General features: G+C 40.2%; 4 protein-coding genes across 9 annotated transcripts in view; 3 read left to right on the plus strand and 1 right to left on the minus strand.

Annotated features, from left to right (window-relative positions):
• The first annotated feature begins 17504 nt into the window (after nt 1-17504).
• Nucleotides 17505-36848, plus strand: LOC128784887 (uncharacterized). Its single transcript, XM_053936763.1, has 4 exons — nt 17505-17591; nt 32671-33347; nt 33761-33859; nt 36490-36848. Exons 1-4 carry the CDS (start codon nt 17505-17507, stop codon nt 36515-36517), a joined length of 891 nt encoding a protein of 296 aa, XP_053792738.1. The 3' UTR covers nt 36518-36848.
• A 3817-nt stretch (nt 36849-40665) lies between these two features.
• Nucleotides 40666-87545, plus strand: RMDN2 (regulator of microtubule dynamics 2). 3 transcript variants are annotated; one of them, XM_053937443.1, is made up of 11 exons: nt 40666-40963; nt 41732-42201; nt 48511-48706; nt 49668-49770; nt 53728-53788; nt 65038-65113; nt 66782-66859; nt 75377-75475; nt 77273-77326; nt 77415-77495; nt 87311-87545. In XM_053937443.1, exons 2-11 carry the CDS (start codon nt 41744-41746, stop codon nt 87362-87364), a joined length of 1260 nt encoding a protein of 419 aa, XP_053793418.1. In that variant the 5' UTR covers nt 40666-40963; nt 41732-41743; the 3' UTR covers nt 87365-87545. The 3 variants fall into 3 exon arrangements, with proteins under 3 accessions (XP_053793418.1, XP_053793419.1, XP_053793417.1); XM_053937444.1 differs by lacking the exon at nt 40666-40963 and adding an exon at nt 41097-41248; XM_053937442.1 differs by lacking the exon at nt 40666-40963 and adding an exon at nt 41281-41335.
• A 5958-nt stretch (nt 87546-93503) lies between these two features.
• EIF2AK2 (eukaryotic translation initiation factor 2 alpha kinase 2) overlaps nt 93504-144179 on the plus strand; it is a 117557-nt gene continuing 66881 nt past the window's right edge. For 3 of the 4 annotated variants that reach the window (XM_053937436.1, XM_053937440.1, XM_053937439.1), the window contains exons 1-2: nt 93504-93734; nt 129722-129787. The gene's annotated coding sequence lies outside the window, so the exon portion shown is untranslated. The remainder of the gene's footprint in view (nt 93735-129721; nt 129788-144179) is intronic. The other variant, XM_053937438.1, reaches the window with a different exon arrangement.
• LOC128785172 (cytochrome P450 1B1) lies at nt 109129-115791 on the minus strand. The gene is made up of 3 exons (XM_053937441.1): nt 115472-115791; nt 113702-114718; nt 109129-112039 (listed from the first exon to the last, which is right to left on the minus strand). The coding sequence occupies exons 1-3, from the start codon at nt 115489-115491 to the stop codon at nt 111427-111429; spliced, it is 1650 nt and encodes a 549-aa protein (XP_053793416.1). The 5' UTR covers nt 115492-115791; the 3' UTR covers nt 109129-111426.

Here is a 144179-nt window from a genome sequence, read left to right on the forward strand (position 1 = left end):
GTTAATAAAGCCAAAAACTCGTGGCAAGGAGTATTTATAAATAATCCAGAGCTGACACTCCTACCTTTGGTTAGCATGGGGACATCTGTGCACCCAGAGGATGTATAGGCAGAAGGGGAAGGACTCCTAGTGAGTCCTCACTCCACGCCACGGGCTCAGCCAGCCCAGAGTCTTCTCAGCTGCTCTGCAGTAATGCCTGCTAAGAGGTGTTGGCCCTCCTGCCCCAACCCACACCTACAAGGAATTAGCTGTGGTTCACAAGCAGGTTGCAGTCTCAGACCCTGGTCCACAGTCTACTTCATGCACTCCTTCAGAGGAATTCATGTACTGCCAGTGGTGACATACCCCAGCTCTGGTGAAAGTCACTGTTGCTGCTAAAGTGGTCACTGGATAGACAGATGAGGAACCCTGCAAGAAGATTCTACTGAGAGGTAGGGTCCTACAGCTCAGTAAGCAAATCACATTATTGTAGCGGGGAAGTAACTGTTCTAGTAGCTGTATTCTGTATTGCTTCCCTTCTGGTTTAAATGTCAAATAGTGGATGACTCTCCAGAGAAAACACAAAGAACCAAGCATCTAGTCTCTTGTTTGCAGCCTTCCAGCCAAGTCCAAATTTCTGGGTAATTCAGCTACACTGTCTTTGCTGCCAGGAACCTGAACAGTTTAATGAGGCAGGGTAATTACAGCTATGTCCTAGTGACAGCTCCATGTTGTTGTAGATTGGCAGGATATACAAGCACCTGAAACAGTTTTCTAGTAAACAGCATTATTCAGAGAGTGGTTGAGAAGATTCTATTGGGAAAGTACAAAAAACACTGCCTTTGGGAAGAAAGCAAAGTTGGAAATTTCTCTTTTGAGTGATGGGTAAAGGGTTAGGGCTGGACCACTTGTGAAGTATTCTATAATCTTCATTTGATGGGATTTAATAAACTAGTATTCATTGACTTTTAGCTGGACATTTTGTTGTTCAGCATGGCAACATATCCTTCTGTTAGTCTGAAGAACTGTGTCTCAGCATTCAACAGGCTGCCATGCACTCCCACTCCAAGGCAAAGGAGCACTCATGAATACTGTCTGTGATTCTGCAGGGAGCAGAAAGTGTACATAATGCCCACTTCAGTCAACACTAATATCAAGTGGGATTTTAGGAAGTTGAAGAATATTCAATAGCATTGCCTATTAACATTTTAATGAACTGATCATTTTACTCCAGAGGACTGTTCACAGTCACAAAGAAAATTGAGTTTCTTACAGTCACTGCAACTGTGCTGTAATAGATAATTTAGTCAGAATACACAATGATATCTCTCCTGTGTATGGCATGTACAATAGAAATTTAAAATAAGTTACTTAATGGAAGTTTTGTCTTACCTGAAATCATTTCACCTTTTTAGGACAATATTTGTGGGAACACAGGAGTCATTCAAAAGGCATCATCCATTTGTAGAAATGAAGAGTACAGATTATTATACTTAAATGCTTCTTTGAACTTCTAGAATAGATATTTGAGTCTGTTTCTGTCTGATGATACATAGGAGTTATTGGAGACTTATGTAAACTGAGCCTGTGGGCCTAGATGAAGCATTTGAACCTATGCTTAAAACCACCAATTCATCTGAAGTTTTGCTTAAGCATTCAAGCATACCATCCCCTGTATAGCTAGGGCTCACTGGCACTAGTGTGGTTGAAGTAATTTCAAAGAATTCTGAATGTAGAGAATGCTTTGATTTGCTTTTATTTCCTAGCTACCTGTAAAACCTGGCTTTTTGCCTTGCTTTTGACTATGCTTCACTAGCTGTGAATCAGAACTTTAAGTCTCAAAGGGACAATAATGCAGCATTAAAATCAATTTAAATTACTATCCTAGAAAAAAAAAAAGAACAATAAAACTAGTATGCAGTGTTTGACAACTTTACTGAAAAGTCCAAAATCACTTATTCAAAAAAGTGCTATCTAAATTGTAAGAAGAAAAAAAAATTAAATTCTTATTCATGACATGGTTCTACTGATCATTTGCAAGAATACCTCTTTTTTTTTTTTTTTTTTTTTTTTTTTTTTCCTTTATTTCCAGACATCTATTTTATTTTCTGGGAAAATATGCGTAATACTGGAAGCTACCCTGCTGAGATGGGTAAGTAAATAAATTTTGGCAGACTAAGTTGTTAATTATTCTGCTTGTTATAGCAAGGTAATTACAATTCTTGCTAAGGGTGAAGAATGAAAGACTTTCATAGGTATTCAGTAGAATTTAATAACAAAGTAAGAGCATGTGAGCAAGTTTTAATGATGTTGGATAGATTCAACTTCAAAGAGTAGGCATACTGAGGTCATTTAATTAAAAACTTATGGAATATGTGGATAAAATACACTCTTGACTGGTTATTAGCCAAGAATATGCTCGTGACTGTCTATTAGCCAAGGTAACATGTATATGTCCAGTCTGCAAAACAGACTGGACATATAATAACAGACTGGACAAAAATAACAAACGTCTCCTTGTAGCAAAAACGGTAATGGTTGAGAAATGCAGTCAGAAGGACACCACTTTTGAATCGTGAAGAGAAGACAATCAGTCAGCCTTTGGCTGCTTCTATGCATATCCTAGTTTCATCTGAAAAAATAACTTCTGATATGGTTCGTGCATTTCAAATGCAGACTGGAGAGCTGAAAGCCAGTTAAAAGGCTAGTTTTGCTAGGAATATCACTGGTGAGGTAGCCTTATATAAACTATATTTTATATATAAACTATAAACTTATATAAACACAGCAGTAACTGGAGAAAATGGATTTCTATTAAAGGATGGGGAAAGGCTGGGAGAATGAGATGCTGTTGGAGATGAGGGCTTTTAGCAGAGTCTATTCCCTATTCAGAGGCTGGGAGTGGTTAGACTGATGGAAGGAGCTGTAAAGAACTGTGAGAAGAAAAGCAAGGGTACCATAGAAGGTTGTTCTGTGCAATGTAGCCACTGATGGTTTCAAATATGCAAGGCAGAAGATTGGAGTGTAATACCACCTGCTTAACAATTCATGCTGCTCCTCCTGCTGATCAGGTCTGTAGCTAGATTAGCAAATTTTGTGAGGCCCTGCCTCTCCCTTGCACAGCATGGTGCAAAGAGCTTGGTGCTTGGCTGACCCTGGGCCAATGCACAAGTATCCAGAGGAGGTAAAAGTTGAGTTCTATCCAATGGTGGTTTGGAGTCACACAAGGTCTTGGAAGAGGTATAAACCAGGGAACAGCAAAACAAAAAAAAAAATTATCTGTGAAATGTTTATCAGCAAACATGTCAAACCAGATTATGATTACCCAGAGAAGGGCTGGTACATCAAACAGGAGCTTGGCTTTCGATGATCGTGGCTTGTTGCGTGTGGGGTATTTGGCGGCTGTCTTTGTGAACTTGCCCAGAAGAAAATATGGTGAAGAGCTATTTTCAAAGAGCTCAGCTGACTCCACAGAAGCTATTTGCGGCTATGATTTCTGTCATTTTCCTTCATGGCATTTTTCTGTTTCAACAAAAACCTACGTTGTGTGTCTGCATGTGGTGAACTGCAGATGTGCTAGAGAGGAGGAAAAGTTCATTTCAAACTTGCACGTAGAAACACTTCATGCAGCGTGAACTTATTTTCTCTTTAAACTAAACATATATTTGTGTACATTTAAAAAGTGCTGATTTTAACTGTTTTTGTTTCTGATCTGGGAACTCAAAGGGCAGTCATCTGAACAAATTTTTGCTTTTGACTGAGCTATTATTACACCTTAGAGACCTGAATGGTTCCAGTGTGTGAATTTGAAGGTAATTTGACAAGACATGTGGAATCCAAGGTAGCAGAAGTACAGATAGAAGCTCATTTTCTTGCAGCAATAAAAAAAAAAATTATTAAGAGCATAACCTGGCCTGAAATGCCGACTCAGCAACAAGGTGCCACAAGAATTTCTTTCCAAATATTGTGGCATCTGTTAATGCCAGAAAACCTCACAAAAGTTAAAGAATGTGATTGAGATGTTCAAAGCAAGATTCTGAATTCTACTTCTAGCTCTGGTGATGACAGTTCCTGATATGTCTACACAGGAAAAGAAAAGTATTGTTGTTATACAGATAGGTCTACCTTGCTGGCAAAATCCAGTAGCATGTGCGAAAGTAATAATCAAGACTCAAAACTCCAATATATTAGCACATGCCAGTAACCACACTAATAACTTTCCAAGAATAATAATTTGCTTTTTAGCATGTCCCAAAGTCCAGGCCACCAACTTTTCTTGGCTGTCTTCTGTCCTTGCCTGCTGATGTTGATGCAGCTGCAAACACCTTCCCTCATTCTGCTGTGATGCTAGTAGCACAGTGGAAATACTGAGATCTGTAGATTCAGATATCTAAAGAGGGAAATTGATTTGCATTTCATTCTGATGGTATCTGAACTCACTGCCATACTCTGGAGGATGAATCATGGGTGCTCACTCTGGCGACGGGCAGCTGTGCACTCCCACACTCTTTCCCGGTGTCTCTCTCTGACTCAGAACACGTTCTGTCACCTGGGTGGCTGGCGGTGTTGGCAAATGAAAGCAGCATTTCATAGTGAGTACAGAGAGATGAGGAGGTGGTAATGCAAATGGATAATTCAGAAGCAAAAGCTAGGTAGTTGTTCTAAAGTAATAATTAAGATTTATCATGTGTAAAATTCTCTCACCACATCTAAACCAAGGAGTGTGTTGGAACACCTGTGCTTTGCTGTTGGAAGCTCATTTGAGCTGGAAAATTCTTCCTCCAGAGGCAATTTATTACCCATGTAACGGATGCTATTCTGTTGAATATGTAGCATATTGAGGTTTGGCTACCAGTTTCACTCTTTCAACGCAAAGTGAAAATATGGAGATTGTGGGTTTGGAAGAATTTATTTTATTGATGTGGAAAACTGAGAATTTAACTTGGAAACTCTTTGATTAATTCCTGATTCTGTTTATGCAGGGAAAAGTCTGTTAACATTAGAAATTAAGTTCAAATGTGTTCAATAACATATTCCCTTCTTCAGAGCAGCTCTTGTTTCACCTTTTGATGGGACACCATTCCCTGAACAAAAAGTCTGTCTTTCAATAGGCTGCTATCAAGATTTTATATTTTAATATTTTACAAAGTTATATACTTTACAAATGAAAAAAGTGAAGGTCTGAGAGACATAAAGGGAACATTTGCTCTCCCTTACTGATGTGGTTTTAAACTGTTGAGAAGAATTAAGAAGCCATCAGCTCTGAAAAAAAGCACATTGAACTGTGTACCCTGAATCAGATTAAATAATGTGATTTTTCTATGCATTATTTGCAGTATATTTCCACAGTTTTAGAACACACTTCCCTGGAGTGCATGCCTACCAATCTGACTGATGCACAAGATTAGAGAAACTCTAAAACTAGAAATCTAATCACTTAACCTTTTCTTCATAAATGTTTGTTTGAAAAAATATTCTGGCTTCATTTGTATTTTAATTTCAGTAAGCACAAGACAGGTATGACTGTTCATTCTGTGTATAGAATTGTGAAGGAATTACCTCACTAGACTGTTCACATCTATCTGGTGTCTGACTGTTCTAAAACACATGCAGGACATTGTGAAATGACTAATCACAAAATGAAATTAATTCATGTGAAACAGCTGTAGAGTAGTCACTGGTCTTTGAATTTCAAATGTTCCAAATTGATCAGAATTTTACATTCCATGTTCTAGTTCACCTCAAAATGACAATGGCAAGAATGTTTCTATTATCACTCCACAATGGTTTGATTTACACTGCATTTAATTACAGCAGTTTTGATATTGTTCTTAGTTTTGAATGGCTTGCGAATCTTTTTCTTTTTAAGTGAAATATAAGAGTTGCTTTATTTTAGCTGCAAATTACTAGGAGTTTTTAAGCAAAACCAGTTAAAAGTAAATCAGTTTGATTCTTCTCTGGTGTGGATAGCTGTAGCCCAGATAAGCTTTTGTCTTGAGGCCAATTGCCTATCAATCCTAAAGGAAGGACTAGATTTATGTGTTCTCTCCTTACCTCCTCCTTTGTACATTCATATTTGGATTAATGTCTTTGCAAATGTTCTAGGGAAAATGCCAGATCTGCAAAGACAAAGAACAGGTATTGCTATTTTTGCTGTGAAGCTAAGGTTTATATAATGCAGAATGACAGGCTGCTTGTGCAAATGCAGCAGTACAAGTAAACAAAATGGAAGGAAATATCTCAGAAGCCTACACCAGAAGATAAACTTAGCCATAAAAGGTCTGGAGAACAATTTGTGGGCTCTAAAGGGTAAGTGTTGAACTAGAAATTGGTGTGTTCATACAGTTTGTTGCTATTGGGAGAAAAAGAATAATAACAGTACACAGTACTGATTGAACCCATTACTTGAAGGTAGTTATTAAGGCAAATACTGAAAAACTATTAGCTCAAAGGCATGTGGTGACATGGAAGTGGCTTATCAGAATTGTATCATTATGTAAACAAAGTTGCATATCTGGGATTTCACAATGACTGCTTCAGATGTGGCCCTTCAATTAAAGTACAAACTCTGTTAGTACGGAAGAGACAGGTCGCATTTCAAGAGCTGTTTATCAAACAAATATAAAACCAGGGCTATAGGTTTGTTTTGCTTTATTTCTTTCAATTTTTAAAAAAAATTGTTTAATGCTGTATTTATAATTTGACTTTCATGTTAATTATATGGATACTTTGTCATTCATAATTGTCATTCAGGGTCATTTTCCAAGTCTTGTTATCAAATCAGCTGCAAAAGCTGTATTTGCTTCCAGCTAACGTGACTGCCCCATTCTTGTCACAGAGGCTTCCTAATCACTGGCTTCCAAAAGCTTCAGTCTGCAGATAATAAAAAGAGAGAGACCGTGATATAAACAGTAGGGTTTCCCCTTTCATACAAGCCTACATGTGTTTCCTGATTTATACAGGAGTGAGGAGAATTTGGTCTGTCTGGATTTTTCTTCTTCACCCTCCAGTTCTTATTTTAATTTCTTTCATCAGCTGTGCAATTGAAGACAGTCTTCTTCCAGGCCCTCAGCATGGACAACAGGAGGTGTGAGAGTCATAACACATGATAATGCCAATTAAATCTCTATCCTGTATCATTACCATATCCATCTTGAAGTTGCTCTTTCCCTCTTGGCTGTTTGTTCAAAAGACATTGTCTTGCTGCATAAACAGTCCCCAGTCCTTGTCTGAGGACAGTGACTGGAGTCACCCTGCCATGGAGGACACCTCCTCATACCTGAGTGACTTTGATTTTTTCCACTCAGCATTGCTTTCTGTGTTGCCATTCAACTCTGTTCTCCTGCTCCCCTCATTGGGTCTGCCTTTGCACTCCTAACTCATTTGCACACTCTTTTGAGTGTGGAATTACCTTGACTTCCAGAACTAGCCTTGAGGAATGCACAGCATTCACAATTCTTCCAATTCTCACAGTAAATGCTGTGCACTTGAGGTCAGTTTGGAACCAATATACAAAATGGCTGAATGATTCCAAGTCACCATAGAAGCACAGTTAAGCCCCCCGTTCCCACATGCTAGGTTGCTTCCATAACTTACTTGGTTATTTCCCCTCTCCTGTGTTAGTGCTGGAAAGGAAGCGGTGCTGGGGCTGCTCTTGTGCCTTACTCATGCAGTGGGTGCTGTGCCATGCAACCTCACCATGGCCTCATGTACCCCCATGCAGGGCAGAGCCTCACCTTAGATAAACTTCATGCATTTAGCAAGTAAACCTCTCTGATCATCTTACAGTATGCTTGTGCAACAATACAGAAGTTGGCATGCATCTTTTCTCTTATGAGCTTACCTCCAGGAAGATGAGAAACCACAAGGAATCTGAGTGCTTTGAACATAGGCTTTGCATGGAATTCCTATCATCTCTCCTGATAAATATTTGGAATCAAAGTTATTTTCAGATGTCCCCAAAGAATATTTTCAACAGATTGCTGAGATAATGACTGATGGCTTTATTAGTAAGAAATGTAGTTAATTGCCTGTTCAGCAGCAATAAAAAATATGATGGCATATATTTTTTGGCCAGATCTTTCCTACATTTTTTTTCCTTCCCTTCAGACTTTCCTCTGGCACACATGAATGAATTAACTGTGCAGCCCTTTGCCATTGCCAAGATTCTTCTTATCCTGCTTTGTAGATGAAAGGATGAGGAATCTATGTATCTGCTTTGTATCTCTCACTCCAGGCAAATGTCCCCATTATCACCAAGAAACACACCAAGTCTTGGTTAGGATTTTAGGTACAGCTTTGCTGTGTTCAGGTTCAGGTCAGAGCTCAGCAGGCTGTTGCCAGCTGGATCTAAACCTCAAGACCACTTGAGGCAGACAGGCAGTATTTCAGACCTGAACATACTAAGCTACTGTGACACTGGCATGTGTGCCTCTTTTTGATCCATTTTACCAAGCTAGTAAGCACAATTGCAAGTCTTAGGACTTGTGCAGGATCTAGAATTTCACAGTCAAACACTACACTTGCAGAAGTGATGATTTAGACTCCTGGTCGTGGCTGGAAGGTTGAATGTTAGTATTTTCAACATGTTCTGTAAATCAGGTCATTCAGAGGCATTTGTACTTACTATACACTTTTCAAAATCAGGGCCAGGATATTACTTTGAAAAAGTAATTTTTGATCTACTGTAAAGTCAGTGGCACACAGAACATTTAATACAGAGAAGGGGCTAGGCTGGAGACTTGTAAATATATAAAGTACTTAATTTCAACACCACAGAGAGAAAATGGGGGCCATTTCTACCCCTGCTCTGATGTCAATTGGCTATTTACTTGTAACAGGAGGGCTTTGATCTGCAGGTTGTCTCTATTAAAAATAAATAAGGATAACAACCTAATCCACTACTAGCAGTCTATTAACAATCCACATCTAACATGATTGAGAAAAGTGTTTTTAAAAAGCTTTGTAAGCTTCTCCATACTTTCCTATGGATTCCTCTTTAAAATTGCTGTTCTATTGGAACCTCATTACTGAAAACAGCTTTCCTCTTTCCTTTGCTCTTAATACGAAGGATAACTCAGAAGAAGGAAAGATGATATCTGCTTTTAAAATACACAGCATTTGAAACTGGAGATAAACAACATATATGGCAGCTCTGGCATGACAAATATGAATGACAAGTAGGAGCGTCACCTCTCAAAGAGGTGACATAAGGTGACACAGCTTTGAAAGTAGCTGAATTCTGAGGCAATAGCTGAAGTCTGTGGGAAGACTCAAATTCTTATTTAACTGGGAATTTCTCAGCAATGGACATTGTCCTCTTTCCTGTCCTGATTCTTTACCTGTCCCACATATCTACAAGATTATCTACAGAGAATTTTGATAAGAAAAAGTGGCCCAGAGTTTTATTTTGCTTAATTTTATTTTAAGGTAGCTTCTGAATGGTCATGCTGAAACTGGAATATACCGGCTGACTTTTATGTAAGTTTCCAGGTAGTTTAGATTGGCTATAATAGTTAAAAATAAAATCTGCAAACTAGTTTGACTGAAAGTGTAGGCTCTTGACTGTTCTGTTGTAAGGATTGTTCTTTACTATGTAATCTCTGTTAAATGCAGCAGAGATGGCTCTGTGAAGCAGTGGGTTTCAGAAGCCCAACATTTGTTTATATTGAGAAGAAATGTCTTTGCAGAAGTGATTTTTGCCTACTGTTTTAAAAATAATTATTCTTAGAACAGCAGAAAAAGTGATGTGTTGTTCAGCAAGCCATAAAGCAATATTTAGTCCTTAATTTTCTTTACTATTTCTTACTTCTTTCTCTGCATGCAGCTTCAGTGGGTGCAGGCTCCAGCCTTAATGGCCAAGATCCACTTCCTTACTGCTGAAGGATCTGGCCCTGCTGGCACTCCATTACGTTGAGCTGGAAAGAAAATAGCCTAAAAGGTGCCCCAGCATAAGGGAATGGGAAAGTGTAAATAAAGCAGAGGCTGGGCAGACCAACAAGAAATGTTTAACATTCCATGCTCTCCACAAAGGGCAGGTCAAGGAAAGGGAATGAGTGGTTGGGATGAAGCACATGCCATGGATATTTTTCAAGCACATTTCAGCAGAGTATATCTAGTCACATAAACATCCACAACAAACAGAACAGCCTTGTTCTTGAATGTGGCAGACCTCCTGAGGTCCCTCTTTATACACAGGAGATGGGTCTCACTATGCAGGGAAGCCACAGCTGCTGAACTCGCAGCTGCAGTTTGAATTCATAGGCACAAATTATACTGGAAGTGCCAGACATTCTCTCAGATATGACCAGCTGAACAATTGCTTGCTCATGCTCAAGTTAAATCAATGTATTGTCAAGCCATGTGTGCCCTGAATGTCTGGGCAGGTAAGAGGTGGAAGAAGGGAATTTGTCAAAATTCATATCTCAGGGTGTGGGGGAAAGCTAAAAAAACCCTAAATGAAAGTTCGATATATAGTGGGCAAGACTTCTTCTTCTTTCTTATTCTCAGGTGCAATCCAAACTAATTGAATGAAAATCAGAGTTATTAACTCTATACAGACTTGAAGCAAGAGTTTAAGTCACTCAAGACTTTGAATTTGTGAGGCTGCAATCATTTAAAAGTCATAAGAGATTAAAATTATGTTTATTTTTGGTTTATATTGAAACTTAACACATACCACGTTTAATAGCAGTTGGGAATGTAGACATGGGTCTTCAGAAAGGTGCAAAACCTTCAGCAGAAGTAAAATACATCTATGAACTAAACCCTTATGACTACCCCAGTCTGAGAACTGCCATGCAGTCATAGAAGCAAGAGCATGTCACAGAAATAGTCTCACTCAATAGGAAAACATAAACTGCACCTGCAAACAACAGTATGGAAAGAAATACTGTGAAGGTCAGATACCCACAAGGAAGACATCTTGCCCACTTGCTTATCTGGAGATTATTTTGTTAACATTGTTTGCCCTGCCAGGGCAGGACCACCAATTGCTCTTGAAGATGCTGAAGTCTTCCCCAAGCATCCCACGAGTTCACACCATGCTCCAGCTGCTGCAGAGGTTCAGCAGCAGCCAACAGGTTGCATTGGTTGGCATAACCTTTTATTTATGGGGTGTGAGGGAGAGGTAACTACATTGGGACTACAAATCTTGACAATAAGATTTCAAAGGAACAAAAAAAAAAAAATGGAAGGGTGTTCTTAATTCCTCTTTGTAAGACTTGAACATGTCCCAGGTTAGCATTAATAGTTCTCTAGAATACCATACATTTTTGGATGCCATGCTTAGAACTACCTCTGCCTTAGTGTAGAAGAATGCTGTAACTCTATTACCTGGATCTGTCACAGTAAGCATTTTCCTGTTTTTAAATTTTACTTCTTTTGTATTGGTTAATATTTAGTATTAGTAGCTATTTTGCCTCATGTGCAGTTTGAAACACCTTACTGGGTAGCTTGGATGGTGATCCAGAGAGAGGTAAGTTTCCTGGAGCCTAAGAGTTCAGCAGAGAGGCGATTTTTATCTTTTTTAAGATGGTAGGGCTCAGAAATCTAGCTGGAGTTCATGAACCTATTCTTCCTGTAACTGAAACCCATGTTTTACTCAGGGTTGATTCAATTTTTAAAATAAATGTTTTTCTAGTTACAGGGAACGCCAGTTCTATGTATAAGGGGTAGAATAACACCCTTCCAAAATCCATGTGTCATAGGTGGGTGGCCTATATGCAGGATATGCATGCACACAAAATCTAGCTTAGAGTAAGAGAGTTTTCCTCTCCTCATCTGTTCTCTCCCACCTACTCCCTTGCCATAATTCCTGCCTTCTCACTGAGCTATATCAACAATGGTATTTTTTAAAACTAAGTTTGTGGACATTATTTTCAGTTTCTCTAAATGGAAACTGAGCTTAGATCTCCCCAGCACAATCTCCCCAACACAGATTGTCCAGTTTCCATTTAAGTACTTTTCCTTAATGGAGTTGGGTGTCTGAACTTGGATTACTGGCATAAACAGAGTGATAAGAGGTTCTTACTGCTTGGGCATGTCATCTATGCAATCTGACTTACCAACAGCACCTACTGTCCTGAAGCACTTGGAATATCAGATGTTTCTGCAGACACTCAAATGTGTAACACACTCACATGTAACACAAATGTTTCCAACATTTGTTGGAAACATTTCCAACCCTTGCAGGAGTGGAAACATGGAAACCTCTTACGAGTGCTCTCCAGTGTTTATGCCTGAGTCCTTTAGTCCTTTTGCCTAGTGGAGTACTCCTGGTGTCCCATCACTCCCGGGAACAGATCTCTTAGGGCAGCAAGATTTTTCCTTTCTTGGACTGTGGTCATATACTTTGTATGAAATTCCTAATCACACTGGGGAAAATTCCATGTACAGATCAATGGCTGCACAATCTTAGGTATGCAGTCATCTGCAAGGAACAGACACTGATTTTGTTTCATAAAACAATGGAATTACCCTCTGCAAAAGGAAGATAAATCATTAAAAGCATGTTAGGACATCAGACAGGAAAATGTAAATAACTATACATAACAGCAGCTGTTCCTGATCAGGTTCCATTCTTTGATCTTTAGAAAGATGGCTATTAATTAGCAGGGTAAACACTAAGATTTTTCTTGGTAAAAATTATCTTCTGAACCGCCCAAATAATAGATAGTTGCTTGTAGCTTTGCTATGCTAAGCTTCTTAGGAAGGATTCTTCAGATAAATGGGATAACAAAATCACCTTAATATAAACAGTTCTGAAGTTAGTTCACATTTGCAGTAGATAGAGGACACATTTTATTGGTAACCAATCCTGAATCCTTTGAAATCATGTATGAAATTAGTTCCAATCATACTGAAATTGCAGGTAATTGCTACTGAGATTGCAATCACTGCTTGACATGAATATCTACCTTCTGTGCCAGATTCCACCTGCAACATAAATATCACCACATTACGGACTCTAAGGTTGCTGAAACACTTGTGTTAAACTGCATTTCCATTTTGCACTACTGGTTGGAAAAATTGTCTTTGGATGCACTGGATAAACTGCAGACTCCTACTAAAACCCACGTGATTGGATCCCATAGCAGAGTGCAGTATCAGACCCTGAGGCTGGTATCAAATCCAGAACAGTCAAATCCTAAAGCCTAGCAGCAAACCACATGGCAAGTGTAAAATCCTGAACACAAAATATATTCCAGAGTGGGGTCTGACTAGTCTCCAGCATGCAGTTTCTGATTCCACTTCAGAATTCAGCAGCAAACTGGAAAAAGTTACACCTGCAATTTAATTGTGGGTCATAAAATTTACAGGCAACATCTTTCTTGTTGACATGGTATAATCACACAACATCTTTTCAATGAAAGTCATAGCAACATGTATGGAGGGAATCTACGGAAGGAATGGAAAATGACCTTGATTTCTCCTATTTTCACACAGCAATAGGGATGAGAAGTTCAGAGTCTGTGATTATGTCTCTCCTGTCACAAGACATGCAGGAGATTAGTCCATGTGAATTTGCACATATGTTTGAGACAAGCCCAGTTGGTCCAAAGTCATAGACTTAAGAATTAATCTTTCACAATTTACATGGTCAAATGTTCAGACAATCATGGACATTCCATCTTATCTAACTGCTAATGTAGTTTGACAGCAAATAGCTCATCCTCTCAAAAAAGATATGTAGTCAAATACACAAACACTTCCTCCTAGATCTGACTAGGCAGTAGAAAAAAAAGTAAACTCATCTGCCACTGGTTCATAGTTAAGGTCGTAGTGGTTGCATAGTTAAAAGTATTTCATTGACTGGGAAGGGGAAAGAAGGGGAGGGAAAGATATGAAACTGTTAAGACTAATTCTTCCTGTTCCTGAGCACACATTGCAGAATCATAAGATTATGTCCTGTTTTGAGTATGCAAACTGGCCTTCAGATTTCAGCCAGGTCTTCACCAATTTATACATCTAGCTTGTTCTACAGGACTTGTCAGTTCCAAGGCAGAAAGGCTAATGTCTCTGTGGTTGCTTGCAGCACCAAGGAACCATGTCAAAGCACAGTGCCTGGCTCCATGCTCCCCACTCTGCTACTGTTTCTTCCCTTTCACAGCCACACTCTATGCACACACATTACTTCTGGGCATGACTCACTGCCCACCTCTTTGAGGAAGAACCTCGCATTGAGCTGGGGCTCACTGGACTGCAGAATGTTTGTGACTGTGTCCCCACACTGAAACATTTACATAATGTACTTGATTTGGTAAAAAAATGAGGTGCACAAAGGCCTCAGCCACCTGAGCCATATTTGTTCAAAGAACCTAACTGGAAACCAGCAAATGGTGGTAGGAGTTCTTTAATCTGAATTTTGCAATTCATAACTAACATGAACAGACTTGAATTTTAGGTGATAATTAGATGCAATGTCAGAGCTGTATCTTACTTTTGAGTCTCTTGCAGAAAACATCAAAAGATTGACTTTAAAATGGGTTTATATATGTTCATTTCCTAAGATGATACTTTTCTCCTCATCCTCAATCATGTCTTTTGTGCAGCCCTATAAACTCTAGCAAAACATTATCAGCTCAGAGTGCTTGTGGCACCCTGCCTGCAGTGATGCTCAGGTGCATTACAAGTGGGAATGGAGACGAAACTTCTAAGAAATAAACCCAAAAATTTCTGTGAAGTGTGTTCCCTCTGTGTGGGGGTGGAGGTGATGTTCCTTTCTCCCTTGGTGGACCCAAGCCCTGAGTTTATAGTATCTAACTGTGAGGGGATAAAACATACAAATATTGTGTCTTCCTATACCTCTGTTGTCCCATCATCCATGGCTTATAGACAGAGCACAGCTTGGTCCCCTTCTGGGGCTCCTAACTCTCTGTCTCCAAAAGGCTTTATTTCTGCCCAGGGAAAAGGGGGCTAATAGGTTAATAATGTGGGGATGTATTTGGAAGAGTGAGCCCTGTAGCTCTTTCTGCAATTTTACACACTACTACCAATTAGTGCATAGGAACAGCTAACAACAGGGACTTCTCTGTGTCCCCTTCAGTCCGAATGCTAAGTACTAAAAACAGATGCTAATTGTATGGTTCCAGAAAAAAAGAAAAACAGCATGCTGGGGTGACTCAGGACATATTCCCACTGTTGTGCAAGGACAAATAGTATTTAGATATGTTGAGCTTTGTCTGTGGTTAGCTGTGGCTTGCTGGGGGGCAGGAGAGGGGTATGCATGTGTATGCAAAAATTCACAAGCACCACCCTGAACTATTTTAAGTCTTGGAGATGAAACTGGTGATTATCTTCTAAGCTGTTAGCAAATGGCTATTCAGTGCCATGGTGGGACAAACTGAACTCAATGACAAATAAAGAATGGGATAATAAACAGAATGTTATGTGTCTCCTTTGAAGCATAAAACTTGCTACAAATTACATATCATTAAACAAAGGCATAAAAACTTATTGGAAAACAGAGGGTGGCAACACTTCAACAAAAATGTAAATGTGACTCTGATGCATATATTTTTACCTGAGGGAAATCAATGTCTGTGAAAACACTCAAGACAGGAAAGCTTATGTAAATGAAAATACTCAAGGCAAGAATTTATTACCCTACCATTTTATTTTTTTATTGTATTTTCAAATATCCAACCAAGTGATAGGAATGCATTGCTCTGGTTTGCAGTCACCCTTCTTTCAGTGCTTGACTGTAAACTCTGCCAAGGAACTTAGTACAACATTTAACACCTCAGGTTAGACACTTTATTTGTAATTAGGCATCTAAATAGTTAGCAACATTATCTTAGTGAATAAGCACATGAAGAGAAAACTTCTTTAGAAAAGTTAACTGAAATTGCTAATTTAGGTGACTTGCAAGTACAAAAACTTGACAATGGTGTCAAGAGCTTTCTAGCACCTTCAGTTACCTTAGTTGGAAGAATTGTTACATGACATTTTATGCTGCAGCTGGTTTTTGTCACTGTAAAACTCCATATGCTGGAATCAGGTTATTAATTAAGAAATATTTTTTGGCACTCTGGTGTGACTTATACCCCAAAAGGATCTGCAGCATGCTTTGCTTCCAAGCAGTTAGCTTCCCCAAGCCCTTTGAAGTGTTTCCTCAAATGCTTGAATAACAAAATCTCTCACAGAAGGGTTCCTTGGTACAGTCCTTCCATGTCTCATGTGATCTAAATTCCATTTTTAGGGCATCTTCTTCACCTTTTGGACAGACCTCATTCTTTCTATAACTGCTAATAGGGTTGTTTATACAGACTATAAGTGGTTAGCAAGAAGGAAAGCTATTTTTACAGCCATTAAAAATGAAAATCATGCTCCTGACATCACTTTACAAACTAAGCCTTCAGGTTATGAGGTCTCATTTCTTGCAATGAAATATCAGGTTCACTGCTAGACATTATGCTACTTTCCAATTCTAACCTCCGAAATCCTTCATTACAATCTCCAGACCAGTCAGGATTCTGCTGCCAGGTTGAAGCCTGGAGAGAAAGAGGAGCAGCAGGCTATAGTGGAGGTACCCTCGGTGACTCTGCAGCAGTGGGAAGCTGCCTGTTGTGTCCAAGGCCATAAGAGCAGCGCAATCAGCAACTTGCCAGTGGTCACCAAAAGGCTCCGAATGACACAAGGCCACAACTTGCTGGTCTCTGGCTTTGCAGTCTACAGTGTGACTGTCTGTGGATGGGAGGAATAACTTTTATGTTGGGCTTGAAGATATTAATTTATTTTCCTATAATGCACCATCCTCTCAGGGCTAGGTACGGAGGTGCAATCTGTATATTTACATGAATTATTAAGGCAAATGTGACCTGAATATTTGTAAGAAATGTCGCTGGCAGGCCTAAAGATCTCCAGTTTCTCTGCCTGTGTACATTTGGGGGATGCTGGTGTGACTGGCAAATGAACAACCTGATATTTGAAGAAACCAAGACCTGCTTCCAAACTTTTAGCAATTTTACGGCAATTTCAGGCACAGAATCAACAGAATCCACAGTGCTGAAGGCAGGCTGGGCACTCTGCTTGTTGGGTCCTCTAGTATTTGGGGCAACACCTGTATTGTCCTGCTATTTTAAAGTTCCAGATGCTGTTAGGCTGATACCTGTGAATGTGAGTTTTTGTTAAAGAAGAAAATAGTAATTTAAAAGCAAGTCTTCAATATGATGACAAGATATTGAAACTGCAAACCTTAAATGACCTCAAACCAGAAGGAAGTAAAGTCAATACTTCTGGTTTATTTAGAACTAGAATTTTTAATCTAACTTTTGGTGGATGCCCAGAAATGGTCTCAGTTTCAACAAGTTGTTTGGCTTTCCCTGCACATGTTCTGCCACTGGAACACAGTGTCCAACCTCACTTCTCTTACCAGTGTCACTGTGAGCTTATGTTTACACTGGCTGCACCATGGCTCATTTTTGTGGTTCTTTCCCTCCTTTTTGCCAAATACTTAGGTTTCCCCTGCCAGAAATAAGAAGATGGGGTGAGCGAAGGGTTATGGGGTGAGAGAAGAAGCAAAGATGGGGTGTGTGATGACAAAGGGAGCAGAACTGGGAAGAGTGGGGAGAAATGGAGAAGAGGAGGAATCTGAGATAACGGGAATGCATGTAAGACTCAAATGGTATGTGTCATTGAACCTGCAGCACTTCCAAGACAGACCTCTAAACAACATTATTTTTGTCTGGTTACTATAAACCAATAAACAGGAAATGTGTTATAGCAATAAACAAATGACAGGAAAAAGGAAACACCACTAATCAAACAGGAACATAGCCTGGGAACATGAAAAAGGAACAAACAAGAGTTATGTTTGCCCAGTTTTCACTCAGGATTGAGAACAGTAATGAGTATGACAAAACACAGGACAAAAAAGAGGCACTTGTGGCAGGACAGAAATGAAAACCAACATTCTCAGAGACATTTTGGGCCTTGTTTCCTCCTAGGAAATAGGATGGGAGCTTTTGATGCGAACTCTAGCTGCTGTTCTACCTCTTACACTGGAAGTTTTAGAAGTGTATCTGTGTCCACGTATGAAACTGTAACTACCTCAACTCAGATCTGTCTCTTGTCTTTAGCACAAATTTGCATCAACAGAATGAAGCTATTTAGCATGAAAACATGTTCAATACTCAGCAGTCATCAGAGCCAGGCTGTGTTCATGCTGGATGGAAAGTGAAAATATAATCTTCTTTCACTGTTTATACATACATTATATATATATGTGTGTGTATATATAATCACATATATATATACATAGACATGCATATCTTTGTGCAGGAACATCCTATTTCCAGTATTTCTAGGTTTTACTTCAGGGCTAGGGAGTATCCTTTAATGTATTCTCTGTTCTTTTTTCATATGTTTGTTCTGTGCTTTAGCCACAAAAACCTCTTCAGAAAATAGGCTGTTTCTGTGGAGAAACTTTAGTAAAAAATAAGTCCAAGTGTTCCTCTGGATGTTTTTCCATGAGGTTCATTCTGAAAACAAGACTACTCTCTTGGAAATATTCTGTTACAAATTTGATTGATATATGATTCATTTAATTCCATGGATTTATGTTCCACCTAAAACACCAAGGTGAATAATGAAGAATCGTTTGAATATACTTTCTGGAAGTAGGATATTCATAAATAGAAAACTCAAAGGAGAAAATCAGCTTCCAGTGGATAAAAGCTATCAGCATTTGAAACACGTGACTATTCTTCATTAATGATCTAGATAACGAAGCAGACTGCACCATCAGCAAGTTTGTACAATACCAGGAGGAGGGGCTGGGAGACTTTGACATGCTGAAGAAATCAGATAACAAGAAATTTAGGAAATCAAAAAAAAGTAAATGGGGGTCCTAAGGTACTTAGGCCACGAGCAGACACTGTGCTGGTACCCATTGAAAAGACAAGAAGCAATGGGCCGACACTAAAAGATAAGAAATTCCTTTTAAACATAAGAAAAAAATATTGGTGTAGGGGTGATCATACATTGGCACAGATTTTTCAGAGTGATTGTGGAGTCTCCATCTGTAGTGGTATTCAGAAGGTGACAGAGCAACCTACTTTAGCTGACCCAGCGTTGAGCAAAGTTGGGGTGGCGGGGGGGGGAGAGGTTTGGCCTTGATGACCATGACAGGTCCCTCCCAGTGTTAACTACTTAGTGGTGGTGTAAAATTAAATAAAAACCCACCACAATAATGGCAGGCTGAAGATAAATGATTGTCAATTCACAGTGAAAGACAGGAAGGGGAACATTTTGCAGAGCACCTCTGTCTGCCTTACTTCTGAAGATACACCCAAAAGGCAAGGAGATGTTGCTGAACAGTGCTCTGGAGGTACAGGTGACTGGACAGCTCACATCAGAAGGGACTAAGCAGCTGAAGGAGCACTCTGAGTCTTCCTCCACCAGACACCACAGATGGCTGAACCAGGAGGCAATGGGTGAAGCAAATCATGGGTTCTGGAATGAGAGAAAAGAAGTGCAGGTGGAGTCTCAGCAGGCTGTTTGGAGAGGGTTTGCATGCTGGCACAGTAGCTGTGGAGATACGGCTGGCTCCTACTGTGTGCCTCAGTCCTCTTACCTCTCCTGAATGAGTACAGGGTTGTGTCCAGCCCAAATGGATGCTAAGCTGCTTGGGAACAGGCATGGGTCTGGCATGAGTGATTTCTCATTCAGCTCTGGTCATCACCTGCTTCTCTCATTTTTCCTCCCAGTTGGCTTCAGCTGATCATCCAATGCCTACCAATCATGGCATAATTTCTTAGATACTCCTCAAGTAGCTCTTTGGAAAGTACTACCCAACATAAGGATGGCAGAAGGATAGGCTGAAGCATATCCATTTCCCTGGTCTCTTTTGGGTCCTTGTGCCAGAAAATATCACCTTGGAAGTCTGGAGAAAAGAGACTAACCAGGGCTGACACACACAACATTCAGGACCTTCCCATGAAGTAGCTTAAAGATAGCAGTGAGATAGCACCCAATAGAGACCAAGGTATTTGCAGCTGTGGCAGCAGGCTGTGCCTATAGCTATATTACTCCATCAGGGAGACACGTGTGCTTGCTTTGCTCATGGTCAGGATGAATGAATTGCTTCACTGCTGTGCCAGAAGCTTGCCTCTGACAGGCTGCGAGCACATTTTATAGATCTGCATCTTCCCTGCAAATGCCCCAGCTTCAGATATGCCTTTAACAGGCATCAGAAGGTAATTTAGGTGTTCAATGCTGTCAGCTCATTTAAGCTGTCAAATGCAGACCCTGTTCATTAGTTTTGCCTTCCCAATACAAGTAAAGTCTGGTTTTGCCCTCCCAATACAAGTAAAAGCTGTGGCAGAGCAGTATGTGGGGAGAAATAAGAGGTTCAGAATGGACAGGCCTGCCTCCATGTCAAATCATTTAATTAGGCAAAGGGCTCAGTCAGACTGGGCAAATAAAATGTAATTAAACTGATTATTAAACTGTGTATTAAAGGGACTCATCCCTGATAAAATGGCAGCAACAGGAGAAACCACAAGTTTTGCCTACATGAAACCATGCTTAGGTCATGAACAGAAATACCAAGTGTGGTGAGCAGGACATCTCTGACTCTGAGCACCCAAAATACTGCAAAAAGTTCATCTTCAGAGCACATAAGGATATCAGCATCTATCACCAAATATGTCTGTGATTTAAAATGCTGGTAAATTATGATTCCCAGCCATATGAGCCATATCTACAGCTTTAATAAAGTGCCACATTTTTCTTCAGGTCATAATTTGAACCCAAACCTGATTCAGATAAAACTTCTGACACTCAATTTTTTTGTTGATCACAAGTATGAAGGATTTTGGTAATAATGATTGAGCACACACACTGGCCAAGTGCACAGCAAGCAAATCCTTTATGCAGTCAATTTCTTCTCAGTGTTATTAGTAAAACTATTTAAAGCTTAATTAGTCTTTTAAATTTTTGGCTAGGCTCTCTTTCTGCTGTCTGAATGAAAATAAAATTAAAAAACTCTAATGAAAAATTTCTGACAGATGTTTTGTGCCACTAAGCTGATAGAGGTGCAATACACCATCTCACTAAAGCAAATTACTCTGGCTCTGAAAACTTGAGACATTTATTCTTGAGTCCAAATTTTAAAACCTTTAAAAATCACATTAGAAATAGAAACCTGGGAGTAAAACAAACCAAAGTCTGTGTAAGTTAGTTTTGGCAAAATTAGTAAAGAAAACAGAACAAAATAAAATATGATTAAGGGAAGGGGAAACCCACAAACATAAAGGCACTTACAGTGTAATTTTTTCAAAGTAGATTTTCAACAAAACTAGTGCATAAACTCAAAACTTCATTAAAACATAAAGCCTGAAAGGGTTTAGTGGGTGAGGCTCTTGTTTATTACGTGTGACTGTGATATCAGTCCAGGTGAAGGCTGTAATGGAAACAGTTCCAAGATTTTAGTCCAGTTACTTTGAAGGTTAACCCAACATCACAAACACATCAAGTCATATAACACCCATGGGCAAGGCCAGGGTTCCTTCCATCCAGAAAGCCCTAAGACTGTATGGACAGTACCTATACTAACTACAAGTAGTTTGTGGCTCAGTAAACATAGGTTAAACTATTATCAATAGTTTGGAAAAGATAAATGACCAATCTTTCCAGAAACATGCATCTGTATTCAGTGTGAAAAATATTCTCCAGGTGTGAATGCCCGCAATATTTGCACAAACAAGTACCTGAGGGCACCTAATTCGCAGTTTACTCCCGAGTGCTGTGCACACTCATGTCACACATTATTCAGAACATTAAAAAAGTAAAGCAAACAGCATCTTTTTAGGTAACATGCTAGAAACCCAGAATGGAAAAGAAGAAAGGAACTCAACTGAGACAGGAAACTCACCCACATTCCAAAAACTTGACAAGGTTTTTATGAGATGTTTAAGAGAAACTCCTCTCAAGAGGCCCCATAATGGGCCTGAACCAGCCTCCAAAATCCAAATATCTCACAAACTTCTTTGCATAAGCCTGTTCCTAAAGAAGATAAAGGAGGGGGAAAGAAATTCCTGATTTTGATTTGGAAAAGAAGAAACATTTTCTTTCAAGATAGAAAATTTGTGATATGCTACCTCTGTCTGTTGCTGCCTGGGAAAAATGCAGGGAAATTTTCTATTAACACTTTTATAACTTCACCTGGGTTAAAGGAATTGCTACAGGCCTTTTTTAAGGCTTGGCCACTGTGTACTGAGGGAACTGTCACACACTTGTACACACAAAAAGCTGCATTACCTTATGGTGCATGCACCACAGCCTGAGCAATGTACCTACATTAAACAAAATCCTTTGCTAAGGAGGTCTTTATTCCAATGTTTCAGGAAGGAAACCAGTCTCTTGCAAAGCATGCATTTCAGATTTCTATCTCAGGCTGTCAGGGGTGGTGCTGTGTGTGCCCCCAGCTCTCCCTGGCCACATTTTCTCTCATGTCCTGCACTAACAGCAGAGGGGATCCATTACTCCCATTTAGTACCTGGATACCTTGTCAGACACTGTGTATGGAGTCCTTGGGTCTTCTGGAAGCTGAAATGCCGATTGTGAAGCCAGTGAAATGTGCTGGGAGATAGAGCAAGACTCTGGGGCCAGTGAGATTTAACTCTGTTGGCTGCATGCATTTACCTCCCAGTATTCATCAGTATGGGCCTTATCCTCAGCAGAGGCCCTAAAACCATCTCAGACCCTTTTCATGAGAAGAGAGTAGTGCTATTATTTCTTCTACATATACTGTGTCACCAGAGGATACAAGGAAAAATTATGCACCACAGCTATGGTCACGATGAAGAGACTAATTTATTTCCTTTGACTCCAATCATTTATAGTTTTCCAAAGGTGCCAGTGGATTGGAGGGTGAACGTGCCACCTCTCCAATGACACTGGACAAACTACCAGTACATCAAATTTCTCTGCCTCTATGAAGGAATGCAAACCAACAAGTTATTTACAGAAAGTTGTGTGAGAAAGTTTCCTACAAGAATGTAAACTCAGAAGGCTTTAGAAAGTCTTAAAAAATCAGGGCGATAATACTGAGTGTCCTTTTTGGGAAAGGTGGGGGGCAGAGTCTCATGTTTTCCACAGGTTTCACTTGTTAGAAGAATCATGAGGTAACACCTCTGCCAGGATCACTGTGTGTCAGACCTTGTGAGAGCATGAACAGAAAATGCCTAGAGAAGCAGACCTGCAGGCAATGTAGATCTGCTAATAGCTTGTTTAAGAAGGGCTTAAACAGGTAACAGCATGGACATATCCACACTTCAGTAGTTATGACATGCTGAGAGGTAGTAATTTAGGCAGGCAGACAGCTCCATTGCCTCCCCAGGCAGGTGTGTTGGAAAAGCCACTTGGAGATTTGAGGGCTGAATTCAGGTAGCTGAAGTGGCAGGTGGGTGCCTCAGCCCCTCTGGGGCCTGATCCTCCCATGGTTTGCTAAATACAGAGTAGGAAACTGAAATTTTTCTGCATGACTGAAAGAAAAATTGTGCTGTTAGTAAAAAAAACCCAGACTGCTACAAGTCTTTGTGATTTCTGCCACAAGCCCAGGCAGCTGTATCCAGCGCAATCTTTAGAGACAGATTTATGGAGCTCTGCCACTGCCCTCCATTGAGTGTGAGCTACCCCAGTGCTTATGCAGTAACATGGAGCACATTCAGACTCCAGCTAGTCCTCAAATACCCAACTCTAGACGTATTTTCCTGACCCATATTTCTCATCAGTGTGGCAGTCTTTGGCTCTGGTTTGTAAAAGCCAGCACCAGAAGAAACCATGCATTATAATTTTTTATTCTGAATTTGTTGGATTATTTTCCATCTGTCAACACCAGCCCCCCCTGCAAAGTAGCAAGTTAGAAAGACTTCTGGTAAAAGTTGCCACCTAAATAAGCTACCACTAAATTCTGCTAATGGAGCATTTTTACACAATGTATGAGAGACCCAGATTTGCCTGGTGGCTGGAACTGACTCAGATAGTCTGGGTTTCCAGGCAAGTGCTGCCTGCCTGGGCTGTAGTCCAGACCTGAGTACTAAGTCAGCCTTAGGCTGAAGTAGGAGATCACACAATGGTGCAGCGCTTTGGTTTGCATACACTCAGATTCAGCAAGTCCAGGGATACAGAGTACAGGCCCTACTAACAAATGCAAAATAACACAAATCCTGAGGTCTTCCATAATTCAGCATCTTTGTAAATGATCATTAATAAGTTGTACAGACATCTCTTGGATTTTATTTAGAATTAGAAATTTTTATACAATTAGATAAAGACTTAGGTTGATTAGGACATTCAAAGACGGAGTAAAAAGACTTACATTTGAAAACCAAATGCCATAGGCCATATGCTCACTAATGCCTCAAATCACTTTCTCTGGAAATAAGTAGCAAACATATCTGCAGTTCTAAACATTTCTGCAGTTTTATACCAAAGGAGAAATTAATGCTATTTTAAAATAATTGTTGATGATTTATGAACAAGATGTTGTGGCAGAATGGCACTTATGTCATGGCCAGCACAGCATATGAGGGGAAAAAAGAGATTGCTGGGCACAGCATAGTTCTACCTCAGAAGTTCTCTGAGTTTTGAGAGGGTCCCCAGAGTTCTCCTTCCCATAAAGCATTAGTTTGCTGTTATTGTAAAGTATTTATATTTTTAGCATCTAATAGCAGTTATGCATTTGCTGTTACACCTTTGTTGGAATTTTAATCTCTGCCGTTCTTAGACTGAACTATTGCTTTATTAGGCAATTGCAAATAAATTGCCTTAAAAAAGAAAATATCTTTTTCGCAAGATTATTTTTTAAGAGAAAATAAATGCAGTTTTAAAAATGTTCTCTATGTTTCTAACCTCATTTTATGTTTCCTTCCTTCAAACTAATTGCTCATTCCTGACCAGTTCTGTTTCCCAGTATCCCATCTGAACATCATTACTCTGGATGCATTCAATCACCTTTTTACCAACTCAGAAAGAGGGGCTAGAAACATACTATTTTCTCTAGCTTACTTTTATGCAAAGAAAAATAATATGTTACTATAGGGACACAATTTTTTTTTTTTTTTAAATTTTGGCTATTGATGTTATCATCTGATATCCATCAATGAAGCCTTTTCTTCTGTACATATTCATGTATATTTCAATTGTCTGGAGAATCAGTGTGAACTTCTAAAAATAATTAAAACACTGTACAAACTCCTTTATAAGTGATAGCAAGTGAAAGCCTTGTGCAATTAAAGTATCAGAGCTGGTTTGGTTTGGTTCCCAGATGTGCATATTCCACTTCTCCCATAACTCTCTGAAGACCTCTGTTTGGCTCAGTATAGCAAGTCTATTAAAAACTCCCCTGTGACATCCATGTTAGCGCAGAACTGCTTGGCTGCAAGAAGGATTCCAGAGTTTGAGTGTTTTCCTGTTCGATGCTGGGCTGTGACATCACCTTGTCCCAAATCCTATTTTTCTGGTTTAAACTGCTCTGCTTTCCCATACTTACAGCAGTTAAAGCTCCTCCGGCAGCTTGTTAGGTCAGTAGAGAAATTTTTGACTCTTTCATCTGAAGTCTATCATGAAAATATTGGCCATGTAGCATGAGGGGAGGGCTTTATTTGCTGAAGTCTACCTCTCAGGGGAAGTTTATTGGCATATTTGAAGAACTGAGGATGTTTTTGTAGTACAGAAGCCAAGCTGACCATGATACGACCCTGTGGGGTGGGACACCAGGGTATTTTCTCTGTTTAGTTAAACTCGCATATCTGTGAGTTATTTAAAATTATGATTAGATTTTATTGAAGACTTATGATTCTATTTTCTCCAGAGGCTGATAAACATGAGGGTCATCTTAGTCTATGAACAACTCACATTCCAACACCAAGATCTAAAACAAACAAATAAAAAACTCCAAAATCTAAGACAATAGTTGAGATCCTAAAGACCTATAAATTAATAAGCTTCCTAGAATGAAGAGAGGGTGAAGTCTAGGAGAGTAAATGACTTCCCAAAACAATGTGCTAAGCAAGCCAAGGTCAGACCCAGGGCTTGCTGAAGGCACTGAAAGGTCTCTTTTCAGTTGGACATGAATCTAAGGATTCTGTGACATCCAGTAGCACCATGAAATATGGGGAACTGTGACTCGAATGTTATGACATATTATGGTCATTTGGACACAGGGCATTTGGAAGGACTATCTACTTTATGGAAAACAACAACAAAGAACTTCAATTTTACATATATGAGACTATCTTGACATAAGTCTGTGGTGTAGCAGAAGTTACCAGTGTCAATCATTGCTTGAGCAGTAATAGGAATCCTTGCTTTAGTTTGTCTCATCAACACAAAGAGCCCACAAATACATAGGGCAAAACTACTACCAAATTCCTTGCTGAGCAGATGCTTGTATGGTGTGTGGAATAGGTACAGCAGCATGTTGTGCACACAACCACTGTGCTGAGACTGCTACCCTGTTGAAACGTGCTGTTCACTATGTAGCTACCATACAGCTAAGAAATATTCATGCTAAACACTACTCCTGTTGGAAACAACCTTCCATGTTTGTGACAGTAACCAAAAGAATTACAAATGTGCAACAATTCCATATACTTTGAGTCTGAAATACTCCACAATTTACAAAACCATTAGTTTCATCATTTCCAGGAAACCTGCCCTGCTTTTTCTCATTGGCTGACCTGAATGACTTTCATTTCAATCTAACCCATGCTGTTGTCTTGTGACAAACACAGAAACCTCTCCAGTCTCTGTAGCAAAGATTGTAGTCATTTACATACGTAAAATATGGAAACACAAATTAAGTATGCTTTATAATACTTTGCTAGCTCTACATTGGATCTTTTCCTGTGCTAAGCTTCTCTGATTCTGTAGGACCTCAATTTCACACCAGTTGTGTATCTGCTTTAAACAGTCATATAAATCGACATCCTCTGGGGAGGAGAGGAGGGGATACAGTTGATGGGATTTTGACCAAATCATCCCCAATAAGAAAGAATTGTCTGTGGTTATGACAGAACAGGATAAATTTGTGGGTTTAGATTTGTAGTATTAATCTAAAAACCTTTCTGTAATTATGAATGTTTTAAAAGTCAACCTATTAAAAGTTTTAATTTTGCAATATATTGCTGAAAACAAAATTGTAAACATAAATATCTAAAGATGCATTTCTGATTTTCACATATTTCAATCTTAATTCATGAGCACCCATCTGCTACTCTTGACTATTAACTAAAAATAGACAATATTAGGAAAAGACAATTATTTCTCAGGATTTTTTTGTTTTGGAAAATGGAACTTTCATACTATTCTGGGGTATTTTTGCTACATATGCTATGTAAAGGACTGTAAGAAATATAACTTCAAGCACTAAGATTGTTTCAGTCCTAGAGCTGAGGGATCAAGCAACCGGCCAAGAAACACCACAGAGGAATGTGTTGAGGGAGTAGCAGTTCAGGTAGATGGTTTGGCATGTTTCCTTCTCTTGCACTGCTAAATTCCAGAGGCCTGCACTTGCCAGGACTCAGTGCAGCCTTCTGCATAAGTTACAGCCCGATGGGGCTCCCAGATTCACTAGACTCACACACCAGAAACCTGCGAGCAATGCTGCAAAAAATGTAACTCTTTGAAAACCAGATGCAGCCTGCAGCAGCAGAAAGGCTGGTATTGATATTCTCACAGTATGCCCAGAAAATCCCACCTCATCAACATTTTAAGAAACCTTTCCAGAGTCTCCTATAAATTATTATTTTTCTGGAACAATATGCCTTTCATGGAGTTGGATAGGTTTTGTCACAAAATATAAGACCCTGAGAAGTTTTCATTTTCTTTTAAAATGCTTTAGAAGTTCTGCACTAATTTGTTCAGGTCACTTTCTGGCTTTATCCTTATCTAATTTTGTGAAATGCTTTCATAAAGGAAATAATTCATTAATGGCGGGAGCCTTTAGCACAGGCCTAAATGAGGAAGGGAAGTCTGGGTTCCCTGTTGCTGATGATGGCAGCACATAGGAAATCCTTGCCCAATCCTCCCACTCAGTACTTGGCATAGACATGGTCAGAGAGCAAAAGGTCAGAGCCTGGGGAAGCGCTATATTGAAGGTGATTACGATTTATTAGGGCTATACACAAACAAATCCTCTGCACTAATTAGGGAGGTTGGCAGAGGAGGGGGTAAATTGCAGCTGAAAAAGAAGACAGGAAAGTGAACTGATAAAAAGTCTCCCTGACCAGCAGCTTGCAGGCATTGCTGTCAACACTGCCTGTTTTCTGTCCTATGCTCAACTACCAAGTTAAAGTCAATGCTGCCCCATTGTGTGTCATGGTCTCAACAGGACCATCGTTTCAGCTGTCATCTCTAGAGACTTTATTCAACAGGGATGAACTTGAGCAACACAAAGGCAGAGGAACAATAGGAACATTCCACAGAATTCTCAAAAAGTTCATCCAGAAGAAATTACAGGCTGTGCAGCTTTAAATTACTTGTAGGTTGTCTCTGTACAGTACTGCTACAGGGAAGGATCAAGGCTTTTCAACAGAGCAAAAAAGATCCTTTCTCAGATTATTTCCTTTGGCATCTAAATATTCCTTTGTCTTATATTTGGAGAGACAGAACCAGGTTTTCCTATTTTCCCTGGACCGCAAAACTTCTGTGATGGAAAATTGTCTTGTTTAATCTTTTCACAGTGGCTTACTTGGTCTTTGGCTTTGCTGGTTCACTCCTGATTCTATAGTCTCCATCTGTAAAGCACACTCAGTGTTGTACTCTCTTAAATTTTGTCTGCTGTTCTTGTTACTAGGAACATGATTTCATTGATGAATGTTTATAACACAGCTTGAGGAATTTCATCCTCCCCTGGTAAACTGTGTAGGAGATTGCCTTAATGGACAAAGAAAAATGTCTGCTGGACTTTAGCCAGTAGCTTGGACTTGCTTATAAAGAAGAAAATACAAGTATAACCTTTTGTTGCTGTGTACAGAAGACATATTTAAAAAAATATTAACCTCTCTTCTCACAAAATAAAATGGAACCAGTGAAAGATTTATGTGGTTTTCACTATTTTCTGTCAAATTGCTTCATCTTGACAAGTTTAATTCTACTTCTTGATCAGTTGTCTTACAAGGCTGTACTGCTCTATTTTCTCCAACAAATACCTCTAACTGGGAAAATAAATTACAGATGACTGTAAAAAAATGAACACAACTTAAAGTTATGAGAAGAAAAAGTGGTCATATGCTTCATTCACAGGTGTAAGGCATCTAATTTCAAACAGCAAATTGAAAGTTAAAGCCCAGTTTTAATTTCCCTGAATAGTTTACTTTAGCAAGGTTTGGGATATGAATTCAGCAAAGCCATGATGTTAATTTGGTTTATGCTTCTTCAGTTTGTTTAATCAGGGCCTGAATAAAGACTTTGGGGTTTGAGCTGTTCTGAAGGCTACGTGAGACTGGGTGTTCCTGTGCTTAAATTAAATTCCCTGTAGAGCAGTTTCTAACCTCTGCTGAAGAGAAGCAGAATCACCCTGTGTTGTCTGGGTTATCTGTTGTGTTGCATTTATGGTAAAGGATATATACATGCTATATTTTTCTGCTCTCTGAAATAATCTGTAGGTGCCTAGACGTTTTAAAGAGTTTCAAACAAGCATACGCAAGCAAGCATAGCTGAGCTAGGAGCCAGAATGCACTAATGCCTTTCTCAGCCTGAGAACAGTAACTTGGAACTATGAATCACTCTCTGGTGGAGGTTAATAAATGCCCATAACTATATCCCCACGGAAAATGTTAGGTGCCAGGAGTGGAAAAGCACAGTAGTCCCATGTAGCTGATGGAATGATTAAATGTCGATGGGTCCCTTCTGCCAGTGCATCTCAGGAAAGGAAGAGAGGATGCCTATATTTCCTAATAGCACCTTATCCCTGCTGCTTCTTCTGGGTTGGAGAAGGATGGATGCTCTTTCAGCTGTTGGCATTACCTGAGGTGCTCTGGAATAGGAGCCCAACTGCTCTTTGCTTCATTGAGGCAAAGAGCCCTGGAGAACCGGAATTTGTCTCCCACATTTCTGGAAAAGACTACCCATCCAAAGTGGAAATGTGACCTTGAACATACTCCCACCTCTCCGGTTCACAGGTTCCCTCACTTTCCCTGTTGATCTGTCAAGAAGCCCAGGAAGCATGTGAGCTGCCCATAGAGAAAGCCAAGTAAGCCTGCAGGGGAAGCAGGCAGCTTGACATCCTGCCTGGCTTCTCTCACAGCCAATGTGCTACTCAGAAACCTGTCAATTACAGTTTGGATTATTTTTTTTCCCAGTGGAGAAATTTGCTGTCAGAAATTTCCAGCCAGCTCTGCTCTGTGCTGCTACTGCTGCTCCAAATGGGAAAGCCAAAATGGCCCAGAGAGGCTCATGCAGGGAAGGTGCAGGGCCTTGGGAGCTCTGGCATGACAGCAGGTCTGCAGTCCTGGCTGTCACAATCCAACCACGAATGCACTTCCGAAATGTCAGATGCTCCCTCCAGAATTACGTATGCATATTCACTCTAGTGTGACCGCCAAAACAGTGTGTGTGCCTTGCCAGGGACTTCAAAGGCTTTTGTACAACACTGTAGTCCTCTGATAAAAAGTTCTGCTTCTTATTAGAGTCCTAGTCCTGGTCAATATTCTTGGAATTTAAGAGGAAAGTGAAGTCTGGATTTGGGGTTTTTTTTTAGCATAAAGAAGGATGTGCTTTTTCACAAATTAAACTGTTTAATAACTTGCATTTTTTGCCTTGCCTGTCTGAAATAGCCAAGCTGGACAATGGTGTCTATTTGAAGTATACAGAACTACAAAAATTACTGGGTCCAAAACTATTACCACTGAAGCTGGGCTATTCGAATGAATTGGGACAGTACTCCCAATGGGTAATATTGTAGAAGTGTTACTATGACTGGCTGTCTCAGCTTATACAGCAAATCAATTATCATGTTATTTTCTTAAATAATAACTCTCCATGTACTACCTTTTTCCATATATTAGAAAGTGAAACATGACGAAAATATCTTTTTAGTGCACTAAGTTTTTTACCTTCTCATGGTATTTAGAAGTCAACATTAGTAAATGAAGTAGGAGTTAAATAGTAACTTGACTGATTAACTAAAGTGCCTATAATGATGCTGCTTTCTAGCTCAGTTTGAACTAATTTTTATTATGCATTATAGTTGAATAGTGATTGTGGTCTTAGAACGATCACAGATAAAGATGGCCATTGCCTCAGAGCAATTAAAATATTAAAAAAAAAAGGAAAGAAAGCTGCAGATAAGAAAAAATGCATTGAGAAACTCATGTTTGTTTATAAATACTGGCCAAGCTTGTTTGCTGCACCAGACTGCTGTTCAGTACAACTCTTGAGGAGAAGGCAGCCAAGATAAGCAGGGAAGTCACCACAGCTTCGTGATATTCTGCTCGTCCTCCTGTTTCAGTTCAAAATAGATTGCAGGACATTTTGCCAAAGGTTGTAAATGAAGTCACCCTTTTTACTACCAAAGAGATAATGAGTATCACATGGGCTGGCCTCCCATATAACGCAATCCAATATGTGCCTCAAATAATTTCCATGACAAGGATGTCTTGCAAGTGGCAGAGGTCAGTATACCTTAGGCACATAAAGAGCAAGAGTGAAATCTACAGCCTGAAGCAGCTGGACTACTGACACTGAAGAGTTGTTCCCTTTTCAAGGGGCCTTTCTCCCCACAGAAGTTACAGAAAACTATGTACCCTGGTGACACATGTAAATTCAGGAGGTAGGAATCCAGGTCATGACCACTTTTGTTGCTGAGACAAGTTCTCTTGGCATTTAAAATATTACCGAGACTTTCTGCACCTTCTTTGTTTCTACCTTTACTTTTCATTTGTGGTTATTCTACTTCTGAGCATCTGTTCTACTGCTTCCATTTATCTTTGACTTTTTTTGTTTGTTTGTGTTTTGTTTTGGTTTGTGGGGTTTTTTTTTGTTTGTTTGTTTATTTTTTGGTTGTTTTTTTTTTTTTTGGTCAGTTTTTGGTTTGGTTTGGTTTTTTGGGTTGTTTTTAAGACTCAAAGGACACAACACTCTGAGCTGAATTTTTCTTATTAAGGGAGAACTTACACAGAGCCACAACATGATAATGCACTGTCATTCAGATCTACACTAGAAACAAGAGCATATACTACAAACATATGCTGCTCTCTTAACTAGTCCTGAGATATCTGATATCAGATGTCTGCCTCTGGTACAGGTACAGGATACAAGGTATTGTCTTTCTCAATTTGTATCTTCTGTACCCTTTCTCCTACAACTGCAATCAGCGATGCACTTCCATGGGATGAGCCAAATCAGTCACTTTTCTCCTTCAGCTCCTGGCCAGGCGCTCTTGCCTTTTTTCCTGACAAAGGTCTTTGCCTTGAGCTGATTCAACCCAGCAACCTGGCAGAACAGTGGCAACAAAACCGCGGTTTTCTCAGCCAAGGCAGTGAGCTGAGCTATGTAATGAATGCTGGATTCAGCGCAGGGAAGGATGTAAAAGTACTCTTTGGATGGCATCAGGAACCCGTGGCACGCCGCTGCCATCCGATATCTCCAAATGCACCCACGAAGCACCCGGAGAAGTGAGGAACACTGGGGACGGGAGTGCTTTAGGACGTTTCCTTCCTTCCTTCCTTCCCTCGTATCCAGGGGCGCCGCCGGCCTTGGCGGCCGCGGCGCTCGGGCGCCACCCAGTGGTGCCGCTGCGTGCGGCCGCGTCTGAGGGTGCCTGCGGGAGGCGGAGGACTGGGTGGCAATCCCTCAGGGACAGTGACCCGTGTGGCTGCCGGGCGTCTCCGAGAGCCTGCGGTATGTGGGGAGATACTCGGGGACGTGGTGGGCTCCGCGCCCCTCCTGCCCCAGAAGTTCGCACGCCACGTGTGGCGCAGTACACGGTGTGGCTCCTGTCCCCTGCTGTCCCCGGGGGGCCTGTCCCCTCACGGCCCCTCTGAAACCAGGCAGCGACGCTGCTTCTCACGCTCCGTTGCCAGGCTGTTGTGTAACCTGGCTCTTCTGACAGCTCTATTCTGCAGGCTGTGCCTGCCCCTGCCTAGCACGGACCGCCTTGCTTTTGCGGCAGTTGTGTGCTTCGGCACGGGTACCCCTTGTGCGTGCCTCCCCCCTGCTGCCGTGTGTGAGCCCGGCTGCCCCGCCCCGAGCTCCGGTGGCAGCACCCCTCGGCAGGAGGTGGCTTTGGGGTTGGACAAACCTCAGCCCTCGGCAGGAGGTGGCTTTGGGGTTGGACAAACCTCAGCCCTCAGCAGGAGGTGGCTTCGGGGTTGGACAAACCCCAATCCTCGGCAGGAGGTGGCTCTTGCCGCTTTGGGGTGAGGAGACGGTGGCGAATGGCGAGGCGGTGTGGCCGTGAGGCCGGTGTTGTCCTCAGGACGGTGCGTGGCCTCGGGCAAATCCTGTGGGCCAGGTGTGCCTCAAACCAGCCCTGTAAAAGCTCTGCTGCTGGGAGGGAACCAGGCTGGTTGTAGGGAGCCACTTGATCCATGCGTTGCCTTGGCGGCAGCCAGTACGTGGCTTTTGCCCTGACCTCCCTGATCTGGTGCTGCTCGATGTGCACAGCCCCACCTTGCCCTCCAAATTCCCACTTGCAAGCCTGCGACAGCAGTTCCAAACATCGTGGCCCAGAGGCATTGCATTATAATTACATCATGATACTGCCATGATATTGTTTTTAGTGAAAATATCAAAGAATTTTTAAAGATCATTGCTCAACATTGGTTTGCAGCCCTACACAAATGAGTAGACAGTACCCGGAGATGAAAGGGATTTCCTATTCTGCACATTTACAAATTCCGTTTGCACCCTCATTTGGGATAATGCTGCAGTAAGTTAAAAAATAAGCACATTTTTTACATTCTTTCTGTATTTTGGAATCGGGTTCTGATGCAAAATAGTGCAATGGATACCTTATCTACATCATTTGATGCCTTGCATGCTGTTGGCTCTTCAGAGTAACTCTTGATTAGTATCAGACTTGTTCAGGGTGTAGTGCTAAATGTTATTCATATTTCAGACTTCTTGTTCAGTAGGACTTGTAGTTGTGTGAGGAATACTTATTTATAGACTCCTTTAAACGAGTTTTAAATTCTAAAAAATGTTTTTTAAAAAATAAGAATGTGAAAAAAGGATTGTTTCACAACTGGAAGATAAAGCATATTTTAGTATATATCAGATATATCATAATACTTTTGGAAATTATTTTCTTGCCCTTTGGAAAGGCATGGCTGTATTTGACTCTTTGTGTTTTGGTTTTGTCTTTGTGTTTTGGTTGCTTAAGTTCTGCTTTCACAATCCAAGACTACTGAGTAAAATATAAAATATTTATTTTATGAAAACAGATGATCTTGAAAAACTACTTAGTAACTTGGTAAATTGGATTATAACAGTATGCAATAGAAGTCTGTCAAGTATTCCATGTGCCTGTTGACAAATCTGTATTCCCACGTGTTTTGAAAACTGAAAAACAAACAAACCCAATAAAAACATGTTTCAGTTGTTTGTACAATTTCTTCCTGACTCTGGAATCTTACTCTGTTGCTTCCAGAAAAAAAAAAAAAAAAAAAAACAAAAAACAAAAAAAAACCAAACAAACAAAAAAAAACAAGCTGGTATTTCAGTTTGACTATCAAAGCATGTGCCAATGAAAATGCTTCTAAAGCAACTACTCTGGCCAAAAATCTGTCTGTTTCATAGAAATACTGAAATGTTGTTCGAGATGCTTTTCTATCTTTTCATTAGATATGGATTTTTGAAATTGCATATTGCACAGCCATGCAGTAGCTTTAAATGGTGTCTCTGAGAAGTGGCAATAGAAGAAACAGTTTCACTGGTTTCAGAGACAGCAGTACTGCTTATAGTCCAGAATGTCCTGGGAGGGGTTTTGTTACTTCTGCTAAAATGAGGACAAAATTCTGGACCACACTGAATAATGATTCCCCATATAACCTAATGGATTAATCACACTAATGCAGTCTTTCTAAATTAGAAAGAAACTTGAAAACATTTAGAAGGCCATCATTACAATTCTTGACAATGATTCAATATCAACTTTTGCAAGTGTTGCAGTTGCTGCTGCTTTTTTTTCCCACAAGATAGCAGCACTGTAACTATGAATGAGCAAAGGATTTATGAGCCCATCTCACCAAAATGCAGAAAGGCCACTTGATTTATTTACTCTTTAGGGTATCTGCAGCTCAGAATCACAAGGAAGGTTTCTTAAATATCAGGATGGGGTGCAAACACAAATTAAAATAATAAATTCTACGCTTACATTTTACTTTAACAGACCTATCTCCTTATGAAAAAGCACATCAGGTGTCTTGAAACCATCTGCAAAACTAAAATGCTGTGTACGTAAATATATTTGTGTGAGTGTGTGTGTGGGTGCATTGCATCCAGTAATAATCTTGTTACTGTATATAGCAAAACTCTTTTAAGAGGTTAGGTGTTTGCTTATGCTTCCCCTTAACTCACCTGGTTTCACCACTTTTCCTCGTGCTTTTAGCTGCACTTACTGATTGTCATTGTTCAAAAGTGCTCCCACGATGAAGGAGCCCCTTTGCCAGCACTCAGCAATTGCCAGCAGGAGGTGAACTCCCTGCTGTATTCACTCTGCCCTGCATGATTGTGTAACCCACATCAAACTCTCCTAGTGTAAATATGTATGTATACAGTAGTGCCTTGGGCTGGGTCAGCTGTGCACCTCGCAGGCAAATCTCCCAGTAGTCCCAGCTTGGCAAGCTTTGCTTCACCATGTACCAGGCATGGAACACCTGGTTGCACTTTGGGAATATCCATTGCAGAAGCACAGCAGAGGCACTGCAGCCACAAACGGGCACACAGCCCGTGTGATCAGGCTGGAGTTGCCAAAAGTTAACCCAGGGCACAGAATGGATGTCATGGCATCAGCACCAGCTGTTTGGCCCAGAGACCCACTCCTGTCAGACCCCACTGCTTGCTAATGTACACAAAGCCTTAGTGGCTTAGATGGAAACTTGAAATCAGAAAGGAAATTTTTTTCATAAGCTCACAAGTGGTAGCAGAGAAGAGGGACAGAAATGATGGAAGAACAGACCACATCACCTGGATGATGATTTTTTTAATGTGAAATTGTAGACATCCTTGGGCCATTAGGCAATATTTACTGGAGTTCAGGAAGGGGCATGCTGCCATTTGCAGGTGGAAAGAGTAAAGCTCTTTAAAATACTTCAGTATGCTCTGAAATAGCATATTTATAGAAATGGTGAAAAAAAGGGCACTTTTCATTCAGTAAAAGAAAATACAGTGAGTGATGTGGAATACACTGTGTACAAACACATATCTTTATAAAGACTTTGATTCTTTTTGATTTTTAACTCCCAGAGAACATATACATATACATGTAAAAATATTTTTATACATATATATTATTTTTCTTTTTATGACTGTTCATATATTTTTCCTCTTTTTAACCAGGCACTCCAAGGACAACTTCTCTTTGTGAAGAAATCAGGCAGTGCTGTGGAATTACATCGGATGTAGCCTTGCTTATTTTTTCCTATTGCTGTCAACACAACATATGCAGTCTTTTGGGCTGCCAACTCTCATCTCTTACATCAAGGAAACTGAATCATCTCTACCTTGGCCTAAAAGAAATAACAGAGCTTGTATAAATATATTTTGATAATGTCCTTGAGATTCCTGAAGACACAAAAAAGCAGGAACAGTACGTACATTTTTTTTTTCTTTTGCTGTTTGAAAAGCTGTGCTATCAGTGGCCATTTGTACTTAGCTGAAATTGCAGCACTGGATTCTATCAACACAATAAATAAATAGATGATTGTGAGCGCAGTGAACTGATGAATGCAGGTTTTCTATCAGGTTAAAACTTGAATTTTGTTCGTTGACATCTGATAAAATGTGAGCTGTGCTTTAGCTTTTCCTGTCCTTGCAAAATGCTTTTCTCTTGTGTGGATTCTCAGTTTTGCACCAAGGGATAAGCAATCTTCCCCATAGCAGTGACTCTAATTCAGAGATTTCTTCTTTAAAAGATCAACTAACTAAATGAAATTTGTTAGAGTTTCTCTGTTGAATTTGACTGAGACTGGCCAAAGATTCAAAAATACTGGAGAGGAGGGAGAGGTACAGTTATATTTGCATGCATGGAGACATAAAGGCAGAGGCAGCCTCATCTCCCCAGGGAACTGTGCTAAGAAGTATATCTTTATTTCAAGAAAACAGAAAAGATCAGTGTGCTATTACCTATCTCCTTTTAACTTCAATTGATTAATTTTTTATTAGGGGCACTGGACAACTGTTCAGGCCAAAAGCAGCAAAAAATACTGACAAGTCTGACAGTGAGTGCTTCCCTTTGAGGTAAAATATAACTTTATTTTTAGAGAAAAAAATTCAGAAGAATTTAACCAAACTTGACAGAACAGTGATTTCTGACTGTTCTGACATCCAGACAGGATTTCTGGCAGGCTGGTTGCAAGTCTGGTCAAAGGTATTTAAACTTTCACAATATTTGGTGACATATTAACAATATTTGACTTTATGCCTACAAGACAACTGCTGAAGTAATAAGTATAAACTGCTACTAGCTCATTAAAGGCTTCTGTATCTGTTACAAGCAGTAGATTAATCTCTTGGGGGTGGGGGAGGGAGGGGCATTTCAGAAAGAACAGCCTATCAGGAAAGACAATGGACAGAAGAATTACAGCTAAAGAAAATTATAAAAATTGTAAAATATAAATGTCTTCCATACAGAAGTGAAACCACCAGTAGATTATGCTCACTTTGTTTGGAAACAGCATGCATCAATGACTTATTATGTAATGGCTCTTTGATCCATTGAACACAATTACTCAAGAAATAATGTGCTAACTTTTCTAATATGGCACAAAAATGTTGTCCCAGTTCAAATTTTCCCAAAAGACTAGTAAACTGCCTGTCCTGGTTTTACAAAAATAGTGCTGTAAGAAGGCTGGTGCTGTATGCAGGTGTGTCAGTGTTGCAGCACTGGTGTGCTATGTTCATTCCTTTGCATCTGCCTCGGGCCGGGGTGGAGGGAGGCAGGATGTTCACAAGGTCTTGCCACTCCAAAATGCTGGCCTTCTTGAAACTGCTTGGAGTGGCCTTTCAATACTTCAAAGAGTCTACAAAAAAAGAGGGAAAGTGGCTTTTTACTTGGGCAAATAATGATAGGACAAGTAGGTTTAGATTAAAAGAAGAGAGATTTAGATTAGATGTTAGGAAGCAATTCTTTACTCAGAGGGTGGTGAGGCACTGGTACAGGGTGCCCAGAGAAGCTGTGGATGCCCCATCCCTGGAAGTGTTCAAGGCCATGTTGGATGCAGCCTGAACAACCTGTTCTAGTGAAAGGTGTCCCTGCCCATCACAGGACAGTTGGAATTTGATGATCATGAACATGTCTTCCAACCCCAACCACTCTATGATTCTACAATTCCATGATCTTGACATATTCTGTCACAATTGGCTGAAATTAAGCTCCATATTCAGGAGCTACTGGGTGGAGAAAGTGTCATGGTATGGCTTGTCAGAAGGACAACACATGGACAACCTGGGGGCATAAACTTTGTGTTCTTAGGAAATAAGGCTGAAAATACACTAAAAATATTTGGGGCTAACCATTTTATAACAGATGGTTGTCTGGACTTGTTTTTTAGGACTTCAGGTACAAAGTTTCTTTTGAACTAGGAAAAATCCATATGCAGAAGAATAGTACTTTTCTTAAAAACATTTATTTCAGTTTTTTTGGAACATATGTCATATTTAGGCCAATTGAATTATGTCAAATCTAGATAAATTGATGTTTAGTTCTCCAGCTTGGAAAGCTGCTGTGTTCCAGCAAGTTTCTACATTATATGCAATAACTTCTTGGGACCAGACAGGTGACCTGATTTTCACAATTGGTACATATCCAGGCAGCTGTAGATGGTAGTTCTCCTGGGACATTATTTTTGAAAACAGTTCTCCTTGTCTAAGGCCTGCAGCCTGAGACAGTCGCTTTGGAAAATCTTAAAAAATATTCACTTAGCTTTTTGCATCCATAGTATTTTGTTTCAGCTCTGTGTCATGTTTGCCCTCCAAATAATACTCTTTTTAAAATCCTTTCCTGTTTTAATTGGCTTATAGAAAGATTTTGGCAGAATATACTGGGGAAAAAAAAAGGAAAACAAAAATTAAATGTTTTCCAACACATTTATATTACCATTCCTGAACACTTGAAGCACTATCAGCATATGGAGATTTATGGTTTCTTGTTCCATTTTAAAACACTGAGGGATTGTGTATCTTAAAACCATTACTTACAGTGAAATTTGTTAAAAGAATTGAGTTTAGTGAGGTTTCCATAAAATTGAAGAGATTTCCATCCTTTGTTTAAAGATTTCAAATTATAAACATATGAACAGATTGTTCATTTTGTTATTATTATATTGTAACTGGGAAACCTGCAAAATACTGAAACAGTATTCACTTTTTCATTCTAACAAATTTCTACCTTTGTCTCAGATTGTAGTTTGGTCTCATAAGGGTAATTTCATCCTTAGGATCTTAACAAAGAATTAGTTTAGAGCTGTAGTTGGTTTAAACTAAATTCTTTGATGATAAATAGACATTAGACTGATTTACAATTGCTAATTTTTACTAAGACTGAAAAATCTTGAGTTCTTGATACATGTTTAGGTGCTTTTTTTTTTTGTCTTGAACAGCACTCTGCTGACTTTTTAAAAGCAATTAGTATGTTTTTTAAGAATTGTGTTCCTTTGTTTATGATTGATACGGTTGAGGACAATTTCAGCTGCTGAACAGCTTCTTCCATTGCACAGACATAGTGGTTTCCATGATGGTTTCCTTAAGCCCTCACACAGAAGAACATGAGTTTTATGCCTGTAAATTCTGGCAGGATGTTGTGCACAGGCTCTCCACAAGCCTTCAGGAAGATGAATGGTCAGAGCAGGTTGTCTGTGGTGATCCTTCTTCCATCCAAGGCCAGAAACAGGAGCCAGATCTTTTGTCATAACGGGCAAAGGAGAGTCTTGTGAGAATCACCAATAAAAGCGATATCAGATGGGGCACAGGAGCAATACCTCCCACACTCTGGTAAATTCAAGTTCTGCCCCTCTACTCTGCTCTGGTGAGATTCCACCTGCAGTGCTGCATCCAGCTCTGGGGTCCCCAACACAGGACATTGATCTGTTGGAATGAATCCATACGAGGAAAACCAGGTTAATCTGAGGGATGGAGCACCTCTCCTATGAAAAAATGCTGAGAGAACTGGGATTGTTCAGCCTGGAAAAGAGAAGGCTTTGTTGTGACCTAATTGTGGCCTTCCAGTACCTGAAGGGAACTTTGTGGAAAGATGGGGCAATATAATTTACACGTGCATGGAGTGACAGGACAAGGGGAAGTGGGTTCAGATTGAAAGAGAATAGGTTTAGATTATGCACTAGTAAAAAATTCTTTACTGTGAGGATGGTGAGGCACTGGGACAGATTGCCCAGGGAAGCTGTGGATGCCCCAACCCTAGAAGTGTTTATGGCCAAGCTGGATGGGACTTTGAGCAACCTGTTCTAGTGGAAGGTCTCCCTGCTCACGGCAGGGGGACTGAAACTAGATAGCCTTTAAGGTTCCCTTCCACCCCAAACCATTATATGATTCTATGGTAAGTTCCTCCAGACTTTGGGCAATCTATAATGGACTTTGGTGAAATCAGCTTTGGGCCCTTAGATGCCTTAAATTGCAATGAAGCTTTGTGCCGAGACTGCCCGTCTTCCTGACTACTGGGCGGGGTTTCTCCGTGATTTTGCAGCTTCAGGTCTCCACCAATGCAGGGGAAACACAATTTCTCTGTGGCCTAGGAGTAGCAAAAGGTTAAATCGGTGAAATCGAGCGGCCACCAGACTGAGGACAGACACACGAACAGGTACACTTGCTCCAGAACGGCGTATTTCGAGCCATGTCCGTGGCAGGTGCAGCCGGCGTCCCGCAGCAGCAGCAGCAGCACGGCCCGCCGCGATTCCCAGTGCTGCGGGAATCCCTCCTCCAGCGGGCAGCGCACGTCACCCGGGCGGCCCGGCCGGCGGTGCGGCCCAGGCCCGGCCCCCTCGATCCGGGTATCGCCGCCCCCTGTGCCGCGGCGGGAGAGCTGCGGGCTCCTGGGCCGGACGCGCTGCTGCTCCCGGCTTGGCCCGGCCCGGCCCGGCCGTACGTACGTACCGGGGGCGGCGCTGGCTCGGGGCCGGCGCTGCCGGGGCGGCTGGGGCCGGGACCGGGGCGGCTGCGGGGCGGGCAGGAGGTGAGCGCGGGGCTCCGGCAGCCCCTCGGCGTGGTGGGGCTGGGGAACCGGCGTGACGCCCCTCCGGGCGGCGCTCCGGCCTGACACCTGGGTTTCCGCCTCTCTGCAGTGGCAGAAAATCAGATTATATGAGTTTCTCGCATTAAAACAAACAAATCCCAGAATGCCGGGACGGTTAAGAGTGAAGGCTGCGGTCCTGCCCACGTGCCAGTGCCCTTCACACCCCCAAACCCACTTGGTCTTGTTTTTGCTGCCTCGCATTGCAGAACCCGCAAAAAGTGTAACTTTGTGTCTGCAGTTCTTTCTGTCTTATGCTTTCGTGGTTTCAGAGCAGAGCAAGTCGCTTGCGTAGAGCAGGGGGAAACATTTTAAACTGTTGTTGTCTCACAATTCTAGGAGCGTGCAGAAATGTTTCCCTTCGAAAATAAAGGACTAATACTGGGCATAATGGCAGGGACTGCTGGATTAAGCAGCCTGGTGCTGGTTTGGTACCACAAGATCCGAAAGCCTGCTGCAGCTGTGCGTATTCGTGCCTTCCAGGATATAGGTAACAGAATTAATTCTGTGGGCTTGCCAAATGAGGTTCCTAATGAGCAAGGAGCAGTAATGGTTTTACATGGAAGGCAACTGCAGATACTGGAAAAATTGAATGGCCTGCTACTAAGCGTGGACGAACTGAAGAGAGAGGTGGAATTTCTGAAAGAAGCTATTCCAAAACTTGAAGAGCTTGTTCGAAATGAGCTTCAAGGAAAGGGTGATGTTCAGAGAGTTAGCCCATCACACAGAGCAATAAGGCGGAGAAAAGCAGAGACAGCTCCTAGTGCAAGAGAAACTACCAGCTCAGAGGAGGCAGAAAGTGAAGGAGGGTGAGTTAATAATAACTTGTATATTCTACTGTACACATGCAGTGCAAGTTGCATCATTACCTATATGAAACTGTAAACAGGAGCCCTTTAAAAGTTTGATATAGATTTTATACTTCTGGAAAAATAAATACAAACGTTCAGATTAACAGTTTTTAGATCAGAGAAGACTCATGGTGACCATGTCTGAGTCTGCACTATGGCTGAAGTTGGCTTAATGCCAGGCATAATACAGATTTTTTTTTTTTAAGAGTGTGTTTGGTAACACTGATGCAGTATTGCTACATAGCTATGCAATGAGAGGCAAAGTTCAGAATAATGGTGTAATTTTAAAAGTTCTTCTAGTGCAAAGTGTGTCTTTGACAGAGTTTGTTCAAACTGTACAAATGCTCATGTGCTTTTCCTGATAATTGTTTTTTATCAGCCTCACAGATGAGTTATTAGAGTGTTCTGCCTTGAGGCATTGCATATTATGGAAGCTACATCTGAGCAGAACCTCTGTACAAGTAGCAATGCTTATGTATATATGCTGTTGCATACACTTTCTGGTGGCTCAAAAAGTGACCATGAGGAATTTAAGGTACTGACTCAGTCAGGTAGAAAGTTCCTACTTTTGATCACATCTTGTAGTTAATGGGGTCTTTTATTGTCATGAGTTGAGGAACATGCTGGGGGATGATGTGTACCAGGAGTCCAGGAGAGGCACTATATTTTTGTCTTGACATTAATCTCCTGTAATTACAACTTTGTTTTGGCATAATCAGATTAGATACTTACATGCAATTTACTAATACTATGTTATAGCAACTGAGTTTTTTGAGCTACTTCTCAGGGTGTCTTACACGTCTGTGTAGGCAGCATTATGTCTGTAAATTGCCCATCTTATGTCACCTTTTCTCTTTAAAAATATTTTAACTAACTGTAATATTCTGAAGACAGCTAACATGCTGCATATTAATGGAATTCTATATTTAAGTTTTTCCACATTCATTTTCAGTTCCTGTGAGCAGAATTTCTTTTTGTGTTACATCCCAGCCCACATGGTTCACAAGTCTTATATTTTGATTCCATATTTTAAGACCTGTCAGTTCTATTATGAACCTGTTCTTTATTTTAAGTATTCAGGATTGGCTTAAGTATTCAACGACATTCCTCCTTCATCTGGTGTGGAACCATTCTGGTTCTCTTAGTTTCTTAGAGCATTTCATCCATTGGTTGGTTTGCAGAGGCCTTCATGTTATGAATAAAATATTCAGAGATGCAGATAAGGCAAAGGGACCAGTTTACGAATTACCAAGTCCACAGATGGAATGCAGGGGTTATTCCACATGTAGCATTTGAGAAAATCCTGTTTTCTGCTCAGGAGTGATGTATTGCTCTTTGAAAACAAGCCAAGGAAACTTGTGTGTTCAGGTTCTTCTGTGTGACGAAGAAGCTGATGCGGTGATCCAGTACAAGTGATTATAGTGTGCAAGAACATTGAATGTGTCCTTAAGAGAGGCCTTCTCTGACAACTATTTGTGTACAGTCAGAAGCAAGGAAGATAATTCAAGGTTATGCTTAGCATTAGTCATTTGGCTATGTTCTTTCCCAATGCTGTTTTTCAATCCCTTATGAAAAGAGGTGGGCTTGTTTCCTATTAACACCTTGTACTTGATGTGTTTGTTTTTAATATCTTCTCTAAATTTGAGATAATTTATTTTCATTTAAGTAAATAGTGTTTTTTTTCTTCCTCTTGCAAACAGGTCGTTAATCCTAATGTGTTACAGTGCAATATATATATAGCTTTTTCCGAGGTCTTCTGCAACTTTAATGACTGGTGCATGGCCAGGAGGGTCAGTAGCAACACTTGGGATTTTTCCATTTACTCTACATCACTACTTCATATGCTGTAGGCATTACACCATGTGCATTGTTTTATACTTTTCTGTGGCTAATTCCACACACAATGGTGCATTCAGGTGCTTGTTTGTGCACTACAGAAAAAAAAATCTGCTCTTTGTTACTGATAAAACATTTTTTCACCTTTCTGTACTCCCATCTAAAGTGCATTGTGTTTCACTGCCTCAGCAGTAATTTCATGATCTAGAAGATAGGATTTTGCTTGAGTTAAACACTTTTGTTTTTAATTGACAAATGGGTAGATGCTGGGAATTGACAGATAAACTAATCTGAAGAGTTTTATGGATTTGTGTTGGATGACTACATTGGCTTCAGGTTTGTAAACTTCTTCCAGAAAAGCATTTAGTACTACCTAGCTTTTTCATTAAATATTGGAGGCTGACAGTCTCTGATAAGGCCCTCACTGCTTTGATCTGCTCTGAGCATGTTTTCAATGTCACTGTTGGTATTCAGCAACTTGGGAAGAGAAGCTCTCTGTTTTGCCTTTCAAAAATTATGTATTTCTGTAAGTGGAGAAATATCACATGTGTTTTAATAAATGGGCTGTATTTTTACATAATGACAGTCTGAATGGAAGGTGTACTGAATGGATGAGAGATTAAATTGTAAAGAGTCTGTGGTTTCTAGTCTGTACTTTTCTGTATTCTTTTTTTTTTTTTTTTTTTTTTTTTTTTTTTTTTAGTTTGTTTCAGTTCTGGTAATGTCCTAGTGAAAACTTCAATGTTTAACATTTGAGAATGTGTAACAAACACTCATTTATTTACAAATACAATAAATTGTGTCTAGATGATCACCTGGAATGGAGCATGTCAGCAAATTCTCCTCTTTGTGATTTTCAAGCAGTTTCCTCCCTGATATGGCAGTGATAAACCCTGGACGTCAGTGTCATTTTGGCACCTGTCTTCAGCTGGCCCAGCATCCAAGCTCTTCAAATTGCATTTGGCATCAGGCACCAGAAAGATTCACTGCAGTAAATTCTTTTCTGACAGATGTTCTATTTATAATTTTTCCTTGAAATAGTTTAGTCAACAGGAAAAGAAATTTCCCTTGCCTGCTTTTGAGTATTACTTCACTTAGCATTTTCTAATTTATTTTGCTGTTCATTTATTTTACATGCAACCTTCAATTGGCTTAAGAATACAGTTTGCCAAACCTTTCCTTGAAAACCACTTATCATTACTGATGGATATGCGCTTTGCTGGATCATACAGTGCGAATTTGATCCAGATCCATCTGTGACATAAAATCACCTTTCTGTGGAATTAGCCAGAGCAGATGAGAGGGTGTTTGTGTCAGCTTGTGTTTTTCTTCTAAGTTGGCAGGGAGACGACAGATGGTATTTGATCTGTCTAAAAGCTGAAGTGTTGTGAACAAATGATACCTGGACACTTTGGGTTCCGACAGGCCCAGTGTCTGCCGATTTACAGACACCCCAACATGGTTTTTGAACCACCCAACTGTGTTTATACCATGTAGCTTGTTTTAATCTGGTACTAGGTGCTGGGATTTACTGAACTGCTAAGCCACAGTGGGGTGAATCTCCAGCACAATTTCTGTTTGTTCTTTGAACTTTGAACACTCCATTCTGATACAACTGAGTCCTGTTGGTTGATCATTGCTCCTCACATTCTTATCACTGTTTTTCTCTTGTATTTAAAATCTATTGGTAATAAAGGTGAAAACAAGTTGGCACTGACTCTGGGCATTTTTAAAACATTCTTCCATTTTTTCAGATATTGATCAATGTGTTTATCACTTGTAAATCACTCTTCTGTTTATCATCTGATAAAACCTCTTGCAAGAAAATACCTGGTAAAATTGCAGATTTCTGTTGTATGAAATATTTGTAAGACAAACAATAATGACTATTCCTTGTTTTCTGTTTATTTCTTTTTTTGGAGTAGTGTTATCAGTCCTTAAAGTCCTGGAGTTTTTAATCTGTGTTAAGAAGAATCTCCAATTCTGTTTGTGTCGGTACTGATTTTAGGGCTTTAGAATGCGTAGATGTATAAGACTGTTAGCTGCTTTGTTGAAGACAGATATTGCCCAACAAGAAAATTGAAGTTTATGATGTTGTAATCAATGTTTAAGAGGGTCTGTTCCACATTTAAATACTTTGAGGGTTCATAAAGCAGGTAAATAGAGGAGGTAGGAGAGAATTTGCAAGTACAGTGGTGATGAAAGGGAATGGGCAAGGCATGACCCTGCTCTCTCTGCTGTTTTGTAGTTAGCTCCTTATGGGTTCACATGGTCTGTTAGATAGTGACCTACTTCATGCTTTTTCTATGACTCTCCCAATAAATATGTGACTTACCTGATGTCACGTGAATTGATGCTTGGCCTCAATTTGATATTTTGTCATGACATTTGATATAGTGCTGCTGGAAATCTCTGCTGCACTTGCTTGGACTGACAGCCCAATGGGCTTGGGTGTCAACCCAACCTTGTGTTTGTCATCCAGCCATTATATTTTTGCTGGGAGAATAGCATTTTCTAATAATCATTTTTATCAGTTATCTAACATGGGAACAGTAGTGATCATAGAAGTTTTAGCAGATGTTTATGCAGCAAAGGTAAAAAATACAGCACCAACACTGACTTCCCAACACTGATTCCTCACTTTAATACCTGATTAGGTAGCATTTGATGCAGTGCCCAAATTTCTGTAACTAAGGATATTATCTTTACTGCTTAGTTGTTGCTCTTTTATATTATCTAGTGCCCTTATTTTAGGTTGGGAATTGCCCAGAGCCTCATTGCATTTATCTTTTAACTAGGGGGAATGGAGCACCTAAGCCGTATGAGGAAAGATACTTTCCAAGCATACTTCACATCACAGAGTTTTGTATTGGAGCTAAAAGATTGTCCCACTCCCCAGGAACTCCCTTATATATTTGATTAAGTTGGGGCTCTTACAAATGCAGCCATGATATGTTTCTGTGCCCACTTCAAAATAACTGAAAGAACAATATGCTGGGTTTTTAAGCATGCTTCAGAAAATGAAAATAAGTGTTCAGTGACTGAATATAGTCTCTGCAAGATACAGCATAGGATGTGTCATCAACTTCAGCATCATCAAGATTATGTAAAACAAATCTGTAGAAACATATGAGGTTTCCCATCTCTGTTCTCAATGGTATTTTTCAGTTTGAACATGTACACATGGTCTGTGTATATATTATTTTATCCAAATGTATTTTTGACTCCTCTTTCCAGTGTCACTGGGTTAATTTTGCAGCAAAACTGTCTTGCCACATCTAGCACCTCAGCAGCTTCATAAGCATTTGTACTTGTTCATTTACAGGCTGGAAGTGTATCTGCTCTGATACACTCATCTGTTCTGAAACCAACATACTGGAAACAGAATATTTGAAAGCCATGATTAATAACCTTCATTTTGACTGCTAGCGTTCTGTCTTGGCTATATTTCTGAAAAATGAAATAGATTTTTTAAATATTCTGACTGTTATGGTCTACTTTGATTATTCAGTTACTTAGTGTGTGTACTACATTCCATGCTTTTCGTACTCACAGTAACCATTTAGAAAATCTCTGAACCTGGCAGCTAATAGGTTTACATTATTACTCCTCCCCAGAACAGTATTTTCAAAAGTGGAAATGCAGAAGATGAGGCTTCTCTATCCATTTTTAGTACATAAGCAAAAGACTACTCTTTAAAAACAATGCTGTCAGCTACTCCTCTTTGAAATCAGAGTACCCTAATGTATTCTCAGCACTTTGGACAGTAAGGCCACCTGCTTATCTCTTGTGTGATATTTATGCTTTTGCAAATATTTCTTTGCCCTTGACCGCCTTGTGCTGAGTACTTGTGCGCTAAGCATCATGAATCAATATAAGCTCTTTTCCAGTTTCAGATACTCTGAACTTCGGAATGCTCAGAAGAAATAAGGAATTTATAACAATGGTGTTATTTTTATAGCTTGTATTTAGAACTTAGATGTGTTTAAAAAAATGTTGTATAAATGATTGTTATAGCACTTGTATTTTGGTTAGTAAGCTCATTCCTTGTTCAAAAAATAGGGAAATTGAGGTAAAGAGTTGAAGAGGCCTATTCAGGGTTACAGAGCATGTCTTAAAACACATTAATGATTTCAAGTGTTCTGCATTTGAAACACAAGGCTACATGTGTTTCTAATATATATCTGCTTTTTTTAATGGAGTATTAGGCAGCAGTATAATTACTTACCTGTTATGTTTGGAATATGACTCTGCTGTCCCTTTGAAGATAAAGGTTTTGTAATAATAACAATAAGCTTGATATCATTATTAAAAAATCCTTTAAAGTTGGACAACCAGGATAAATTGTACTGTGAATTTTTTGCTTTTTAATTTAACAATGCCCTTTTTTTTTTCTTAAGAAAAAATGGTTACTATTTTCTGTGATTTTAGTTACCTTACCGCTCATACTGATTCTGAAGGAGACTCTGAGGAAGAAAAGAGATGTATGAAATCACCTGATGCCGTGGTAAAATCAGAAGAAGATGAAGACTTACTTAATTTTTTACAGCAGGTGGACAACTTGCACAAGGGTTCAGAAGATGATAAAAAGGAGGGCTTCAGACTGCTGCTTGAGAAAGATGACAAGGTATTATGGGTAGACTTACTATTATGTTGCTATTAACTTACACTTTGCACTGCTTTTGAGAACTAAATACAAGCTTTAAAATGCACATAGAAATGGACTATGAAATTACAAGCATATTTTTAAAATACGGTAAAAAAGCAGTATTTCAAAGTGGTGTCAATATTCATGTTGTGTGGACATAGGAGTTCTACTATTTTATATCCCATTCTAATTCAATAACTTTGAGGCTTTGTTTGACATAGGAATTCTTCCATAAAACAAAAAAAATCATGGGCTTTTTTCAATGTAAATTATACTTACTTCTGCTGATTTTGGAATACTCTGTGTGAGAAAATCCTGTAGAATTAAGTAGTAACCAGACCTGTTCTCAAACTGTGAGCATCTAGTCTGCTCATACCTTTCTAATACCATTCATGTGAATTTTTCCTTTGGCTTTACTGGGCCCATATGTTACTCCAGATAAAATTTAAAGGTGGTTTGATATGCATTGCTCAATTCAGTGTACCGTTTTATTCTGGTTTGGTAAGCATTAGTTCCGACAGTATTTTTCATCTGAATATTGGAATACCAAGGAAGGTAAATGACATATTGTGAGTAGGTGTGGTGCTTATGGCTTCCCTAAAGAAAATACACATTACTTTATTCAGGGATTGGTTGTGCTTTGCTGGATTACCTTGTAAATGTTTATATTAAAAGAAGTTTAAACTGATTTATGAAATAAAACCTCTTTAGACAGTCTAGAGCATTTCCAAAAGCTGTATTCTCTTTTGTCCATGGGAGATTGGTCAATTGGTTCTCACATGAACTAAAAGTAGCATGTAGAAGGATGGAAAATTAACAAAAAAAATATGTCATCTTCTTTACTTGCTTTAAGCATGTTATTAATTTTAAGCATTGTGAAAGTAAACTGTTCAAATCACATTGTGATCAGTTTAATTATGTAGCTGTCCTCTACTTTCAGTATGAAAACTCTGTGGACTTTCTTTGGAGGCTTGCACGTGCTTATGGGGATCTGTTTGAGATGACTACGGATGCTGAGGAGAAGAGGAAATATGTAACTGATGGTAAGAAGAAAAATGTTTATGAAGAATGCCATATGAATGTAGTGAATCATGCTTTGTACTTTGGTTAAGTTTTCCAATATAAGAAATTTGCAATCCAAAAGATGGGAGCATTTGTACTGTAATGATAATGTTTTGTGCAGTAAACCACCACAGTTTACAACTTCAGTTCATTCTTTCCTCAATGAGAGATCCAGAACCAGTGGCAGAGAAGTATAATGGTCCATAATTGGAGGCTGTTTTCTCTGCAGATTGCCTTAAAATCCTGTATTTTGTTGAAAAACAGATGGATACAGAATGTGAAAACTCCCAGATGTTGTCAGCACAGTTTCTTAATTACATCTTTGGGAGAGCAAGAGGAATAAATAGATGCTGAGGCTGGGCCAGGGTTTGTTTTTCTGCTTTCCTGTGGTCAGGGAGCACTCCTGCATATCAGCAGTCTGTTTTGTGGTGATGATGGTGATGAAACTTTGTGAATCTGGAGGAACTGTTGACCAGAAACAGAAGTGGTGTGTGACAATTGATGTTGCTTCCAGACATCTCTCCCCATGTGTCCTGTTCGACAATTTTGTCTCTACAAGATTTTAATTTTCTTTGTCATAGCACTTTTTTTGGTTGCTTTTAAAAGCATTGCCCTTTCTTTCACTGTCTGGATGGATATTGGCTAGAGAAACAGTTTGTTTCCCTTTTTATTTTGGGCCTTCTTTTTATTACATTAAAACCTACATCTTCTCTATACTGTGTCACTCTCCTCCAGTCAAGGTGCTGTTTTTAAAATAATCCTTTTTGCCTTTATCTTGGAGTGCTTCTCTCTTCCTTTTGTCTCGCCATTGTCTCTTCCTTTTTTGCCGCACCAAATCAGATTTTGTAAGTGTAACCCAAGTTTGGGTTATTTTTTTTTTTTGTGACACCTCTCATTGACTTTTTGTTGTGTTGGCAGTGACAATGTCACTAACAAAACAGTTTCAGGTGTCCTTTGTCATCCTTGAAGGATGACATCCATGAAGGCAGTATGATGCCTTCATGCTATTGTAAGGCATCATAATGCTATGATGCCTTCATGCTATATTCCACAGACAACCTCAGTTTGTTCAAGGTCATTCCTTTTCCCAATCCTTTTGTCATCTAAAACTCCTGATAACTTGCACTGTCTTAGCAACTTAATTGATACTGTCTTTGCTTCAGTAGCACTTGGCTTTGTACATAAATCCTACAGTGCAGTGAGGATTATGACACAAAGTAAATGAAAATAGTAAATTCTGTTGCTGGATCCTTTGCTTTTACCAGTGTTGGACTTGAAGCTGGCCAGGACTGTGGGGGACAATAAGGAGTTTTTTAAAATGTATTAATGGCATTAGGCCATGTAAAAATAGCATCAGCCCATCGCAGGATGAGGGTGGTCCCCTCACAAATGGGGACGTGGACAAGGCAGACATGTTTAACGTATGCTTTGCCTCTGTCTTCAACACGGATGATGGAGCAAGGGGTTATCAGTGCTCTGAGCTGGAGTACCATGGCTGCAAGAATGATCAATTCCCAATCAACCTGGAAATTGTGTAGGATCTGGTGCTTCAGCTGGATTCCTACAAATCTGTGGGGCCTGATGGGATTCATCCAACAATCCTCAAAGAACTAATTGGTGTCATCGCAAAACCTCTCCTGATGCTTTTTGAGCAGTCTTGGGAATCTGGAGAGGTCCAGCTGACTGAAAGCTGGCTGACATTGTCCTGATTTTCAAAAAGGGCAAGAAGGAGGACCCTGGCAAGTATAGGTCTATCAGTCTCACTTCAGTGCCTGGTGAAGTTATGGAGCAGATTATTCTGGGTGGTATAGAAAAACATCTGTAAGACAATGCAGTCACTGGTCACAGCCAGCACAGCTTCATGAGAGGAAGGTCCTGCTTATCAAACCTGATTTCCATTTATGACTAAGTACCCCACCTAGCTGATCAAGGGAAACCAGTTGATATAATATTTTTGAATATCAGTATACTGTGGATACTGTTTGGATACTGTGTCTCACAGGATCTTTCTGGACAAAATGTCCAGCACACAGCTGGATAAACACATCATGGGATGGGTGAACAACTGGCTCACAGGTCAGGCACAAAGGGTTACAGTGAATGGGGTGACTTCAGACTGGGCACCTTTCGCTAGGTGGGGACCTGTCACTGGGCTCCATTCTCAGCCCTGTGCTCTTCAACATCTTCATAAATGACTTGGACACAGGACTGGAAGGGATACAGAGCAAGTTCACAGAGGATACAGAACTGGGAGGAGCTGTTGAGTCCCTTGAGGGCAGAGACAACCTGCAAGAGAGACCTCGACAAATCAGAGAGTTGGGCAATCACCAACTCTATGAAGTTCAACAAGGGAAAGTGTCAGATCCTGTACCTGAGATGGGACAGCCCTGGATGTATGGACAGGCTGGGGAATGAGATGCTGGGAAGCAGCACCATGGATCCTGCTTGCTGGCAAGTTGAATATGAGTCAGCAGTGCTCTGGCAGCCAGGAGGGCTAACTGTGTCCTGAGGGCCATCAGGCACAGCATCGCCAGCCAGGCTAGGGAGGGGATTGTCCTGCTCTGCTCTGCTCTGGGGCGGCCTCACGTCGAGTGCTGGGAGCAGTTTTGGGTGACACAATGTAAAAAAGACATTGAACTATTGGGGAGCATCCAAAGGAGGGTCATGAGGGTGGTGAAGGGCCTTGTTGGGATGCCACATGAGGAGCAGCTGAGGTCACTTGGTCTGGTCAGCCTGGAGAAGAGGAGACTGAGGGGAAACCTCATTGCAGCTACAACTTCCTCGTGAGGGGAAGAGGAGGGGCAGGCACTGATCTCTGCTCTGTGGTGCCCAGAGACAGGACCCTAGGGAATGGCCTGAAGTTGTGTCAGGGGAGGTTTAGGATGGATATCAGGAAAAGTTTCTTCACTGGTGTATGGTTGGGCACTGGAACAGGCTCCCCAAGGAAGTGGTTGCAGCACCAGCCTGACAGAGTTCAAAAAGTATTTGGACAATGCTGTCAGGCACATGGTGTGACTCTTTGGGGTGGTCCTGTGCAGAGCCAGGAATTGGATTCAATGATCCTTGTAGGTCCTTTCCAACTCAGCATATTCTGTGATTCTGTCACTGCATGTAACCTCAGCTGATGAATGATAACAAAAGACAGGGAGAGATGAAGAATGATGGAATGAAAGTGAGTCATAGGTCTTGAGTAACCAGCCTAGTTTGGCTCATTCTAGTGGGGGGGTGGTGGCAGCCTTTTTCATCTCAGTTTTGGAAGTGCTGCAGAGGGCTTGAGACTGCAGGAGAGCTGGCAGTAGTTTCATGGTTATTTTTCATTCCACTGGGTAGGAGGACTGTGTATGCTATTCTTTGTTTTTATGAAGTTAACTTACAATACAGAAATGTCAGTGCAGCTTAATTGGTTGCAGCTGAGACTCTGCAAACAGCAAGCATGTCGTCTGAACTTCTTACTGAGGGCATGGGTTTGATCAAATCACCTACTCTCATCTTTATTCAGTTAAAAGCGGAACTTAAGGGAAGGCTTTGTGCTAGAAAGGAACTTCAACTAGTTTATTCCTGTACTTGAGGCATTGAAACGGCTTTGCTGGTTCTTCTGACAGGTGCTTGTCTGACCTGCTTTTAGGGCTCTTCAGTCTTACAGACATCATGGCCTCCTTTGGCAGTCCAGTCCAATCCTTCCCTTATTTAACTGCATCTGAATTGGATTTTAAAGGAAAATACTAAAATTGCATATAAAGTTTATATATACTTATATGTAAGTGTATGACTATGTAAATGAAGTAAAGCCAGGATGTTATATTGTTTGTCTAAATGTTTCTAAGAACAGGGAGCAATTCCTTTGCTGCTGGAGTAAATCAGATTGCTTTGTTCTTGGGAGTCACCTAAAATGTGGAAGAGTATGATAAATCCTTTCATATACTGTCCTCCATTTACAGGAAAGATTAAAGCTGAAAAGGCTGTTCAGCTGGATGCTGGGAGTGCTGAGAGCCACCAGTGGTAAGTTTGAGAAAGTTTTTACAAACTTGTGTACATTTAGTAAGTTCAAGAAAAAAAAAACTCAGTCTGACATCAGTTTCATAAATTAGTCATTAATATTTTTTCATAGTTTTATGAAACTCAATTATCACCAGTTGCTGCTAAAAATTACATTGAAGTATTCTGTGAAGCATTTACTATAGCATGTGAAACAACTCAATAACCATACTTCAATAAGTACTAAGAAATGTAGTTAAGAGTATTTGCTTAAGCCACTATTTTTTTGCTCAGAGAAGCCATAGCTTTCCATTTACCTTCCCTTTCAACAATTCACAAAATAATGTCATTTGACCTTGAATTTTGTCCTTTCCTTTTCTAGTAATAATAGTCTAAATTATGATAATTAAAAATAGACATAGAGGACTATGGAAATTTTAATTATCTTCTCAATTTTTCTTTTATTATACAGTTTTTCTCCAAGCGTGACTCTTGGTTTAGTTTTGTAAACCTTGCCAGAACTAACAAACTTTGCAAATGTAAATATTTTTTTAGCAAATCATTATTATCACGTAAAAGATAATTCTGCTGAGTTCTACTGATAGTTCCTCACCTTAGTATTTTATTAGTAAATTTTACTGAGCTCCTGATTTCTTTTCTAATATTATTAACTTTTCCTTTCCATTTTGGTTTCTACATTCTTCATTAATTTTGTCTTTGCACTTGTGGGATGGGATTTCACCAAACTTCTGCATATCTAAAACAAATACTTTTACCCCAGGCTCCTTTCACATTGTAAAGGAAGCAGCCACTTCTGGAGTGCAGTTCACTGGAGTCAATTTTGCTCATTTAGTCTTGCATGAGGGTGAGATGAGTTTCTCCTGGGGCTCAGTTGACAGCGTCTCCATTGCCAACAAAGGGAGCACATGTCAGCTATCTCAGGTTTACATACTTGATTAGACACAGACATTGTCATTTAATTAGGCAATTCTCTGTCTTGCTTTTTCTCTTTCTGGAAGCAGTTTAAAGCCATTTCTGCCCTTTGCTTGACCACAGTCATGGCCACTTCCTCAGGGTAATGCTGGTATAGACCTCTCAGCTAGAACTGAGAAGGTATACCTCTCTCAGCTATACACTGTGGTGTATAAACAACCACAAAATCACATTTAAGTATGAATCTTGCCCCTCCCTTCCCCCTCAGCCCACAAGACTGACAAAATATCCTAGAAGAAATACAGCTTCACTGGCAGAAACTATCCTGATAAACCCTTACATATTGTCCAGGGAGGTGTAGGTGGTCTGCTGGACTTGGCATGTGAGATCCTGTCCTGGCAGGAACATCTAGCAGGGGAAGAATTATGAGTGTATGGAGATGTGTTCCAGAGGTTAGCTCAGAAGGCCAAATTTAAGAGGAAAATCTTACATTTTTTTTAAGCTACTGCTTCTTGTAAAAGGCAGTGGATTGCAGTTTTCATCCTTTATGTATCTGGGTTGCAAGTGAACATGAGGTTTTTTCAGTTATTGTTCAACTGATGTTTTTCTAGAGGTATAGATAGACATTATAGATTAAAATAGTTCACTATAATTTTTTTTATATATATTATCTGCTTGTCTTTCTTTTCTGACATCTTTCTGACTTGCTGCATGATTTTTAAAGTGTGATATAAGTGTAATGGTTGTGCCAATCTAACTGAGGCTCTAAATACTGGGCAGAATGGACTTCCATGCTCCAGAGGGACGTTGGTATATTTTTGTTTACCATAACAACAGTTGTTCAATCTATGGTCCGAGTAGATATTTGTGTGCTGTGCTGCTACTTAAACCAGTTGGGCTTGTTTTGTAACTTATTTTTTAAACTTGTTTTATTCTATTTTATTCTTTATAAAGTATTTTACACACATTTAATTGATTTCATGTTTATTTCTGACCATTTCTCAGGTTTGAGGCTGTTTAGGTTTGTAAATACATCCCCATATGGATTAATATTTTATTTCAAAAGTGGCTTTTGTTGTATGGGGTTTTTAAAATCATTAACTTAATTAATGAAATTACTGGAAGATAATGGACCCAGCACTAAACTTTGGGTGACACCTATAGTGATGCTCAGGTTCACATGAACCTGGTTCTGCAACCATCTCTACAGGTGATTTAATCTAAACAGTATTTCCATGGTTAGATTTTTAAGGAACATCAGGTAGGACAAAGTCAAAGGCCACATAAATAAGGTGTATCCCATTTGTTGCATTCCTCTTATGCATGCTTTTTTATCTTGCCAGAATTCTTTTTTTATCCTGTTTTTTCCACAAAAATCTGTGTTAACTGTTTTGTATGCTTATGCACTTTCAGAATAATTTATCCTGGATTGTCTTCAGGTTAGGCTGGTTTGCCTGGAACAGTTCTCCTTCTCTCTGATAGCAGCTATGTTTGCCTTTTTGCTTACTTTTGGGGCTTTCTGCATTACTCACAAGACTTCTGTAGTCAGCTCTGTGCCAGATCTATATTGTTTGAGTCTGGCCTAATGCAAATTTTTCCAGTTTATCTAAACATTATTTCACATGTTAATCACTGTGAACAGGAAATGAGACTCCAGGGACTCTTGCCTGTAAAAACTGTGCTCTCAAAGTTGTACACAAACAGAATTTTACCTGAGGTTATAAACAGAAAATACTGTGTATAAACAGTTAACAATGTGATGCAATTAAGTTATGACTAAATAATATGTGAAATTAATAAGAAATCCATAGTTAATAAGAATATTTATAAGAGAGAAAACAACTGAAGAAAAATAGAACAAATATTCATACAAAAAGATGCTAGGATCACTAGTGGGTGGTCAAGATCGGAGCTGAAGGGCAGTACCCAGCTCCAGCTGGACACCTGGATGTTCTGTCTCTGTCGTATGTGCCTGCTTGTGAGCAGGGGCTGATCCTGCACTTACAGAGATGTAGAGTTGGAAGGCAGCATGTGCTATTGGATGTGCCAGGATATTTGCATGGCATGACAGATATCACACAGGACCTTTGGGGTCTCTACACTTCCAGGCCATCATCCAGAAGTGGTGAGAAACCCTAGGGCATCTCCAGTAGCGATAGGCACCTGTGTCCAGGCAGGGATCCTGTGGATTGAACAGGGTCTCTGCTGGCTGTAGTAGGAGATTAGATACACAAATACATATTTATATGTATTATATAAATATTAGATACACAAATGAATATTAGATACACAAATGAGAAGCTCAGCATGAGTGCAACATCAGTGTGAAAGCAATGCTATCTCAGAACAAAATCCTTCCTTTTCATCTCATTGCCAACCTAACATTGTAAGATGAGCCCATCTGTTTGTTGCATGTGAGGCTATGTCAGTCTGTATCAGCTATTGGTGACCAAGCTGGTTTTCTGACCTTGACTGAAGGAAGTTTTTGTTGATTTCTTACTAATTTCTGAGGTGTTTTGATATTTCCAATCAGCACAACTGAGGTTTTCACTCAGGTTTGGTATAGCTGCTATCTATGTTGTCCAGTCATACATTATTTCTAGCATTCTCTTAAACTGTTTAATATATTATGGCTTACTAAGTGAGTGAGGATTAAATGATAGCCTATTCTTTTCCTGGTCCTGTACCTTGCTCTCTACTTGCAGTTAACCCTTGTAGAGCAGGGGGGATATAAGTGAGGAACAAATTTAATTCAGCCTCGTTGATTTAATCTTTTGTTGTTACTTCCTCATTGCTAATTGTTCTGCACTTTCAATTCTGTTTTTTTTTTTTCCTTCTGGTGTATTTATAGAACCTCTTCTTACTATCTTACCAATATCCCTAACTTATGTACTCTTCTATATCCCTAGATGTGTACTCTTGTTTTCATTTTTAGAGTAAATTTATTTTGGATTTTAAGTTAATTGAGAATTCCTCACTGGAGCTGAATTGATCTAAAAATATTCCCTGCTATGACTAAAGGGTCATTTGCAATTGTGCAAATGAATATTGTCATTTGCACATTGAATTGTCATTGTCATATTGAATATTGTCTCTTACTAAATATTCTATACAACTTTTTCTAATATGGCATTTCTTAGTGATTTCATTTTTTTTCCATTAAAAATGTGCACTGTGCCTGTCATGCAGTGGTTAGGTCTATGGACCTGTTTGGAATTTTCTTTTGGAAGCTAATCCCTGCTGCTTGAAAGCTCTATTTACCAAAAAAACCAAGTTCTTGTGACACCTTGACACACATAATTGTCCTAGTGTAGACAGAGTTGTACAAGCAAAAACATCCCTTTTCCAGAGCAGGTATTTTTCTGTTTTGTGGAACTGCTTTAAGGTGTCTGTGAGACAGAACGCATTTTTGTGTACACCAGTGGAATTTAGTGGAATGGTTCCATGAGCAAACTTGCTAATGTAGGCTTAGAGTTCAGCTGTCTTGCCTTACTTTTGATATTTACTTCAGTTAAGAACAAAAAGGTGCCATATATCTTCTTAGTGTTTCACCTATATTTTTCTGTAAAATTGTATGATAAAATGATCAACACTCCAACTGTTGAACTACTGATTAGAATACTAACAGTATTCAGCATCAAATTAAATTTGAGGAAACATATGCAGAACAAAGAAAGCAAAATATCTTGAAGTAGTCAGTTGGTTTTGGTAATGAATTGCAGCTGCAAATAATTTTCATATCTGAATCCAGATTTTTGAAAACATGTGATAATACTTAATCTCGTAGTTGCCAATGAGATCAAAAACCTTCAGACTTTTTGAATATTGACCTCTAAATAACTGAAGTAAATGGCAACACTGGAAAGCTTTATTATTTGTATGAACACCCTAAAGAAAGAGAGAGTAAATATTCTAAGTGATTTGTGGCTTTGTTCAGCCAGTGTCAATTTTTCAAGTTGTGGAGGAACTTGCATGCAAAAGTTATCATCAGCCATTGCAGGGTCCACTTATTTTTTCAAGCCTCAAACTAAATCATTTTGTGGGTCAGTGATTCCCAAAGGACAGCTGTGAATCCTTGAAGCTCATCTTGGATCATGGAGTATCTTTATCACCCAGATATTAATTAGAAGTGCTGTGTGAGCAATTTGGTGCTACAGTTGCTTTATAGTTGTGCTGCTTTACAACTTAACAGTTACAGAAAACAAAATGTAGATGCATATGAACATGCTTTTATTTAAAACTAAACAAACACTTTTAAATTCTTTTGCAAAACCAGTGAATTTTTATATTTGTGTGAGGTTTGTTGCTGTTTTTACTTCAGGAGTTTGTGGAAAAGGTCTGGAAGGTTTCTCTGCTGTTGCACAGATCCCCATACTTCCTTTTTTGTTGATGAGAAATTGTTAGAGACTTTGCAAAGAACAAAAAGGTAACTGTTATGGCAAATTGTCAGGACAGTTACTTAAAAAGGTCATTTTTTGCACTGAGCTTTGGTTTGTTTGCCACAAACAAACTTGGTGCTGCCCTTGAGTTTGTGTTACTCTCTAGAACTCACCTGTTGGTGGGAGTCATACAGCACGTCTCATTTATGTGTAAGTAAAGTTAGCCAACGAAAACCCAACAGCTGTAAGTGAAGACCCTTTCTGAACACACCTCCCCCCAAGAGTTTTCTCTGTCATGTGTATGAGTGTTCATCAGAAGCAGAGATACTTTCACAAGTCCTGGGTTTTCCATGGAAGTGAGTTCCAGAGCTTAGGAACGGTCTCGCACTGGCAGGCAATATTACAGAAGAGTAGTACAGGTTGGTTCCATCAAAGACATGAATAATCATTGTCATTTGGGTATTTTGGTGATTTTACACAAACTTCCCACAAAAAAGTGAACATTCCATCTCAGTAATAGAATTCTAACAGATAATTTGTCAGGTTTGTAAGATGTAATGGCATGAAAATAATTTTCCAGTGAAACAAAACTCTTCAAAATTTTGGAATATGTTGTAGGATATGGTCATACTACCAAGAACTTTTAAAATTAAATCTTCAGCTGTTTCTAACTAAATGCTTGTTACCTGCTGCCTTTAATGATCCCTTATTTAAAATTAGATGAGGCAGATAACTTGCAAGTGACAAGCATCTGTTTCTATCATGCAGTTGGATTTTTCAGGAATTGGTAGTTTATACAGAAATATAAGGTTTCCAGCTCTTAGTTGTTTGCCCTGTATTTGATTCATGGAAAGACCAAAGAAATTTTACAGCAATCTTTGTTCTTAATTATGTGTAATCTTAGTCAATAAACTTTGAATTATGTAATTGTTTTTTTAAAAATAATTCAAAATTTCAAATTCAGAAGCCATTTCTCAAAAGCTGTAAGTTGTCCTGAAGTAAGTGGATCAGTGAAACACTGCAGCATACTCATGGAAGTGCAAAGGAGGAAGGCTTGACATGTTGAATGATCCGTTTATTACAACCTTTTTGCCAGAATGGTCACAGAGGAAATAATTCTGACAACCTAATGATGCCTATTACATTTCTGTCAAGTGGAATTGTTGTGTTACTGTCGCTGAAAGCTATTGTTTCACTCTCTTTCTACACTTTTGATGACTATCCTGCTAATTTCTTCAAGATTGTATTTCCATCTGTAACAACTGTCTGTTATAAAAATAAAGGTTAAATTTCTGGAAACAGAGATTTAACACAGTTGTGGGTTTCACAGCCTAAGGAATGCTGAACATGGCATCCACATGTTCTACTAGTGAACTTCTGTGAATACACATTAACAGCAGCATTTTTCCCTGATTTGGTATACTGCATGTGTTGCAATAAATGAAGCCAGAATTCTTAATGTCCTTACCTTTGAGGTTTTTTAAACCAAAGTATGGGTTCGTTTCTCATGTTTTTGCAAGTGTTGCCTACACAAGTGTGTGCTACATCTGATGTTTCTCTGGAGCTCAGCTTCAATGATCTGGTGAATTTTTAATATGAAAAGTGTATTTCTGCCAATTTCTTCAGTGTGGACTCAGCTATATTCCCAGAAAAAGGAAAGGGAAATGAAATCCCCATTAACAAAAAAATCTCTGCAAACAAAAAAATCACCTAAATACTTCACTTTGCACCTTGGCACATCTTATGTGGTGTGTTGGAAATGTTAGACATTCTCAGGCACTGCTTCCATATAACCATGAGGATGATCATATCAAGCCAATACCTTTCCATGGAAACTTTGTGTCAGATGCATTTTTGTAGACTAAATATCTTGGTAGCAAAGTGATACAATATGAAGTATGCAAAACTAGGATCTCAGGAAGGGCAATGCAACAGGCATCCTAATCAGTAATTTCAGTTGCAAAATCTCCCTACATAGAAATGGGTATCTCATTGAAATCATGTCAGAAAGAAATCCTGTGGGTCTCACTGCATTGCAGAGACTGTTGGAATATATAAGTGGGTGAAACTGGTGAGTGAGGGTGTTGGGGACTAAAACATAAGATGGCATGCACAGAACTGAGCCATGCAGAGGTGGGGAGATGCAAGAACACATTTAGAACTGGAATGGAAATGAACTTTGTTTTCACTGGGCCTCTTGTGTGCTGCCCACACATTAGCCTTTGCTCACACTACTTTACATGTTAAATATTTCTCAGATAAGGAGGAGGGAGTGAAAAACAGTTATGAAACACATGAATTAAACTTTGGTGTTTATATCACAAATATATCACAAACTCTCCTCCCATTTGCAAAGTCTTGTCAGATACAATTTTTAAAAACTGATGTTTTCCTTTCCTATTGATACTGAGATGCTAAAATGGAGATCTAGATTTCTAAATGTAACCTGTACCCACACATTTTGAAAGTCTATGTGACATAAAAGGTTTTTTTAGATTTGGGATATATAAAAGAATATACAGGAGAGGAAGGAACAAGTCTGGGAAGGTGCATGCTATTTCTGGTTTTGGCCATGTGAAATTTATCAGGGAAAAGATAAATAATGCTATATTTAAACGCCCTAGTGTGGCTTAATCTTCATTTGAGACTTCAAAATCTTTTCTGTAAATCTGTCTCATGTAGAATAAGCTGTGGATTGACAGAGTATTAAGTGTAGGTATCATTTTTGATATTAAAATTCAAATTGGCTTGCTAAAATTATTGGATCAACCTGCTTCTCTTTTTTTAGCAATAGGTAACATATGCCCCTTGCAGTTTTCCCTGGCCTGAATGCACATGTAGCCCCAGAAGGGAAGATGTTAATTCACTTTGATTAGGACCTTCTGCATGATGGCTACATAGGTACTTGCCATCCATCTCTGTCAGCTAGAGTTTCTTTCAACTCTGAGTTTCAGGACATCATGTGTAATGGAGGAACATGGTGCTGACCTGTTATATTGTTTCATTGTGTTTATGCTTAATAAAGGTTTGTTAATTGTAGCAGTTAATCATATGCTGCTACACTGTGCACAGTAATTTTTCCTCCATCTGGGAATAACATTTTTTACACCAACCAAATTACTGTGTCTGTCTTAATGAGGTAGTTATTGTTGTGTTTATCTAGATGAATGTATTTTACATTACTCAGGAGTAACATCAGCTCAGCAAAGAGGTCATTCCTGACAGCTCTTTGCTGATATGATTTCCTCTTTATTTTTGTCTATGAAACTTCTGTAAGCAGTTCTCTGACATTCAAAGGGTGTGAGGGAGGTAATGGCTGTGCAGAGAACCAGTATCGCTTGTGCTTCTAACAGACATGCTTTTTACCCATTTCATTGGATATTTGCATGTTGTTGTATGATCACCTTTTTAGTATTCCCCCTGTCACCACGAGATGGGGCAGGTGACCATGGAGTGCCGGGGCCATGGAAAGAATGACACAAACCAGATGGAAGCGTTTCTGGTTACTCCCTGCCTCATTTTCTTTGGTCATTTTCTTCACCATGAGAGTGGTGAGGCACTGGAACAGATTGCCCAGAAAATGGGCATCCCTGGAGGTGTTCAAGGCCAGGCTGGATGGGGCTTTGAGCAACCTGGTCTAGTGGAAGGGGTCCCTGCCTATAGCAGGACAGTTGAAACTCAATCTTTAAGGTCCCTTACAATAATTTATTTATTAAGGTCCCATTCAATGATTAACATTTTGCACCATTGAAATATAAGTGTGCCTTGTGTTTTGAACTCTTTGAAAATTACTTTAAATGTTTAAAAATTCTTCTCAGGAAAGAAAGGACACCTTTTTTGTTTTGTTTGGGGGATTTTTTAGAAATGAAATGAATATCCAAAATGCCATCGAATTTCAAAAATAAAATAATTACTTTTTATGAGTTGGCTGTGTAGCCCATTTCAAAAGTATAAAATTAAAAAAACCAAAATAAAATTAAAAAAAAAAAAAACAACAACCCAATAAAGATATGAAAGACATTTTTATTTTTTTCTTTGGAAAAATAATGGATATTTAAAGTTAGTAGGTTAGCTTACTTTTAATTCAGTGAAAATTTCATTGTGATTTCCCTCCCAAGAGATTTTAGCTGTAAGTAGAAGTTTTTCTTTGAACTAGTTTAAACTAAGGCTCTCTTTCTTGTCACGCACAGACAGGGAAATACTGCAAGATGCTGGATTAGCTTGTTCGCTTTTCATTGTTTTCTTTTGTAGCAGCAATCCGTTTAGCTATGGTATGCTGAGTTTATCTGATTAGCACTTAATGAGTGAAGGGAATAGGGGCAGTGTTGCCTGAGTTACTTAACCCTAATAAAGTTTTCACTACCTCCCCCCTCTTTCTAAATACCTGAACTTTCCTCACCCCCCACCCCTTGCCTTTTCCCTCAACTGCAGCTCATTCCCATAGGAAATGCACTCTGGCTACAGCACTGTCAGCACTAGTGCTGCCATTAGCTGGATTTTGTCCAGTGCACATTGGTCACAACAAACACCCCGCTCAACAGTGTTTGACAGTCTGTCTGGAGCTCTTACAAGCTCAACTGCTGTTCTGCTGACTCTGTGCCTTACCTGGAAACACTTACTGACTTAAAGAGTACTGACCAAAACAACCTGTAGCATGAGCATTTCTAACATAAAACCATAACTGTAAGCAATAAAATAATTTCTTGGGTTGTGCTAGCAATGACATTTTAATGAGGATTCACTGGAGCTTAAATAATTACATTATATAAAGAAATTCAAGAAAGCTGATGTTTAATAGTGCTTTAAAACTGTATATGCTATACAGATTGTGGTTGTGTTAGCATAATTAACTGAATAAGCTTCTTGCATAACTCATGTTTTCCTCTGGACTTCAACTTGATTCCCTTCCTTTAGGATTATTTTTTATTTTCATTTGCTGTTGCATTGTAAAATATTTGATAAAAAAGAAAAATTCTGAAAAATACTAGAAAAATAATTGATATGAGGTTTTGCTGCTTAACTATTTTTTGGTCGTTCTCTTAGTTTTATACAGAGGTGCAAAGTTGTCTTAATACCAATGAAAATAGGTCCAAGGAAACTGCAATTGATATCTGTGCAAGAGATTCCTTATGCATAGAGGTTCTATAACTGTTGAAGAAATAAGAAGAAAACAATAGAAATTTGGGTGAAGTGTCAATAAGATACTGGTGCTGCTTAGGAGATTTGAATCTTTATAGATTTACCTCTGAAAATATTTGCACTTATACCTGCTTAAAAATACAAATATTTTATAGAAATTCTCTCACATTTCTTTTACCACTCAGTGTTCCCAGTTTATGATAAGCATAGTAATAATAATAGAAATAATAATGATCTTAGCAACAGACATCTAGTAATCCTATTAGAGCAGAATATGTGTGTATGTTTTCAAATTTTAAAGATACTAGAAGAATATCAGAAGTGCAGGAATGCACTGGGGTACTTGAGAAGGGTAGAAGGCAACTGTGAATGTTTCTGAGGTGTGTACAGCTTCCTGCTGGGCACACCCCAGGCATTTGCCTTCGTGGGTGAGTTTCTGCAGCTGGTGGTGCTCACGTTCCCAGTGAAGTGCAGAGCAGAGTGTGTCAAGGTAAACTGCTGTCAATGGTAGAGCCCGTCTGGAAGTGTTGCACTCTGAATTAAATGGCTGCAATTTTGGAGGAGAAATCTGTTTTTTCACTTAACTGACAACCCAGTTAGTGTCATTTAAACTTCTCCTTGTTTCCATTCTTTTGTTTTGATTTGTGTTTTTGTCTGTTCCTGAATATGTATAGCTCATGCCAAACTTCCATCCAGCCATTCAGATTGAAAAAAAAAAGGTGTAAATGTGTGCATTAGGTATTGAAATATTTTGTAATTTGATTCAAAGGTTTATTTAAATCACAAAAAGTATGTGTGTGTGTTTTTCTTTTCCCCTCTCAGGTTTGCAATTATGTGTGGCTATATGTCTCAGTTTGAAAGTATACAAAACAAAATCAGGAATGGTTATCTCTTTAAGGTATGTTTTTGTAGGATTTGGGGTTGGTTGATTTTTTCAATCTATTCCTTTAAGTTATTTCCTTATATAGTGTCAAAGACAGGTTTTTCCAACACAGTTATTCAGCCTCACAGGTCTATTTTGGTGCTAAAGTTAAATTGAAAAGGTTATTATTATGTATGAAAATAAATTATATGCTTGCAAAATATAAGAATTGAGGTACGATTCTGGGAACAGCATTAAGATTTCTCATTTCTTTTGCAGTCAAAGGGGGTAGGAAAGGCAATAATGATTCTGTTTAGAAAACCAAAACATATAATAAGTGATGAACTAACACAGTTCTGCAGTCATCCTTCATGTTGCCCTTAAGTAATGTTTGTTTTAACACTGTCCTTGCAAAGGTAATTGTGTTTTTTAGAGTTAGCTGTTTGTGTTATATGTGCTACTCTCCTCTTCCTTGTCCTCAGCATTGCTTAGACACTTTCCATCCATGCCTTGCCCTCCAAGCTGATGTCCCCCCTTTCTGGGTGACAGTGAAAGGCAACAGACAAGTTCCAGTCCCTGGGGAATGCCTGGGATGGGCTCCTCTCACATCATGTCCGTGTTAGGACTTGGAGTGTGGCAGAGCTTCCCTGTGAGAGAGCATTAATTACATCTGAGCTGTGCCAAGCGAGCTAAGCCCCAAGTACTGAGCTGGGAACAAAGGGAACAAAGGGAAAATGAGAAATAACACAAGTACTGCAGCTGTTCAAGGATGGAGTTTTAAAAGAGTCCATGGTGTGAGCAGTAGCCATTTCAGGGAAGTTTTGCTCCTCACAAGTAAATCCTGAAATCTGTTGATTTGGGAAAATAGTAGTATGAAAACATAGCTCTTTTCTGAATAGCTTGTGGATATGATAATATATGTGTAAGGCAAATACTTTTCTCACTGGCTTAATTAGAAAGACACATATGTGGGGGGAAAAAAAATGTTCGAGTGAAATTTATTTTGAGAGGCAAATGGTAGGGCTGAAATATTTATTTTTTCTTCCAGTTCAGGTTGAGCAATAAGAGCTTTATTTGGTAAATTAAGGAGAGAAATAAAGGTACTCATGACCTGAAGTGAGAATGATTTTGGAAGGATCTCATTAGATACTTTATAGGTTTTGTAGTTTCACTATGAACAGAACCATTTTATTTTCTGAATTTCACATTATAATAACAGTTGGTTGTATCAAGTGCCATTTCATTAGGGCTGTCACATTCCAGGGTGGAAGGAACTATGCTTCAGTAATGAGTGCTGGCATGTAAGATCTGTTCAAGAATAATTGCTTCCTCACTGATTTGATCTGAGATAGTTTCCTAATACTAACTGTAAATGAAATTAATTTAATTGAAGTTGTTGCCTTTTTAAGACAGAAGTTCTTGAATTATTTGACTGAACTTTAGAGCTATTTAGTCCTGACTAAATACAGCATGCCTTCTTGCATTGCGTGCAATGTTGCTAAATAATTTTGTGGTTTCCCTCCATGAGGAAGGGATTTGTTAGTTAAAATTTTAGGTTGTTAGAAGACAATTGCAGCAGAAGAGAATTTCTGCATTTGTTTCTGACTTGCAGTAGTAGTTCTAAGTAGTTCTGACAAACTACTTAGAATGTAAACATGCTTGCCAAACAAACGACTAAAGCGATACTGATTTTCTTTCCAATAGGAACACCTAGACAAGGCAATTGAACTTAAGCCTCAAGATCCCTTTTTATATTACCTAAATGGAAGATGGTGCTATTCAGTAAGTTGTGTTTTATTTATCTAACATATGGATTGAGTATAATGAAAAAGTATAATTAAATAGTGTGACTTAAGACAAAGTAGGTGTTTATTTAAGTAGATGTTTTAAGCTAAATGAAGCAGACATTTACAGTTCCTGACTTCACTACCAGATGCATGATGCTCACAGCTGACCATTCCTGCCATGTAGTTAGGTAAGCTGTGCTTGTATGACCCTCATTGTTGTGTTCATGTTTTTTCTGAATGAATGAATGAAAAGTAACTGATTTTTGGAAGGGAGGAAGGATGAGGTCTTGAATTTACTTCTTTCTTCTGCCATAAACTTTCTGGGTGAACCTGGGCTGGTAACATAGCCTTGTGGTAGCTTTACTTCCCATCCATAACTTAAGTTAAAGGCTCTTACATGCTACAGGGTTATGCCTGTGGCAGCAAGGCTACCATACTGGCTTGGTAAATTCCAAGGGAATGTCCAAAAAATATTCATGCATAAAAATCTGTAATTCACCAATGAGTTTTGCAAGAAATGCAATTTGTGTCATACCAGTACAACAGGTGCTTTTAAAGATTGTTTTAGTTACATCTTTTTATTTATCTTTTTAAAGATTGTAGTAGATTCTGTAGTGATAAGTACTCATATATGAAAAAATAGAATAATTGGTTTAGAGGATTAACTGTTCATAAATTTTTTAGAAAAACTGTGCTTGTGCTTTAATAAGAGAGTTGTATTTTTGGTAATCTACATCTTTGAGGGCTCAGCTAGTACTGGTTCATCTCTAGTACTTTGAGGAATCTTTTGTTGGAAGAAAATGTTCTTGCATTGTCTATGCTGTAAAAGATCACTGTGAGTCTTCTCAGAATAATGACAGCTAATGCACAGTGAATTCCAGCCAAGCTTTTTTCTTTCGGATACTTCCAATGCAAGTCACTACAAAGTGCCGGCAAATTGGAAAGAAGGATTTGCTGTGACACATTGCAGACTTTGTCTTTATCTATAACAAGACTTAATGCAAAGTAATCTTTCAGCAGTTTTTCAGTTCATATATTTAACTTCCAGAGAGCTTTCAGCAGCTATGTTTTTTCTCTGTTGATTTGAATAAGGAATGACACCAGCTTTTTCAAGGAATTTGGCTTTTTGCTTGTCACAGCATACTCTTGAATATCAGCATTAGCTATGCAAAAATAAGTTGCTGAAGATGTTCCTATAGTATGCCTGCTGTCCTGCCTCTGAGAAGCATCTCTCTCACCAATGATTCCTTAAGCACTTTTATGCTTTGCCCAACAGCTAACTGCAGCTTCCATTTAAGCCAAATACTCCCAGATGTTTTTCATGGCTTATTTCTCATGTGAGCTGCTTCTTTTTGGAAACACACAATCTCAGTATACCTCACTTCGTTCTTATTGCACTTTTTTTTCACTCGTTTCATTTTCATGATAATCACCACTTCCTGACTGAGTAATGCATGTGGTTTGTTGTACTGTATCATTACAAATTCATATCCCACACTTGCAACATCTATGCAGGGCTTCCTTACTAAACACTGAAACCACAGATTAGCGTTTGCTTTAGGTTATGACCTGACCTGCATTTATTTAAGTGAAACAATCTACCTAAACAGATGTAGCCACTGAAATACGTAAGGATTGAATTCAGATTTCTGTTGTTGTTCTTTTTTTTGTTAATTCTTGCCCTTGTGACTGCCATAACAAAATAGTAACCTGAAACACACAGAACAGATTTTTGTACTCTAAACAAATGCAAGTATAGGACTGAATAACATCTTGTTCAACTTCTGGGGCTGTCAGCTCTTAAAAACTTACTGTCTTTCCACACTTTCAGTAGCAAGATGAGGTCATTTGGAAAAAATAGTTTTGAGGCATTACTAGTTTTAACCTTAGCCCAGTGAGATTGATAATATTCTCACTAGTTTTAGCAAAGGGAGTTGTTTCTGTGCTGATCCACTAACCCAGGTTTTGTTTGTGCATGTGATATAGGTAGTCATAGGAGCTTTTGGAAGGTATGCCAAATCCCATGCTCATGTTCTGCAGACTGTGAAGTTTCATGCTGTGGTAATTATCCCAAAAGAAGACTGTTGGCTGTGGCATCTCTACCCAAATACTTTGTCAGGGTAGAGATTATGATGGAGTGTTGAAAAATTCCTTTGTCATTCATCTATACCGGTACCTGTAGATGGAGTGATAATGCTCCTCTTAAATACTCTGTTTTTAATGTTCAGTCTCACTGTTGTTAAGGCTGGGAAGGTGTTGTCCAGTGTGAGAGAATTAAAGCAGAAAAGGGATGATTCAGGTAAGAAGGTTAGTTTTTACATTTAACCAAGCTGACTTTGGGATCAAGTTAGGATTGGCCACAGTGTTTGTTCTTTCATAGATATTGCTTCCCAGGGTATTTTTGTGTCATTTTGGTCACATATTCTTTTACTGAAGGAGTGTAGTTAAAAAAGATAACAAGTTTTTGAAATTTTATAGGCTTTTATAGCAGTTTTGTGAAATCTGATGTACTTAAGTCTTCCTAGAGTTAGGTATTTCCCATTCACTCCCGATTTAATGTTAGGCGATCTTATTACTGCTGTCTAGCATATGGGTTTTTTTGGATGACAAACAGGAATTGCATAAGATACTGTAAATGGGGATGCTTCAAGTGTAACTCAGGGCTACAGTTCATTTTCACAAATGAAAATCCATTGAGAAGACTCTGAGGTAAGAAAGTATAGAATCATAGACTCATCAATGTTAGAAGAGACCTTCAAGATCATCAAGTCCAACTGTCAATCCTGTCATCTCTAAACCAGTGGAAGCAGATGCAGAAGATTTATTGAAGACTGAAATCTATATGCAAAGACTGCATGCTGTACTAGTAAAAGCTATTTAATTAGTGGAGTTTAATCTGGCCTGGCTGCCATTTCCCATTTTCCTTAGTGCAGCACAGTCCTTTGCAAGGAGCAGTGGTACAGTGCTGCCAAGTTTTTTGCTCAGCAGTTATTCTTGCCGGGCCAGAAATGAAGTTGATGCAAGGTGTCATAGCACCTTCCAGCAGAAAGGGTGACCTGGGTTTTCACTGCCTCACATCAGCTGGGGTTTGTCTGTGATGCAAAGTGACAGACAGTTGTGCACCACCTTGTCTAAAAATCAGTTTTTGCTGATTATTTCTCCTACCATTTAAAATCAGTAGAGCTGTACAAAAGAGGAGGATCATAGAATCCTATCAGCTCTGTTAGAAAATTACTTCTGCTATCACGATCAGGTAGGCAAGTTTTTCACCAGTCATTTCATAGATGTCATGGTGGGCAAAATTTTGTGTATGAGAGCTGCTGTGTATACAAGAAGTGAATGGATCTATGGTGCATGGTATATAAGAATTATTTCCTTAAAGTTTTGGGCACAATTATCTGATAATTCTTTATAATTTTATGTTGGGGGGAGTGGTGTTAAGTGTTTTAATGTTTCAAATAGCTTATAAAACTTTTTAGGTAAGACTTATGTCTACTTGCCATTACAGGACAGGCACAGAACAGCTAGCATGTACTTGTGAAACTGGATTAGAGTCCCTGGTAAATGCTTAGTAGTGTGTTAAAAATTAGATCTCCTGGGATTTTCTTTCTGCAGGTTATATGCCATGTTTTGGATTTGTCTCTCGTGTATCCCAGTATCTGTTTGGGTTACATCTGGGAATAAATTGATACAGTTCCTTTGTGTGCTCTCTAAGTGGGTTTTCCTTACTGGAAAGTGAAAAGCCTAATTCAAGTTGGATAAATACCTGAATGTCTGTGCAGATTGTCCAGGTTCCTCAGCTGGCAAGAAAGAGAATGTTTTTGTTGGAAGCCAATATTTCAGAATTGGTGTCCAGTTACTTAATCTCTTCCAGAAGTCAAAACATTGCAAAATTATTTAGTACAATTTTACATTAATACATTGTAATGGGAAAAAAAAAGAAACTCTCTGGGGCTGTTTAATTAGGTGCCATTAATATTATACTGAAGCTGGAGCAATGCTGTGATTTACCTTTATGGAAGACAATTATGATCATGGATGGTTTTCAATTCAGGCGGGTTAGTTTCCTTCATGCCAACATCCTGGAATTTGAAAGGAGCTGTCAATGGGCAGGGTTTGCTTCTCATAAAAAACAAACAGAAGACAAAAATCCAGCCCATGTTACAGTGTATATATATGTATATATATACACTGTAACATGGGCTGGATTTTTGTATATACAGTACAGTATATATATATAAAATTTTTGCTGATCCTAGGCTAAGAAAGAGAAAGGGATATTTTTGAAATTCATTAATTCATTTTCCCAGTATTTAGGTGAGAACCACATTTTTGCCTTGGCCCTCAGAGATACAAGAGGCCTGATGGAAGAGTGCCGAGTATGAACTTAATGTTCAGCTGCAGTTTAATTCTGGGAGTGCCTTCCTTCCATCTCTGGTTATTACAGAGACTTTGGTATCAGATAAATGGATGACAGTTTGTTGACAGATCTGTAAGAGAGGTTGGTTGAGACAAGCATCTCTATTTTGGGATACTGAAGAGTGGCCTCCTCTCCTTGGCAAAGGCCAGGTTGTCAGGATGACCCACTACTCTTCAGCTCTAAGGGAGATCAGGAGTTGGCTGATGGCTCCTCAGGCCTTTGTTTGTTGCTCTTGAATGGGTGGGAGTAGCTCTCCTTATGTTTGGCAGCTAGGGAGTGATGTTCCTTGAGTGACCCAGTACATTAAAACCTGATATTCTATGGAAACACAGTGTTCCTTTCAGTGCTTCTCTGAATTTTCAGGCTTCTGGCAGGACTGACATCAGGGTTTAGGAGACCTAAAAAACCAAACCTCAACATTTGGAAATCATCTGTAGGCAAAACCAATCTTCATTCCTTAATTTTCTTGTTGTTGTAGCTGTTACTTGCAACAATAGTTGTTTACCTTATTACCTGCTGCACTGGAACACTCACTAAATGAAATCATGGTTCTGCTGTAGTTGAAGACAGTTACCCTCTCTTTATACTTGATTTTGTATAGACCTCCAGATACACTTTGCACTACTGGAGTAACTTTGATGTAGCAGTCAATTCTGCACTACACTAGAGCATGTTACACCAGGGGTTCTATTCCCTGTGCTTGCTCACAGACAAAGAATGATTAATAACTTGGTATAATAGGAATAATGTTTCCATTTCATTGACCATGGTGTAAGAGTTGCTCAAACAAAGTTATTTCAAATTAAAGACTTTGCTTATGTGCATTTAGGGGAAGAGTATAGGTTCCTGTTCATCATTATTGCTCTGGGACACAATATTGTGTATTACATATAACAGGTCTTTTCCATTTGTCCCACTTCAGTCGTAGAGAGGTGCAGACAGACTCAGGCACAGTTAAGCTGTTGTGATGGGATTCACCTCAGCTGCCTTTAGCTATCCCCAGGGTCTGTGCTCCTTTTGTAGTTGAAGAAAAGAAAGATAGGAGTGTTCATCCGAGGCTAATGTAGGTGAACAGGAATTGCCTAATGGAAGTGCCTCTCTGTATTGACCATGCAAGGAACCTGGACAACTTGTGTGAACTAGGTACTTCATATATGGAGGGCTAGGCCTGCTGTGACAAATTCATACAGCCAGTGGCATATAAGTCTCACTGAATTCTCAGATTGTCTCTGGAATAGTCACAAAGTATAATGCTGGATAGAGTGCACATTAAAAAAAAAACCTCAGTATTGCCATAGAATCATAGAATCATTAAGGTTGGAAAAGACCTCTTAAGATCAAGTCCAACTGTTTACCCTGCACTGTCCTGTTCACCACTAACCCATGTCCCCAAGTGCCACACCCACATGTCTTTGAACACTTCCAGGGAGGTGATTAGCACTTCCTTGGGCAGCCTATTCCAATGCTTGACCACCTTTTCAGTAAAGGAAATTTTTCTAAGATCCAATCTAAACCTACCCTTTGTCTGGTCCCATCATTTGTTACCTGGGAAATGAGACTGACTCCCACCTTGCTACAACCTCCTTTCAATGTGGGTGGTTTTGTGTGAAATGTGCATGTGCTTACATGCATTTCACTTTTAAACATTGTTTTAGCTTGATGGGAATGGTGAAATAAAAATGGCCAACTGCATATATGTTTGGCCTTTTTAGAAATTTGAGTAGTGCAGAGCAGCACCCAAGCCAGACAAAATAAAGACTAAAACCTCAGCAAATCAGTTCTGATTAAATCTCATAAGAAAATAAAGTAACTGCCAGGAAGAACTTGTGTTTTCAATAGTTAATTATAACTCCACATGGAAAAACTGCAATTTTGTTTCCTCACTATTGCATAACAGCAGACATGACTGTGGTAATTGTATCTGTGCAATGTGTATCTCCAGGGTGTTGCGTGCTTTTGCAGAGAACAATATAACACATTCCCTTTATTTTTACCCCCTCTCTTCCTCCTTCTTGATGTGATGGACCTAGAAATATAGAAACCCCCTTCCTCATCCAAGAGAAGAGAGAACAAGTCAACAGTAGATTGACATGAAAAAACCAGCACTTTGGCAAAAATGCTTTTAATAACTCTTGCAGAATATGTCTCAGAAACTATACAACAGTGAGAGAAATTAAATGGGGAAGGAAATTATATCTATACCTACAATTAGAAGTTTTAAGCAGCATGTTGCACTTTGTAACACAGTGGGAAAGCACTGCAGGGACAACACATCTTGTTGCCAATGAGTAAGAACACCATGACTGCTGGAGAGGTTTTGTAAAAAACATTTTATGTTCTCAGAAGAAGCTTCAAAGGTGAGATATGTGAAAGACAATGAAAACAAAAGCTTTATTTTTGTAATATTGTTTCTCTCTGGGTTATAATTTATTTCTTGGGTGTGAGACACTTACTGACAACATGTAACAAATAAGGCTTTGGGACCCTGCTGAGCAGCTAGCAAGACTTGAACAGGATGCCTTCTGTCTTCACTCAATGCTGCTCTTATGTGGTTAGAGACATTGTGGCCAGATGAGAAAACATGACCCTGTGTGTTTTCCTGCTGCATGCTGACCTGTATTTCTGGTCTTTGCAATGGTATTTTTCATTTGCAACAAGAAGTAGGTAGAACTTGGTGTCTTAAAAGGAGAAGCATTCTGGTTGGTAGCTGTGGGTAATTATGAGAGAGTGGATTCTTGTATTTTACAATTATTATCTGACATCTCCTGCATAATTGCTGGATATAGGTGGAGCTGGTAGGGGGAGCAGCAACAGCCCTGCAGATATTGAAAAGCCAGGGAATGAGGCAGGAATAATCTAAAACAAAGCAAAACCATTTTAAATTTTGTAGTAGTAGGAGAGACTTGAGTTCAAGGCTGAACTCTGTTATTTGAATTGCAGCTCCTTCTGAAAAAGAGATGTTCCTGTGTGATTCATATCTCTCTCCAAGTCTCTGATGTGAGGCTCTCTTTCTTTGCCTGTGTGTGCCTCTTCTCTGTGTTGCCTCTGCATAGATCAGGCCAGAACCTTGTTTTTTGGCCATTTTTTGACTCTCTGCTCTGTGACAGGAGCCATCAGTGCTGTGGTTCAAATAGTCATGTGAAGGAAAAAAATCCTGGCTTTTCTGTACAAAAGAAAAAAAGGTGTGGTAGAAGTATCCAAAGGAAAGTGGCTTCACTCCTCTACTTAAACAGGCTCTTCTTTCACATTGTATTTCTTAGCAACTCCATCCTTTGCTAGAGATGTGAGGATTGGGTGATAGAGCCAAATACCTTATGGCAGTAACCAAGGCAGTTTCTGTCGGGTGTCAGTGTACGTAAGGGAAGAAATAATGTGCATTGTGTAGCAATATGATAATTCCCTAAAGTGCTTTTATAGCAGCTCATATTCCTGAAATTAGAAGAGGTCATTGGCAAGTGTTATTTGTCAGATAGGAAGAGCTAAAAATGAAGTCTATTTCTTAACACTGGTTGTCACCAGCTTCTGTGTAATAAATGAACTTGTTATACAAGCTTCAAAACCACATTTTTACTGCAGCAACAGCTATTCATAATGTAAGAAAGTAGTCAAATGCATAGATTGTCATGCAAAGCTGTCTATCTCATGAAAACCTTAGCAAGTTTCAAGCAATATTTCTAGTCTTAGGTTTTTAAAAAAGGCAAGATGCTCTGAAACCTAAAATGTACTTTAAGCTTTGCACATGGAAGTAACCTTATATTGAGGATGTTGGTGTTTCATCATATGACTCTAAAATCCAAAGACTGCTTTGAGCTGGCCAAACTTGACACTATAATGCATTCCTTTACAGGTTCTTTTCCAAAATATGTTGTATAGGTAGTACAATACAAAAGACAGTATTTACTGCAAAACTGAGAAGCAACTCTAAAGAAATCTTTTCTTTCTTTCTTTCTTTCTTTCTTTCTTTCTTTCTTTCTTTCTTTCTTTCTTTCTTTCTTTCTTTCTTTCTTTCTTTCTTTCTTTCTTTCTTTCTATTTTATTTTATTTTATTTTATTTTATTTTATTTTATTTTATTTTATTTTATTTTATTCTAGGTAGCTCAGTTGTCTTGGCTTGAAAAGAAAGTAGCTGCTGCTCTCTTTGGGACTCCACCAACTTCAACAGTAGAAGAAGCATTGCAGAATTTCCTTAAGGTAAGTCCTAGCCAAGAGTTTTCCTGTGTTGCTGTTTACCAGATGTTATATGTGAGTATTGTCAAGATGTCTGTTCAACGGACCATGTTCAGTAGCTATAAATTCAGGGCTCCTCTAAATACCACTGAGCTTTCTATTAATTTTTTTTTTCTTTTCAGTTTTAAAATTAGTTTGGACATGAGTGGTTAACACCTCTCTTTTCTTTATTTAGTTTCAGGAAATTCTCCAATTAATTGCCATGGTTAATAGTTATTGAATTGAATGTGATATGGATATAGATTAGTTACATATGCTGCTGAAACAGATGAACCATAGTGATAATTGCTGATTTGCCTGTTTCTGCAAGAGAGTTGACAAGGGAGTTGATAGGCAAGGAAAACTTTGACATTCTGATAGTTTTCTTTTGTCTGATCTGAAACTTTTTTCCATTGAATTTCAGTAGAAGCCTTTCTTACTTGTGGAGATGAAATGGCTTTTGTAGTGAAGTAGAGAAGAAAGCTCTGTCATATAGGTCCATATTCCTAGGCATTCTTCTATTTGAACACAGTTATGAGAAAACACCACATGAATAAAATAAATCTATCTTTTATTGCTTTCCATATGAATCATTTCTGCTTCTGGAGCTCAAAAGCATGCAAACTTTTCACATGACTGTTTTCAAAGCATAAATTTCTAGCATTACAATTATTTTCAGAAAGTTTTTCAAAAAAAATTGGACAGGCATCTTTTCCTCACTATAAAAAGTGCTTCTTTTCTCTGTTAAATAGATCTTTCTATTTAAAGATTGAATGATCTCCTGAATTTTGAAAAGTACAATACATTACCAGCTTCCCAGTTTAAGAGATTTTATCTTGAAGGTCAAATTCCAAAAGTGGTAGAAATAATTTGAAACATTCACTTTAGCTTCAGGGCATTTTGTGGTGGGCTGCAGAGTGACTGTGGTTTTAAGTCATCTTCAGCAACAAAAATCAAATTACTGTCTAAAAGACAACTGTTTAGGTTTGTTTTTCAGTTGTTTGATTCTACACAGTTGTGGTAAAGCAGCATTGTTTTGGTCCAAAGATTACAGCTACTATAAATTTCACTGATGTAATTTTCCCTTCCCAATAGCTTTCTTTAATTAAAAGCTTCTTCTTTGTTAGTAGATAATTAGTAAGAGATTTACTCATCTTGCAAGCTTCTATAGTCTTGATTAAAAAAAAAAAAAAGACATTATTAAACTTTTTTAATTACCTTAACTTTTCAGAAGATGATAATTTGAAAAGAAAGGTGAACCCAGAGCTAGAAGATAAGAGACTGGGGAAGGGAAATAATTGTAAAATTGATAAACACAGTTCTTTACTCATTACACAAAGTGTGAATGGTTGGTTGCTTTCCTATTTCTTTGATGAGGAAATAAATGTTAATAATCTATAGACAGTGGTATCTTTAAGCCTATCCTGTAAGTAAGTGAATCCAATAGATCTTGTACAGAATGACCCTAGATCTTTACAGAGTGCTTGGGGAGAGAGGAGAGCAAGCAGTACACAGAACATTTTCTGTGTTCACTGTCAGCATCTCATGTGCCTTGTATTTTTTTGGTTTTTTCTTTTGTTTTGGTTTTTTTTTTTTTTGTTCTGGTTTTTTTTGTTGGTTTTTTTTTTAAGTGCTACTAAACAGATTGCATTACACAGAGTAGGGATGATTCAGTCTGATGTTTGAGGAAATGTAGTGCATTACTAAAAATGTTACACTGACCGCATAAATCTCATCACGCAAGTGTCATGTCTATTTTCTTTCCTTTTTTTTGTTATTTAGGCAGAAGAAATGCATCCAGGATATTCCAAATGCAATTACGTGTATTTGGCAAAGGTAACCAAGTTCTTTTAAAAATAATGATTTGTAGACTCTGGTGTTCTTGCAGTGGTCTGATTGGAAACAAAATGTTTTTTCTTTTCAGTGCTATAAAGATCTTGGCCAGAAAAACAATGCACTGAAGTGCTGTGATTCTGCACTGTCAATTCTCTCAGTTACTAATGAGGTGGGTATTGAGAGTGATAACTTGTTCCCTTGTGACTGCTCTCTTGTCTTTGGCATCCATTATTGCACTGCCGGTAACAACATAATGTTTCAGTTTTTCCTCTGAACACAGAACATTCCTTTTTCCTCCACTCTAGGTTGGCTCATTACAGTTGTCTGTATCAACAGCTTTAAAAAAAATCTTTCTTTGGGGAACTGTCAGGGACTTGTCTGTATCAGAAATTGAATTGTACTCTTTGTAATTCAACCCACTTAATTAGGTCATCTTGAGCATAAGCAGTTGAGTGTGTCACTACCTGTGCTGAAATTTTGCCCCAGACCTATGTTTTCTCAGTTGAAAGCACTCTGGATTTTTGTTCTACAGTCTCTGTCTCTGCTCCTGAAAGCCTCCGGTTGGTGATTCTTGTCAAGGGCAGTATGTTAACTACATCACAGGCAGATTAATTATTCAAGATTGGCTTTGTCTTCAACCACAGGGCAGTTAAGGAGGCACAGTTCTTCAAGTCATATCTGCTGGCCTAGAGTTTGTTCTAAGAGATTACTAGATTCCTCTCGAGGCCCAATACAGTATTTTAGGCCCATTAGAGCATTTTTGGTATGTGGACACAAACATTTCTACAAATATTTGTGAGATTTTGAGCTGTTTAATTTCTCAAATATAAACCAAGTCATGGCAAGAAGATTTACTGTGTCTGATCTCGTGTAGAAGCAAGTTCCATGACTGACCTATGACTGGAAACATCTTACCATCCTAGAGCGTGACGAGTTCAAACCTGAGCTTTTTCAGCCTAAGGGACCCCCTCTGAGCACAGCAGATGTGGTATGGAGAAAGAGAGGTGATTCCTGAGAGGAATTGGCCCCATCCCATTTAATTCTTTGAAGTTAAGGAAAAAGACCATTAAATAACTCTGTAACTTGAATGACAATAAATGCTGTGTGTGGAGCACTAACATGTCTATGTCAAGTGTTCCTGCTGGGAAGAAAGACCCCTGCATGCCTCACCAGCCGCTGCTCCTGGGTGGCCTAATTTTTGACCCCAGTTATAGTATGTACCAATCATAAATTAAGTAATCATTGCTTAAGTTCAGTGTTTCTTTAAATATGTATTGATACTGATATGACATTAACAATGATTTAATTCTCTTTATTCTTTACTTACTGTTAAAATATACCTTCAGCTTGCCTTTTACCGAACATAGGAAAGGCTGCTATAAATTATCTGTTTAATATACCGTCACATTTCTGAAGTATCAGCAGACCTGAGAAGGAGAAGGAACCCTGAGGTGAGAGCAGGAATTCAAAAGAAATCTGAGGGATAGGTGTATGTATTCTGGCAAGCCGGGTGGTGATGAGAACAAGAATTACACTGATTTGTATAATCAGAAGAGTGAGTGTCAAATGGGCCCAAAAAATCTTTTGTCCATCTGAAGAGGACAAGATGATTTAACCTCTCCTGTTTTGACTAATTCTATATCACAGATTTGTCTCCTTTGTCTTGTTTACTTGTGATGTGTTTTGAGTTAAATTTAGAAAAAAAAATAGTCCAGAAGGATATGGCATTAGGGCAGTAGTATGTAATTCAATTTTTAAAAAAACAACCAAGCACTCAGCACAGGGTAAAAAAATCCAAGTGCACGCTGAAAGAAATTACTGTGAAATGGAGATCTGGAACATGAACTCTGCCATTGCGGACTATTACCTCAAATCCCATCTGAATTCAAATATTACATGTTGTTTTGGTTATTGTGTTACAGAAAGACTGTTACTGATTTTTGGGAAAATGTGTTGGAAGTGAAGTGGTTCAGGGCTTGGAACTGTTTGTAGGAATAACATTTAGTGATATTAGTTCAAGAGGGGGAAGAGACTGTAATAAGACTGAAGAGGCACTGGGGAGAGAGTAATAAACAGATGCTAATATGCACTTTATTAGTGCCTGAATTGACTGCAGCCCTGTAGAAGATGGGGTTCGTGGTCTGAAAAAAAAGCACAGGTCAGCAGCAGTGTGAGGATTTCTTTCCCTTTGCCACAGCTCAGGATCTCAAGGTTGTCAGCAGTGGGGTGTTTTGTCACAGTCATGTGAAACCCATCATTCCCAAGTGTAATCATAGTTTGTCATATGAGTTTTCTCTTTCTTCAAGCAGGGGAACTCCTTTATTGTTTTTAAATGTTGGCTTCTAGTGAGAAACATGTATTTGTATAAAGGCATAAAATCAGGAGCAGACTGAGAGACAAAGTTGCTGGAAAGGTGCCATGTTGAGGAAATGTATAGTATTTCATGATAAAAATCATCCTGCAGAAAAATTATCATAGACAATGGTTTACTTTTTATTGCTTCTGAGCATCCACAGTTTCCAGTGACTTCTGGGAACCAGAGGTGCTTGGCATCAGTAAAGTATCCCATAGCTCATTTTAATCCTCAGGTCAAATTCTCAGCTGCTGTAACTCAGGACACTTCTTTGACACTTTTTCTAGGATTCATTTCACATAATGTTTCGAGTTAAGTGATATTATTTTTGTCTTGAGTGTTATGTCACATCCAAATAGCCCTTCTGTACATCTGTTCTACCATTTATAGAGTTTGTTTTAATTCAAAGGGTAAAAGGGGCTTCCAAACATAGCTAATTCTTGTTAAAGGAAAAAAAAATCAGATGGCCTGTTTCAAACCTATTCTGAATCTTAAAAAGGATACACAGAAATTACAAAAAAAGAAACAAGTTCTGATAGACTGAGTCCTGTAAATTAAGAGTTACAGGAGGATTTTTTAAAAGAGGACAGTTTTTAAAAATAGTTTGGCACATTTTTAACTTATCAGTCTATGCTTTCTTTTTATTTTAAAAGGAAATATGTGAGATTTGATTCAAATTACATCTGGAAAAACATAGCTGATATTACAGTGCAACTTTAAAGACCTTTCTCTATCCTTTCTAAACAAAAAACCTCCAATGAATCATACAGTCCTTCCTTGCCATAAATAGTGTAGAGTGGTACTTCACTGCTGGAGGTGCATGGGATATGAAATTGTCCAGTTTTTCTCTGGTTGCTACCCAGGTGGATAACCTCAGGGTCCTGGGAAACATTTGCCCCTTCAGTAAAAGAGATCCCAATGTTCAGGGCTGCTGTGAGTTATTGTTAAGTGCTTAACAGCTGCTCTGTTCATCTAGAGGATGTTGCATTACCCTTACTGAGACGCATTACTTTGTAGTGTGCTCAAAGCCTTGCTGACTGTGACTATGTGAAGGGCCCTTGAAAGCAGATGTGGTGGACTATTGTGGTGGAATAAAATTACTTTTTTTTAATTTGAAAATAAAAATGTAATTTAATTTTGAAATAATGAGTGTCTGTCTTGCATACAGAAAGACAGAACAGGTGGGGAAGTGTGTGTGGGGGTGTGTGTATGGTTAAGCACATGGTCCTTTGCTTGTAAGGGGAATAAGACCCTAATTTGTTGTTTATAATAAAGATTGTTGTAAGTTTTCAAGGCTGGAACTTATAGAATTTCAAGTCTCAATGTAGAATTATAAAGTATAATAGTCACAGAACTGTTTTTTCTTGTGTCTGGAGACAAGTATGAGCATGACAATGAACTCTGTGCTTGTAGGACCAGTAAGCTCACCACAAAGGAGTTAACAGTCTAGCAGAGATTAAAATTTCAAGGTTCTAGTCTCTACTACATTTTTTTTAAAAATGAATCTCAAAAGTAGCAGTTGTGTTACAAAAAGTATAGTCTTCGAAGAGATGAAGATAGGAAAACAGGAAAAATGCAAAGGAAATCTATTTGCACTGAGTTGCTGAAAGTCTTACTTAAAATGTAGACAAAAACTTCCCCAAAGCTAAGAAAGTGTTTTACGAAATTATTGGTGATTTTGTGCCTCCATCCTTCTCAGTAATTAGAAATGCTGGCAATTCAGAATTGAAATTAACAAGTGGGAGAGATTTAGATTTTACAGAAATTCATGATTATGACATTCACTTCTTACAGGTGTAGAATGGCAGGAAGCAGAGACTTGTTAAAGACTCTGCCTTCAGCTTCAGTGACATCTGAAACTCACGTGGAGGAGGTGATAAATGTAATAATAAGCAGCAACAATAGCTGAATTTTTACACAAGAATGCAGCTGCTGAGGACAACTCATGCTCATACAGTTTTCTTACACTTTTTTGTACAACACCATAATTGATTTCCCTGGCTATTAATTGCATTTTTAATATTGTCTATAAGGAAAAATGTGGGAATTGCAGAGGGATGGAAGAGAGCTCAGAGTATAAATTTCATCACCCGTCAGCTGTTCCATTCCAACAGACCATTTGTCTATCTGGATTTTCAAGTTTTTCCAAGAAATATCCACTCCAGCAGCCACGGATTGGACCTATGAGCAGACCTTGTTGTGATATTCCAACAGATCTTATTTGAAGCTGCTATTGTAATCTGTCCTTCTAAGTAAGATTTTGAGGAGAAAAAAGTTATTTACTCTTGCTTTTAAAGTGAAGGTTACAAATTATTACTTGTTTTTGAAAAAAACTACCAATTGAAACTGAGTAATTTGGGCTAACCTTATAAAAGTGGTTTTGTTTTCTCATCAACCAGAATATTTTTTTCCACATCTTCAGCTCAATGTAAAATGTCATGCTTTTCAGAGAATATTTGTTGCTTTAGACATTTTTGCACATTTGTCCTCCAAATGGCCAGCAAAAATCAATGATGTTTCAATTGAAAAATAATGGAAGTGTTCAGATTTGTGTTCATTTTAAATTCTAGGCTATTGTTTTCCTGCTAGTACTGTTTGTAGAGTTGAACAAGAATTTCCTAATAGCTACCACCAAGTCAAAGCTAAAATATTTTTTGAGTGTGCTTAAAAAAACTATTCCTTAATTAGTGGTTTTGTATACAATGATGTGACCAATTCAAACTGAGGGAATACACTTTTTAAAAACTCGTTATAAAGAAATCAAATTTCAAACTAAAATTCTAGGGGAAACTGAGACATTTGTGAAAGAGTTGCTAAAATAATTTGAGACTCCCCATATTTTATATTATTTTGCACTTCAAAGAATAGTCTATTTTTCTCCATCTTAGTGATCAGATCAATTTTCTATCTGCATGTTTTTGAAGTCCTTGAAAAAAGGTTTGTTTGCATTGTCTACTTATTTATTTTCTCTCTCTGAAAATGATTCCAAAAAGTGATGAAGATATTTTTTGTGGTGTCACAGTTTCATACATAAGGATGAAGTTTATCCTGATAAATACTAAGCTTATTATATTTATGATGAAACTGACTATCAAACAGTATTTGTTTTAACATCCTATCAAAGCTAACACAGTTTTATCATAGTTCTTAGTCCAGCAAGAATGGTCAGCAGCCAGTTCTCCAAAGTATGGAGTGTGTCTCCTCCACTGGCATTCTCATGATGCAGGGGCAGAGTGGAAGAAGTATTCACAGGGGTGGTGGTACACTCCAGGATTGCAAAATCAATTGGCAAAAACCCATTTTGAATTTTTGTGGAGTAGCTGGGCCAAGTCAAACTCATGGGATTTTGAAATATATTGTCTTGGAGGCAGTATACAGGGTGAAGGAAAGCCTTGACAGGCAGCTATCTGAGGGGGCTGTAACTGGGTGTGATTGTGTTCAGGCTGTTTCAGCAATGACAGTGCAGAAAGAAAAGCTGTAGGTCCCATCATGGGAGAGGCAGCAGCCAGACAGAAAGAGTCTTTAACACCAAGTGCTCCACATTGTATACAGTAGTCAAAGAAAATCAGATCATAGGTGAAAATGTAGTCTTTCAAGTCAGGAAACAACTAGCCAATTAAAATTTTACATGACTACTAACTATTCTGAATTGTATTCTGCTGTTTTGTAATTTTTCAACAGTAGTCCTTGAATGTTCTGAACTATTTATTAGTATTCTTCTGGGTGTGAAAGGGTATTTTCCCTCTACCTGAAGTAATATCCAAAAATCTGTAATTATTGACAGCTGCATATTTTAAAGCTGTGCTTGCCTTGATCCTAAAAGCCTTGAGAAGTTAATTCCCAGAGAAGATAGTGATAATATGAAAGAACATAGAATGCACCAGCTTGTGACATACAGCAGTCATGTAGAAGGTGGCACGTGGATGGTGGCATTGATGTGTTACAATATCAAAGGAGAAAACTCATGGTATTATACAATTGTTAGTGCACGCTACAGTCACAGCATCTGTGAGAGTCTGTCAGGAAACCAAAAAGGGATAGGATAACATTTAGCTTTGTATGATTTATACTGTCCACAAGATCTATTGCTCTCTAACAACCCTTGGGCATGTTTGGGAGTCTCTTCTGCTACAGTCCAGAATTTCTCCTGGAGCTGTGAGGGAATGATACAGCTGTACCCGAAAGCAGGAGTGTCTCTCAGCACCTCATTGCTGTTACTGTGTATCAGAGTACAGCTTTGGACCACCCTTGCAGCCCAGCTCATTGAATATACCATGCTGCCCTACTGACTTCAGTGAAACCCTACAGGATGCATGTCAGCTTGGGATTTGGCAGTGGTTGCACACAATTATGTTTTCATTGGCTGGTGTAACCATTTTGGTTGTGGTCATGGGGCTGTATCGTTCTCTGTTGACAGTTGGGACTTTGTCAACAAGTACACACATGTGCAGTGCCTGGGTTGAGTGTATTAGCACATAAGGAAATAATTAGCAGAGATGGAAGGTAAAATCATTATCTTTCTGACTTGGCTTTAATTACCATTTAATTTTTACATGCAGATTTATATGTGTAACTCTCCATGTATATGTATCAGTAAATTTTTTTTCAGCAAAAATGAACTGTCAAAATGTGGACTACTTCCAGTTAAGCCAACATTCCCTTTTTCCCACCAGCTCTCTCTTCCTTCTTGCCCTTGTTTTCAACTCCCTCTCTCCCCTTGTTCAGTCCCTGGGCTCCCAGGTCTTTTTTTTCCTGTGCATATCCCCTGTGAATGATGAAACATAAACGTAAAGCAACAAAATAGGAATAAGGCAAAATACAGTTCCTGACCCTGTAATTTGAATACATTTTGTGTAGCAGTTTGCAGAACATTTTGAACTCATATTCAACTCTGAAAATGATATAAGGAGTGTTTAATAAATGTAAGCCTTGACAATAGAAAGACGAGGTTGAAAATGGCTATTCAGTCAGTGCTGAACTAAGCCTCAGGGTGAACAAATGGGACTGATGCTAGTATATTGCATTCTTCTGCTTGCCACGCTCTAAAAGAGAAACCCTGCTGTCTGGAAAGAAGAAAAAAAAAAAGAAAAAAAGGAAAAAAAAAAAAAAGTAAAATCTGACCTTATTATTCATTTTCAGAAAGCCACAGACCCAGAAACCAACAAGGAAGAGAGTTGGCCCAAGACAGGATTTATAGCTTTTTCTTTACATTAGCAGCCAGGCTTTGGGCAATAATGAAGTTTTCACCCTTAAAACCAGAAACTAGTACACTGAACACAGTTGTGGCTTCTCTCTCCTTTTAGCACAACACACCTCTTGGTCTGGAAGGACTCTCTCCAAAGGTGACATAATAGTTCCCTTCACTGACCATTCTCAGCTTTGTTTTTAATGCCATTACTGATTTTTTTCAATGCTTTTGCCATATGAGTTCTTATTGACTGGAAGCTGCTGGCTCAATTAATGCAACCCGTTAAGCAGTTTGCAACAATAATTCCTGCTTTAACTGATGTAGTCCTGTTTAGAACTGGCAAACCAGAGATAGAACGCTTTGCACGTTTGCAGTTTCTTCTCCAGACAGTTCTTAGAACAATCTTGGGGTTTGTTCCATTCTTTTTCCTAAGCCCAGAGGAAGATCCAGGGAATATTGCCCAATGTTTTCTAGACCTTTGCAACTTGTACAGCTCATTGCCCAATATAATCCTTTACTTCTAAAGAGACAACTATCCAAAGTTTGGAGATTTATTTTTAAAATGCTGTATCCTGCAAAATGAGTAGAGAATCCCATCAACTCATTAAATGCTGCACACTATTCAGATATGAGAAAACCTGCACCTTTATAATTTTCAACTTAGAAAAATGTCATAAGAGTACAACCAGATACAATTAAGATACCAGATACAATTTTCCGTTTCTTATTAGCACGGGACAATATCTGGCTTTTTACTTTTTTTATTTAATGGAGTTTAGAATCATTTTCACTAGTTGACCATAGTCAGTACAGAAAGAGTGTATTTTCCCTGGAATAAGGGAAAATTTTGAGGTTTTCAATTTTTGTTGAAAGCAATGGCCTGGTGCTCCAGACAGCCTGTAGTGACGTGGAGTTTAAGGGGTGCTCAATGCTGTATGATATTTCCTTCTGTTAGAGTATTTTGGCAAGAGCTTACTGGCTTTGCAGTGTGTGCCTTTAAAGGCCTCTGATAAATGATTAGGCAGATAGTTTAGCCTATTGTTGCCAGTAGGAGTAAGGCAGTAACTCCAAGAGAAGTGTCCAGCTAATGTATTAATGCCTTAATCCAGACCAATAATATGATGTAGTTTGACATGTCTGGCATATGGTTTCTATCATCTCAATATTCTTCTCTGTTCCTCCATGACATTATAGACAACTAACCAAAATAAAGAGAAGCAGGAATTTCTTCACCCATAAAATATATTCTAAAATGTTCTGTATTTTGTTCCAGCTCTTTGGTTGATTGAGTAATGAAGTGATCCTGAAATCTAGTGATTACTTCACTGACTGTCCGCAGTATTTTTCTTCAGAATTTCCTGTGGCATTATCATTACTGGTCCCTGTCATTAGAAATACTTAAACAAAATCAGTGATGTGCAGGCACTTTTCACGTGCACTGTTAAATATCCATTTACATGTGTTGGGTGTTTGGACCCTTATGAGCCTTCAGGCATGAGGTGGTGACATTTTAGAAATGTGATTTTAAACCAAAGTGCATTTTGCACTCTAGAAGTTTTGCACCAGCAGCTAAAGGAAGCAGATTATATCCAGGGGACATTTAAAAATAAGTAGAATAATGGAGTTTTTGTACTGTGGTTACATGCCTATATGCATGTGCCCCTTTCCAAGTAGATTATAGATGGAATAGCCAAAACATATGTCTCTGGGTACCTGTGAGACAGTCTTAGGCCTGGCTTAGGTTTAAAGCCCCATGCAAACTGTGCACTTAAAACATTGGCCTAAAAGGAGCCTTTTCCTGCTGCCCTAGGAGTACAATGTAGTGTTGGCTCTGAGCACAGCAGGTCACCTTCCTCTTGCTCCCACATTGGCCCCACTCTGCTATGAGCCCAGTAGCATAGGCAGAGCCCAGTCTGGAAGATACTGAGGGTGCAGTCAGCCTATTACAGGTAGGTATGGCTGTATGCACAGAAACCACAATCTAACCTATGTCATTAATTATATTTCCCAATGTTTTCTTCTTAGTTGCATAATAAATCATTAGCAAACATCACAGAACATCTTTGGAGAAACTGCATGTGGTCAGGATGTAAGATTACATCAGGTATAAGGCAAGGCAATATTTTATGCAAAGTACACCAATAAAAATTATATCCCAAGCTGAAGGGCTTACTGGTCTGCTGAGAAGGCTATTTGTGGGCGAACATTTTAAGTGCTTTAACAGAGCTGTAAAGGGAGGGCCGCCATCTGGCTCTTGTTTTCACTTCAAACTTTATTTTTGTATTCACTGATAAATTAACTTACTATGCAGTCTTTACATTTTGTGGCTGTTGCAGTTGTGTGTTATGTCTGTTGTTAGTAAAGAAATGTGGATAGGCACGTATTAGGCAAATGAAGGGATTTATCCTCTCTAAATTGATGCATGGTTGTCTGTTTCTTTCAGGATAAAGAGGCCCAGAAAGACTTAGAGGCCTTACTTCTTACACTGAAGCTCTGATACTACGTACTTCTAACTCTTCATGCTGTAATAAAATTGTAAAACTAAAATGAGACTGGAAACTGCGGGTAAATTTCAGCAAGGTCAATGGAAAAACAGTAATTGATTTTGGTTGGCTTTGATCATGGCCTTTAAGTGTCTGGCAATTATGGTATTAAAATAATACATTCAATTTTGATTATTTATAATCTTGTACTGAAGTTTAATTTTAGATTTCTGACACTGTGAGTCTGATTCTCTGAACATGAAGTCCACTGCTGGCAATGGACATACTGGGGGTTTGAATGCAAAAGGAATAAATCTCACTCTTTGAAAGATGAATCAACTAGTACGTGATGCCAGCATAGAACTGTGTGTAGCATAAACAAACAAAAAATGTTTCTATAGTAAATTATATTTATATCAACTAATTTACACAGATGTGTACAGAAGAAAATAATGAATATTTATGTTTACGCATTTCTCTACTCTTAAAATATTACAATCCTGTTGAAGTTAAACAAAGCTGTTGCTGCAACAAAACTCTTTTTACTTTAAACCTATTGTTGGTTTTACAAAGAAATGTGAAAATTTTATAAATTAAATATTTTAATTTATTTGTAACATCAAGTACAATATTAAAGATAAGACCAATTAAATAAAGTGGTTTAGATTAATCTATTACAGCTGTGATAGTTAATGGATTTGTATCAGGACCTCCATCGAGTTTGTGAAGTCTGGCTCTCTGTCTTTGAAGAGTTGCCTAATGTGGTTTCATCAGAGTGTCTTTGAAGAACCTAGTGCAGCATGTGTCCATCACTAACCTTTTATATCATCTATATAACATAACCTGTACATAAAAATAGACTACTAAAGACCTACTGCTTCTGAGTGTGTTGGACAACAGTGTTTTCAATAAAATGTAGCAGATAGGGAAAGAATTTCCATTCACTGCTGGAGTGATCCAGAATACACCAGAGTCTGTAGAAGAAGAGAGGCCAGTTCTGACTGGCTTTTAATTCAGGATCTTAACCTAGATGCAAAGTAGGCATTTCTGTTAAAGAACATAGAATTGAGTAAGGACAACTATATGTTTCCTTGATCTGTTTGATGTGTAAGATAATGTGGACTGCTTTTTGGCAAAGACAGGGAGATCTTCACAAATTGAAATATGCATTTTTTTTTTTTTTTTGAATGTTCATCCTGTGGAAAAAATAGTTTCTATATGTCTTTCTCAATTCAGGAGTTCTTTGGTTTTTTAATACATAATCTCAGAGAAAAGGAAAAATACCATGACAGATTAATCATAGCAGTTCCTTCTATGATAGAAGATTGTGATTCACACAGAGTAATTGGCTTGTGAATGGTGAAGCTGGAAAGGTGACACATCGTGATTTTGGTAAGGGGCTGTTGGTAAAGTCTGCTTTTGATGTTTTCATAGCCAATGCAGGAAGCACAGTTTAAAAGAATCTACAAGAGTGATTTGTACTTAGGGTTGTTGTTAACAATTCACTGTCACCTAGGAAGATGTAAAAAGCAGGCCTTTCCTGAAATCAATTTTATGCCAATTGATATCCTTTATAAAATAAATTGGATTATGCAATAGATACTTCATTTACAAGTAATTATTGCTGATAAAAGCTGAAAGTATATTGGAGAAATAGATTAGAACAAGAAGTTACTTACATTAATTACTGAAATTACATGACATAAGTAGGATTTACTTCATTAAGGGCAAATATAAAGTCTTGAATTGAAGTAATTAACAGAAAGAGATTGGAGGAGACCAGGCTCGTTGTAATTCTATGGAAAAAGGACATGCAGATTCCAGTGAGTGGCAAGTTAATCATGGGTCAATAATGTTATGTTTTTGTGAAAAAGCAAATTTAATACTAGACTGAATAAATAAACATTCCCCATTAAATTCACACAAAATAACCTTTTACTCTAATTAGGCCTAATAAGTTCTAATGAGGTCTGAGCTGGTGTACTGTATCTGGTTTCAGGCACCACACTTGAGGGAGGTTGGGGTCTAACTGGAAGGAGTCCAGTGGAGAGAGAGACAAGACAGATGAGTGTGCTAGACAACATTATTTTGCGTGTAAAACATGAAAGAATTTGGTATGTTTAGTCTGCAGGAGCAAGGACTAAAGAAGTATTCACATTTGTAAAATGCTTTTACAGAGAAGACAGTATAAAAAGAACCCCAAACCTTGTTCTCCAAATTCCCTATTAATAGGACAAGAGGTTATTGCTTACCTTCAGATTAGGCATTAGGAGAAAATAATCCTGATGGTAACTTTGCAAAGCCCTGCAATACATTTCTGAGAACATTATAAAATCATTTACTTAAGTTTTTTGTGTAAAAGTTAAATCAGATTTCATACATTGGCAGTGTTTAACGCACATTCATCCTTTGGCAGAGGTTGGACTCGATGACTTCTTAAGATCCCTCCTGGCACTGCTGTCCCTGGGGAGTGCACAATTCCAGCTCCCTACAAGCCATAGGCACTCCTGCAGGGGTTCAGAAGTCAGTGGGCTTTGTCTGCACACACTGGCTCAGCATTTGGGCCCAGACTAGCAAATGAGTTTGTACTTTTAAGTATTTATCAGTGTGTTTCAAGACTTGAACTTAAAGATGTGCATCTTGACTGCCGTTGACTATTTATTTAATATAACTGTGGTTTTAATCCACATGGTTACATTTTTAAAGAAATTTATGATTTTATAAATGAAATTACTGATCTCTGAATTAAGGCCATTATTCAGTTCTAATTTTTGCTCATTACTAGTGTATGTGTAGAATTACAAATTAACATCTGTGACAGAAGAGGCTGGGCTTAATTATTTAATTCTAAATTGTCTTTAGTAGTTTGCAGAAGTATTAGTCACACAGGTAAGAAACAGCTAAGATATTTTGTGCTTTTAAGTTTTTTGCTTTTATATACAGTATAATTATATTACATTGCTTTTATGTACAGTATACATGAGCATTCTCTTTTTTTTTGTTTCTGATTTGCTAATCTCAGAACTTTTAAAATTGCAGCATGTTCCCTAGATTGTTCCCTAATTGCTCCTTGGAATAAAGCTTTTGCATTTAGTTGTAGGCCCAGGCTATCTCTTCCCTGTGTCATACCAGCTGGAGAAAAAGCAAGCATAGCTCCAGAGGCCATATGTTTTCTTTTTTGTTTAAAATATCCACAAGCAGACAGTCACTTCCGTAGTTTTGTCTCTGTGGAGGAGCTAGATTCTGTGATTCTGTATTAACCCCCTGTGGGTTTGAAGCCATATGGAGCAGATGGGGCTCCTGAAGGGCTTCCTGAAGCCACGGTACCTCCTTCAGTTCTACTGTGGCATCTCTTGCTTGGTCTCTGCTCCAGTACATACACTGTAAATCTTCCATGGTAATTTGTCTCTTTACATACTTGAAAAAAAGTGAGCTCAGGGGACCTTGACCTGGTATCAGGATTTATGTGTTTCATTACAGTTAAAACTGCTAGTTCTGCCGTCTGTGATGACTGAGGTAAGTTTTACTTCTTGTGGTGAAGTTAAGGCTTCTATTACCGAATCCTAATACCTTTGCAGTTGTCCCTCTGCAACACACAAAGCATGTGATACATTTTTTGTAGCAATGGCACAGACACGTGGAAATGGTGACAGAGATATGCTCTCATACTACTTTGTTTAGAGCACTGTCTTTTCTTCTGCAGAGTCATGGCGAGATATGCATTTCTATGTATTATGTATTTCTATGTATTATATGCATTATATGCATTATATGCATTTCTATGTAGTAATATCAATACACTGACTTCTGCAGTCAGTTAGAAAGCTGTCCACCAGTGGTGAGTAGCTGATGATCTAGAAAAGAAAGTGACAAGTCCTATGTCCAGTTCAATATAAAAATAAAACCCTCACATAAATCCATGCCTACAACTATTTTATTATAAGTCTGAACTAAAAAAAACAAAAAAAACCAACCAAACAAAATACACCCAAAAGCAAAAAAACAACACTGAAACCAAAGCAACAACAAAAGAAATGCAATGAAGGAATGACTATCCAGAGATCCAGCCATGCTGAACCCAAACATAGCAGCTTATTTGGATCTAGTTATCTTCAGCCATTACTACCTGATCACATTCTACTTGAAGTACCTAGAACCGTAGGGAGGTATTATGAATTGCAGTAAGATTGGTGGGTTTTCTGGACTTTTCCTGGACATTCTGGAGGTTAGTCTTGTGGTGTTTTTTCAGTGGGCACAGTAGTGCATTACACCTACTCCAAATCAGAAAGTCTTGTGGTAATGTGACAAAATTGTATTGCAGCATTCATCCAGTGCAAACTCAAGAAGGAGTGACTCTGAAGGGCCAACATTATTATTTGCTCTTTTTCCTTCTGCACATAAGGTTATTTTCTTATTTTACAGCACTTTTCCTTCTTACAGGCTTCCAAGTTCCTTGGAGAAGAAACAAATCAAACTGTCTTGACAATAGAAAAAGAAGTAAGCTTTTCTGGCCCTGTCTATGTTTGTGTAACCCATGCATGTGTGATGCTGGGAAATGAAGCATTGGAACTAAGAATGTGAAACATTAATAATTTTTTTTAGGAAATATTTTACTCATTTAAATAAACAACCAGTTACTCTAGAAGTAGCTGTGGGATCTAGTGTGAACTTGAATACGAACAATCTGAGCTCTGTGCTTGGTAGTGCTGCTGACCCATGATGTGGCTGTGGGGTTAAGCTCCTTAGCTACATACCCAAGTTGCACACACGCAAACACAGTCTGTCCACTCTTCATATGTTTTGTTTATTAAGATTAATTATGAGCTGGTTTGAATTGCCTACGTGTATAAGCTAAAAATAGAGCCACACAATATTTACAGGGAATATTGTAACCTAAACATGTATTAAGGATATAGGCATGAGTATGGATGTGTTTTTTCCAAACTAAGTTCAGGTTTCTGATTCATGGATAAAGGTAACCAATATGGCTGTTGAAATTTCAGTTTCCAGAGAGAAATGTTTTTGTTTGCTGTTCAGAAAAATGTGGCAAATCAGCAGAGTGAACTCAGTGATTTACTTGTGTGTTCCTAATCTTGGAAGAGAATAATTTATGAAGAAATGAAAATTCATTTGTAAAGCTCCTGACTGTGGTTCTGGGTTAAGGATTACTCTTTTGCAGAATGTTAGGCCAGCTTACATAGTGCCCTATAAAATCATATATAAAGTCTTAAAATGGTAATAAAATACATGTTTTTCAAATTGGAACAGCAGAATATATCTAATGCAACACATTTAAGTGCAGCAAGGGGTTCATATAAAAGCACTGCTAGAATGTGTGTTGATTTTGATACCACCAGGGTATGGGTATTGGCAGCTTCAAGCACAGCAGTGTTCCTGCTGCCTTCACCATGAATCCCTAAGCAAGAATTACCAGTGCACACTGGCACAAAAGACCATAATTGAGTGTGTGATCCCACAGTCATTTGGCATCTTCTTTGTTTTAGAAGTGTTTTTCTTACTGAAGAGTAGTTTCACGTGATTTGTCCTGTGACATTTTGGTGCCATTGAGAGCATGGCAATACAGCCCCTGGATATCAGTGAGTCCTAGGCTTTGTGCCAGGATGAGATTTTTAAAAGTACCTGCATGACCTTGTATGACGTTTTATTCTGTACATCCTAGTGCTCAATCCAGCTTGTTCAGCGGTGCACTGCTTTCATGCCCTTTTACAGCCAGTCCTACATGTCTGAACAGGTTGGTTCAGGAAATGAGAAGGCAGGTATTTTCAGCTGTCATGGGAAAAATTCACAACAATAGATCAAGGGGAGAAAAAAATCCCAAACTACTGGATCTGGACCTGTATGGTCATTTGAGCAATACTTTTAATTAGTTGTCCACCATACAAGATTTCTCTGAAGATCATTAGTTTATTTTCTCTAGAGTAATCTCTGTGATTACTCTAGCCTATTGCACACCACAGAATTTTTCCTCCCTCCCACTACTTGTTTCCCCAGCTGAAAAAATGGGGCTGACAAGGCTTTTTTTCACCCATGACGATGGTTTGAAATAAAACATGTAAGAAAAACACATGGAGAACACACAGAGCAATAAGTGGTAAAGTAACCTTCACTTTTTAGGCCTCTTTTTCTCTTCGATCAGCCCCCAAAATGCTGTCAGGGAAGATAAGCCTTGGTTTCATTTCTGCTGGTTCCAGGCATTTTGGAGCATGTGCAAAGGCCGTGCAGCTCCGTCTGCAGACACGCAGCTGTACCTCTGGCACTGGAGTGTGTGAGCAAGTGCCCCAGCTGGCGAGCAGCAGCCAGGCAGGCAGGAGAGGCAGCACACCTGGCTGAGCAACGAGGACAGCGGGCCCTGATGAGGTTCAGGTGGGCCCTGGCAGTGGGGAATCGGCACATTTGGTGCGTGTGATCAGTGGCTGAGCGGCCTTCGGGAGCTGTGTTGCTGCAGGAGGCTGCGGGATGGCGGCTGGGCCTGGGGGGACTGCTGGGCTGGAGGCAAAGGAGGGGTGAGTACGTGCCCTGTGGGGTATCCAGCTTCACCCTGCCGTGGCTGTGTCAGGAGGAGTGTGTGTGGGATACTTGTGGTGGGTGTTTCACAAGCCTGTGTGTCTGATTGTGGCACAGGCTGGCATTAAGTTAAAAGAACAGATCTGGAAGGTGTCCCTTGGAGAGCTAACCAAAGGTCAACAGGATTTGGTAACTCTTGTGGGAAGGCAAGTTTAGTCTTGAGCTTGTGACTACCTACATAAAGCTTTCTTCTGTGTGGGGCTTTGACTTCCCTCAGGCCTGCCATGAGACCTGAGGGGATGCTCCAGGGCTCTGTCACTACCTTGTGCTGTGAGGCACTGCTGCATGTGGCAAGTGATGAAGAGAAAACGGTCATTTTCTACTTTCCTTGCTTCAAAATATGTGTTTGTTCATGTTCACAGTTAACATGAAAATTTATATGAAGAAATACAAGGCAGAAAAGAGTTCAAATGCATTGCCTATGAGCTGCTGTTTTCCTGTGGTAAGAGCTTGTTACTGTTAAACGTGCGCTCAAATAGAGCTAGGACACCAGTGTGAAAACACTGCTGTAGCTCGGCCCTGTGGGACAGGATGTGTTTTAACTGCCAGTAGTTCATTCCATGTCTTCCATAACTGCTTACAGGGCTCAGTTAAAATCCCTCTGATGGTCCTGCAGGCAGCCCGTGGTGGGTGAGAGGCAGGTGGTGGCTGCTGCCAGCGAGCAGGGCTCCGTCCGCAGCCCTCACACTGATTGCACCAGCTGAGAGCTGCTTCAGTAGCTGGCAGCCTTACATGAAGGCAAAGGGGTGCCGTGTCTTTCCTAAATGATTGGGAGGTTATTCCTTAAATTCAGGCCAGAGAAGGAACTTAAATGAAGGGGTTTTTCTTATGTCAAACCATGAGCAGCAGAACAGAAGCAAATGTGTAGTGTGTCCACAGTGGTACCGACTGAGGGCAAACAGGCTGACTCGGTTCATGTGCATTGCAACCTTCTGATTTCTGTGTTGCACTGCATTTACTCTGGCCGGGTTGTTGTGGATTCTGTCTGGTTTTGAATGCAGAATTGTAATTGCATGAACAGAAATTGTATGGAGACCACAGCTCTTGTGTTTGGGTGTATATACATACAAAAATATTTGTGTAGATAGATGTATCCATAAGTTTAATAGAAGAGGTAAAGTAGATATAACTTGTAGTTTCATTAAGAAACTTGATTACTTTGTGAACTTTTTGACGTTTCTATCCATGTGTGAAGTGAAAACTTGAGAAAGACTCTGCCTGCACATCCTTTTATATCATAACTTATAAATGCAGAGTTAAAACATGAGAGGGAATTGCCACAGCACACATTTGGACCTCCCTCTGAGAGGAAAGAGGGGAAAAATATCTGTTGAACACAGGATACCCTCTGTGCAGGAAAGGAAATGCTAGATAATAATCCTGATAACCTTTATATAGAGCTGTCAGCTCCTAATGGAAGTCTCGTATGTGTTCCATTTGGAGCAGGCAGATGGCAAAGAAGAAGGTAAAAGATGCTGTAAATTAATATATTAGCTTCCTTTGCCTTGCCTTCTCCAACTGTGAGCTTGTGAACTCCATGAAGGGGTTACTGAGTCAGTAGGAATCAACACATAGTCCATCAATCCTTTCTCTATCACCTGGCTGATGATTCCCAAAGCATCATATCTGCTTCCAGGCAGTCTGTGGCTGAAAGGGAGACTGAGGAGGAGGGGAGAGCTTTATGTGTTGGGGTGGGGTTTTGTCTTTTGAGGGTGCTTTTTTTTTAAGTAGGGATTATGGTTTGCAGAGAAACTCTCAAGGAGGATTGCTTAGTACCCATCTATGGTATGTTTGACTTTCCTTGGCTTCCTGAACTCAGTACTTGTTCACCAAAGAGTGAAATAAATCCTGTGGGAATGGGGAGGGGAGAAAAAATTCAGGCAAGACTGAAGCTGTCTTAGCTCTTAAGTATGTGGAAACTGAAGTGCATCCCTGAGAGGCTCCTGCTGAGATGCTAATAACTGGTCTGCTCACCCCTATTACCCTGAATCTCTTCCAGTTTTCTTGCCAAAACGAGTGGTGTTTTCAGTCATATTCCAAGTAAGGAGAAGTCAAAATGTAACCTTACACCAGTGAGCTTTAGAGGCAGCTTTGCAGAGGCCATGAAGTGCTTTTTCTGCCAAGTGTATGGGCAGAACTTTCAGCAGGAACCATGGGCCTGTCAGTAGGTTTGACCTGAGACAGTTGGGCCCTGTGGCCAGAAGGGAAAGTGTCCATAAAACTTTAGTCTGCAGCAGAGTCCTGTACATCTCCAGGACTTCAGTTTCCATGGGTTTTGACAAATTATTTTTATTATGTTGATTATCTGTGGCTCCTCCTCTCTGGAGCTGGCTTTGATTTTTAATCTGACTTTTCTGACACTTGGCAGTCAGAAACAGAGGAATTTGGAATCTTAGTTCAGCATTGTATTTCTGCACTGGTATCTTCATTATTACGTACAGCCTCCAATATATTTAATGCTCAGTGCATGCAGTATGTATAACTGGGGCGGGGGGGGGGGTAATGCTGTGTTTACTGAGTTGGTCATACTTGCAATTACTTACCTGTTTTATCAGATAGGGTCCCTTCTCATCTCTTGGATCAGCTTCTGCAACTGAGTGGAGCATCTCTTTTTTCAGAATAAAAGCTACAAAAATATATTTTTTTTCACCAGAGATGTGGGAAATTGCAGTTAGTTGCTCAATGTAATTAAAATAAAGTACAGGTGATATGGAAACTTGGGTACAAAGCAATCCCATTGCTCAAGTCCACATTTTCTTTTTTTTTCCAATGACATAATAGATTTTCCAGTTGTTATTGACAGACTTCAGAAGGCTATATCTCATATTCAGACAGGTTGAGTAATTCTTGATATTGCAGGCATTGGGGCAGCCTTAGAGAGACTCATAGTCTTTCAGCACAGATGGAATTTGCTGTTAGATTTTTCACATCACAAAAGCTGCACTTTCTAAACTGTTGTAAACTTAACGGATGGGAGGAGCCAACAGATTTTCTGGTGTAGGAAAGAAAACAGTTTTCAGCACAATGTTATCAATGGTGATAATACAGTAAGAACCTAAGAAAAATCATATTAATATCAGAATGAATGTGTTAACTTTGAATTATATTTTCCTTATTAATTGACCTTTTTTTTCCCCTCATGAAAGTAGCTTTAACATTTCCTTGAAATTGATTTGCAAGGAGGCGTGTCCATCAATTAAATTTTTAAAGGAATATATAAATGCACCATGACTCTGCTTCCATTAAACAGAGACCACATGGCAGCCTGTAGTTGTATCCTAATAAGCAGATCAGCCTGCAAGGACATGTGTGGGGGAAACAGTGATGCTGGGCAGCCACTGAGTCACCAGCCCTGTGACCCCCTCTCTGACTATGTGCTGCTTTGCAGAAGCCACATCCATTGTTTCAGTTGTTCTAGTTAGTCACATTCAAGACAGTGCTGCAAACATTAAAAAGGAAAGGAAGGAGAACCCCTGGTATGTACCAGGATTTTTGCATTGAGTCTGGTGTGCTCCCAGCTGTCATTCGGCTGGGACAGTGGGACGCTGAGGAGACTCAGCCTCTCTCAGTGCCGGGCTGCAGCTGCTGAGATGCCTGGGGCACAGTGCTTGTTCCAGGAACACAACGTTTTGTTGATTCCACAATTAAATGCTATGGGATTTTAATTTGCTCTTTAGTCATTTTTCATTTCCTTAATTTTTGGCATTCAGATGCAATTTTGTTGAAAAGATTGCTGGGGGACATGAACACTTTCCTGGAGCTGAAAGTGTGATTAGCAAAGAACTTCCCTAAGATCTCCTCCTTAACACCCATCCCTTTCCCTAGGGAAGGGCTGGGCTTGCTGTGAGGGCTATGGCTTGAAATGCACACATAAGTTTTGCGGTTACAGGAAGCCCCAGTAGAGGTTTGTTGAGGGGCTTGGCTGCATTGATGTGCTGGTGTTACAATTAGCTCTTCTGTTTCTAGATTGTGGACTGAAATTCATGAATCTGCTTGGGATTCCAGGCCATGCAAGGAACAGAAGGAATTAAGGCATCTCACAATGTAGCTCATGGTGTTGTTCCCCTCAGGGTCTGCAGCCTTCTGTGTTCAAATGCCTGGCACAGCATGTGTGTCTGCATCCTGTCATGTGTTCTTAGTCCATGCTCTAAACCTGGCAATGACCCCCTTATTGGAGAAACTGATGTATCTGCCATTTGGGAATGAAGAGACTTTTCTGCCCCTAAATCCCAGGACTGCCCTTGCCTTTGGTGTATAAGTGCTACTCCGAGTTTGTTTTACACTTGCATTTTGTCAGACATTACCAGTGGTGTATAATTTAAGGGATTATATTTATCTGTTGGTAACTCTGGGTTGGTCCCAAACAAGGTGGTCTGCTAAAATCAGCTTGTGTTTGGGAATTGGCCCCAGCACTATTTACTAATTCCTGAAATGCAAGGGAGAAACAATTCTAATGTTCATCTGTGTGAAAGATGTTTGGCAATATAATGTTTTTCTATGGAAATAACTCCTTATTCAATGATTAATTATTGTAAAGGCTATGTAAATATTTTGTTTTCCTCCTGCAACAATATGAAACTCAACTGGGGTACTTGTATCTTCTCACATGAATGCTTTCACAGAAAGATTTCTTTGGGCAGGCTATTGTCCTCCTTTTACTTGGGAGTTAGGTGTCTAAAGGACTTCTAGGGCATATTGTCCTGAAAACTGGGGAATTCCACCCTGAGGTGAAGCAGAAATGTATTGGAAGCATCTGGTATTTATTGTGGTTAGGCATAACCAGAAGTTTTGTTCTGCTCATGTAATCCATCTTCTGTTACTGTAAGGACCAGCTGAATTTCCTTGGTAACAAACACCCTTCCTCTGTTCCCAGAAAGCTTCAGCTTTCTTGCAACATCCAGAACCAAGGAAACTTCAGATGACCCATTCCTGTGATATCAAAATCTCTATGTGATCTGTTCACACTGGGAGAATAGTGTTCAGTTCTACTGCAGCATGAGGCTGCTTAATAGGACTTTCCTATTTTCCAAATAGGAGTGCAGTATGAAATAAAACATAAATCTGCCCTTTGATTTCTGCAAAGGGAAAAATGTATAAAAGAGTATGGTGATCTCATTATTCCAATTGTTTTTTCATTGAGAAATAGGAATAAAGCTTGTGCTACCAGAACAAGTTCTGTCAGAAGAGGTGGGCATCCCAGCTGTGAACTAGGACATGCAAGAATGTTTAAGGTTTTTGTCCTAGCCAGCTTATATGGACAAACTCTGCTACTCCCTGGAATATTCTTATTAATAACTAAAACACATACTTTTTTAATTTACCATGGATTAAGCTGTCAGGTTTCATCTTGCTGGCGAGACTGAAGAACAGGGAGATGTCTGGCTGCAGGTGAAGATTGCCCTTTGCTAGGAAATGCTGAGGTCTCTTTGGAAGGGGACCAAGAGGCTTTCTTTCTTATATATTCCTTTAATTGCCTTTTGCTGTCCCCTGTGCCTTGCAGACCATGATATGAGGGGCAGATCAGTGAATGCCAACCCCAGCTTGGCTTTTAACAGCAGAATTTCTTCAGGTCATAACTCAATTTTTCCCTCTGCCAGGGTAACTGTGTGTGGAAACCTCTAATGCTGGACTTCTTAAAGCTGCAAGCCCCAACATGACTACAGGGTTGTTGCTTTGCACCTGGCTGTGTATTTCTGCTCTGAAAAAAAAGAGCCTCTAGGCTCTAATGCTGTGAGTAGCCCAACATGAGGGAGATATTTCAGCTAAACCTTGGTCCTTGATTATCAGGGGTATGATACACCACTATATGTCCAGGTGCACCAGACTTGGATCCAAAAATGGAGTGTGAGGCCTCTCTTCCTGGCCCACGTGCCCATATCATTTGCAGCAAAGGTGTTGCTTCCTCTTGTGTAGTCTCTGTATCTGTTTTTCCTTGTTTGAGCTCTTCCCTGGGGTTTGGGTGGGCAAGATCCCAGATAGTCCTGCCTCCTGAAGATGGTATCCTAAGATGAAGGAATGTGTTTGGTTTTGCATATGCAGATTTCTGAACAGATTCACAGCCATAGAGGTAGGTTAGCAGGTTCATGGTTCCAGCTTTTCTAGAAGTTTACCCTTTAGATACAAATGCTGAAGGAGCTGGGTCTGGTGTCCCTGCAGCCAAGTGGCCCATCTACTCCCTCTTAGTTTTTCTGTCAGTGCAGGATAACTCTGTAGATAGCACAAACAATTCATCACAGGTATTGAGAGCAATACAGGGACATCTGGATGGCATTCTAGGTACTGTGCTACCTGTGAAACTGCATTTTATGTTGTCGTGGCCAAGGCTGTAGCTGGACAATTAGAAGGAGAAGAATTTGCTAACTAGCATGCAAATTGAAGTTTTCTAGGCATTTAAACAGTTTACAGGATACTCCATTTTAATTTATGTAAACCCTTCCAGCAAGGAGGCAGAAAGGGATTTACCAAGCTTGGAAATAATTAAAATCATGGTGAAATTTTCCTCACAGGTACTAAATGTGACATAGTGTGTGGTCTCTCTGACAGGGTAGCTTTCCCTATAAATGGAGAAGTGCAACATCAGATGTTTCAATGCATGCACAGAGATAAATAGTTTTTATGACATATTAAGAACAGTTTGGTTTATGGCTTTTTAGATGTATCTTAAAATCTTGTTTTATAATGACTTTAGCAGAGCTGTCCAATTTCCAAGATGTGCTTCTAAAGCAGGATGAGGTTTGTACCTGGTTTTTATTAACTACATTACCAGCTAAAAATAAACCAAGTTGCAGACAGCAGTGTAGACCCTCAATGTGTTTCATTAAAAGTAATAATAATTCTTGAGGGCATGGAGGCAGAAATCAAGCTCTTTTTGTCTCCTGGAATCTGTTTTGCTCATCTGGGAGAAGAAAGTAACCTGACAGTCTTTGAAATTTACTGATATTCGTTAAGATCACTGGACTTTGAATGGAGCTGTAGTTAATTATGAACTTTAACCCCATGTTTTAGTGTATTCCTGGACAAAAAATGTGGCTTTGTCGTGCCTTGCAGGCTATTGGCAGAGAAGTTCTCTGATAGTGTGTATAAAAGGATCCTGGGGTCCTGTGTCAAAAGTTGAAAACTGCAAGTGCAGAATTACAATTAGGGTGGTCTGATTTTTTTTTTTTTTTTTCCTTTTAAACCAGCATAGGGATGTGGTGATTCTCTCTAATTTGTTCTTTACTCATGTCTGAGTGTCTTTGTGATGAAGGGACTCAGACCTAGGAGTTAAAGTTTCAGTGGAGGAATTCATAGGACCTCTGCAGGAGTCCAAGCCTTTCACTGAGCACAGGTTGAGGGCCAGTACCTTGAAAAAAGCAATAGTAAAAATATATGTAGTCTGGCCAAAGCTAGACAAAGGAAAAGAAATATCCTAGAAAAACACTGGGCTACTTTCCAGCCTTACTGTGTAAGCCTGTGCTGCTACTGAAATTAGTTTACTCAAGAGTCATATGTCTCTGAAGCCTGTCTTTTCAAATTGTGCTGCTATTTAGCAGTCAGAACTAAAAGGCAATAAACCACATGCATTTAAGCTGAAAACATGATGTACCTCCTTATAAATTTGGAGATCACTTCTGTGGCACAGTCTAAGCATGCTGGGTTTGGTGAGCATCTGTAAACACATGTTTTTGTGTATTGGATAAAAGACTCTAAAAATTTGAAGTAGAGTTTTGATACCTGTTTTTGATAACTAAATATAATGTTTTTGGAGCCTGGGAAATCATACATTCTGCAAGGGATTTTGACCAATATCTATGCAAGAATGAGAGAGCAAAGGAAAAAATTCTGACCCACAAACCAAACACTAGAAAGGAAAAGGTAGAGTTCTAATTTCTAGTTATTTTTGAAGTGTATTCAGTGGCCTGGATTCCCTGCAAATTCAGATTTGCATTGGCATAAATTGTAATTTGTGTCCTATATTTAAAATTTAACTTTCAGCATGCAGTAAATTTAAAAAAAAAAAAAAAAAAAAAAAAAAAAAGTCAGTAAAAGGTAATGGCCAGATTAGGGACTTAGGTGTTTGCAAATGTGTGGCTCTGTGGGTTTTCCTGTCGTAAAGTCTGACCACAAAGTTTGACTGAAGACATGCTGTGCATTGACCATAGTTGTATTGATATTTGGAAACATGAGAATAGATAAGAGTATTTTACAAGGTATTTGATTTTTAAAAAGCTAAGGGGAAAGCTTAGATTCTTTGATTACGTGATGACCATTACAATAAATACAGACTTCTACACTAAAACTCAGTGAGCAAACAAGGCACTACTGTTTATTATCCATGTCTTAAATTGCATGGCTGCTTCACCTACTGCCAAAGGTAAGTTTGCTGCAGGTAGTGCTTAATCGATCCTACAAGTATCAAAGACACTGAAGTGCTATTTAGAAGTGTAAAAGGATTTAAATCTTTTGAAGATGAGAGGCATTTTCAACAGTTGGTCACACCTGTGTGCCCTCTTCCCAGTGGTTTGGGAGTGGTTCTTTGTTAGAGCCCTTACTTGGGAAGCATCCTGGACCAACCTTGCTCCTGTAGGCACCTGGTTCCTGAAGTCAAGTGGGGAATTCCCCCCTCCTCTGTGCTGGCCCAGACCTTCAGGGAGAGCCAGCAGTACATGTGGTTCCTGTTAGTTCAGAAAACAGAAACATCTGGGGAAGACGTGAATGACTCTACTGGCTTAGTTCAGCAGGAGCAAAGTCTCTGACAGTTCGTTCTGGACAGAGAGATCCTGTCTATAATGATTGTGGAAATAAAGCAGGGAGCAAATGCACATAAAATCACATAAAATCCAGTTCAAAACAGCAGGAGATGGGCACTCATGCTGTCTTACATGGCCTTTCTCTCTTTCTGCTTGTGGGGATCCCTCCTAAAGAAAGTGAAGGGAAAGATTTTCTCATCCAGTAGGAGTAGGGAAGGATGCTGTGGAAGAACACTTCCTAGGGACTGCAAAGTGTTTCCCAGGGTTATGCCCATATGGGCTTAACTTTAAGAAGAAAGGAAAGTGAACCAGTGGTAAATAAATTTGCTATGTGTTTACTGTAAAAAATCTGAAGGAAAATGCTTATAGCACTGTGGGCAGTTGTTATTAACATGAAGGTAGAACGACTAGACCAGCTCCAGAAGGCCCTGCTTCATCAGGCTGCCAGGTCAGATGACTTCCAGAGGTTCCTTCTCATCTCCACCAGTCTGACTCTGTGACATCAGGTGGTTGGGTTAGACTGTGCAACATGGCCTAGCTAAACCAGTGTGGCTTATTTCCTCAATCCCTAAGGAAATGTGTCCCACCAGCATAAGAGTATTGTTTTTTTCCTAATCTAACTGCACCACCAATGATGTTCTGTGGCTTAACATTTCTGTTTCTAAGCAGGGCAGAAGAAAATACATTTCTCTAGCATTTGGTGTAGAAGCAGTAAAGGCAGGACATGGCACATCAATAACCTGAATGTGTTTGGTATGAGGAGGCTGGCTGAGGGGCAGATGGCATGAATTGCCCTTTGCAGGGATGTGTGCTGTGTGTCACAATCACAGCCTGTGGTCCCTAGGGTACCCTGGGGAGTTGTTGTAGTGGGGATGGGGCTAATTACCATTAGCAGCTGCTCATGTTCTCTCTCCTCACTTTCATTCTCCTCCATGGGATAAATTATTTCTTTCTATTCTCTTTGGCCTGTTATTTCTCCTTCTCACTTCTCAACTGTCCCAATTTTCCCTATACTTATTCCTCTGAACACAGAGAATCTTCTTTGCTATTGACCCTGAAGAACAACTGCTTCTATTAGCATATGATCAAGTTTAGCTGGATTTCCCTAGAAGGCAGAGAGTGCCTTTGTCATAAAAATGAAAATTAGTAACTTTGGCTTGAGTTAAGTCAGATAATTGACTTTTGCCACCTAGACATGGTGTATTTCAGGGAAGTTTCTGAAGAAAGGAGAGGGATGACAAATCCTCAGGGAGGAACTTGTTCATAATTACATAAAGACCTTGGCTGTATATGAATGTAAGGATGCAGGAAGCTGTGCTAACTGGATCTTTGCTAGGGAAAATGTTATATGCTAATGGCAACACAGTCTGGGGCTATAAAAAGAGCTAAAGAAGTCCAGTCACTTCATTAACTGGCTCTTCATAAATCCTAGGAAAAGCAATCTGTCCTCTTGAGAGTAAAAGTTAAGCTTAGTATCCAAGCTCGTGCATCTCTTCTGCTTTCACTGTTTCAGTCATGCAGACAATTGATGGAGCATCTATTTATTCCAGGAACTTTCCTTTCTGTTCTGCTGACCAGTTTTATGGCTTTATACTCAATAAAAACTACTGTGTACACTTAACTCCGGGAACAGGCTAGAGCTATTTACTCAAGCAGAAAAGTATTGTATTAGGGTGAGAGATCCCCTGTGAAGATAGGAAAGGAATCTTGCTGGCTTTAAGTAAGGTGTGAAGATATTTGAACAGCATTATATAGTGAATACATTGTATAGTGAATACATTGAATACAATGTTTTGTGTTCTGTCTCTGCTGATGACTTCAAGGAAATTACCTTAACCTTCAAATGCAGAGAACAAGATTGTCAGTGTGCTGTAAGTCTGCACACACAGGTGCTAAATATCTCAGTCTTAATGCCATCAGGAGTAGGGGTTCTTTTGTTCAAAGTTTCAGTTCAGGTATGATGTCACTGGAGGATCTGCCTTGTAATTCTGTGGAGAACCTTGTCAATTTAAATATTTATTTATTCCAGATTTTTTTTTCTTTCCCTTCTTTATGGCAATTCTTCCTTGTTTGATTTTTTTTTTTTTTTTAAGACTATTTGTGTAGTTTCTGACCAAAGCCCCACTGGCTGATCTGCCCTCAGCTCGCTGTAGCACTGATGCTCCTCATGTACTGGAAAGATGCTGGCTGGGCAGGATGTTAGGCACATGAGAGAAAGAATTCTTACCCAGAGAAAACTGGTGGAAAACACCTCTCTTTTGTTTCTGTGCCACCTGGAAGGGTTGCTCAGAAAGCTTCCCTGAAGGGCATATTGTTCTGGAGCATAGGTTCAGCTCTCTTCTGCCAGAAACAGAGAGATGAACAGAGTTATGTCTTGGAACAAGTTGAAGCACAACGCTGTGTTCCAGCAGCAGTACACGTAAATGAAGGGAAGGAAAATGAGCTTTGTTACAATGAGACAGAGGTTCATTTAGGAGTCTCATTTTTTCATTAGGGTAATTATTGTGAAGTTTTAGTTTACTTTCTGGTAGCACCTTTTAAAACTTGAATTATCTAAATTTCCTGAACCACAGAAGATTAATAACCTCACAATTTATGCTTTTCCTCTGTAGAGTGAAAAAGTGTAATTAAAAAGATGATATACAGTTGGATTAAATTTTTGAACTGCAGCTTGAAAATACTTCACAGAATACAAAGCATAAAAGAAGCATGGGGTATTGTTGCACTTTCTTCTGCAGACAATTGCAATCTGCAGACTTGCTTTGTGAAGTCAGACTTTGTCTTGCTCAGTCAATCTTGCTTTTGTACTGGGAGCAAGGTGTCCCACTCCACATGTCCACTTCTATTATGATGAGCAGAACAGTCTAAATAAGTGGAGGGTGTTTTGTTATTTTTAGGTGAGAAAATGTGATTATGTGAAATCCCATTTGTTATCATGAGAGGTTTAGAAGCCTGATTCTGCATGATAACAGTTATGCTCTTACCAGAGAGCATAACAGAGAGCATCTCCAGGGAGATTGTGGAAATAAAGCCTAGTTTGAGCCACCACTGAAAATATACCAATAATACCAGAGATTAAGCCTAGTTCTGGAGCGTGCCACAATATATATGCCATTCTTTCCTTAGGGGGTATTGAGCAAGCCTAGATACAGCTGAAGGCAAAATTATAGTGTGAGAATAACCAACTGATACCAAACTCTTCCTGCTCAGTTTGCTCAAATAAATGGCACTGAACTGCTCTGAACAGACCCTCTAGATCAGAAGTGTTTCTCTCTGGTCTAGTGCCAGCTTCTTCTACTGCTCTGTCTGAATGTCAAGTGGAAGATTCCCCAAAAGGTGTTCAGACTGTTGCAGCTGAGCTGTCTCTTCCTCCTCTTGTTCTCAGGTACTGGGGATGCTGAGGCGAAGAGAATGATAGACTATCTATGACCTTTTGTTGTAGACCTGTTTTGTTCTCAAATCCTGCAGCCAATCCCTTGTGTTTAGTTCCTCAGCTCTCATTTCCGTGTTTGCTGCCTCCCAGATCTATTATTTGACTTAACAGGCAGTCAGGACTTACTTTTTGGACATCCTTTTCCCCCAAAGCTTTCAGAAAAACAGTCACTCATTCTGTCTTCAGGCTGGTAAAATTTGGTCCTGATGCTCTCATTTTGATGTTCCCTGCTGCTGATGTGAATATCTTTAATACTGTATGGATCTTACCATCCTAACCCTGGTGTATTGTGTCTGTATGTGTATTTACAAGCAATGTAAAATCACCACCTCTCTTTTCCTGGAAATCAGAGACCCTGTGCACACTTCCTTCCCAGCTGAAATCTTGCTGCAGTCCAGACATCTATTTTCCTCTGCCAGCTCTCAGCCACTCCAGCAAATGACTCCTACATAGCTCAGCAGTTGATTTATGCACCGTTAATGAGTCCCCTCTGAATCCACTCCCTTCCCTGCCTCTGCCCATGAAATGCCTGAGCATCCTGTATCTCCTGAGTTAACTATACTGATGGATTGCTGTCCCCAGACATTGAGCAAAGACCCAGAGCACAGGGACTTGAGACATTGTTCCTGATTTGGGTGGCCTCAACTCTGTGCTTTCAGGCTGGAGCAAGATCTGCTCTAAGTATTGAAGAATAGGGCAACACTAACCAAGCAACAAATTTTTTTGGTTCATGAAGCGGTCTGAAAGCCCAAAAGCCCAAAAGGAGGGCTGTCAAAGCATCAGTTACAGCTGTCTTAAATGTTCCAGACTGTCTGTGCTTAACACTGAGTTTGTTTCACCTGACAGTTAAGTGAATTGGCCTGGTCTGAGTACAAGTGACTAAAACATGGAAAAAATTCAGCTGCAGAAATGCAGGGTGGTAAACAGCAAAGAAATTGTTGAAACTTTAATATTTGTGTCTGTGTTGTAGTGTATACCAAAATAACAGCACCATTCAGAATCCAGCCCTTCTCTTTGTTCATGAAGAAAGCCAGATCTATTTTCAGTGGTATCCCAAGCTGAATTAGTTTGGGCAAATGAAAAATCTGAGTAATGTTTAACCAAATTAAAGATGTGGCAAAGGCAGATGTTAACTGTTTACTTTCCAAGGCTAATTCCTCAACTTTTCTCAGGTGAAATGTGAGTTCCCAATTGCCTAGTCTCTGACTGCTCTGGTTGGATGTTCTGAAACAATTTCCTACAGACAGACCTACGCATCAGTCCCTGAAACTCACAAAGCCTACTGGGTCTGATGCAAAACTAACTGGCATTGCATTTAGTTGCATTGTGCCATGACTGTGCTGGTACCAACAGCTGTTGCATAGATCCTGGACCTCCCCCCCTCACCTTTACAGTAGTGCTTGTTGTTCAGGCTCTGATGAGTCTTTTGCCTTATTGTTGTATTACTGGTGTGGATTTCAGCAGCTCTGAACCAACTCCTGCTGAAGCCAGCAAGTTTCCATTGGTTTCATAGGGACTGCAGTGGTACACTTGACTGGTATAAACATATCCCATATCAACTCTGCTAGCTACTAATAGTCCTACTTGCTCCCCTTTCTTGTTATGTAGTGGGGTGATCTGACAGCTACTGGCTCTTCAAGAAATGTATGCTTAAGTCCAGGCTTCCTGTTTTGGGGTCTTGTGCGCTTCTTTGCTTGTTATGGTGTTTGATTTGGTTTTTTAATACCTTATCTCAACCTGAATAAAGGATGTTAGTAGAATTCTGGGAGATATACTGAGTGTGTGAGTGCACACATATGCAAAGAAAGCAAGCATTAGATGACATTTGGCTTTCCCAACCCATTGAAATCACTATAACCTGAGCAAGAAGACTTTTAAAGGAGAACTCCTGCCTTGAATACAGTTGCCTAGATTCCTCCTGCTTTTCTTCATTAAGAAAGAGCAACCTGTATTTGTCTAGTATTGCTGTGGTGACCCAGTCACAGGTTGGTGAGGGCGGTACTCTTGCCTTTTGCCCAGGGACACCTGCTCTCAATCAGCGCTGTCCCACTGGCCAGCCCCTGCCATGTACACACTGCACAGGCTATCTCTGGACACTACACCTACTCCACAGGCCCTTGGCTATTCCTAGGAGGACTTGCTAAGTTGTCTTTAACTTGTGCTCCTGATTTCACCAACTCAGCCTGAACTTAGATCCTGCCCCCATAGGGAGAATTCCAGCTGAAAATATCTCAAATCAGAAGGAAACTACTGCTCATCAGTCTGCCCAGCCTCCTGTCCTACCCAGATCTTTTTCCACTCCCTTGGGGTTAGGGAAAACATGGTCATTTCTAAGACAGCTCTAAAGTAAGCAGGCTTGTGTAGCAGACTGAGGAAAAGAATACCAAGGGTTGGGGGAGATACTTCATCATGAAGAAATCCTTTATATTTGCAGTAACAGCCACCCTTCACCATGGGATTGCCTTCATTTTGTGAGAGGTTTGCTCTGCAAGGGCATGTCAAGGCCTGTTTGGCCCTGAGATTTCCATTCCTGGCACTCCTGACTATACACCCAGGCCAAAAGAGCACGAATTGGTCAGTGCTCCAGTGTCAGGAGTACATAGATGCCAGCAATATATATAGGAGGGAAAAAGAAAGGAAAACCAGTCTTTGGGCTTGAATACAGGGAAGGTGGAAGTAAAATGAAATGCCAGAGGGAAGGACATAGCAGAGGAGATTGTGCAGGCTGAGGAGAGATTAATAGGCATTAGAAATAAGCAAAAGACATGGGAGAATTCAGATCAGTGCTGAGGCAAGCAGCAGGGAATGTTCTTAGCAAGGAGCATTAGGAAGTTGAACACAGATGGCAAGATATGAAAGGCAGACAGACCTGAGAACTGTAAGGGCAGCATGGAGGAAAAACCTTAAAATCCAGGAATGGGAAAAAGGTGAAAAGTATATAAACAAATATCTAAAATAATAATACTTTCCAAATCAGAAATAATAATTTTCTTTATCTTGATGTTAGAAAGCTGTATATAAACTAAGCAAGGTAGTGTAAGAATAATTTTATTTAATATTTTGGTAACACAATGATACATCTCAAAACTACCATAGAATTTAGCTTGCTAAATGACTGCATACATTCTAAATAGGTGCTACTAAATTTGATTAACTTCACAGAGTACATGTTTATGGCTTTATGTGACCAACAGCTATATAGTGTGTAACCCCTTGACTGACATGAGCAGCGTGAATGGATTTTGCACTAGTAGCCAATGCATAGTTACACCTTTTGGAAGGGTGAAAAATTGCAACAGACATTTTTTATTAAAATATTAATTGATGATCCTTGCATTAGAATAGCTATTCAGCTGTAGGTTACATACTTTATTTCTTTTAATAACAGCACTTACAAAAGTACAAGAAAAATTGTCTTGCTAGCATTTGATCTAATGTAGATCTCCATATGAAAATGCTGAGTATCTTATAAAGCTTTTCACAGATATAGGCTAAGTTCTGGGATATCACAAACTTGTACGTAATTCACAAAAACACCTGAGGTTACTCCATGTATATGTAGCAGAAAGCTTTTTTTAGCTCTAGACCAGATGATAGATACCACATGAAGCCAGAGACTTTAAGCAGTTTCATTAGTACTGTGTGGGGTTATAGAGCAGTTCTTGTAGGCTTGATTCAAGTTTTTTAAATCAGTAGCGAACTTGTACTTAAGATCGGGATTGTGTTGTTAAGCCAGCTCTTCCCAGTGCCAGTAGGAGCTCTGTCCCTGCTGCCAGTGTGACTGAGACTGCCCATCTATCAGAAGTCACAGTGCAAATCCTTACTTGCTTAGGTCTCAGCAGAGCTACTTCACTGTGTAGCACTATAACCTTGTTTTTCTAGCTCTACTAATACCTTACCTGGTACTGATAACTGTAACCCTGGCTGAGCACAGCAAGTCATGTGAGGTACTCTCATGTCTGATGGATTTCATATGTAATTGAAGGCAATCTGCAGCTCCAAAGAAGTGCCCAACACTTTTCAAATCAGGCATTTACATAGGGCTGTTTGCTTTCTAGAGAAATATGCAGCTTTGTGAAACAAACATTAGCTGGAGGTTCCATGTCATAAAGTTTCACGTGTGCTTTAAAATAAGAGGTGTTCTAAAAAAAATTATGAAGTTTGCCTCACAAATATTGTAAAAGAACTTTTTGTTCAGTCAATGGGTACTTTAATTAGGACATGTAATGTTCATTTTCCTTCTGGGACTTTGTTCCAAACAAATTGTACTAAAAGTACATAGTTGATTTTAAGATATACTATTTAACTCACCCTAACAGAATGACTAGTGAGTAGAGGTATTATTTGCTGTGTGCTTTACTTGAGGCTTGTGGCATTAATGTTTTAATATAAACCTCCCCCAGTCTCACTTCTGCCTACCTTGGCCAATGTGGATTTTACTAGACTTACCTATGTGCTTAGGGACAGCTGTATTAACTCCTTCTTAAAGAAACAAAAAGTTCAGCTATACCTTTATAAATCTCATTCAAATACTTAGTTTGTTTGTAACCATGCTAATGAACAGGTTAGCATATGATTTGTATAACCCTTGCCATCTAGTGACAGAAATTCTGATCTTTCAAAACTTTGTGGAAAGTTACTACATTAGGACATTCTACTAATTTTCATATAAGACATGAATTTTAGTTTCAAACATGCTTACAAGCAAGACTTTTATTGTTTTAGGCATTTATGTAAACATTTTGGAATGCTGAAGGCAAGACTTTACATTGCCATTTTACCAAAAATCATGTGAACACTTATTATTGAGGCATTAATGTACATCCCAGCAGCCAGAACACCAGAGCTGCCATGAGCCTATGGCAGTTTCCAGCAGAGTAAATTCAGAAGCAGGCTGCAGTGTTCTGAGCAACTGCTTTTGTTTGTTTTTTAATCAGTGATTCCACATTCAGAAGTGAAATCTCTTAAGGCAAACTTAGAGTTAAGGCATAGCACATGGAGACATGGAAAGGATTATAGAGACAGTTCCTGGAGATGCTCCAACCAGTCAGTAGATAAAAAGCACTTTACACTGACAACTTCTGTGAACAAGCTAGAAAAGAAAAGGCTTACTTTCAAATTGCATATGTTTTATCATTTAATATATTGTTCCCCTGGCTCTCCTTCTAGAATTAAAAAGATGACTTGAATTATACCTTGTGCAACTTTTCTTCCTGCTTTTATAACATGTAATATTGGCTATGTACCAAAAATATCACCAGAACAAGCTATGAGTTATATAAATCTAAAAAGAGAGAGGGGGATTATCTGTAGATGCAAGGTTTATTGCTTAGGCATTTGCTGACAGCTGACTTTCACTGGCTGCTTTCTCTGCTTGCAGTCTTTGGACAGCCTGATCGAGCAAATCCATCGTATCTCGGAGCGTAACATTCAAGGTGAATGGCTTAGGTTTAATGGTCAGCCCATAAGTAAAGTCCATTTTAGGGTCCTCGTTTGGATTAGCAGTAAAATTGCACTGATGCACCAGTATGGAGGTAAAGAGAAAGAGCTGCACCTTGGATAACTCCTCTCCAATACACCGACGCTTTCCCAATGAGAAAATCATCACGCTGCTAGTAAGATCTTTATTGATGAACCCATTTTCATCCAGGAATCTTGTTGGATCAAAATCCTCTGGGTTGGACCATTTTGCTGGGTCATGATTCACTGACCACTGATTGACAAAGATGACAGTGTCCTTGGGAATGAGGTAGCCCATGATGAAGGTGTTGGTTGTGGTGGCGTGTGGGATAGTCACAGGCACAAAGCTGCTGAAACGCATGGATTCATACAGGAAAGCCATGATGTAGGGCAGGTGAGGCTGATCTTCAACACACGGCAGACGGTCTCTTCCAACAATCCTATCCACTTCTTCTTGCATTTTAGCCTGCACTTTTGGATACCTGTCATTTAAAGCAAGATGTGTGTGCGTACATAACACTTTCAAAAGATTTTTATCACAAATAATCCTTGCTGCAAACATTTTTCACAGACTCTCACCGCCATCCTAAATGATGCAGTTTGAGCAGAGTTCAAATGTGTAGACCTCAGTTGAAAACTTAGAGAAAAAAACAAACTTCCCATGCACTGGTGTAATTTTAGTTTTGCTCAGTTTTTACTTTAATATCCCATGTAACTGATTCTCAACATAAAAAAATAACAATAACCTAAAGTGTGCTGAAACTGAATATTCTGGTCCAACTTTGAAAATTAATTCTAAAATTAGAATTACTTGTCTCTTCTAAGTATTGCATTTTCCGTGGGAACAAGAATTTGATTTGCCAACTCTGTATGTGACTTTTAAAAGTTAGCATGGAGTTTATCACTAGACACATTTCATACCTTTGAAAGCCTGCAGGTTTCTAAACTAGAAAAAAATCCCAATTATTAAATTGTTAGAATGGCTTTATGAGGTTCCAACTTTTAGTTTGAGAAGATATTTTCTAATTAATATCAAATTATGTTTTCTCTATAATGTATTTAAAGATGGCTGTCTTGAAGTCTGGACAGTTTGGAAGGCTACACAGTAATTAAACAAGATCAAAATGTTAATACATCTTTTGCTTGTCTAAAAGCACATATTCTGCCCAGGAGCCTTCATTTGCTTTAAGTATTCAAGTTTGGCTTCTGCATCTTTGCTTTTTCCTCCTGCAGCAGACTCACATGTCAAATGCTAGGCAAACATGAGAAATTGGGAGAAACCCAAGAGTTATGTGAACACTGGGACATCACACCCTTAGCTGGAGTGTTAAATATTTGCCTGTTTTTCAAGAAGCAACTGAGTAGATAATGTTTGCATATGCCTACAAATTAAGCAGGCGATGAAAGAAAAAGCCAGGATAGGCAAGAGAGTCGGTGTAATGGCACCTTCTCCTAAACCACCTCCCCTCTCTGCATTTCCCCGGCAGACAGGCCGGTGCCAGGGCAGCGCTCCCGCCGGCTGCCCAAGGGGTCTGCCTTGCCCAGTCACGCAATGGCAAGGAAGGCACACACTACGGCAGCTCAGCATAATAGCGGGTTTGTAAAGCGGTGCACGAACTCTTTATCGTGCTTAAGCAGTTGTTATCCTGTTCCTATGATCTCCTTGATCTTGACCTGCTAAAATCTGTTACTTTCGGGTTTTACTCGGCTGCCTTTCTGCCAGCCTCTCCTTATGCACCATAACCCGACCGCCTGAGTAGGGTGGGATTTATATTCTTTTATACTTCCTTATCTCTTTCTGGCGGGTTTCCCAGAGCTTCTGTGTTAGTTAATGGGAGGCCGCTGAGGCACCCGGCGCTGCGCGGGCTGGCGCTGCCCGGTCTCGCAGACCCGCGACCCGACGGCGGGTCCCTGCCGGGGCCGTGTCCCCGGCTATGCCCGGACCCGGAGCTCCATGCGCTGTCTCGGGCCGGCTGCTCCCGCCGCGGGAGCCCTCCCAGCAGCGCCTTTGCCCATGCGGCGCAGTTTAAACGGGGCTCCCCCGGGGCTGGCGGGCGCTCGCACCCCGGGCGGGCTCGCATGTCCCCCCCCTACCCCGGGCCGATGGGGCGCTCCGGTGTGCTGCCGCCTCCGCCGGCACATACCTGATGAGGAAGATGAGGAGCCACTGTAGGGCGGTGGAGAGGGTGTCCTGGCTGGCGCCGAAGATGTCGGTGACGGTGGCGGGCACGTGCTCGAGCTGCAGCCACGGCTGCTCCCGCTGCAGGCGGATGAAGGCGTCCATCATATCGCGGGGGGCGGCCCCGGGGCGCAGGCTGCGCTGGTGCTGCAGGAACTTGCCGCGGACGAAGCCGTAGAAGTCGCGGTTGAGGTCGCGAAAGGCGCGGTAGGCGGCGCGGACGGGGCTGGGGAAGCGCTGGAGCCAGGGCAGCGCATCCACCAGGCTGCCGGCGCCCACCGCCCGTCCGAACTGCTCGTTGCGCCCCACGATGCGCAGGAACTCGCCGTCGCCGTGGCTGTAGCGGCGGCCGAAGCACAGGGCGCTCATGACGTTGGCCACGGCCACCACCAGGACGCGCGAGGGGTCGAGGAAGGCGCCGCCGGCGCTGCCGCGCACCAGCAGCGCCACCAGCGCCCGCGCCTCGCCCACCAGGTGCCGCTCGAGCAGGCGGCGGGTGGCGGGACTGCCCGTGGAGAAGGCGCGCACCGTGGCGTGCGCCGCCCGCCGGTGCAGCTTCCAGAGCTCCGAGTATCCGCCGAAGGCCAGGCTGAGCCCGCCCGACACCAGCTGGAAGGACGGGAAGGGCGGGCGGCCCGCGAAGGCGGCCCCCTGGCGGACGAGGGCCTGGCGGATGGCGCGCTCCCCGTTCAGCACCACCACGGGCCAGCGCCCCAGGCGCAGCTGGAACACGGCGCCGTAGGTGCTGGCCAGCCGGGCGAAGGAGAGGTGGGGGGCGCTGCCCAGCTGCGCCGCGTTGCCGATCAGGGGCCAGGGGAAAGGGCCCGGCGGTGCCCGGCGCTGGCCCTGCCGCCGGCGCTGCTGATGCTGCAGGAGGAGCTTGCCCAGGTGGATCGCGGCGAGCAGGCAGAGGATGAGCAGGAGGGAGCTTTGCAACGGGGGCATGCCGCGCAGCGCTTCCCCGAGCCTTTCGAGGGCCATGCTGCAAGGGAAAGAGAAAGGTCAGCGGGCAGCGTCCCCGCGGCGTGGGGGGACCTTCAGGTCCCGCGGGTAAGGGGAAGCCCGGACGGAGCCCGCTGGTATGGCGGAGGTGAGCCCCGGCAGCCGTCCCAGCTCTCGGAGTCCGGGCAAGTCTTTCCTATGCGCTCCTCGTGTGCCTAAAGCCCCCCGAATCCTGTTCGAAAAACAAGGGATAATCGATAATCAAGTGGCAAACTCCTAATAAGAGATCGAAGTCGTGTTTGGCGGAGAGGCCGCTGCTCTCTCTCCGCCGGTAGGGAAAGTTCTCAACGAGAGATCCAACAGGTCACGGCTGAGAGAGGCACAGAGGAAAGCAGGAGGATGCTCTCGGCTGTCGAGCCTCCGCAGATGCAGGCAACTGCCGTGCGCCGGAGACAGGTTAATTCTGGCGCTGCACATCGCTCCCCCCGGCGAAAAAGCCCCTGCGAGAAACGGGTTGCCCGCCCCACTGTCGGAATTTCCCGCTGCTCCGGAGAAACGCACGCGTCCCGAGCCCTTCCCTCCTCCCCGCACCTTCGGGCCCATCGCGGCATCGCAGGCTGGCGGTCTGCCGCCCCGGGGATGGGCGGCGGAGGATGCCTGAGGACTCTGCGTGGCAGTGCTGAGTGGTCCCGCTTCCCATCCCCGTGCCGCGGGACCACCCGCTCCAGCCTTTCAGAAGCAGCGAGAGGATGAAGGGGTGAAATAAGCGGCGGGCTCCTGTAGCAGAACTGACCTGTTGCACACTGCTTCCATCCGAGACCTTGAGGAGGATGGAGAGGAGCTGTGCAGCCGGCGGCAGCTCTAATGGACAAGCCGCGGCTCCGAGGAGAGCGGCGACGGCGGCGTTCAGATCCAAGCCTTTGGGAAACTCATTAAGAGCCCCGGTACCTGTCACCCGGAGCTTGGCAGGTCATGTGCAGGCAAATGCCAGTTGCGCCCGATCCCAGCGCAGTTATCACCTTCCCAGCTCTTTAACCCTCTCGCCCCAAGGCAGCCACCTGCCCCGAGCAGCTCCGCGGACCGGGAGCGAGCGGGCTGTTGCGCCCCCTCCCTCTCTCTCTCCCTCCCACCCGCCTGCTGGCCTGTGGGGACTGGACGGGGCCAGCCCAGCCCGCCGCAGGGAGCAAAGGCGAGCGGCTCAGAGGGCGCGGCGAGGACGGCCCGCTGCTCTCAGACTCAGCCGGATCCGGAGCCGCCACCTCTGGGCGCCTGGCATTGCCACTCCCGGCTTTAAACCTGCCGGCATCCGCGGTGCGCGGCGCGGTGCGGGCGGGACGCGGACGGCCCCGCTGGCAAATCGCCGTTGCCTGGCCCGTCCTCTGGCTTGAGGGGTCGCAGTTATTTGCCAGCTGCCCTTGGGTCCTCGCCAAGCGGAGCGGCTGAGCCGCAGACGCTTTTATGGCCGGGGACAAAAGTTTTTGCGGAGGAGGTGCCGGGAGGGGAGAGGGGTGGCGGGCGGGCTCGCAGCTCTCGCTGTCGGGAGGCGAAGTCTCGCCTGCATCTTAGGGGCTGAGGAAGCCGAAGAGCTTCCCCTCCTCCGCCTGTCGCCTCCCCGTTGCGTGCGGAGTTAGCATTGCGTGAGCCGGGGCTGGAAAGCCTCCAGCCATCTCCTTCCCGGGCCCCTACCCCTCCTCGCAATACCTGACACCAGCTCCGGGGAGAATGAGGCTGGGAAGCCCCGGGCAGCTCGCACCCCGTCCGGCTCCGGTGCCCTCCGGTCTCGCCTCCGCCCTGCGCTCGCTTCTCTCTCTCTTACGGCGCCTTTTTACTCTTAAATCTGGCGCCTCCGCCCGCACTGGGAGAGCTGGCGAGAGGCGTGTGGGTACGGCGCTCCAAGCCCCCCCGGGCTTTCCGGCGCCCCGGGGGAACCGGGATGGCAAAACCCCCAGATACGGAGGAAATCGTTCCCCAAGAAAACAGAACGACTTTGCTTTGTTCTTGTCATTTTTGCAGTAACAAGAAAAATATAAAAATACGACATTTATTTCAGATTCTTTACAGTCGCGTCATAAGAAGAAAATACGATGTTTTGGTAGCATTTAGGGATTAGATAAAATTAGATGCTGGGAGTCAGCCCAGCTCAGGATATGAGCCCGGTCCTGGCCAGGCTGCTACTGCTTCTGTCTTTGGTAAAAAGTGTAATCCTGCCTGTTGTCACTGTCCCAGGCTCTTCCAGATGGTGATGCTCCTTCTTGCTCAGACTCGCATCAGCCTCGGATCATCTGTTGTTTTGGAGCGTCTTCCTGTCATTGCCAAGTAACAGAGGTGTCAAAACCACTTTTTCTGAACAGTGCCAGGAAAAGTGAGCTTCCCTTTCCCAGCCCCACTTCAAGGGTGAACTTGAAGGGTCCATCCCTATGGGACTAAGGTTAGGGGGTTCTGATATCTCCATCACTATCAGAAGATTGAACCCAAATTTCACATGCTATAACCACTCAGCAATGGAAAAGTTGTCATTGCTCCCTCCTTCATCTGTTTCATGTCAAAGAAGAGACATGGATGTCTTCTGGCAAAGTTCCAGAAAAAGATCTGGGTGACACTGATCTTTTGCCACTGAACAGAAGAATTGTTCCAGGCACTGGGTCTGGGTGGTAAGGACTAGCTTTGATCAGTTACCTGAGCTTTATATTATAATGCTGGGCATTTCTTCTTGCCAGCAGGTAAATTTGCCCTTTTCTTGGTGACTGTGGTAAAAAGTTGCCTAAACTCCAGGCATTCCAGATCTCATTAGTTAGTCCCTAAACCCTTTCTTTGGTTCAGCAACTAAATTAGTTGTATTGCAATTGGATTGCTCCTGGCTGCTTGCAGGAAGTACAGAGAAAAGAATATATTTCCACTATCATGACTTGCAAACTCAAAATTTAAGGCAGGAGCCTAGGAGTTATAAATCCTGGTACTTTGGGGGTTTTTATACTCTAAGGAAACATTAATTATTTCTTATTTCACTTCTCTTTGGTCTTCAGGAGTTCTGTCACCGTTAGGAAAGAAAGAAAACCTATTTTAGATATTTTCTTCTGTGGTGATAGTACCACCTGGTCCCCCTGTACTATTTACAGCTTTGGCTCCCTATTGCATTTATTACAGCCTGAGTATTCTTCTGACTGTATACACTGAACATTCACCCAATTTTTTAGGATTCTGTGTGACCTTGATTAGTCCCTTGGTCTCTGTTATATTCTACAAATTGCCCTACTGCCTACCTCTATATTTATTCTTTTCACCTCTTTTGTTTGTAGAGGCACAGGAGTTCAAAATTGCTTTTAGAGAATGTATGTTCTTTTTTCCCAGTTCTAGGGAGATGATTGAGATGCAGGTCCTACTAAAACCAGTCCCAGGTTCCTGAGTTGGTTAGTTTTGTTAGGCACTGAAGACTGAATCACTGAAAATACATGCCACATAAAATGAATTATTTCTGAAGTCTAGAAAATCCTACTTAATATAATATATGGAAAAGAAAAGGAGTTGGAGGGCTACAAGTGAGTTGGTTTGGGATTAAGGGAGAGGAATTCAGGCCTAATCTCTTAAAAATCTTGATTGATTCGATAGGAATGCCAGATGCAAGGTTTATGGGGCATATCATATCTGTGACTCTTAATAAAGTTGCTTAAGTATGTGGATGAGCATCCTTGTTGTGGAGGTGAAAATTTGATAAAGGAAGAGGAATTGCACAGCCTAGAGAGTCTTCTTTGAGAGAGAATTTTTATGTCTGCCGCAGTCCTCCCTCTTCCAAAAAAACTTCTTAACCCCTAAGAGATTTTTACAAGTGTTAAGAATTACTTAAGTAAATCAAATGTTGAAGACTCAATTCTTAGTTTTACTTCTAACCATGGCAGCCCTTGTCTTTGCTTTTGAATACTGGTAAGCTGCTCATAAATCTTCACGAGCATCAGCTGGAATTTCTCATGGACTTGACTTTGCTGTGTTGTCTTTTCTTACCTTTTGCATCTTTCCATGGAAAGCCCTCCCACACTAGATTTCTCTCTTTCCCATGCCTGGGACTATGGATCTTTTCCTCCTCTCTCTTAATTTTACAAAATCCCAAGGTGGATTAGTTGAGCAATGCTTTATCCTGGGATTGCTTCAGCATAGAGCTTGTACAAATTGTTTGCCATTTGTAGAGTGATCCAAGCCATTTTTTGTTAAACAGTCCTTGGCAACGTTGTTTCTGATTATCTGATTCTGAGTGTTGCACAATACTATATCAGTATGTGCAATATAAGATGAATAAACAAGTAGCATATCTGTAAAACACAAATCACTTGGAAATGTAACCAAGTGCAATATCCTATTGTTTCAGGCTGCTTAAAATTGTACAGATGTACTTACATACCTCTAGTGTTCAACTCTAGTCTCAATACTGCTGTAAGTCAGGAAAATCACTACAACAGCCAGACTACAATCAGGATAAGAGCCTGTACACCTCTGTGTTTGCAACAGCTCACCCAGTCTACGTTTATGTGGTGATCCCAGGTGATGCAGGGTAACCATTATGATTCAAGTAGTTTCAGATCTGGAGCAGAAGATCTGTGCTCAGTCCGGCCATAGCCTCATGGCTGCTGGCTCTGTGGTCATCATCTGTGCTTATTTATCTACACTGCACTGAGTGCTCTGTGTTTGAGACAGCAGCATCACAAGTGTGGATGGTAGCGAGATCATTTCTGATGCAGGCTCCTGGTTTGGCTCAGTTTGTCAGATTTCTGGTCATGCCAAGCATGAGATGTAAGCAAAATAGAAGGAGCCACATCCTCAGTGCTACCCAGAGTGCCAAGCATACATAGGAGCCAGCTGCAGCTCCATGATTCAGGATTATTTACTTAGGCCACTCACTGTGACCTAAAATAAAGCATTTGTGGTATGCTTTTTAAAGCATATGTATTTGTGGTTGCATATCGCATTCTTAACCTTCATTAACTTGCAGCTTTCTTTGGACTTTCACTATTCTCTGCATTCCCACTGACTTCCCAGCTCACATTTTCAATTCTGCCTTGCTATTGAAAACCCTAAATTTGGCTTCTAATTCTGAGCCAAACTCCCGCAGCTGCTGTGGGAAGGCAAGGAACCTCACAGTACTTGCTGGGGCTCAGCTCAGTGGCAGACTGAATTGTAGTCTCTCCAGCTGCTTGCATTTTTCATGTTACTTCCAAATTAAAGGCATACATTGTGGTATGCTTCCACACAGGCAATATACAGGTATGATTACAGAAATGAGGACATGGTGTTATACTTAATTCAAGCATAAAACTTGATTCTGAAACATCTAATTTTTCCTGATTCCTACAGTATTTCTTTCCAAAGTTTGCTGCTTTTTCTTGATGGTATTAGATGAAACCATACAGCTTAGTCTTTCTTGAGAGGAAAAGACAGAGATGATATTTTGTGAATATCTTTTGAGAAGCCTTTTTAAACTGCCTTCTGCTACAAGGCAAAAGAGCAAAATCTAATTTACACACTGTTGGGCTCTCCCTCATCCATGGTATTTTCTGTGTGTCTTTTTACTGACACTGTACAAATTCTTTTAAAGTGCTCTGAAAGAAGTAGTCTGAAGTAGATGGATTAAAAGACATTTAGGAAAGATTAGATACTGCTCAAGGTGTGCATTATTGCATCTCTCCTCAAATGTGATATGTGGGCAAACTGCTGTGCCTGTTCACTCTTCTGCTTTCTAAAGATTACCATGTAAAATAAGGATTTTGGGAGGATAGAAAATTTCAAACCAGATTATTAAAGTAGAGTAAAATTATAAGTGAAGGAAACCCCAGAGTTTATAGCTAAGGGAACTCTGTGCAAATAGACACTTGCAGGGGGTTGACCCTTCAGTACAGAGGAGTAAGACAGCGAAGCACTTGCAGATGAATGAAGAAACTTGCAGTTCCTTGATGAGAATATGGGTTTTCCCATATTGTCCCCCAAGTGTCCTAGCCATTGATTATCTATTTAGCCTATAAATGTTCATTTCACCACTTCCCAACCAATAATTTCCTATGACACAAATATCATCATTTCCCATTATACAAATATTGGTAATTTGGGTTCTTCAGTTTGTGTTTGGTGTGTGCCATTTTTGGTGCTTGACAGCAGAACAAGTGGTCAAAATAATAAAATAGACAACACAGTTTGAATTTGGTCCCCTCTAGAGCAATCCAAGTTAAATTTCAGAATTCTTCTTTGGTCTTCTCTCATAACTTTTGGAAAGCCTGCTCTGCTTACCTGCACATTCATGTGAGTATGTTGAAATTTCTTGTACTATTAGGCATGGATTCTATAGCATCTGGAGTAATTTCTTGTCTAGAAGATTGAAATTTCATAATGGGAAGTTCTCAGCATTTAAAAACATTGTTATCCTTAGTACTGCTGCTTTCAGGTTTTCAGGTGCTCTGAGAGAGGAGATGGCACTGGGCACAAATCGATTGTTGAGATGGCAGCTGAACCAAAGAGAAACGCAATAATTTCTCCATCATGAGGACTTTCCCTAGCTTTTAATCATGAAGAGACAGGCCTTTAGCTGGGATTTCCCAAAGGAGGTTCAAGTTACGGACCTAATAAATTTCATGTCAGTCAAGGAGTTGCTTGTAAATGTCACCTCTTAGATAGCCCTACTCAAATGAGTCAGGAAACATGCTCCCCCCTCTTCTCCCTTCCCCTACTGTAGGTCAATAAAGTGTTGAATAGTATTTGTGGAAAAGCTGCAGAGTAATAGCTCATTCACCAGAAACAGTGAGTATGCTACACTGGCTTCATTGAAGTATCCTGTAAGGTGAAAATGCATGAATCTGAACCACGACCTTCTGTGATTTGACTGATTAAATTTAGCTGAGGAAACGTTTGCATATCCCTCTGTAGCAGGGCATTCTTGGCTTCCTCTGCTCTGTTGTGAAAGGGTTTGGTGCATTTGCCTCCAGCGGTAACTGCATTTCAGCAGTAAATGAAATTACTCAAATACTTGGGACTGGGATGTATGCAGGTAATACCCTAGCCTATAGAATTATTCATGCTCTTCCTCAGGGTAAGGGAAATGGGAGTTATTTGTTTGCACATTTTTTAATTTGAACAAAGATTTGGAGAATGTATATTCAAACCAATGGAATAAGGGAAACTCCCTTTGTGGTATCTGTGGTCAGTGATAGAAAATTGAGTTTAGGAGAATTTTAAAGTATTCTATGAAGGGCTACAATCTTGATCAAGATGGTTGAGTTCTTCTGTAAGACAAGTAACAATAATAATAATAATATTATTAATAAAAAAGATTTCCTCTGTCCCTCAGTAATTTTTTCAAGGAGAAAAAGCAGTCTTGACACTTACATGATTCTAGTATTTGGAAGCAAACCCAAGGAAGTGTCTGTTTCTGAGCCATTCAGGTCTTCTAACCTTCAGCAATGGTGGATCAAAGACCATGAGGGAGACAGACTGCAAGTGCCAGTCAAGGCAGGTTTCATCTTGTCACAGTACTCCGGGAAGAGGCATTTGCTAATGTCTGTTAATCTCATGGCACACCAAAGGAGAAAGACGGAAAAAATTGCCATAAATTCTTCCCTTTCCCAAGCAACCCACACCCAGGCTCAGGGCGGCTGCACAATGGCTTGATGGCTTCCTCTAGAAGGGAGAGCAGTGTGGGAACCTGTGCCTGCCCTGGGGTGGCTGGGCTGATGTGGGGTCACCCTGCAGGAAGAGTCTGGCTCTGTCAGAGAATAAGGGTTGAAGCAGCTGCAGAAGCAGCAATGCACTGGAGGTGGTGACAGCAGCAGTAGCTGAGACCATGAGAAGAAAATTCTTCCAATGAGGAGAGCCTAAAGTCCATCCTGACTGTTGTTGTCTCCCACAGAAACACTCACTCTGCAGCCAAGGAGGAAGCTTAAAATGCTGTGCAGCACCATGGGGAAGAAGTAGCAGCAGCGGAGGTAACAGCGTCTTTACCAGCTGCAGGGAAAAGACAGGATTAGGCACCGTGTAGAGCGCTGTAGGGGATGGCTTTGGCCAAGAGCCAGATTTGCCCCTATCTTTCTTTTGAGGTGTAAATGGCATGCAAAGAGGCTTCTCTCAGTGGCTTCCCTGTGAAGATAAATAACCTGATCCCCCGGTTATTATCCCCCTGCTCTCCTCCCCTTCCCCCTGACTGACTTTGATTATTGTAACTTTACATGCGCTTTTAATTTGCGTGCAGGCAAGTACAAAGGCACAACCGGATATACCTGTTATTTGCCAATGACCTGAAAGAGCATAGTTTATGTTAAGCCTTGGGTTATGGTAAGGTTTGCACGCGATTCCTCAATATACATGCTGCAGGCAACTGATGGATGGAGGTGATGGAGGGTGGAGGAAAGTTTTAAAGTGACAGAACCTGATTTGGTTCCTAATTAATCCACCATTTATGTAGAGGCCTCTATTGCAATTTTGTGTGGAGACCAAGTCTTGCCCTTTCTTCAGGCAAGGAATGTATGATCACATTATCCAGGCTGTAGTTTGTTCATGGCTGCACCTGCAACTGATCATGAACGCTTTATGAAAATTAGGCCAAAAAGGCAGGTAGAATATTTACACCTGCCTGTTTGTACATACCCTTGCATGGCAGGCAGAAGATTGGAAATGGAGTGGGAAGCTACAAATGTGATAATTCATGGCAGCAGAGTGTGTGGAGATGCACACCTCAACTGAGGGTGTGGGGGCCTGGATAGAGAGGGGATCCACATTTTGTTGAAAGGGACTCAGCCCCCACAGAGTTTGGAGAGGTTTCATTAGACCTAAACTCCCTCAGTAAGATATAAAGAATATCCATCCCTCATGGGTTGCATAGTTACAGCAGAAGACAAATAGTTAGAGCAAGGAGATGTGGGGTCCAGTGCCCAGCTCACACACTGACTTGCTCACTCACAGGGAAAGCCTAGTGATGTTTGCTAAAAATTTATTTTCAGTGATTTCACATCAAGTTAGCTAGGTCTTCAAGCAGAAAGGAAGTGTCCTTATCTGCCAGGCAAATTAACCTTGAGGTCTTAAACTTCAGTGTTTTTATTGCTGCTATGTGTTTTAACCTAGTGTTAAAGGCTGCACCAGAGGAATTAATTACACATTTTGTTTGGAGGTTCAGGAAAGGGAAAGGATCCTGTTCATTCTTGGCTCCACCTCTTATCTCCAGGGAGTTGAGAGCAACATGAGTTAAATTAAGCTTTATGGGATTTAAGGGACAGATCTTCTACTCACACTTCTCTCAGAAACAGCAGGAAAAGGTACAGAAAGTCAAGTGCTACTCTTACAAATGAAGACATTATAAAATGTTTGTTAAAATAACAGAAAACAAGATGGACCTATTGTTACAAGACCTCTGTGTAAGTTTGCATTTCTGGACATAAGCACATTTTATCTTTTTTGCCTCAGATTCCCCCTAAAATTGGGAGTGATCATTGTGTGTGGATCTGCCCAATATCTGTTGTACTGTTCTCTAGCTTAGGACAGACCTTGTACAGCCAGCATCCAGGAAAATGTTGTTTACATTTGTAGGACAACAATTTATGGACTGACTTTTTACTCATATTTTTAAGTCAAGCAATGCAACTCTGCCTTCCATTTTCACAAGACCACAATCATCAGGGAACCATGGTCCATTTGCAAAAGGCATTTATCTGAATCACCTTTCAAAATAAATCCATTTGATCTTCCCTCTTCTCCTGTGTTTTTTATGTTTTTTTTTTTTTTTTTTTTGCTTCTTGTTTGCAACCCTCCTTAGCTGCCCTCTTGAGGAATTTGTTTTATTTTAAAAACTCTTTTTTTCCTTGTTAGTTTACCATTTACCCTGGTTTTTGGTTCTAAGAATCCAAAATCCATAAGTTTTGCATATCTGCATTTTAATTCTTCCCCATTTGTCTTGATACTTAATAAGTGTAGAAAACTCACATCTATCAGCAACTTCCCAAAAGCTGTGAACTCTTAAACACATGGTTGGTCTTTATGTGGCCAGTATATTTATAAAAATGTAAATGTCTCTACAGGCTTCTTCTGAGGAACAAAGGTTTTAATTTAAAAAACCCAAACAAAACCCAACCAACCAAAAAAAAAAAAAAAAAAAAAAAACAAAAAACCCAAAAAACCCCAAAACATATTTCTATCCGCAACCTGTTTATTAATAAGTGTAGCAAAACTACCTAATGTTGCTGCAAGCACTGACGCACAAAAAAACTCGAAAAACTAAAACCACACCCACCCCCCCCCAAAAAAAAACCCTCAAAAAACCATCAAAACAAAAATCCAAACCAACCTTGAAGTTTTTGTGCACCTAGAAATTTGAAAGAGTGTGAAACTGCCTGCTCCAGCCCTGGAATAAAGCCTTCACAACAGCAAACTCTGTTGTGACAGGGTTAAACAGTCAGGAAAGGGTTACAGGCTGCCTGCTTGTCACTTGATTCATCAGGGGGTTAGATGAAGATGTGTGCCCTTTTTCTGGCATGGAAAGCCTGGGAGCCCCTGCAGCTGGCTTTGGATCAGGGAATAGCTTTACTTTGTGTTACTTTATGAATGTGATGTTTGGCTAATAAACTGTACCCTGGAGGGAAAGCTGAAGAAGACTTGGGTATTTCTGTGCCTTGACCTTTCCCTTCCCCATGGGCAAGAAAGCCCACCAGCATACGGGCTGTGAAAGAGCATGTGACAAGCATAGTAAAATATTTTCCTTTTCCTTCATTCAAGTAATCCTGGGTTATGTTATTGAAAGAGAAGTGTGAGGAGGCAGGTATGAAGAAGTGAAGAAGTAGCAGGCCTACATTTCACATGTACATGCAAGAGGAAGTCCTACTGAAGATTAAAAGTAGATGAAAGTAGAGTGATTGAGATTAGTTCTGGATATCTATCTAATACTCAGCATTTGCATTTGATCAGGTTGCAAAGCTGTGGCTGCTCAGGAATGAATTACATCTTCTGTCTTCAGAAAATTCTAAATTCCCAGATAGGAAACCTGACATCAGATTAGGAGGACAAACCAGTTACTGTCATCTTCAGCTCTATAGGGATTACAAAAGTGGATGCTAAGTCTGAAACAATACAAGGGTAAAATAGGGTAGCTGTAACAATCTGCTGCACTTTCCAAAGTGGGCAGAGCTCTGCCTGCATGGCACTTACTACTGTGGAGGTAAGTGGGAAGTCACTCCCAAAAAAAGTGCATAGGCCAAGAGAGAGAGAGAGGAGGGAGGTACAAATAGTTCAGTAGGTGTGACTAAGGACTGGTTGCAGCATCACTGTTTATATACTGCCAGTGGAAAAAGTGATTATGCCAATATGCTGATCTTATATTAAATATTTTTTCATGGCAGCAGGTTTTGAAAAATCTTAACAAACTCCACATTTTCTAAATTATCCCACTGACTTAAGCAGCATAACATTTTCTTTAAAGTTATTCCAATCAAGATAAATGATAGACCACTTGATTTAAGTCATTATTTTCACATTGATTCAACTTAGAGAGGAAGGCTTCAGTAGGCTGCAAACATGGGAAACAAGCTTAATATCCCAAGTGATTCAGGTATGCTGCAGAGAATGCTGGATACCAATAAGATGAAGTAGTAGCAGTGCAGAGGACTAGATACAAATGATATTGGTTCATGGTGCCTATCTGGTAGTCAGTAGTTTCAATACTCATGTCCCTGAATGGCAGCCTTGCCTGAGAAGGCAGCCTCTGCATAAACATGAGGGAATTTTGTCAAATTTAATTACTGAAAGTACTGTATTGACGAGACACCTGTAGCAAGTTAAAGTGATGGAAACCCTTTGCCTTGCTTAGGCTGATAAAGACTTCAGTATTTAGGTGGATATCTTAAAAAGTAACGAGGGCCTAAGCTGTTTTTTCTAGCTCTTATGGGTGTCTGGCCAGAACTTAAATGATCACCACACAAGATTTAAACGTAAGAAAAACTTGGCACCAAGACAGCAGTGGAGACAAAACCTCCCCTTTGGAGGTTTTACCAAGTTAGAAAAATGTTTCTCTGTTGTCAGGTACATGGTTCTACCTTGTTTTGATTGGTGTGGATGAGTTTAACCGTGTCTCATTTCAGGATTGTTTGGCCTGTAGTATCTTTGCAGAGCGGGGATGGTGGTGGCCCTGGCGCACCTTAGTGCACTTTAACACCCTTTTACCGAACTGCAGGTGGAAGCAGTCAGGGAGCTGCCTGCTCTGTGCTAGCCACACACCTTTTCTCTTGCAGGGTTCTGAAGCTGACTCTTCTTTGTCCTGGTAATGTCACTCATATCTGAGTGCTTTTTCAATACTGTTAGTTGACAGTCTTGTTAGATGATTTTACTATGATTTTTAATGTTCACATTGATGAGCAGTCCTCCTTTCTGGTAACATTAACAACTGCAATCCCTTAGTTTAACTCTCCTTCAAGCTCTTAATTGTTGGAAGCCAAAGTAGCACAGCATGCACTCTCCTCTCTGGCCAGCCATCTCCTAGGCATGCTGAGCTGTAGGATCCATGGGTGCACAGTAATGCCACCTCAATGTGCTATCAGATCATCTGGCACAATAAACTTGCCCTATCACAGTGTTTACACTTTATGCCAGCTGTGTAAGAGATGAGATACCCATAAGAGCAATATGAAAAGAAATCCTAACTAATCTGGCATTTTCTCTGCACAGGTGACCATGTATCTTTAGAACAATCTGGACTAATCTGAGCTGACAGAGCAAGTTCATAGCAGTTTTACATAGCCCAAGTATTTTAGATAGTCCAAGCAAGCTTGGCTTGTGGAGTTGTATTACTGAGTTGTTGCCTGACTTGTTCTTTGTGGAGCATAATTCCTCCAATAATGACCTCTTCCATGAAGGTCAGCTGAAATTCATTATTTCAGCAGGTAAGTACATGGATGCTGTTTATTAAGCCAACATTGGATATATAAAAAAGAGTTGCTTCCTATGATTTTAATCATACCCCTCCACAATATAGTTTGCTCTGCAACATCCTTGTTACATATTAGAGGATGAATTTATACTGGGTTCTTCCCTATTTGATCTTGATTTAAGATTAGGCAACTGTCCAGATTATACAGCAAACCAGTTTGTAATAAGTATAAGTAACTCTGTCAATCCATTGTACTAACTACAGAAAAACAATTTAAGTATAAGGAGTTATTACATTTAAATTCCAGCCAGCATCTGAAATAAATCACCTAGGGACACAGATGTATTTGCATAAATGTGCACAGATCATAGCGATAATGATGTGAACAACATTTTTTTGTCAGCTAATCACAGATCCTTTCGCAATCATTCCTAAGCACAGCACTAGAGCACACTTGTGAGGTGGGTAATTATTAAAATTCCATGTTAGAGAGCAAAACAATGAAACCACATGATTAGGGGCTTTCCAGAGGCCATCCCTGACATTTTTTACTTGCTTGGCAATAAAATCAAATTCAATTACTTCTGTTCCTGAACTTTATCTACATATTCCTTTTTCATACATGTTCCTTTTACATACTTTTGTCTGGCATTACCTTTTATATCTAGTGTCTTTTTACATTCTGGCATAATTTGCTAAGTGTTTCCATGGATGGATAACATTTGACAGATTTTTCATCTTACTAAGAAAATGCGAGACAAAATCCTAACATCTTCTATACCAGGAGAAATAAATACATGCACTTGCTTCTGCTTATTCCCAAACCTTGTTTTGACAAGTCAGACCTGTATTAATATGAGCTAGGCACCACACTTACTTCCATCTTACTAATGCCAAGTGCTGAGGCTGGCTGATGATACTGGCTCACCCTGTTTGAAACATTTTCTTGGCACCTTTTATAAACTCCGTTGGGAAATCTGTCAACAAAACAGATTTAAAACACCAAACATGGCAGGAAAATAATTGTGGCAAAACAAAGTCAACTCCAAGTGTGGTCAGGGAGAGCGTGTTCTGTTACACATGTCAGGTTGTCATCTGGAACAAACAACTCCAACTCTGCTGTGGATGTGGTCGTGCCTGGCTCATGGGAGAGGAAACCCCTGCATGGTTCACCTGCTGAGACCTGGAGACACACCTTGGCTGCAGGTGCACTGTTGTAGATGTCGGTGAACCCAATGGGAAGAATGATGATGTCTGACTCCCATTCAGAAGGCTGAATTATTTCTTTATTATGCTAAAATACATTAATATACTATATAAAAGAGGATACTAAAAACTATATGCTACTTTCTCTATCATATCTAACTAACTAACAACTCGTGACCCTGTTCTCCAGAGTCCAGACACAGGTGGATCTGATTGGCCACCAGGCCCACACAATCCACTATGATCCAACCAAGCGATCACTCTAGGTAAACAATTCTCCAAACACATTCCACAAGAGAAAAACAAGGAGCAGAAATAGAAATTGTTTTCTCTTTCATTTGTCTCTGTGCGCCTCAATGAAAAATCCTGAGAGAGAGAGAAATGTGCTTGCCACAGTGCACGTCTCCCAGTACCAGCGATGCATGCATGAGCATCCAGCGGACACAGAGCTCCCCACTGGTACCCCTTGTTCCTTGGCTTTGTGTCCTCATGCACAAGGTGGAGTGAGCAGCCTAGGAGGTCAAGTGACTGCAAAATGCAGCTGGAAATTGCCAAGAACAAGAATTACAGATCTGGAGCCATGGAGGGCTGAGGAGAATCTCCAAGGATAACACAGACCACCCTGTTGCTGCCAAACCTGGATCAAATATGCCTGTAATGCTTCCAACAGATGTACACTCTCCTGAAAACCCTTCCCTCTGGAGATCCCAGTCTGTCCTTTGACAGTACATCTGGGGCTTTGTTGCCCTTTTCCAAATGTCATGCTTCAGGTTTCCTTCTCACAGACAGATCACTTTTTATTCATTAAAGATCCAGTGAATATGTTCTTCTGTCTGCAGTCTTGAATACATTTGAAGTCTGACATGGTGTCTCCCCTTAGTTTTCTTTAGATAGAGCCCACAAGTCTCATTGTAAATTAAAGCTCCCAGAGTTATGGTGATTCTTGTTCATTTTTTTTTCCAGATACCTTGCTGTTCCATTGTGTTGCTTTTTCTGTAAAACAGGACAGAGTACTCAAAAAAAGTGCAAGTGAGTAGAACAAAAATATTTTATTTTTTAAGATAAATCTTGTGACACATCACTCCAGGATTGCTATTTGTATTAGTTTTTCCAAGCAGGAAGGAGTTTCTTTTCAATATTTTATGTCCTGAAGCAAGATCTTGTGAGGTAATGAAAAAAGTTGAATACATGCACAGTGAGAAGAAATTATAACAGTTAAATATGTGTATGTGTAGCATCCTTTGATTTACATTGCTTTCATTAGTTTTATTGTCATAACAATGTTGTTATAATTAAAAATGTTCCCTGTTTCCATGGGAATGACACAGGGGTTTATGTGTCCCCAGGAGCAGCTATTTTACTTTAGCAGAAGCTATTTTTATCATCTTCTTGGAAAACACTTCATTTATTCCTGACTTTTCATTCTCATCTATTTTGATGCTTGAAAAAATACAGCAGTGTTTATTTGGGTAGAGTATACAGGAGGATCACCTTTTTCATCAAAATTATCTTTCGTTTCTTTCCTTCAGTAACGTCCATTCCAGCTCTTCAGAAAATGTCTCTGGTATTTCAGTGGCATATCTTTTGTCATTCAAAATAGCTGTGCTGCTTGGGACAGAAAGTAGAAAGAGGGCAATTTTGTAAACTGGGCAGATGTGAAAGACTCTAATGAGTCTTTCTAAAGAAATCAATGCCTACTAGGATAAATTCCCTCTCTGAAGTTGCTGCAAGTACAGTAGCTCCATGTCCATTGTAAACGCCTCTGCTCATAGCAGATGTGGAGGACTCATTTAATTACTGCACCCAATTATCAGATACTTTCCCTATTAACCACAGGAAATGTGGGATTGTTGTGGGATTTGGTACAAGGCATTTCTGTATTCCAGTAAGATTCTTCATGTGTTCCTCACACCTCTCTGGCTTAGCATATGCAGTAGCATTTCTTTTGACTTGGACTTTTTTCGGGGCAGTTGCAAGGATTCAGGCTAAACCTCTGTGACAGCAGACCAGTTTTTCCATGCTATATGTGGCCTTGATTTTCACTAAAATTTTCTTCTATGACTAAGCTGACGTCTTCTAGCATGAGAGGCTTACTGCAATGAAGGCACCAGCTTGGAAAGATTGTGAGTGAGAATGAAGACTACAATCATTAGTAAAGAACGTTGCACTAAAAAAAACACCACAAAATACTTGGCTATGCTGTGGAACGTTGAAATGATTAAAAAGTGAGATGTGTCATTTTTTTTCTTCTAGCTACATGCAGCATGTGTTTCCCATGTCTCATATTACAAGCAAATGTGAACTGAGGGTTTATGGTAATACCACCTAGGAAGTATGATATCATCTTCCCCACAGGTGGTAAGTCAGTTTTCCAAGGTGTGTTTACACGGAGCATTTCAGAGCACCAGCATACACACACGTGACACTTAAGCAATATCTGTAATTACGGAAGAGTCTGAGGAATAAACACTGTCTAGCCAGGTTTGACTTGTAAAACACCTTATGGCCAAATATATGATGTCATTCATATTATCTTGATAGATACTTGTTGGGGCATGAATTCAACTGAAGTTAAATGAAGCTGATAATATGATTTATAAGTACGAGCATGCAGAGCTTTTGTAATCAGACTAGTTGTTCATAAGATAAATAATCTGATAGTGCGGAAGCAAATTTGCATGTATTTTGAGATTTATAAATCCTGTGTTTCAGGATGATGGTCTGTTTTTATCTAAGTTGTAAACCACAAACATAGCAAATGGTACAAGAGGAAAAGTGACAAACATTACCATCGGTCACATACCCAATTTGATACATTTATTTTCCTTTTGGGTCATCAAAGGACTGAATACCAAAGATTTTAAAGTTTATTAAAGTATTCGCTTCCTTTTATATTCTTTGTGTTTATTGAAACAATTTCATGAAGTTTAACAGGCTGGAAATAGCTCTTGCCAGCTAAGTCTATTTGCTATTTGTTATTTTTTTACATTGGAAGCACAAATATATTAAATATGTGCTTAGCAGGTGTTAAATGATGTAAAATCATATCTCTGTATGTCACTTTGGTTCCAGTGCTGGCTCCAGGAGAGATTCATGGCTGTCTTTCTCTAGGACCTGGGATATTTTTGTCCTAAAATGGTACAGAAGGGCAAGACTCTATGTCCTATTGCCATTGCAGCACTCGTCTATCACTTTGTTTTTCATCGTTGTTTTTTACAGTCTGATCCTGTTCAAGTGGCTTAGCAGATGTGCTTGACCACCTACAGCCTTTTTGGACTGTTTTTCTTCCTGGCTTTTCAAGCTCAGCTATTCATGAAATCTGAACTATGTGTTGATCTCTGAGACTGTTCCAGCTTCCCTTAATGCAGCAATTATTTAAAAGAAGTAGGCAGCAGTCCTGCAAAATATTTGTCCACATTTCTCTTGGATGCTTTCCTTTTAGTGAGGAGATGAGAAGAGTGTCTGGTTTAAGCTAGTTTCCTGGATAGAAAAAGCAAGTGCAAATACTTGGTGTCTGCACATATGTGTGTGTGTTAATGACCCACAAACAGCTTTTGAACCCACTGGCCTCTCTAAACTAGAGGAATTGAGATCCCCAGGGTCCTGGAATTCCTATAAACTTCAGTCAAACTGAACAAAAAAGAGATGTATCATCTGAGGTTTGCTGAAGGGCATATTTCATCACAAGGTCATCCTTTAATAGACAATTCAGCCACAAGACCCTAATCCACAGGGGGAGGTTCAGTAGTTCCACATTCCTTGGCCAGAAGTGAAGGAGTGCTCTTGTGGGTGCAAGTCTTCAATTTTATGAAATACCTTTCAGAACATATTTTTCTTGACTTCCACATCAGTCTCTTGAGAAATTTGTTTCCTGGTCATTTTATGCATTATGGAGCCCCACAGGGCTTGATACAGCGCCTATTTACTTTTTATGCATATATATTGTTTCTCAATGCAGCTTTTCACTACAGAGCTACAAGGCATGGCTACATTAATCATTATTCAGCACTCCTTCTTTCCTGATGTGTCACATTCTTCTTATTCGTGCTGTGCTCCAGAGAGAACATTGATAGCACACAAGTTTTTGATCAAAAAAAATACTGAACCAAACCAAAGTGATATTGTGCCAGCTTTGTTGTTTATGTGACAGCATTTACAGTGTCTATTTATAAAGTCTTTAATCTGTAGCACTGAACATTGTTGGTCTTCCTTTTCCTCCTTCTCTCCAAGAAGTTTCTGACTGTAAGCCAAGTCTTCAGGCATGGCTCTTCCCAGTGGCAGCATCAGGCCCAGCTGGATCCTCAGAGGGCTGTGGATGGCAGGCCTCCTCTGAGCCTTGTCCCCTGCCAGTGGTGTGGTGGGGGCTCCACCAGAGCTCAGTGCCAGAAGGGGCTGGCCTGGGACAGACAGGGCACCCCGTGGGGATGCCCGCCTTGGGCTGGTGTTGCCCAAGGCCCTGGGCAGTGAGAGGGCCTCGCAGCCATGCAGGGGCAGGCTGCTTCCTAGGATCATTTGAGCCTTTTCTAAGCTATTTAGTCTGCATATTTTGGATACCATGAATATGCATACTCAGGACTTGGCCAGTGCCTTGGGTTTCCAAAGCAGGTGGTTTGTCTGAAGTCTGTCACAGTCAGCCCAGTCTTTTTTCCCTCATGGCTCACACTAGTGAATCCCAGCTTCTATTTTTTAGAGTTGATACAACTTGGTTCTTGCTGGAGCAGCAACAAACTGATATGCAGCTATTAGGGAGAGATCTGCTGCCAGAATTCCAGCTCTCAGTGTTTTTGATGACTAAGTGTGATAAAGACAGTAGGGATCCAGATCTAGACACATTCAGCTCATCTGCATCTCTTTATATGAAAACTATCTATTTCTGCCCCAATTCTCTTATTACATCTTCAGAAGTATCTGAATTGTTTCTAGTTTTGGATGAAGCATTTATTTTTGCATTATAAAGCAATAAGAGACCTCTCCAACTCACTGATGTTGCTCAGAGGGGTAGATTGGCTCTGAGAGGAAAGATAAAGGCCTGAGCTGTAGAAAATCCAAGTATTTCAGTTTTTGGAAATCTGGGCCTCTCTAAAAATTATGTGCATTGCATGAATGAGACATTGGGTCCACTTTTCTGCAAAAGTTTTCAGATGAGGATTCCCACTTCCTAAAAACTCCCACATGAGTTTTTATCCCACATAGTATGACCCATTCATGGCAGTCTTCAGTTTTTCAGCCATTTCGTATCTATGAGAAATAAGATTACGCCGTGAAAAATATTAAACCAACAATGACTTTTGAAATCTGAGTCTCTGCCTTCACTAGAACAAAGCTTGTATTCTCCTTGGGCCACTATAATCACTATTCCTTTTAGGAAATACGTTTTTAAGATGGATTAGAAATAGTAATGTTGAAACGTAACAATAACTAAAGAAATGTGTTTGAAAGATAATGATTTGCACAGCTCTGCAACATTTGCCGTCAGCAATGCTTTAGAAGAGGAGTAAAGTTTCTAACTTGAAAGGAAAGAAGGCAACACTGGATTTAGAAGCCTCTTAAGGTGACTAAATGAATTACTCCTGTTTCATCTATTGACATGTGAGGTGGGAGCTGCTTTTGTTAGTGACTGACAGCACAGAGACAGAGTCACCCAGGAAAGCACCTGATAATCTAATTCACTCATTGCCTTCCTCTACCTGACAACCGAGAAGTCTACAAGTGAACGATTTTCTAAGGATGCCTCAGGCTGATGCATAAAAAAAGCTGGCTTTGTCTGGAACATGCTTGGTCCAGCAATTTGATCTCCACGTCTTCAGATATTCCTCACCAGGCATGAGGTGTCAGTCCCCTTCTGACTGCAGAGGTAGCAAAGCTTCCTCAGTTTCCCTTTCTAGCATATGAAGAGTAGAAAGAGGCTGCTTCTGCCTCCTTCAATGAATCCAAACTTCTATAGAGAATGAAAATATTGATGCTTTTTCATTTGGGATGGCATAAGCAAAAGGGAATGTATAAAACTGGACAACATGGTAAAGCATTTAGACCAGTTAGACTTGTTGCTTTTATTAACTTTCTCACAACACAGGAGCAAGGGAGATGAAATATGAGCAAATCCCAAATAGATTAAAGGAAATGCATTTTATGTAACCTACAGCTGGAGCTTGAGACTCATTGCCAAGAAATCACAACTAGACTCAGGAGCGAGTGAGACCGGGAAGAGGACTGGGTACTCCTGTGAGCAGTGGGAATTTTAGAAGTACTTTGAAAGGGCTCAAAAGTAGGTTTAGAAGGGATGTAAAATCTGAGCTAGTTGTGAAATTTGCATGGATCAACCTCCTCAGATTTAAACATACAAGTTCAGTGTTCTTCATCATTTGATCTTCTGAGCCTGTAGGTAAACATCCCTGTCAAACTCACTGGTGTTAATTTTCCCATGTATCAAGAGTGTGCAAAGCTCCTATGGGGTGCTGCAGTTACACAGACAACACTTTGTCAGTGTCTAGTCTGGGTTTTTCCAATCTTTGGGTTTTCACTGTCATCTTCTGGGAATAATTCGGCCTCTCCTTTTACTTCAAGATTTTAGACGGGTAGGAGAGCCTGTTTCCCTGTAGGAAATGTTTGCCTGGGGGATTTATTTGAGCAAGTCCTGAATGCTCATTACATCAAGTAAGTTTTGAACAGAATAGGATTTTTGTGGCTGGTCATGATTTGTATGTTCATTGTTCACCTCCAGATCTAAGTGCTTCTTCTTCAAAAAGGAGGATTCTTCTACTTGCTGGATCAGAGAATCACAGAATATTCTGAATTGAATGGGACTCATAAGGATCATTAAAGTCCAATTCCTATCAGGCCAACCCTAAGAATCACACCATATCTCTTCTAATAATGCAGAAGAGGAGATTTATTGATATGTCATTTTGTTTTCATAAAGATGTCAGCCTGCAAGTTTCTTCTCCCTCCGGGTGATTGCATGGTCACCATTTGCACATTTCCAGAAATTTTTATTTCCTCAGGGCATGTCTCTTTTGAATGCAGGGTTGTGTCAGGAGTCTGAGAAGGAATGTACAGGTAAGGTGAAGTTCTTGTAGGAGACAAAAGACCTGGCTGTTATCCCCATGTCCTTCTGGTAAGACAAGAGGGAAGAGTCGAGCAATGTAGACCCACAGTTGTATCATCTGTGTCACCCACACTGTGAAAACTAGATCCACGAGCAAGGAAAGAAAAGGAAAGCTTGCTTTGTCATGTGGGAAAAAATGCTTAGCAAACCACAGTGAGGCATTTCAGACTATCTTATTTATTCTTAAAATACTTTTATTTCATTTTAACATTGGCCATTAAACAAAATATTTGAAGTTTTTAAGGATCACAGTTGCTTTTTGCTTTGTAAATAAGAGACTAACTTATCCAGCTATAGCTGTCTTTGTGATCTGTTTTTTGATTCAATGGAAAAGTGATGACAGGTGTTGTCAGGCAGTAATTAATTCTTTCAGCATAACTGTCCAGGCTCTCAAATGATTTATTTTGTGTAAAGTATTTGGTAAAAATGGAATCTACTTAATCTATTTAAACAACAAGAGAAAATCATTAAACTAAACTTTCCATGCTGCCTGCCTGGGTGCTGTATGTTGGAATGCAGCACCTTACCACTACAGTGAAAGGTGCAGAACCAATTAAACTGATACTGGCAAAGGTCTCATAATGAGCAATTTTCTTTCTCAGTGAGAAGAATGACAGCCCTTCTTTTAGGTCAGCACCAAAACCATAGAATCATAGAATTATAGAATTGCTTAGGTTGGAAAAGACCTCTAAGATTTTCAAGTTCAACCTTTAACCCAGTGTTGCCAAGCTCACCACTAAACTGTGTCCCTAAGAGCCACATCTACATATCTTTTAAACACCTCCAGGGATGGTGACTCAACCACTTCCCTGGACAGCTCGTAATTGATAGCCCTTTCTGTGAAGAAATTCTTCTCATACCCAACCTAAACCTGCCCTGGAGCAACTTGAGGCCATTTCCTCTTGTCCTATCTCTTGTTATTTGGGAAAAGAAATCAAGCCCCATCTCACTACACCCTCCTTTCAGCCACTTGTAGAGAGTGATAAGGTCTCCCCTGAGCCTCCTTTTCTCCAGGATAAACACCCCCAGCTGCCTCAGCCACTTCTCACAGGACTTGTGCTCCAGACCCTTCACCAGCCTTGTTTCCCTTCTCTGGACATGCTCCAGCACCTCAATGCCCCTCCTAATGAGGGGCCCAGAGCTGGACATAGCACTTGGGGTGTGGCCTCACCAGTGCCAAGTATGGGACAGTCACTGCCCTGGTCCTGCTGGACATTATTGCTGCTACAGGACAGGATGCCATTGGCCTTCTTGGCCACCTGGGCACACTTTGGCTCATGGTCAGTGAAATGTCAACCAGCATCCCCAGGTCCTTCTCCTCCAGGCTGCCCAGCACTTGGCCTAATTGAACATCATACATTTGGTGTCACCCGATAGATCCACCCTGTCCCGATCCCTCTGCAGAGCCTTCCTAACATCCAGCAGACCAATGCTCCTGCGCAACTTGGTGTTGACTGCAGGCTGACTGAGGGTGCACTCGATCCTCTCACCCAGGTTGTTGATAAAGTTATTAAACAGGACTGGCTGCAACACTAAGCCCTGGGGCACCACTTGTGACCAGCTTCCAGCTGGATGTAACTCCATCCACCACCACTCTGGGCCTGGGCATCCAGCCAGTTTTTTACCCAGCAAACAGTGTACCTGTCCAAGCCAAGAGCAGATGCTTTCTCCAGGAGAATGCTGCACGAAATTATGTCAAATTCTTTATCACAATCTGGGTAGACAACATCCTGTCCTGGTTTTGGCTGAGATAGAGTTAATTGTCCTCCTGGTAGCTGGTACAGTGCTGTGGTTGGGATTTGGGATGAGAATGATGTTGGTAACACATTGATGGTTTAGCTGTTACTATATAGTGCTTACTCTAACTCAAAGAATTTTCTGTTTCCCATGCTCTGCCAGTGAGGAGGTGTACAAGAAGCTGGGAGGGAGCATGGCCAGGACAGTTGACCTGACCTGACCTGACCTGACCTGTCAAAAGGGATATTCCATGGCAGGGAATGCCATGCCCCATATATAAACTGGGGATGTTACCTGGAATTGGGTTGATGGCTGCTTGGGGAATGGCTGGGCATCTGTCAGAAGCTGGTGAGTAGTTGTATTGTGCATTGCTTGGTTTTTTGAGTCTTATTCATTTCTCTCTTTTTGTTGTCTCCCTTTTCATTACTGTTATTACTAATATTACTTTATTTTACATTCTTTCAATTAGTAAACTGTTCTTAGACCATGAAGTTGGGTTTTTTTTTGTTTGTTTGTTTGTTTGTTTGTTTTGGTTTTTTTTGGTTTTTTTTTTTTTTTTTCTGATTCTGCTGTCCATCTCAAAGGGGTGGGAGAAGTGAGCCAGTGTCTGTGTGATAGTTGCCAGCTGGGGCTAAACCATTACACATCCACAAGGTTTGTGGATCCATCATTGTTCTCATTCTTGTTGTTGGTTTTCGCTGCTTTAGAACAGACTACAGCATTAAAAACAAAGGTTTTCATTCCCCATATCCATTACTTGTTTCTCATGAGAAGAAACCCGTGTCTGCCTGTTATAATAAACTGATGTACCACATTATGGTGAAGTTAATTTGAACTGACAGTATAATAGGAGCAACTGCAGCTTAAGTTGCAATAAATTTGTTTGTTTATAGATGGGATTTTGCAACAAAGAAAGTGTTTTATAAATCAAAGAGATCTTACACCAAACTTACCTTACTGACAAGTGAAACAACATTTAATACCTAGAAAACAGAATTGTTCTGAGGAAGCCATTTATCTAATTTCTTTTTAAATAGCTGATAGATGAGCATTTTGTTTACTTGAGCAAATGCAGCATTGACACTCTTTAATTCAGTCCCACAGGACCATAATATGACAGGTGAATGCCAGTTTCTTCACTTCCCTTTTGCTTTTAGTAAATTTCAGGACTTTTCTGGTTTCAGGAAAAGCCTGGGCTATCAAACCAGGTTTCATCCACTTTTTAAATTCTATTATGTATTTGAAAAATATCACAAAACTCCAATAATTATTATGGCTCAAGTCCAACTCATGTTTTTTCATTCTTGGGTTGACAATTGTTTTTGTTTATCAATCCTGACAAGATAAATCCCATCAGGATGGGATCCATGCTGTCCTCTCTATGTATGTTCCAGTCTTGATCTCTAATTTGAAACTTGATCATAGAAATGGTACAGTAATTATCATCTTTTGGTTGCTGTTACTGGGCTAACCCCCTTTGCATTCTTCTTAGCAAGACATTTGGGACACAAACAGGTTTGGATATACACTTAGAAAGCACTACCAGGAATTTTCATACCATTTTTTCTGCTATTCCCAGAAAATGCATCTTTTTTCTTTTTGATGGATGGACTATGAGTGCAGGCTTCACACATAATTGTGTTTTAACCTTCTCTAAATTTACTAGTATTGGTTAATGAGTATTTTAAATTATTTTAACAACAAAATATTTCAAAATGTGTACAGCAGAAAGCAATGCTTTTCTACCTGATGGGTTAAGAAATATGGAGCTATATCAATGCAACATTAATGCAGAATGCTACAGCATTCTCCTTTCAATGTAATAGACTGTAGATCAGTAATTTGCAGCTTGACCATAAGAAAGTTGACATCTCTTTCCTGCTGCTTAGATGAAGTTGTTTGCTTTCACTGCTACTAGAGACAGGCAGCACCAGAGCATTTCCCTTCTGATAGTCAGCTTGGCTGGATCTTCTCCTGCCATGGCACTTGTCCCTGGGTATTAAATTGCAGCAGTAGAATATCTCAGTTTTAATTTTGTCATGATAAATTCCTTCAGTTTTCTCTTGCATCAGGCATTCCCATTTTCTTGCCATCTTTGTGGTCCTTCCCTACCTGTCTCAGATGGAATCCATTTTTCCTGAACATACAGACAGCAAGATCTTTGTGGACCAGTGTAGCTGAGGTTTTACTCCTCTGGGACATTAGCAATAACACTGTTGTTGCTGGAAACTCCCTCAGTTTTTCTCTGCATGCAGGTAATAACGAGCAATACCTGACATCACATTCAGCATAATGCAGTGTAGCTGGCAGGACCCAGCCTAATGTGTACCTATTTTACAGGTACAGTGGCATTGCCACGGAGAATCACTAGCAAGAGCCCACCTAGTAATTTTTAATGAATTTTCATTTGATAGATAAGACCTGTAATTGAGGACTGGATAAGCACTGTGCCAACAGGCTCTCTAGCTGCCAGACCTGATAGGCTGGGATGGGCTGTGCCTCTCTGAAAATCAACAAGTTTTCCTCAGAAGCTCATTCTCAGGCTTACCTCAGGTTAGCACATTACATTTCGAGTGCTGTGGTGTTTTGTGCTTTTTAAAAATCTCCACGGAGGGAGCCTGTTAAAACCTGTCAGCAGCTCTTTCCTTTCAGCAGCTTCTGAGCCTGGGGTGCTCTCAACTGGCTGCTCTGTGACTTCAGAGTGTTTGCAACTTGTCCTGGCTTTGCTGTAAACCTGCCAGGAAAGGGACACTTCCAAAAATACTTGAAAATATCTTCTAAAATTCGAAATACTTGCATGAAAAGCAAGGTTTTGTACAAAGAACCTGCCAGTGGCAAGGTTTTATGGTCTTCAGGAGCAAGGCTCACTGTTGTGGAACGTCCCCAGATGCGGCTTGTGGCCCATTGCGCCATGGAGTGCTGGCTGCACCCTCCACCTCCTGCAAAATGTCCCTCTTTCCTCCTCCCTGGACTCGCTCAGTTAAAATTACTTAGTTCTGCTGGCACTAGTTGAGCTCATTTGGACTGAAAGGGACAGGATATCTCTCACAAGCCGGGAGGTGGCAGCCCAGACCCGGGAGGGCGGAGACATCCCTTCCCCACGCGGCTACACACTCCGGGATGTCTGTCTGCAGCCAAATGCTGCCACATGCCAACGCTGTTGGGAGTCTCTTATCTGCATTCATTCAGGGCCTGCCCTCTCTTCCTTGAAGCTGTGAGGTTTGAAATTAAACATCATGTTCTCTATAAATAATCTTAATTGGCAGCAAGCTCACTGAATATGGTCTTTTGCATACAAATTAAAACCTGCTGTAGCGAATTTGAGGCTGTCCTGAAACAGGTTCACTGTTGTGAGTAGACTTCAATTTTGTGCCACTTCACATGAATGAGTTTAAAACTGGTCTACCAGGGCACTGCCTTTCTTCAGGGCAAATCCCTCTCAGGCTCTCTGTAAGGGTAGCTTAGTTCCACAGCCAACACTGAATCCGTATTGTCTGTCCTACAGGGGTATTTGGCTGGAGCTCTAATAAGAATCATTTAACTGAACCTGCAGCAAGAAACTCTGAAGAGCATGTCCTTTCATTAATTGCCCCCAAGGTTTGTCCATGTTCTTACCTCTCCATAATAAATGCATTATGTCTGTTGGCTGTGGAAGCTTAATTATGTACCTTACTGTAAGCACTTACCTGTAGGCTTTGAGTGGTGTTTCATCCCATTCACTTCAGTGAGACCACTTCTGCATGTCCATCCAGATGTGCAGAAATATTTGCAATAGACTAATCCATACTGGGCTTTCTCTTTGGCTCTTTTTCCTGTGTTATTGTCAGCAAACTGTACAGCAAAATCACCACCACCATTTCAACCACAGCAGAAATGGAATCACCTTAATAAAATTAGTGCAGTAGGTGCTGGAACAAATGTTTTAAAAGTGGGATATCTGCTGCATGGGATTGAAGGGGGCTGGGGGATTTGAGCAATTAAGATAATGAAAGCTACAGTTCAATTTATTTTACAAATGTTTGACTCCTTTGAAAAATACTTTACTCGATTTTTTTAAATGTCACAGAGACATATCAATTTATCATTTGAATCTGTAGAAATGTGGGTTAATGCTAGAAGCAGTTGGCAACCCTTGAAGTTTCTCCATATGGGACTTCAACTAAAATCTGGAAAGAGAGAATATTCACACAAGACGATGAGGATCTTGCACAACCCTCATAAATTCCTTTTGTTGCCATTCCTCTTTTACCTCGGTGCCAAACCTGTTTCTGTGTTGCAGAGACTGCTCCAGTCTGGGCAGAGTGAGCACCCACATGCACTTTCTGAGACTCTTATTTTGGTTTATTTTAAATATCTACTAAAATAGATGCCATTTAAATGTAAATGGAGGATACAAGCTGAAAGAGAGAATCTTACATGGCTGCTTTTCTGCAAGGCTTTTTTTGACCTGCTATCTCTCTTCATGGCTAATTCCTTTATAAATACAGAGCAGGAAGAAACCTATCAGCATCTACTGGTTAAGCATGAAGCACCTTTCCAGATTAGAAAGCACTGAGTTATTGCAGTACAAGCTTGGTCAGATATGGAGAAAAAAGTAAATAGTAGGGAAAAGAAGGGATTTAATTTAAAAACCTCTCTCTATATCAGTTGATTTCCAAAACAAAACCTTAAAGAAATCCAATTGAAAACAATGTGAAAGAAATTGCAAGAAATGTTGTTAATGAGATTGTATCTGCTGAAATTGGGTAAATACTTACACAGGTTGCTGAAAGAAATTCGATGCTTGATTCTTTCAGACTATTTGGATGTTGCCGGAGGTGGTATTCTACCTGCCTACAGGACACTATCTTCAACTTCACATCTTAAAAAAAAAATTAAAATTTATATTAATCATCTCATTTACAAGCTACTGGTACTATACATGTCGCTGCAGATTAAATTACTCATTGGCTGGGTTTCAAATAGTAGAAAACAAGGCTCTGCTCCCACATCTTCCCTTTCTATCACAGTGATTAGGCTGCTATTTGCATTCTTTTTATCCCATCTGGAGCCTTCAGCAGAAGGGATTGTTTAGCTCTGGAAGATTAAAATTGGTCTGATGACAATCTGATGGAAGTTTTATCTTGTTTTCATGCTGGCATTTTAGAATGTACTAGCTTCCATTAGGCCTGTGTGGGCACCATGTCACTGGGGTGGGTCAGCTAGCCAGAAATGACGGGTCATGCATGGCCCCACTATGATCTGGAGCTGAATGGCGCAGGCTTGCTGGGTGGGATAAGTCCTTTGCATTTCCTATGGTACCACAGGGTAAGACCATTTGACCACTGAGTATTAGATTATATGCTTCTACTTCAGGCCTAGCTTTGCTGTCTCCTTGCTTTGATGATGTCCTAAGGGAGGAAAGAACCTTCCAGGCTTGAGAAACTAGAGAGGTGTATCCAGGAGCAAGGCAGGTTCTCCATCACTTCATGCATTGTGGGCATTTCCATGTTTGCAAAGAGGAATGTTCCCAGGGCAGAGGGGTTGGCATGTGAGCAGGGTCCCTTCTCACCCATGTGGCAGAGCTTACAGCAACCAAATTGTTTTGAGCATCCTCTCTACTCTCCTCTTGCTTACTGACAAATCTAGACTACCACCTGCTGAAGGAATTGTCCCTTCATATTGTGATGACTTTCATTGTCTGATTATGAGCAGGGCTCTGGGCCCGGGGGGTATTGCTCTGCAGACTCTCTGCCTGCTAGATCCTCTAGGAATTTGCTCATCCATCCTTGAATCACTAATTTCTCATACATGTGGGTTTGAGACAGCTGTGCAAGACATATAAAATAATGCAGATGTGTATGTGTATCTACAAGACGCACATAAACTTCTAGGTGGCACCTGGGAGAAAAGAGATCCAGGACATGGGTTAGATGCCTCTAAACACCCATGTTTAAGCTATTGCATTGAAATCTAGGCTATGTCTACCCCACAAAAACACCCTATAATAGAGTAATTAATCTATGAAGGGCAGAGGAGGGCTAATAATTACCCATAAATGCTGCTTTTGTTTATGTTACAGAGAATAAATCAGGTTTCTGACAGCAGTTGTTGTTCTTCCTGATGATCTTACTTGCTTTACATTTTTTTTACATTTGTGTAAGTCTTTGTATCACTAAGCACATATCTGCAGCTTGAGGTCAGTTCTTTGTGGGGCTAGAAGCAGGCAGTGTTTTGTGCCCTTGCAGGTGGAGATGGCAGCGTGCAAGGCTATGCCAGGCTCCTGGAAGCAAAGCTGCCTTTATTGCATCTCTTGGAGCTTCCAGGAAACAGAGAGAAAGGGCATCTTACAGATTAGTTGCTTCCCAAATAATCAAAATAAGCAAACTGATTATTGACAACCTGTCATTCAACTGTTGATGAAAACACTAAATTGTATTCTTTAACTTGGTTCTGCAGGACAGTTATCATGATGATGTGAATCATCAGTCTGAGATGTATCAGTTAAAAAAGGCAAAAGAAGTATTGCAATCTTAGCTGCCTTAAACATTACCCTTTGCTTTTACTGCAAGTCTTATGAAGAGGCTTCCTATGAAGATT

Source organism: Vidua chalybeata, chromosome 3, assembly GCF_026979565.1.
Source record: "Vidua chalybeata isolate OUT-0048 chromosome 3, bVidCha1 merged haplotype, whole genome shotgun sequence".
Taxonomy (NCBI): domain Eukaryota; kingdom Metazoa; phylum Chordata; class Aves; order Passeriformes; family Viduidae; genus Vidua; species Vidua chalybeata.

Excerpts from the sequence above, each read along its gene's own strand:
- LOC128784887 (XM_053936763.1), top strand. The coding sequence starts at position 17,505 with ATGGGGTGTGTGATGACAAAGGGAGCAGAACTGGGAAGAGTGGGGAGA. Across the intron at positions 33,348-33,760 it reads GTGGCTCTTGCCGCTTTGGG|CCCTACACAAATGAGTAGAC; the intron begins GTGAGGAGACGG and ends ATTGGTTTGCAG. Across the intron at positions 33,860-36,489 it reads TCATTTGGGATAATGCTGCA|GCACTCCAAGGACAACTTCT; the intron begins GTAAGTTAAAAA and ends CTTTTTAACCAG.
- RMDN2 (XM_053937443.1), top strand. The coding sequence starts at position 41,744 with ATGTTTCCCTTCGAAAATAAAGGACTAATACTGGGCATAATGGCAGGG. Across the intron at positions 77,327-77,414 it reads ATTACGTGTATTTGGCAAAG|TGCTATAAAGATCTTGGCCA; the intron begins GTAACCAAGTTC and ends TTTTCTTTTCAG. Across the intron at positions 77,496-87,310 it reads TTCTCTCAGTTACTAATGAG|GATAAAGAGGCCCAGAAAGA; the intron begins GTGGGTATTGAG and ends TGTTTCTTTCAG.
- LOC128785172 (XM_053937441.1), bottom strand. The coding sequence starts at position 115,491 with ATGGAAGCAGTGTGCAACAG. Across the intron at positions 114,719-115,471 it reads ATGGAAGCAGTGTGCAACAG|CATGGCCCTCGAAAGGCTCG; the intron begins GTCAGTTCTGCT and ends TTTCCCTTGCAG. Across the intron at positions 112,040-113,701 it reads CTCCTCATCTTCCTCATCAG|GTATCCAAAAGTGCAGGCTA; the intron begins GTATGTGCCGGC and ends TTTAAATGACAG.